Source organism: Furipterus horrens, unplaced genomic scaffold (genome assembly GCF_987537825.1).
Source record: "Furipterus horrens unplaced genomic scaffold, mFurHor1.1.pri manual_scaffold_4, whole genome shotgun sequence".
Taxonomy (NCBI): Eukaryota; Metazoa; Chordata; class Mammalia; order Chiroptera; family Furipteridae; genus Furipterus; species Furipterus horrens.
In genome coordinates this window covers 31,026,655-31,170,833 of record NW_028327174.1, presented here as the reverse complement: position 1 = coordinate 31,170,833, position 144,179 = coordinate 31,026,655, and the positions used below count along the sequence as shown (strand labels likewise).

Sequence of the window (144,179 nt, the reverse complement as noted above, 5' to 3'; positions counted from 1 at the left end):
TCTGAATAAAGAAATCCATCGAAGTCAAGAGAGACTAGATTCACATCATGAACTTAGGGCAAGACCCTAAGCTTTTGATAGGAGTAAGATTGAAGACTATTCAAATTTGCTCTTCCCAAGAAAACCTGAAGTCCTAAATTCCTACGTAATTGCTCGAATGTATAATCGGGTGACAAGATAGAAATGTTAAAACAAACAAAAAAGGAAACAAACAAAAAAAAAGAACCTGAGAATAATTATCACCTTGACAGAAAGTCATTTTACCTCACACAGAAGTTCTTAGTCCCTGGGAACGCTGAGGTGAACGCTATTCCCACAACCTGAATTTGTACTTACTATTTATGAATAGCCTTGGAACCGGCACATGCAAGCAGCAAAAGTTCCTGAGCCTGTTTTGAATTAATATAATAGAATAATAACAGCTAACATTTGTAGAGCACTTGTTATGTTCTAGGCATCTTCTAAGTGCTTAGTCATATTACCTCATTTTACCTTCATAATGACTCTACCCATGTAGGTACAGTTATTACCCCCAGTTTGCAGGTGAGGCTGAATGAGGCACACAGTACGAACTCTACAAGCAGAGCAGGTAAGAGTTCATTCAATGTTCTCCAGCTGGTCAGTGAGGGCCCATGACCTGAACTGAGGAGGTCCGGGCCCAGAGTCTGCACTCTGAACCCCTGTGCTGTCCCCAAAATTCCGGGGTGAGCTGCCATGATGCATTCTCTATGAGGAAACCAGTAATGCAGTCGCCAAGAGCAAAACACCTTGGGAATCAACCCAAGCTGGTTAATACCCCAGCTGCACGGCGTATAGGACCTTCAGCAAATTAATGAACCTTCTGAGCTTCAGAATCTTCATTTCTAAAAGAGGGTGAAAGTGTTAAATGACAGCGTATATGTAAAGTGTTAGCACAATTGCTGGCATTTTGTAGCACTCAATGCAACGTCCTGATTAAGAGCAGTCTAGGGAGTCAGACTGTCCAGGCTGAAATCCTGGCAGTGCTCCTGACTAGGGTCTGGGGCAAATTCTTTAACCTCCCTGTACTTCTATTTCCCCATCTATATAATGGAGGAAATATTAGTACTTATGTCATAAAATTATGACAATTAAGAGCATTACATGTTTAGAACAGCACCTAACACATCATCAATTCTAAATAAATTCATTTTTTAAATTTTACCTACCCACATCATTCCTTCCTTTTCCTAATGTATCTCCAATCCAGCTTTCCATACTCCCCACACCCAGATAATGTACACTGATAAGTATATTAAAATCAGCATTTCCACTGAGATCCCAAGAAGTAACAATAGTAAAACTTCAAAGAAAGGTGCCATGCAATCATCCAAAATTTACATATTGAGAGTCTCAGAACTGGTCTCCCAAAAGGAAGAGACCCAGTTTTAAACATCTGTCAGGCTTGGAGAGAGTGATGCCATCCAGTCACAAAAGGCTCTTACCCTCTAATGAGATCCAAAACCTCATCTAGAGAGTGGGGAGCATGAGAAAAACAGAAGAACCCAAACCTGCTTCCCTTTTCGAGACACTGGTTCCCTCCCACCTGCTCCAGACCAAGCCACAGCGGAGACAGGAGCTCATAGGAGACTGTGGTGGATGAAGATGAGTCTTATTTTTGAATGAAAATTATAATGTTCATTAATATGCTGAGCTGAACACTTGTAAGTACAGGACTGGGACTGTGTGTGTGCAACCTAAAATAGGAGAGTCAGTTTACAAAGGACAAGCAGAAAAGTCACAGGCCTGCTGGGACGCCCATCCTGAGGCAAGGGTATTGTACTCCATCGAAGAAATTATACCATGTCAGCAGGAGACAAAAATCTGTGTTTTGCTGACATCTTACATAGTTTGTTTGTTCAACAGACAATCTCTCTCTCTTTAGGTAGCATTAGACTCCTGTGTCTTGGTCCCCACCACTGAAGTTTAGGGATGCCCAGTAACCCTCACCTTACTTCCATGCTTTCAACCTCTCCTCTCCATCTAACCCCAGCGGACCTTAGACTCACCTTATGCAACATCCACCACAAAGCTCTAGATGCCCAAGATGCTCATAGACACATGCCTCGCTGTCCTGGCACATGTCCACCCCTCTGCTTGCGCCGTCTCCTTTCCCCTCTTCTGCATCTGGTGAAAACCTGCAAGACACCAGTAACAATGGCATCGCCCCAGCGGACGCTTTCCTGATCTCCCTCCGATACACTTACCCCTGCCTCCACGTGGCACACTGTATGTGCTCTTGTCACATGCTTTTCACACCACACTGGGCGGTGTGACCACTCCACTGAGCTGAAGGCTCTGGAAGGGCAGGCCTTACTCATCTAGGGAGGCTCATTAGCTAGCATTGCAAAGTCTCAAGCTGTGTTTACTGAATTCAAAACAGGCATCCTACTTTATTCATAACATTTCAGTGGTTCTTTTCATAATCGTTCTAGTCAATTTTCCACCTTTAAAATGTTGTATTTGATATAACTCAAGTATTTTCAATGACAACATCCTAGTGGTGGGTTTCTGAATGAAACACAAAACCCCCTAAAAAGGAAGGTATTTTAGGAGAGGCAGGTAGCAGTGGGAAGTTCTAACTCAGAAGACTATGTCGCCCATTCCTTTTCTCACGACTGGAGAGAGCTCCTCCAACAAGGAGCTCATGCCAACCAGACTTTGATGCGATGGTCCTTTCTACTCAGGAGGCAGCACGTGCCTTCTTTTCTTCTCAGAACTTTGTCCAAAAGAAAAAAAAAGAAACAGATTGCCTTTAGATGCAGAAAATTTCCTCTGGCTTGTGCTGGACTTCCTGAACAGACTTCCCTTTCATCTGCCTTCAGAGATTTCCTTGTCTGGCCTTGAAAACCCCTGGAGATACTTCATGAAACTCCACAGACAGAGGCAAAGTCAGCACATTCCAACCTGATTGAAGGAAGAGAACAGATGATGTGCACATTTTTTCAAGGCCACATGTACCTTTTCTCTGCTCAAAGGATAACTAGGAAAAGTTGGGCCTTTACTAAAAGTGGAGGGTTTCAATGAGTCCTGCTAACAGGCAACTGATGAACATCAACTTGAAAGAACATAAGACACTGCTACCTAGATGATATTTACACCCATTTTTGTCATTGTGACAAAAAAAACATGATAATCACTAAGGAGAGCTGTACTGGAGAAGCAAGTACCACTTCAAGAGACTATTCAATACAACTAAGCAATTTCCATTATATATCCTGAGCCTGAATTTACAAGATTTTTACATTTTTAGCTGCTTTGATCAATTCATTATGAGATTTCTCTCCAGTGTTCATAGTAAAGTAATTAAATTCACTCCTTTCCCATGTCAACCTTCTTATGCAGTGATATCTGACTGGGCACTGATTGCACATAGACAGAAATTTGGGGCTGGGTAGGGGACAGAAGGTCGGAAGGTGGAGGAAGGGGACTGGGCAGTGACAAATGCTGTCAGTTGTTTCCCACATGATAAGTGCCAAATAAATGTTTTTTGAACCTATGTTCCACCTCCAGATTCAATAATATAATAAGGAATGATCTTAATTATCACAGAATACCAAAGCCCAAGAGTTTTGATTATTGGCAAATACATCAAAATACTGCATAAATGACTATAAGCATAAGACGAAAGAAACTCAATTACTAGGACATCATTTATTGGCCCCCATACCACCCCAAGGCTTTGGGCACTGGTAGTCACTTCTGAGTCCCTGCATATGTAGTCAAAATTACAAGTTGAAACACAACTGAATGGCGCAGCCCCTTCTCCTCGATATCAAAAGAATGCAGGACTACAGTTTCCTGGTTTAAAACAGTAATTGGAGATATTTCCTTCTTCCATACACTTCCCAAGACTCAACAGGATTCCAGAAAGAAGGGAGAAAGTAGACTTCTGTACTGACACAGTACCTGGTTTTCTACTCCAACCAGCAGAGCAGAGAGACAGTTTCCACAAAGTACCCCCTTGCTGATAAAGAGGGCTAAGTATGAGGGTGTTATCTAGACATTCTATACTAGGACTAGCAGTGAGACACCACTATTTAAGGTGCACTTATGACTCTCACTCAGAGTCCTTGGTGGTTCTTTCTCTAGAGAAGTTCACTTAAAACTATGGCACCCAGAAGAGCTCCAGCAGCCGGAAGAACAAAATTAAAATAAATCTATGACTTGAATTTCCCTTCTGTAAAAGCTCAACATACATTATTGGAGTTACACAGTAACAAGGGAGTGGACATCAGCTCTTTTTCACTTCCAGCATAAATTCTTAGCAAGGTGATTTCTATTACAAATTCCGTGGGCCAGCTAACTTTTTAAAGCACTTTTTCTGAACCTTGCATATACGATTGCCATGTCTCTTGCTCCAAGCCACTTCTCCCTTAGTCCTAATGATCTCTCGTTCCTGTTAGATAACTATGGTCCCTTCAGAGTGTGTTACAAACTCCCTATAGCCCCAAGCTCTGCTCTCCCTTCACTTAAGAACCCCCTCCAGAGCACATGTCCTTCATTATGGCTGGCATAGGCAAGGACAAGTAATGCCCTAAATGTTGTTTTCGACTTTTATAAAAAGATCATACAGAAATCAATCCATACAATTTGGAGAGACAGACAGAGTGAGACAAAGAGATAAAGGAGATGATGGTGGAGAGGGAAAAGGGAGAGGGAGAGGGAGAGACTGACTTGTCTGGAATCCAGAATCACAAATTGCTATTACCAGTCATGACTCCAATATTCTTTAATCTGGAACAGTTCTACAACCTTTTTTGTTTTCCTGACATTATATTTTTAAAGAATACAAGCCAGTCATTATGTAGAATATCCCTCAACATTGATTTGCCTGATGCTGTGTTAATCATGATGTTTCTTCATGATTAGATTTCGGTTAAGTATATCAGTTTGTTTTCCTCAGTGCATCGTATCAGGAGGGACATTTCCCAATGTTAGTTGGCTTAATCAGAGTGATGATTCCCAGGTTTCCACACCATGAGATTACCACTTTTCCCTTAATAATCAATTAGTAACTAGTAATTATATTTTATCAATTATGTTATTACCGTTGTCCCAATTTTCCCCCTTTTTTCCCCTCTACCCAGCACCCCGACTCCCTCAGGCAACCCCTCACCATTATTCATTTCCATGGGTCACCCATATAAATTCTTTGGCTACTCCATTTCCTATACATCCCCATGGCTATTCTGTAACTAATTTGTACTTCTTAATCCCCTCACCTCTTCACCCATCCCTCCACACCCCTCTCCCATCTGGCAGCCATAAAAATCCTTTCCATATCCATGATTCTGTCTCTGTTCTTGTTTGCTTAGTTTGTTTTTTAGATTCAATTATTGATAGATATATGTTTATTGTCATTTTATTGATCATAGTTTTGATCTTCTTTTTCTTAAAAAAAGTCCCTTTAACATTTCATATAATAATGGTTTGGTGATGATGAACTCCTTTAGTTTTTTCTTGTCTGGGAGGCTTTTTATCTGCCCTTCCATTCTAAATGATAGCTTTGCTGGGTATAGCAATCTTGGCTGTAGGTCCCTACTTTTCATGACTTTGAATATTTCTTGCCAGCCCCTTCTAGCCTGCAAAGTTTCTTCAGAGAAATCAGCTGATGGTCTTTAAAAAATCTTGTCATTTGCAACAACATGGATGGACATTGAGAGCATTAAGGTAAATAAAATAGGTCAGACAAAGAAAGACAAATACTACATTACCTCATATGTGAAATCCAAAACAAAATACAAAACAGAAAACAAAACCCCAAACTCAGATGAAAAGAATGGATGGGGGGAGACCGAAATGAAAGAAGGTGGTCAAAAGATTAAAATTTCCAATTATAAAATATTAATGAATAAGTCCTGGGGATATAATGTACAGCATGGTAACTATAGTTAATAATACTATATTGTGTATTTGAAAGGTGCTAAGAGAGTAAGTCTTAAAAGTTCTCATCACAGGAAAAAAATTGTAACTAAGTGTGATAATGGGTGGTGATAATTTTATAATACATACAAATATTTAATCATTATGTTGTACACCTGAAAGTAATATGATGTTATTATATCTCAATTTAAAAATAAATTTTAAATTTTTAAATTTAAAATGTGGGTGGTTTTATTTAAAAAAAAATAACTTACTTAAAGGAAGGAATACCAGATTCAAAGTGTAATCTTCTTTATTAGGCCAGTTTTGATTGTAACACAAAATATCTTTGATCGATTCTAACATGAATATCTTTTTTATTTTTATTTATTTGTTTATTTATTTATTTATTTTTAGAGAGAGGGGAAAGGAGAAAGAGAGGGAAAGAAACATCACTGTGTGGTTGCTTCTCACTCCCGCCCCCAACTGGGGACCTGATGTGCAACCTAGTCATGTGCCCTGACTGGGTATCGAACCCATGACACTTGGCTATGAATATCTTTGATCTTCTTTTCACTTCACTGTTCTCCCAAACTTCAGCTAGGCCTAAGATTTTTCTACTCTTTGTCAGATTCTTGAAGATGCAAAAACTCACTTCTAGAAATTAAGTAGAGCAAATTTTAAATAAAATGGTATTGTTTTTAATCTTTATTGCATTTTTGCTGAATGTTTGTAAGAGTTTATTTCTCTGGTGCTCAGGACCACACTTCATGTTCTGTAACTAAAAGGACCTGCCATATTTGTAAACTAACTGGAGCAAGGCACTCAATCCATATTTGCAGCAAATCTTCACCCATATTGCAAACCAGATGGAGAATTTAACTATTTTATAGCATCTAGCAGCTGTTGTCTTTTAGTGTTCATATGCCTCCAGTCAAAACTCATAGCCTGCTGAATGCCTCTAGTAAAGTAAGAGACATAAAAATCAGACTTTTCTAAGTTTTCCCTTGTTTCCCTTCTACAATAGTTTTAAAACATTAACCAGCTTGACACTACACCAAATAATCAAACAGAGAAAAATCCCTTCCAAATGTAGCCCTGTATCTATGTAATAAGTAACTTCATTTTACCACAGGGTGTTCACAAATGTTTTACTATATAGACTGCACACAAATTGGGAATAAAGATTAATCAATTACCCTCCTATATAACTTATTGCTCAATAGAAAACCATCAACAAAGATTTGGCAACTGACTCTTACTGACCAGAAAGGCCTACACATGGTTATCTCTTGCTGGTATGCACTAAATCAGAGCCTTAAAAAGAAATAGGTAGGGAAGCTCAATTTAATGTTCTCATTATAGAAGACAAATGGTAAAACAGATGGTAGAATAAAAAGCAATTCCAGTTCTTTATCACTTTCATTCTTCCAGAATTAAACATTTAGACCACAATGCCTTTAAAATGTATCTGTGAAAAGGCAGAAAAACAGAAAAGGCACGCAAATTTTCCTGGAATTCAAGCCACAGTCAGGGAGCTGGAATTCATGTAGGCTTCAATAAAATCAGAGAGTGTGACAATTGATCTTTTAATATAAAGTTAACATATGACCCAAAGCTCTGTAGTGATTTCTGGTACTGAAATGGAGGCTGTTTTAGTAAGTACTGTATTTTTTAAGGCTGATTGAACCCTCAGCGGGATGGCAATCTTTAATTCACATCATATAATTGACCAATTTTTTTAATGTTCATTTTTATAGTAAGAGCCAAGAGCAGCTGTAGATTAAACAGATTATGAAGCCCTCAGATTCAATTTCACTGTGAAATGTATCAGAGATCCATTTGCCGAAAGACATTAACCAGTATGACTCTCTGCTCAGCGTAAAAACTCAAGGAGGGCAGCAAAGAGGACAGTGGAGAGGAAGGAGAGAATGAATGGGAGAAGGAAGAAGAGCAAAGAAACTTGGACCTTTGATGCCCTAAATCGTTGAATAAACTGGATAACATACTCATGGGAAGAACAGAAGTGTACTATAAATACAAACTGCACCAGCCTGACATTTCCACACAATTACTGCTGAAACATAATTAACAAAGTATTAAATTATTTCTTTCCTTAAACAAGAACATCAACTAATTACAAAAAAGTGAACTGATTTCAAATAAAATGGAAATTTATGCTGCAGTTCAGTCTTAAGTACCATGAAAGTCAAGCATAATAATAAAGGCAGATTTAAGCCCCATGTCCCAACACTATCATTTCCCAGGGGTTTTTCTGCAGTAGCTTCAATCAATAAAGAATAACAGTCTCTCAAAAGACTAAGCTAGACAAGAATGTTCAGCCTTTCTGATACCCAATCTTGCTGGTCTGAGAAGGGACAGAGATTCTGAAGAAGGAAAACTTTTAGGCAATTGAAATGCTCTCCTTCCAGAGTTCCAGGAAAAAACAGAGATTAGGGTACCCTGAGAAAAAAATACATGTTTAGTTTTTATTTCACACTTAGAGACAAGCTAGGATGAATTATGAAAAAAAGAAAAGCTTATCTTCTGGGCCCTGATACTTCTGTTGTTTTTTTTTCCTTTTAACAAAACAAAACAGAAAGTCTCTTGGGTATGAAACACAGTCCTGGATACAGAGACAGACACTTCACACTGCTACTTCCCAAACATGCATCATTCACAAAGTTCCTTAAATCTCATCACCATGTTATTAAATTATAATTCAAAAAAGGACATATAACTCACTTATTCTAAACCCCAATGCCACACTAGACACTGAAGTTCAAGAGATAATCTCTATTCTTGCATTAGCTGTGGGGTTTGGAATGGGTTTTTCACGTGCATGTTTGAAACAAAGACATGGTTTTCAACAGAGCTAGGGAAAACTTATATGGCAATATGGAAGAAATGTGAAAAGCAAGCAATATGTTCAACAATAAAATTTAAAGAAATTTGGAACCTGCATAAGACACATTGAGGACAGAGTAAGGTACCAAACTGGAAAGGTTCTCTGCCCCAGAGAACCTTGCCTTTCCCTACTGCCTAGTCAGTCACAGTCCTCAGGGTGCTGCTCTTAGCTAGCTGCCAATTTCTCCTCCCTTGGGTATCATAAAAGTCTTTAATGTATTCCTCCCTTAATATTCACAAAGTAGTAGTCAAAATCTTGAACTTTAATAGAACATTCTAAAAAGCTATTATATCTGAAAGGAATGAATCATACAATTTTAGAAAAGATTACAAAGCCTTGAAAGTTTGGGGGATTGGGTGTCTGTGTGTCCAGAACAACACACAGGTAATTACATACTTTTACTAATCGTGACACCAGTCCGTAAGGAGTTGCTTTAGCCTGATAATCTTCAAAGAAAGGGTGAATCTTCCCATAGGCAGCTCTTTACTTTTTCAGTTGCTCATACCAAGCTTACCTAAACTGTAAGTGATTTTCTGTTTCCAAAGAGCTTAACTGAGCCTTGCACATATTTATATGATTAGTAAAAATTAGCTTGAGTTTTAAGCCGTAAGATTTTCATAATCAATTCAAGGAAAGAGTTTCTACTCATCACTAATGAATTGAGGGGTGATATACCCTGAGCTTCTACAGAGTTTTCCCAAGTTTTGAAAAGGATCATTTTCCAAAATGGTAGCATCGGTAGTTCAATCTCTGCAGTAATACTCTCAAAGTGCAGCCCCTTAGAAAAGGAAGCAATCTCAATGCACAAGGGCAGTGGTTATACTATAGTTGTTAAAACAAGGCTTTGGACCTGGGACTGCATTCAGATTTCAACTTTCTCATTTAATGGTTATATGACCTTGGTAAAATTATCTAACTTTGCTAACCATCAGTTCCTCTATAAATAGACTCATTTTTATGTGCACACTAAGCTTTTCCTAATTTACCACACACAAATTTCCAGGTACTAGAATCTCCCATGGCCATTACGAACTACTTCTCACTGAAGCTTGTACCCAGGAGCTCACAAAAGGAAGCCGCACTAGACTAACACAGAAAAATTAACCTAAGGCAGCACTGATTCACTTTTTATGCACAACATCCTAACAACAATTCCTACAATGGAAGTTACACAGTTGGAAAATGTTACTCAGAAATTCACAATTAAATTACTGTTAATGCTCAAATCAAAACTGCTTGGTTCAAGTGACAATGGACTGCAACTAGCTTTAAACATTGTGTTCACTGGAATAGGTGGTTTCCGTGACATTGCCAAGACTTCACGGTACACCGGGTCAGGCAGAAAAATTGATCTCTAAACAGAAGGAGGTGGTCACCGAGCTCTCCAAGATAAACCCAAATAGGCCTGGACATGGCTTCTTTATCTAGCTTTGCTAGTATCGAATCATGGCTTTGAGGCATTCTACAAAGTCTGACGCCCTTAGTCTTTCTGGGCATTGCAGTTGCCAAGGGTAGACTCTCCAGAGTTTTAAGTGCTGCTGCATAGCCTCCATCAAGTCAGATGATCCAACAAAAGAAACAAGGTCATATCTGGGTCCAACTCCAACCTGATGTTTCTGAGATAAGGTGTCATCTAGAGATCTCAATAGTGGTGATAAGAAGTGGCTCTCTTGTAACCAACCCTCTGCCTTGGCCAGAAGAAAGTTAACGCGGGTGTGTGGTGGCTGAAAGCCAGAACAACCACCCACATAAGTTATGCAATTACATCTGCAGAATGGCTCCCAAACCTCACCTCCCTTGTATCTATCTACCTTTACCGTAAGTCACTATTTTTCAACTGGTATACCACAAGAATTTTTAAAGCATGCAATACCAGTTCAGTCAGGGGCACTGACTTTTTTCCCCTTAGATTGTCAAATTTTAAAAATGACAACAGCCAACACAACAATAGCTATCCAATGTGAATCAATCAAAATTATATTTATTTTTTGTCAGATCAGCAAAAAAATGTATTTTTTGGTGTGTCACAAATTTCAATAATTTGTTTATGTGTGCCAAGAGATAAAAAAGGTCGAAAATCACTGCCTTAAGTAAGAAAGCAATACAAAGACTTGCTCAAGCTTCTGATATCCTAAGAATTTCGGAGCCCAAACTGTAAGTAATAAAAACCATGCACTAATGAGTCTTCATTTCAGAGTTATCTGTGTTTTTCTATACAACATCTGAGCAGATTTCTTTGTATTCCACTGGGAAATACTAGGATTTCTGAAACTCTGAGTTTCCTTAAAGCTCCTCAGCTGGAGCACAAGCCCACTGCATGCAAAAACGGCCGTCCTCCCTCCGCAGGTCTCCACGAGCTCACCAAGGCCAATGCTAAAACTCTGTCAAAACTGAACTCCTTCCTCTGTCCGAGCCTGCTTCCTTCACTTCTGTAAAGGTATTGTTTATGAGAAAAGTCACCCAATAAACCTCCTATCTGCAAACCGCAGAGTCTAGAGTCTCTTCTCAGGAAACTGACCTGAGCTGGGAAGCACCTTTATTTCTGTATATTTGCAGGATTCTCACCAACTCTGTGCTGAAGCCTCAACCTAATAGAGCCCTCTACTATTTACAACTTTCTTCCTCACTTTACTCTCACATGTGCTCAGACTTCAGACTAATCTACTAATAATCAAACATCACCACCAGGAATTTTTAACTAAGGTGACCAACGGGCATATAAATAGTTATTTGAGATTAGTCTCTTGAAAGACCTCCTGGATAAAAATGGAAGATGATAGGATATTAAACTCAAGTCACATTAAATAAAGCTTTCCTATGAGTTTACATTTCCTGAACTGTACATTTTTTCAAATGGTGGTCTGCTTCTAAGAGAGCAGACTGAAAGTTAGTGGGGCACTAGCATCAGCAAATAAGGAGGCCAGTGAGAATTGAGTAATTATCTGAAGGACATAGAATAAATAGCTGATATAGTTAGTTTTGTTTTTCTTTCCTATTATATTAAAAGACTTTTTAAATATGAAAGCAAAGTTCTTTTGCTTGAAAGATCTAAATTCTGGGACCCTAGTCACTTAGTCTAAAATCATCAATGAACCTGTATATCTTTTAAAATTCCAAAGCCCTATGCATAGGACCCAAAGGACATTTTGAAAAGATAGAAAACAGTTCTTTGTAAGTTTATTTACTGAAAAAAATTGCTTTAATAAAACATAAATTTGGTTTCTACCATTTTGCCAACAACTAACAGAGCCAGAAAATCAAACGGCACTATGGTAATTATTTGCCTTAAAAAGCAAAAGTAAAAGCATCAGCTCTTCAGCCGCAGAGCAAAAACCAATCTGCTTATTTTCAAAAACAAAAGTTCACCCAAAGGTAAATCGGAATCAGTCGCTGGTGTTTTTAGACAAATGAAAGAACCAATGAGTAAGGTGCTGATCTTGTTACAGCATAGTGTTTGTAAAACATTTAGTGCAGTGTCTCCTTGCCAATTAAAAGTGAGTATAGGATTTACCTTTCAGTTTTAATATCTTTGCCTGACTCATCCTAGTAAAATGAGCCAAAGGGATTAGGAAGATCACTGGATATATATTTCTGCAAAACTATCTTCAGAGTAAAAGGAAACAATATTAGGGCCCTATAGTATGGATAGGCTGGATTTACTTCAGATATAATTGGTACAACTTGAAATTTATTTATATTTCTAATGTCAAAGCCTGATTACCTGGTCATCTTAGAGATTCTATAAGCTACCTAATGTCCCTTAATAAAACCCTTTTTCTTATAACTAGCAAGAGATGATTCAAACTTAGAACAATAAGCCACAGAGTAAATGGTGCCAAAGAATTTGTCATCAACAGATCCTCAGAAAAACAGGAATTATTGATTAACTCTCTTTCCCAGCTGGGTTTGAAGGCAGTGAAGATCCCATGACCACTAAAACACTGGAGTTCGCTGTCCACGGGACAAAATTGTTACACGCTCACCTGTAGTAACATGGAATGTAGCACCTACTGTTGACAAGACTAAGTGATCCCTGTGGTCTCACAAGAAAGCTTAAAGAAAGAAAATGTCAAGCTCAATATTTAAAATTCTTGGCTCAAGATACAATCATCAAGTAAATAGTTCCTATAACTACCCTAAAAATAGTCCCCTATACTTTGCAGTTGTTTGGCTGAGACCACTTCAAGTCAGACACTGACTGTGACCTGAATTTGCACAATTGCAATGTAGGCTGATGTCACAGCCCTTCTCTAAGATACAAGTTGAATGGTTTGAGAAAGTGTGAGACCCTAGGAGCCGGAATGGAGTCCACAGGGTGAACACAGCTGCAGGTTAGGACACTGAGATCAATGTGAAAAAGTCAACTGTCCTGACTATGGAGACAATGAAGGGATCATTTCCTCAAAGGTCAGTGCTGAGTTGACTTATTATGTCTACTGACCCAGAACTGGATTAGGTTTATGTCAAGTACTTTTAAAAAATTATCATTATTATAAATTATTTTTAGAATGATTCTGAAGGAAAAGTTTGGCTCAAGAGTCTTAGAAAGACCTATAAATATATCTAAATCTTCCTTCAAAAGTTATTTGGTGCCACTCCTTGAGTCATAAATCATTACCCCAGGAGGACACTGTTAACTTCAAAATTAGAATTGTACATTGTCTCAAAAGTAACAAAAAATAAATTGCTTGATACCAAAACCCATGGACCTGAGTATACCTTTACCTATAAAGGTATACTCAAAGCCAAAATTATACCTTTAAATGCCTTGGTATTTCTTAAAATTAAAAATGAGTGCTAAATGTGAAGAAATTAAACATACAACTTTTAAAAATACTGAACTAAAATAAAGGAGAGAATTAATAGAGATAAAAGTTAATTTTTGATCAGAAAACAATAATAATAAAGAATATATAAAACTAAAAGCTGCAATAGGGGAATGACGGGAAAACTATAATAGAACAATAATAAAAAAAATAGAAAAAAAAACCTGAAAGCTGCTTTTCTGCAAATATTTTTTAAAATACGTAAACCCCTGGCAAACTTTATTAATGGGGAAAAAGAAAAATATACAACCTTAAGATAAAAGCATAATAACCACAGATATTTTTCATTCATTTATAATCATGATTAAACTATATATTTTTTAAGTGATTTAAAAATAATAAAAAAGCACTGACTGGTGTGTCTCAGTGGGTTGGGTGTCGTCGCACAAACCTAAAAATCACTTGTTCAATTCCCAGTCATGATAAATGACTGGGTTGCGGGCCAGGTCCCCAGTTGGGGGTATGTGAGAGGCAACAATTTGATATTTCTCTCTCTCTCTTCCTCCCTCCCTTCCCCTCTCTCTAAAAATAAGTAAATAAAATATATTTTTTAAAAAATCATAAAAGAATTATAGGCAAATCTACGGAAACTGTCCCAGACACATTTTATGGGTCACCTCAGATTCTCACGACCACACCTGTCTCCTGGAGCCCTCACCGCCCAGCTGCCACTGCTGCCATCGCCACTTTGTCTGCAGGCACCTCTGGTTACCTCACTGTCTCCTGAGGTGAGCACCAGGCTCTAGCAACAGGGACTCCTTCACACCTTCCCAGAAGCCACAGAAGCTCTAGTCCCCTCAGCATACCTCAATAAGATCCATGTAGGCTCGGATTTCTCCTACCACTCCTGACTGCAATGAGGACTCCAATAAGCTGGCATCCCACAGGGGTGGGAGTTAGCTCTCACAGCAGCAGCTGCCACAGAGGCCAGGTGATGCGATCTGGACAAGCAGGGAGCCATCTCCCCGTGGTACATACTCCCCATGGGTCAAACACTGACCAGAGAGGGAAATGAGATGGCAGGGGGGCTAGTAAATGAATCTAGCTCCCTTCCTCCCTCCAGCAGACTATTACAACACTCCCTTTCTGTACAGCCTGTCTGGAGATGCCCTGTATGAATGAGTGGCATACCCGCTGCCCTTCATGAAGCCTGATAATTCACCATCTTGCAGTTGCTTCCCATCCTTTCCTGTCTTATTTCCCTGTCCCCTCTCTTTTACTGTTCCAGAAAAAGCTATAGCACACACTAACATTCATATAAATGAACAACACATATATAAATTGTCAAAACTCACCAAATGGTATGCTTAAAGGTTGATCATTTCTATGTATGTAAATGTTAATTAAAAAACTGTAAACAAATGTTAAAATCTAATTATTGATATGTATGTGGAAGTGTTTATAAGTAAAGGTCACTGATGTCTGCAAGTTATGGAAGAATGGCAGGCTTCTGCCTCAGAGCCTGTTCCCTCTACAATACCTAAAGAATAAACCTGCCACCCCCTGTCAGGACACCCTGATCCAAGGCTGTGCCCGGAATTCCTTCCCATACAAAATACTGTCCTTTGGGAAAAGCAGGCAGCTGCAGCATGATCATCCAGGCATCCTCGAGAAAGAAGAGAGAGCCTAAGAGCCAGAGAACCAGAGCCAGTGCCTGAGAGAGAAAGTCAGCTCAGGAGCCAGAAAAGCTCATGAGTCAAAGAGCCAGCCCTCTTTTTATTTCCATTGAATCTGGAGGCATTCAGCTTCTCAGTCAGTCCCATCCTAAACTGCTTTCCACTGCCTCGGCAAACTCCTCCTATGGCCCCTCCTACTTCTCCCCCTGTGATCTTAATCAGATCTCTCTGTATCAGTCCCAAAACACTAAGGTCACAGGTGTGATTCCCGGTCGCGGCACGTGCCTGGTTTCAGGCTGTGTTCCCGGTTGGGGCACATGTGAGAGGCAACTGATTGATATTTCTCTCCCTCTCTCCCTCCCTTCCCCTTTCTCTAAAAATGAAAAAATAAAGTCTTTTTAAAAAGAAAAAGAAAAGCTAAGTCATTATATGGTTAGTTCCCATTTCATAGGAATAACAGTTGAGTTTCAAAAATGTTAACAGTGCCTACTAAAATACATATAAATTTCTTAAATTACACCCCAAAGAGAGCAATTATCTAAAGAAAACTGTCACCCATTCCATTTCTTTTTCTTCTGCATTTTCCTTCTCACATCTGTTCAGATAATTAAACTTCTTTAATGTACTCTTTCATATAATTAGCATTTCTACCTAGAATTAGAAAAAAGCATTGTTCTTTACAAAACACAGTTAATATTTCTTACCAAAATATGATTAACATTTCTTTTATGCATGATTTTTGCTGAGTCTTCTTTAAGTATATATGAATGTGTAGATAAACATGAACATGAATAATATCCTATGAATGGGGTTAGAAATTATCCCTGAGTTCACTTTAATGTTCCACAAAATTTTAATTTTCTCCATGTTTTCCTGGATACTTTTTTCATATCGATATATGAAAGTATTAAAACAATTCCTGAAAGTTTTAGATTCTCACAATTGTTGTTAGTCTCATCCACAGGGACTTTGTCTCTGTGGTACATGTTAATGTACCTCATAATTGTTTAGTATTAATACCTTTAACCTCCTCCAGTTACTCCATTATGTCAATTCTCCCTTTAGAATGAAGCATGTCCAAAGATTCTAATTATTTACATATGCACTTGGAAATCAATGTTCGATTTGAATGAACCACAAAACATGTGACAAGATTTCATCGGATCTTGAACAATATAGTGTTCTATTGATTTTTTTTTTTTTTTCATTCTTTGTAAGATCAGTTTCCAATGTGGGCTGCACATACTCCCAAGAATAAGCTAACTCACCCACTGAAGAAAGAAAAGAAGAAAATATAAACCAGTATTTATAATTTTCCTCATTCTTTGGAATTTCCGTTTCTGCGCATAACACTAATAATATGTTAGTACAGTGTGTAGTAAAAAGGACAGTTTAGAAATTACCGTTATGAACTTTAGTATATTTGGAACTCATAAGCTTTTTGTTTATAAAATGTAGTTATCATAATAACCAACCTACAGGTGAAAAGAATTTCAAATATAATAAAGAATCATTCCATTCATTTGGGCAATAAGTGTTCAAGACTAAAGCCATGATTGCCTTGACTACTAACAGTAGCCAGTATTTTCTATCAAGAATCCTTCATGACGATAGTGAGATTAATTAGTCAGATTTTCCAACCCAAAATTCAAAAATGCCTGAGAAACTATGGGATATTGCACTTTGGGTTTTTTTGGTTTTTGTTGTTGTTTTGGGTTTGGGGGGTGCAGCAGGGGAGCAGAACACTCCTCTTGGAGAGAAGCAGAATCTCTTGACTAAAAGCTCCAAGGTCACATGACTAAGAAGCAGTCAAGTTGCACCTTGACTGAGTCCTCATCTCCTCATTCCCAAATCTTTTGTTGTTGTTCTGATCTGTGCTAAGCCCCACCTTTCTGGTTCTATGAAAACTCCATTACAGCATCTGGGCAATATGGCATAGAACTAATGTGGTTTAATGGGGGAGAAAAAACTACAAAGACTTCAGGAGCTTCCACCTGCTTCTGCCACTGACTGAATGAGGGACCTTAGAAAAGTATTTTAACCTCAATTTCCTCATCCTATAAAGAGGACACAGTAGTCCCTGCCATGCCTACCTCAAATGGTTGCCAAGGTGTAAACATATTAAGTATGTCAGTATGCATTACAAGCCGTAAAGAACTCAGAAAAGTTAGGTACTCACTTTTATTTCTATGCACTCACAAGAGGTGCTGCCTGGATATTCCTTGTCCATGTAGTAGAATCCACTGAACCTCAACTCCAGGAATATTTGGCACCACTTGATGTGAAAAGCCGTGGAACTTGCAGCTTTGTTAGCCATAGCTGCAAAATGGTGGATTCCTATTCAAATTCACTCAGGGATTAATCCACGCTAAGAATTCAAAGAGGATATGAAGGGGAAGGGTAGAACCTTTATCCATCTGTAATTATGGAAGGCAAATTATTGTATGCCCTGAAATTGGAAGGAAAATAGGGATGGAAATATTCAGTTTTGGTATTCTTGGAGAAGCAACAGTGTACACAATTCAAAAGGAAAATAAATGTTTCCATTCCAAAATCATCATCTTCTGGAAAGAAAATTAGAGCCATGTTTCTTCTCTCTAGTCAAGCTCAGAAAATGTCATTAAGTCTTCCTTGTGCAAAGTTAATGTAACAACAACAAAAAAACAACTACTAGAGGAATATTAAGAGCTAATACTTTCCTTAGAATCACAATTCTATAACATACAGATGGAATTTTTATTTTAATAACCATGTAGAGGGTATATAGTACTTAAACAGTTTCCCTAGCCATTTCTGCAGCTCATAGTTTACTACTTGGAAGAGTGAAAAAATACTACCAGTAATGCTGACAATCAAAAAAAAAGTAAAACTTTCCCCATCACTTCCCTCTCGCTACATTTTTATTGCTCATGTGGATTGACCTGGAGGGTTTAATGCCCAAGGAATTAATCAGAAATGTCTGTTCTGGTAGAAACACAGTTGCCATTGCTGCAGTTAGTGATTTCCTTCTTAACATAATTTTTAAAAGCTACATGATCGTCACGCAGTGAAATGCTCATTCTTGGTAGGTTCCTCTTCATTATTCTTATAAATTAGCTGCAATTTCAGAGAGAGGTTGGTGCCATTTCTCCATCTTGCTGAGCAAGTAAGTGATCCAAAGGGCGCTTAATCTTTCTAAAAGTCCTGCCAAGTCATCCCTTCCAAACCTGAGACCACACACTAAGATGGATATTGAGATTTCTTGGTTTCAAGAGTACGACAACTGATAAGCATGCCAAGCAAAATAAGAGGAGAGGACCACTTCCAGGCCAGTTCCCTGCCTAAAACGCTTTCGTAATACAATAACCATAAAGTTGTTTAATGCTCCCCAGACAGTCATCTGGCGTTTCTTGTGAGAAGAAAACCACTTCTGATTGACAGCTATGGGGAAAAGCATATGTAGTCCAAGGGATCAATAAGCATGAATAGAAAGTCAATGATGATAAACATACTGACACAGGAAACTAACTAAGTTAGAACCTTAATGAAGTGTTCTCCCCACAAAAGTCTATCATTAGGTTCAGCGTCTTCACAATCAACATACTGGCACAAATCAGGCTCTCGATAATAACTGAACAAATGAGTTGGAAAATTTAGCCTGTCTGCAAAATTATCCAAGGGGTATTTTCCTCTAGAAATTTAACTTTCAATTAGTAGCCTTTAGGGCTAGAGAAAGTTATTCATACTCCTAAATTGTAAAGTGCAGGCTTCTGACACAGAGCATAATTGAGAAGGCCTACTGAGTAAGATGCCAACTTACATTGCTTTGGTAACATATGCATCTAGAATTTAGACACATTTCAGTGATATTAAAATATCCCAGATATAAGAAATGCTGTATGGATACCTCAAAAATACTTTTTTCATGTCTAGTTACTGAAATAAGCAAAACCGGGAAAAAATATCAAGTCATAAAATATATGCTTTCTGGGTCTCATTAGAAGGAAACAAAGCAGAGAACTAGATGGTTGAAGGCCCATAAAGTTTTTTGTTATGAATCAAAATTAAATCACACAGGAACTTGCGTTTTCTTTTTCTTTTTCAAAACAAGCTTGCATCCCTTTTTCAAAGTGTGTTATTTGGTCTCATGTGTGTTGCTAATAACTTTTATTGTTCTCTCTGGGTGACAAACCACCATCTCCTCAGTCTTTGATGTCTAGCACTATCCATCAGGTCATTGCAAAAATGGGATAAATGAAAAAAAGACAAAACTCCAAATTAATGCCATCCTAAGAAGAAAGGAAATGAGAGCAATGAAGCAAGGCTAGACCTTCTCACCTGATAGTACCGGAGAGAGTTTTTATTCATAATAAAGGGTATCCAGTGTCATCTGGGGAGTTTTTGGGTTTTTTTTTTTTATAGCACATGTGACGTTCAGTGGAAAACATCTGTAAACCAGCTTACTGTAGTGGTGACAGCTGCAACAATGCTAAGGCACTTTTATTATATTTAAAAAAAGGAATGGGAGTCAGAGTTTCATTCACTCCTTTGTGACAGCAACTGAGACCTGAATTCAGAGCTTTTTTAGGCATAGGTAGCTTTATATGTCTTTATCAGGGCACATACCTGAGTTGCAGTTTTGTCCCCGGTGAGAGAAAAAACATTTTTAAATGCTTTCTTTGCCATAAGTAAGTCTAAATGCAGCATATACAGAAGAGTTAGGAAGGAGGTAAATTCAGAAGCCAGTGTAGACCGGTGTTGAACATGCTACTCTCTTCTTAATATTGTTCCAAAGGAAAGGCAGTAATGAAGACTGGTAGTTGTATCCCTTCTTACAAGAAAGGGGGAAAAGAAATTTTAAGATCTTTTAAGATCAAACACTGAAATCTGCATACTAATGACTTAAATTTTTATCTGTAGTCTACCCATTTCCTGGACATACCTGATTATCTTCTTGCCCTTTCTCAGTCCAACGCCTCACCCCATTCATGTCTTCTTGAGTAACTAATGTGTATAATAATTTCAGACATTGTTTTTAAGGTAGTAATTGAGTTAGCTCTGGAAACTTGAATAAAATTAAGGGGTTAGAATTAATAATAAGAAGAAGAAACCCTAATATGGAATAATTTCTAAGATCTTTACATATCTTAATTCTTTTAATGCTCACAACCCCATCGTGTAGATAATCATTCCCATTTTTCTACATAATTAGGGCATAGAGAGGTTAAGTAACTGGCTCAAAAAAACACAGCTAGAAATTGGCAGATCTGGAATTTGAATCCAGACAGTCTGGCTCTAAAACCCAGACCCTTAACACCTGTCCTAGGCTGCCTCTGGAAAATATGCATGTAAACACACAAACAAAAATAACACAACATAGTAAGTTGTCTCTTAACCCCTACCTAATTTACACTGATTACTACTGATTACTTTTGGAATCTCCATCACTTCCAGTTTGTTTCCAGTTGTTGAAGATGCTAAAAATGGGAGATGAGCAGCACAAAGCCTTCCAATGGAAAATCAATAAAAAATGTTGATTGAATGGATGAATGAAATACTAGGAGCCCCCACCTTCTCACAACCTTCTATTAACATTACATGATTCTCCACCAGCCTGCTTTACACTTTCCTGTTCTCTGTGCTCGAAACACAATTTCTCTGTAGACTTCTATCCTTAGCAATTGTTAATGAACCTAGAAGTAATTTGGCAACATCCTTCCCTGTGTGCCCTCCTCTCGGGTCCATCTGCTCTTTGAAGCTGCATTCCCCACAGATTCTCCACTGAAGTCACACTGGCTTCTGCTTTTGATAATTTTGGTGAAATATTTTAAGCATCTAAAAATATAACAAACACTACTCAGGCACACACACACACAGAAAATGAAAATCACTGCTTATTAAACTGAACCCCCTAGGAGCCCTGCATGCTTTTTTCTTTTCTCTTCCCTGAATTAACTACTATCCTGAATTTGGAATACATTTTATACTCTTAATATGAATCTAGAAACAAGATATAGTTCTACATGATTCTAAATATTATAGAAATGATATCACATTGTACATATACAGTTCCCTCAAGATTATGGGCTATTTTTAAAATAACAGTTTTAACAGTGAACAGCTTTGTGGCCACCACACAGGTTGAGAAAAGGAACGTCTCTGTTACTATGGATGGCCCCTCGATGCCACAGTAGTTGTACTCCCAGAGGTAGCTACTTACTAACCGGCCCTTTGCATTTCTCCTCTGCTTTTCTGAATGGTTGCTACCACTTGTGATTGTATTCCTAAAGCAATTTTACTCCATTTTGCCTGTTTATCATCTCATATAATGTTTGTATATATTCTTGCAATGGCTTGCTTCCTCCATTGAATATTTTATAAATCCTTCCCCGCCAGTTCACACAGTAGTTTCTTTATTTTCACCATGGTGTAGTATGGCAATTCCACAAATAACCTATTTTCTTATTGATGGGATTTTATTTTGTTGTTGTGTCATCTTAATCTTTTTCTGTTTTTGCCATAAATATCCCTGACCATGTCCATGGTGGTGGTGGTGGTGGTGGTGGTGGTGGTGGTGGTGGTGGTGGTGGTGGTGGTGGTGGTGGTGGTGTGTGTGTGTGTGTGTGTGTGTGTATTACATATATATATGAGACAAATCACTCTATGATTGTTATGTAACACAAGTTTTCTGGGGGAGTAACTTTAGTCACTTTGTGTTTGCTCCATTGAGATCTAAGCTCAGTACTTTGGGATGTTCCTTGCTGATTCTTTCATCAGGGGTGGGGGGCCGAAATGTAGTCCCGGCAGCCTTAGGAGCAGTCATCATTTCGTATGGCTGGAAGGCTTCTGGTCCACTGTTGCACTCTGCCCTCCACTGGCATCCCCTGGGATATATCTCGTCCTGGTTTTGTTACTGTTGTTATTGCTTTTGCTTGGTATTGGCTATTTTGGGTGGCGTCCTCTGAGAGATGCCATATATCTCTCTCTTAGCCTCACTGTGCCTCTCTCAGGAGCCAAATAAAACCTTTCAGATCACTTCCCACACCACTTCACGGCCATGAACAATTAGAGGGCTACCTTTGGCCTTTCCTCCTAGATTCACATTGGCCAGGGAACTTTCCCAACTTTTTTCATCTCCCTCAGCTTCATCAGGAAGAGAGGTGTGGACTCTCTCTGGTTGTGTGGGGCACTGGGGACATAAACAATAGAATATTCAACAAAGTCTGAGGCTGCAGTGAAATTTCAGTCTATCTTGGTGGTCTGAGTTAATTAACTTAATTCCAGGAATCACTTGGAAAGCAAAGGAAAGACTGTTTCCCCTTGTGGCATAAACCAATGAGGTAATCCAGAGGCTCAGTCTCAACACCAGAGAGAGACACTGCTCCACATGGTAGCCACTAGCCACACGTAGAGATTTAAACTGTAATAATGAAAATTAAACTTAAAATTCAATTTCTCAGTCCTCAATAGCTACATGGGGCTAGTGGCTACCCTTCAGAACAATACAGACATGGAATATTTCCATCATCTCAGAAAATTCTATTAGACAGCACTGTCTTAGAAGATGCTTGCATAAGAGAGAGCAAAATGGGTACTCTAAAGAATAGAACCCTGGCTGGTGTGGCTCAGTGGATTGAGGGCTCGCCTGCCAACCAAAGAGTTGCCGGTTTGATTCCCAATCAAGGCACATGCCTGGGTTGTGGGCCAGATCCCCAGTTGGGGGCATGTCAGAGGCAACCACACATTGATGTTTCTCTCCCTCTCTTTCTTTCTCCTTCCCTTCCCCTCTCTATAAAAATAAATACTTTTTTAAAAAAATTTTTTAAGAAAGAAAGAAAGACATTAGAGACCCAAATAACAAGATTATTAATTTTGGCACTAGGCATCCGGACTCACACCTAGTTTCACCACAGCAACCAGAAAATTAAAGGCCAGGATGGCTCACCCCCGGGTTAACAGGCATTTTTTTTTTGAAAGAGCTCAAAAACCATTACTACCCTTGACCTAGAGGAGGAGAGACTTGGGCAGAGGCTCTTGTTCATCGCTGGACTGATCTGAGTTATGAGACCGTAACTGTCTCTCACCCAGGCTGTTACTACACATGGCTGATACCTGTTACAAAATGAAAATTTCTCCACCATAAAATGTGTGCTCTTGAATCATATAACACAGGCCCTTTTCACCAAGTCTCAGTGATAGTGATGGAAACTTTTCATACCTCATGTTTTAAACCTTTATGTTCATTTTATAAACTTGTTAGTCATTGCATACCAATGTTTTACCTGCAAACCTAACCTCTGCTTCGTACATGCTCCTTCTTTCCAAACTACTATTTTATAAAGAGAACTTTGTATGGTTCTTGTTTAACTGTGTGTTTTCTTCTCTCTGCTGGTCCCAATCCTGAGCCCGGGGACCCTCAGAGTTCATTGTTCTCCCCTCGCCGGGGCTGCATTTCCAAGGTTCCCCTGTAGCTGGAGGATCTGGAATCAGCCAGGACAGCTACAGAGGGAGACTGGAGACTGGAAGGAAAGAAGAAGCAGGGCATTTCTCCCCATCCCTCTCCACCTTCGGCAGCACCTCTGGTAGGGGCTCGTCTCCTCCCATCGCAGTGCCATCTCATACCACCCAGGCCTGCAATGGCTGCATTTTCCATAGACTGGCCCTGGGCTCCATGCCCTAGTAACACCAACTCCTCCCTTTGTCATTCCAGCCAAGGAGTGACATTAACTTCCTGCCATTGCCAATACAGGGGTTGGCTCCCCACCTCCTGTTTGACTCCTCCTCAATTCCATCCACCTTTGTGACCAGTTCCCACGAGCCACTCCCTCTGACTACTCAGCAGTGCTCTCTGCATTCCTGGTAGACTCTGATGCACCTTTACAAAATTGGTCCAGGCTCACATAGGAAGGCCGGTAAAGGGCTCCCATCCCACAGAATTAAATTCTCGCCCTAAATTGCATGTGTATATGGCTGCATGTGCTATATCCTGCTCAGGTTTTCTTTTTTTTTAATTCCAATCTTCAAAAGCAGGAACTGCAAAACCCTCCCCTTGCCAGGCCACCATAGTTGGTGATTCAGGCTGTGTCCAACACAGGCAGTGTAAAAAATGGCCCTCTGACCACCAGGCCTGGCGTCCTGCCCAGGGCTGACTTGGTCAGGATGCTTTTTTCTCATTAGTCTTTGAAAGGGGAGAAGAAACACATTTTGTGATTTATCTGTCCAGAAGGGGTTTCTCTTTCTAATTTGTATAAAGGGAACTTGGCGCTAGAGGTGGCCCTTTACCTGTGGATCTATTTTCCTATCCAGATATACACAGATCTTAAGTCACCTAAACAAGTGTAAGCTTTCTAAGCACACAAGGGGTCCAGGGATCTTACATTGTGAGGGCCCCCCAATCTGCTCCAAGTCCAGAGCTCATTTTTATGACCTATATCACAATACATTATAACTATGGGTTCATCTGCCATTTCTGTAGATTGCTAGCTCCCCAGGGATAAGGACTGCTTCTTCCAGCTTTGTATCTACAGAGCTCAACAAAGTGCCTGGCACATAGTATGTACTCAGTATAAGTTTACTAAACAGAGACTGGATTGTGTTTTACAGTTTACAGAGCACTTTTATCTATGTTATCACCTTGAAAGCTCACATCGATATGGTGAGGTAATCTAGGTGATTTTGCAGATGAGGAAATCGAGACTTAGAGAAGCTAAGGCCACACTCATGGTTAGTAATGCAGGAAGGACTTAAACCCGGGCCTACATAGTTCCAGACCAATGTTCTATCACACCTATCCAAACACTCCTCCTGGTCTTTGTTACACTAACTCTGCACAAGAATTTTAATGAATTAGGAAAAAGCGCCCCCTCTGGGTGGATAATTTACAGAAAGTTCTTTCCTCTGAGAAAACAAATTAGGAAAAAGACCCTCCTTCCTCCTGGCAAGGCTAGCCCACCAGAGCACAGGTCACCTTGGCCAGGTGATTCTGTGACAAGCATATCCTACCCAATCATACGTGGGCATATGTACAGTGTGATTTGTTATAGCCCATCTATGAACTGAAGTTCACGAATTCCTTTTGATTTCATCTTTAAATTACAAAGGGCTTCATTTATTAATTCTAATACATGTTTATACTATAAAAATTCTTTTTCTGATTTGCTTTTGGCCTTTTATAATGTATTTAAACACAAAGCATTATTGGGGAAGTTTTGATGGCGGCAGTACATTTATCTATATCTCAATGAAATAGCTATTTTATGTTGGCTACTTTCTTTTCTATCAGTGTCATCTTCAAAGGTTTATAGCACTGGGCAAGGCAATTTTGAACAGATTTACAACCTCTTTCCCATAAACCTTCCATTGCTTGGACAGGTAAATTTCCCTGCTTTACCTCCCTTGTTTTCTTTTGTTTTTGCAAGTAAATCCATAGCTAAGAGAAGGGACCCCTGAAACAACTAGAATTATCTTCTGGAGGGTGGGTCTCTTGTAGTACAGACTTCCCTCGCTAGGCAGGTGTTCTAGGAACCCATCTGTATCAGTATACCAGCTGGCGTTGTTGTGAGAGGCTGCGTGCAGCTTCAGTGAATTTTTTTGAAGACTCTTTCAACGCATTTGCCCATTTCATGATGGGTGATTTACAAGTGTACCTGCCCACACTGTGCTGAGTGTTCAGCAGTTTTTGACCAAAAACGGCATGACCCCCATGCCCCACCCTCCCTATTCACCCAATCTCACCTCAAGCAACTTTTATTTGTTTCCCTGGATGAAAAAAAGTCCTCAAGGAAAATGTTTTGCCAACATGGAGGAGATGAAACAAAGAATGGCAGAAGCACTAAAAAGCATCAAATTCGACGAGTTCAAAAACTGTTTTGAACAGTGGAAAAACAGCTCAATAGGTGTATTGCATCGAATGGAGAGTACTTTAAAGGTAACTGAAGTTTAAACATGTAAGAATAAATATACAACTTTTTGTAAATAAGTACCAGGATTTTTTGGGTCCCCCCACCTCGTATTTCTAATAGAGAATGTGAGCACATTGTCTTTTACCAGCTGTGAAATTTCCATTATTTTTCCTATTTAATTCTCTTGTTTTCAAATAGAGAATGTAACAGAGTTGACCATTTAGAAGGCAAACCTAATCCATAAGCTACACTTTATATCATGCCAGACCTGCACTGTTCTTGTTTCAGAATCATTTAACAGATGTCAGAAACTGCCCTCCAGACTCACAAAAATGGTGGTGCTTCTCTTGATATTAACTCCCCCCCCCCACACACACACACAAAGGAACTCTGCAAAAATTTTTGAAACATTTTTTAGTCCTCTCCTGAAGTTCAAAAAAGAACCACAACTTCATTTCCTGATTTACATTTTTTTCCTCTCCTTTACAGTATCAATTGGGCTCTCTTTCTTTACATCTTTTTTGGGAATTGTTACAGACACTTCTGGCATTTTTACAATAATTTCCTTCACATTAATGTAAAAATTCTGTTACTTCTCAAATCAATAGAAACAGGAGTTATGATTCCAATTTTATTTTTCTCTATTCTCTTTCCAATCTTTACCTCATGTTCCTTTTATCTCACCTTTTTCATTTCTAAGCCTCCAGATTAATCATTTTCCTCTCTTTCTCCATGCCACCCTACACCCTTGCACAGGACAGGAATTCAGTCATTTCAAATATGTTCATAGGCATGCCTGACCCTCGTTTCTTTCCACTACCTGTCAGTCCCTGACACAGGCTGAACGCTGCTCTTCCCTCCCCAATTTAGACTGGTCTTGAAAAATTATGCACCACTAATACCTTTATCCACTGAAGGATATAACCTTGACATTGATCTGGTATGATGTGTTTACTTTTTAAAAGATTTTATTTATATATTTTTAGAAAGAGGAGGAGGGAGGGAGAAAGGGAGGGAGACATCAATCAGTTGCCTTGCATATGCCCCCAACTGGGGATCTGGCCTGCAACCCAGGCATGTGTTCTGACTGGGAATCAAACCAGCAACCTTCTGGCTTGCAGGCTAGAGCTCAGTCCACTGAGCCACACCAGCCAGGCAGATGTGTTTATTTTTTAAAAAACCAATCTAGTCATCAGAAGAATGAGCAGAAAGATAGCTGGGAAACCAATTAGGAAGTAATTGTAGTAGTCCACGGAAAATGTCACCAAGGCCCAATTGAGAGCCCATATTTTGAAGATATATATGCAGTCCCTTGTTCACTGCTGCATTATTTACAATAGTGAATAGCTGGAGAAAACCTAAGTATTTGTTAATGAGTGAATGGAAAAAATTTCTGGTGTATATACATACAATAGAATATTATTCAGTCATGAGAAGAAATGGAATCTTGACATTTGGGACAATATGGATAAACCTTGAGGGCATTATGCTAAGTGAAGTAAGTCAGAGGAAGAAATATAAAATACTATATGTCTTCACATGTGAAATCTTTAAAAAAGCTGAACTCATAGAAACAAAGTAGAAGAGTGATTGTCAGGGATTGGGAAGTGGGAGATATGAGGAGATTATTGGTCAAAGAGTACAAACTTTCAGTTATCAGATGAATAAATTCTGGGAAACTAAAACAGCATGGTGACTATAGTTCATAATATTGTGTTATACAGTAGAGAGTTGCTAAGAGAGTAGGTCTTAAGTGCTCTCACCACACACACACACAAAAAAAGGTAATTATAGGAGGTGATAGAGGCATTAACCAGTCCTATTCTGGTAATCACCTTGTAGTATGTATGTGTATCAAATCATCACATTGAACACCTTAAACTGACACAATTTTATGTCAATTATATCTCAATAAAACTGGAAAGATAAAAAACTTACATGTGTCCTAGGACCTATCAATTCACTCTAGACATATACCAAACAGAAATGCTTATATATGTACCTGAAAAGGTATGCCAGATAATGCTCATTGCTGTATTACTTGTAATAGTTCAACACTGAAAACAATCAAAATATTTTAATAGTAGAAAAGGTATATGTATGATGATTTAGGCATGTAATTGAATACATGGGTAAAAAATGAGTCAACTACAATTATATGCCTCAGCATGGATGAACATACATATGGTATGATTGCATTTACATTAAAGTTCAAAAACAGGAAAATCTAAATTATGGTGTTGGAATATTTTATTGTTTCCCAAGCATGAGGTGCCATGGCTATAAATTGAATCAATTATGATGTTAGAAATTAGGATAATGATTATTGTTGGAGAGAAAAGGAGGTAGTGACTGCAGGGAACTCTGGGGAGGCTTCTGTGTTGCTGGTAATGTCCTGTTCTTTGGTCTGCAGGATGCCTGCCCAGGTATCTTTACTCTGGTGTGATTTATTGAGCTTATTAACTGTGTGCTTTTCTACATGTAAATCAAGAAGTGAAAATTTATTAAGCGCCTAACATGTGTATGTAAGATTGTGTTGGGGACTGCCTTCTTTCCTCGTTGACCTACTTTGTGAGCGTCGCCCCAAAAGAGGAAGCCCATTCTTACTTTAGCTATTGCCCATTTCATGACAGTTCTCTGTGTCACATTTAAATTTCCAAAGTAATTACACTGCTAATGGCCAGGGAGTCCCTGCTCCAATGCTTAAGTGACTCTCCTTGATTCAGGCACGTGACTCTGCCATCTGGAAGCAGCAGTTGGCAGGGAGCTAAAGGAAGAGCTGGCTGCAACCCCAGATGCTTGAATGGGTAGGGGGCAAGGTCAAGTCTGAACTTGTTGAGGATTGTGCTCTGGTGACACACTAACTACATTATTTTCTCAGTTATAAAGCTATAGGAATCACAATATACCTGTTAGTATTTGAGCACTTGTTTGCATGACTTAATTGTTAATGACATCAGTGTGTGTGACCATCTTGCCTGTATCCAGATGAAAACCTGTTTTAAAGTTAAAGAAATGAAAAAAGAATGATTCCCCCTGCACCCCAAATTTTAAAAAGCCCTTCATGTTTCAAGGGGAGAGAACAGAAATTCTCCCTCGTGATGGGAGAATGGCAAGTTTCTGGAAACTATATGACTTGAAAAAATGTTAAGTGAAATATGTTTTCCACAGAAAGGCAAATACTACATATGAAGTATTTATGAATATATAAAGTATCTATAATAGTCAAATTCAAAGAGCCAAAGAGTGGAATGGTGTTGCCAGGGCCTAAGGCGAGGAGGAAATGAGAAATTACTAAGCAACGGGCCTAAAGTTTCAGTCAAGCAAGATGAGTGAGCTCTAGAAATCTGCTGTACAACATTGCACTTATAGTAAATAATAGTACATTGTACACTTTAACATTTGTTAAGAGGGTAGATTTCATGTTAAGTTTTCTTCCCATAATTAAAATTTTTTAAAAAGAAAATTGTGTGACAAAGGAGATATTGTCTTAATTATCTTTAGAAAATAAAGTCTTTTATTTGGAAGTAGCCCAAGTGTTCATCAGTAGACAAATGGATAAAAAAAAGCTGCGGCATGCCTGGGCCAGGTGACTCAGCTAGTTGGAGCACGTCCTGTGCACCAAAAGGTTGCAGGTTCAATTCCCGGTAAGGGCACATACCTAGGTTGTAGGTTCGATCCCCAATAGCAGGGCATACAGGAAGCAACCGATCGATGCTTCTCTTTTACATAGACATTTCTTTCTCTGTGTCTTTCTTCCCTTCTCTCTGAAAGCAATAAATATAACCTTGGGTAAAGATTTAAAAAATAAAATAAAAAATCTGTGGTGAATTTACACAGTGGAATACTACTCAACTGTAAAAAAAAAGGGGGGGAAATCTTACCTTTTTCCCCAACATGGATTTACCTGGAGAGCATTATGCTAAATGAAATAAGCCAGTCAGAGAAAGACAAGTGCCATATGATCTCACCTATATGTGAAATCTAATGAACAAAATAAACTAACAGACTCCTAGATAGAGCCAACTGACAGTTGTTAGAGGGGAGGGGAGTTGGGGAGCAGATGAAAAAGGTGAAAGGACTAAAAAATAAACCTCACAGACACAGACAACAGTTTGGTGATTACAGAGGGAAAGGGGAGTGGAAGGGGTTAGAAGAGGGTAAAGTGGGGCATAAATAGTGACATAAGAAGACTTGGGATGGTGAACACACAATACTAAACCATATATGATGTATTAGAGAACTGTAAACCTGAAACCGTCATGATTTTATTAACCAATGTCACCCTAATACATTCACTATAAATAAATAAATAAATAAGAAAATATAATCTTCGGTGTGACCTTAACATATTATTGGGAGATATGAGAATAAGCGCCAGATGAGCTAAGTTCAGAATGGATTTAAAAGAATTAAAAGAGGTTGAGCCCGGAGGATGGCAGCTGAGCAGATCAAGAGTAGGGTGGGGCTGAGGTTGTCGTTTGTTTTTTGTTTGTTTTATCTCAAGCCTTCTGTAATATTTTTTAACGAAGTTCATGTATCCTTGATAAATTCTTTTAGTATTGTACTTAGAACCCCACAAATGTAGCTAAGAAATCAGCTGTTCTCTGCCCTTCACCAGCTGACACTTCCAGTCTGACAAGAGGCACCACTTAGAACCCGGCTTCTTCCCTGGTTCACATAAGAAAAAAAAAAAAGACTCCAAATTGGGCGATTATCTCAATCCTTTATGGAGATTTATGAAACCATGGAAGAGGATCACATCACATATGTAATCGATTGTTACATTGATGTTTACCTAAAAATAATTTTTAAATAACGTATCAGACTATTGTGCGCATTTGATTTTTAAAACTCAAAAATTACTTGCCGCTGCCTCTCCCCCACCACACCTAGTCCATTCTCCAGGATCAGCCTCTTTCAATTCTTTTTTTTTATCATCACCCAAGGATACGCTGGTTGATTTTAGAGAGAGAGGAAGGGAGGAAGAGGGAGAGAAAGGTTGATGCAAGATGTTGAGAAACACTGATCGTTGCCTCTCGTACATGCCCTCACCAGGGACTGAACCCATGACCCTTCAGTTTAAAGCAGCATGCTCCAACCAGCAGTAAGTCCGGGGCACATGGTCCTGATGTTCCAGCTAGCGAGGCGAAGAGCCGGAGGCTTCTTTCTTGCAGACCTTCCGTGGATCAAGGGTGCCAGGAAAACCGCTGTCATCAATAGGGAACTGGCACGACTACACATCGACATTGCGGCTCTACAGGAGACCCGGTTGGCCGACAACGGAACTATCAGAGAAACCAACTACACCTTCTACTGGCAAGGGAAGTCTCCGGACCAACCAAGACAGCACGGTGTTGGGTTCGCTGTGAAGAACACGCTTGTTAACTCCATAGAGCCACCCACAGGAGGCACAGAGAGATTACTTACCCTCCGATTGTCAACAACTTTCAGCCCAGTCAGCATTCTTAGCGCGTATGCCCCAACCCTCTGCGCCACCACCGAAGAGAAAGAACAGTTCTACCATGCACTGGACGAAGCGTTATCCAAGATTCCCAGAAGTAATGCTCTCTATCTCCTTGGAGACTTCAATGCAAGAGTAGGAGCCGACCACATGGCCTGGCCCACCTGCCTTGGAAACTTTGGGAGAGGAAAGATCAATGAGAATGGTCAGCGACTGCTTGAGCTTTTGTGTCACCACGGCCTGTGCGTGACAAACACATTCTTCAAGTGCAAAGAGATCCACCAGGTGTCATGGAGGCACCCCCGCTCCCGTCATTGGCACCAGATTGACCTCGTCATCACCAGAAGAACGGATATTGGCAGCACCCTCCTCACCCGCAGCTACCACAGTGCAGACTGCGACACGGACCATGCCCTCGTGGTAAGCAAGGTGCGCATAATGCCGAAGAGGTTGCACCACTCCAAGATGAAGGGTCGCCCACGCATCAACACCAGTTGTGCCAGCAACCCAGTTAAGACCCAGCAATTCATCAACAAGATGGAAGATGCACTCGGCGAGGGAGTGGCGGCAGATGACATTATCGAATCCAATTGGCCACGTCTCCGCGACGCCATATACAACTCCGCCATTATTGCTTACGGGAAGAAAGAGCGGAAGAACGCTGACTGGTACGAGGCTCACTGGGAAGAAATGGAACCCGTGATCGAGGCTAAGAGGAAGGCCCTACTGGCTTACAAGGTCACGCCCACTCCCAGTACACTTCAAGCTCTACGGGCTGCCAGGAACAAAGTCCAGAAGACCGCCCGCCACTGTGCCAACACCTATTGGCTAAACCTGTGCAGAAGCATTCAGGAAGCCGCCGATATAGGCAACGCACGAGGAATGTATGAGGGTATCAAGAAGGCAACAGGCCCAATCCCCTCCAAGATCGCCCCCCTTAAGTCCAAGACAGGTGAGGTCATCACTGACCAGGAACAGCAAATGCGGCGGTGGACCGAGCACTACCTCGAGCTGTACGCAACGAAGAACACCGTAACAGACACTGCTCTTAACGCCATCCCAGACCTACCAGTCATGGAGGAGCTAGACACCCCACCTACTGCGGCAGAGCTCGGCAAAGCCATCGACCGCCTCGCTTGCGGGAAAGCACCAGGAAGCGACGGAATCCCTCCAGAAATCCTAAAGAGCGGGAAACCAGTCCTGCTACAGCCGCTCCACCATCTACTCTGTCTCTGCTGGAAGAAGGGTTACATCCCCCAGGATATGAGAGACACCAACATTATCACCATGTACAAGAACAAAGGAGACCGCAGTGACTGCAACAACTACCGGGGCATCTCTCTCCTCAGCGTCGTCGGCAAAGTATTCGCCCGGGTCGCTCTTGCCCGCCTGCAGACCCTTGCTTCCCGCGTCTACCCAGAGTCCCAGTGTGGCTTCAGAGCTGGCCGCTCAACAGTGGACATGATCTTCTCCCTACGCCAGCTGCAGGAGAAGTGTCACGAGCAGCATAAACCACTCTACCTCGCCTTTATTGACCTCACGAAGGCGTTTGATCTGGTCAGTAGAAGCGGACTCTTCAGCTTGCTACGGAAGATTGGCTGTCCACCACATCTGCTTGCTGTGGTCATGTCCTTTCACGACAACATGCACAGCACGGTGTCCTACAACGGCACAACCTCTGAGGCCTTCCCAGTCAGCAGCGGAGTAAAGCAGGGCTGCGTCCTCGCGCCTACGCTGTTCGGAATCTTCTTCTCCATGCTCCTCCAATACGCCTTTAAGGACTGCAGCGAGGGTGTCTTCATTCACACCAGATCCGATGGCAAGCTCTACAACCTGGCCCGTCTACGAGCCAAGACCAAAGTCAAAGAGGTGCTCATCCGTGAGATGCTCTTCGCCGACGACGCAGCTTTGACATCACACTCCGAAGAGGGACTCCAACAGCTAGTCACTTGCCTTTCCCACGCATGCAAGGAGTTCGGACTAGCCATCAGCCTGACGAAGACGAATGTTATGGCTCAAGGCACGGGGACTCCCCCATGCATCACCATCGACGGATACACCCTGGAGGTTGTCAACGACTTCACTTACCTCGGGTCCACCATCTCGAGCTCTCTGTCAGTCGACTTGGAGGTCAACCGGAGAATCGCCAGGGCAGCCACAGTTATGGCCAGACTGAACCGGCGAGCGTGGAACAATTCCAGCCTCACTGTGAAAACCAGACTGCGCATCTACCAAGCCTGTGTACTCAGCACTCTCCTCTATGGCAGCGAGACGTGGACCACCTACGCAAGGCACGAAAGGAAACTCAACAGCTTCCACATGAGGTGCCTGCGACGCGTCCTGCATGTCACCTGGCAGGATAAGGTCCCCAACACCGAGGTGCTGAAGCGAGCCAATATGAGCAGTTTGCATGCAGTTCTTAGCGAGAGACGCCTCAGGTGGCTCGGCCATGTCAAAAGAATGGATGCAGGCCGTATCCCCAAAGACCTCCTCTACGGCGAGCTAGCAGAAGGCCAGAGGATGACAGGGCGCCCAAAACTGCGGTTCAAAGACATCTGCAAAAAGGACATGACACAATGCTCCATCAATCTCAACACATGGGAAGTTCAAGCAGACGACCGCCTAGCCTGGAGGCTCGCGGTCAGGCAAGGTACGTCACGCGCGGAGGCTGCGCGCAACGAGGAGGCGGTCCAGAAAAGATCGAGGCGGAAGCAGCGTCAGCAGCAGCAACAACAGCCATCTGCCTTCACCTGTACCAAGTGCGGCAGGGATTGTCACTCCCGAATCGGACTGCACAGCCATTCTCGGCGGTGCAGATAGACTCTCAAGAAGCTACGCCATCGTCTCTCGAGACGGACGGCTGCCGACGACGACGACGACGACGACGACGGCTCCAACCAGCTGAGCCACAGCGACCAGGGTCTCTTTTAATTCTTTTCCAGTAACTTTATATTTAGTTCTTCTGGTGGTTTTTACTTGAAAAGTCCTCCATTTGAAATTTCTCTCCTCCTTTCAGTCTCCTTTCTTCACTTTGTTAATTTTTCCCTCCCACCCCACCGCATAGACTCTTGTCCCCGTTTCCTAAGAGACCTCTGAGTCCTGGGACACTTGCTCCTTAGCCCTGGGGACTCACTCGGCTGTAGCTCCTGAGGAAGCTTGTCAAAGTGACTTCTCTTCAAAGACCTGGATCTCCCCACAAGGAATTTTATACTTGCTCTTCATAAGAGGAAGTTCCTCCTTATTTTACACAAACAAGTAAAATGTAGAGCGATATAATCAGTCTTGGAAGTATATGTTTAATGTTCAGAAAAAAACACAAAGAAGGAATGGTTAATGTTAAAACTATCAGGAAAATATTTTCCAGAAGGAAAATATAGTCTGGTAGGGAAGGAAAGTTTTTCAGATAGATGGAAAGGCCTGGAATTGGTAAAAAAAAATAAATAAATAAAAAATAAAAAAAAAAATCAGTGTGTTAAGAAAAACTGTATTTTTGAATTATAAAGTTCAAGAGGAGAAAATGTGAGAAATTAGCCTTAAAAAGTTAATATGAGTCAGATGGTCCTTATATATGAAGGTAAGGAGCTAGACTGAGTCCATAGTCCAGTAGTTGAAAATTTAAGTGCCTATAAATGCCAAACAGATCATGTCGATGAGCAAAATGAGATCACGTAAATGAGAAAAAAAGCACAGGAAGTGTAGGAACCTATGAGAAACTGGGGAAATCATGCCCTACCAAATGGAACGATTCAATTATTTGTATACAAAATGTAAGGTTAGTGTTGCCAGAGCTTCCAGTTTTTTAATAATAGCAGAGTGTCCAGATTTTTCTGTCAAATTTTCCAGTTTTTAAATGTTGGCAACTATTCTGTTTTTTTGATCTCACAGAATGTAGTCAATGCTTCAAAGCTGGTTTCTGCCAACGGACCACAACTTTTCACCTCTTCGAGAGGTAACCACTCTAACATTTTAAGACTAAGTGAGCCATGGCCAAATTTGTTGGGGTTTCTTTTAATAAAGATTCCTAGGCCTTGCCCAATCTAATGAATCAAATCTCTGGGTGGAGCCAGAAATCCGCCTTTTTTTTTTTAAAGATTTTATTTATTCATTTTTAGAGAGGAAGGGAGAAAAACATTGATGCGTGAAAGATTGATTGGTTGCCTCTTACATGCCCCCAACAGGGACCTGGCCCCAAACCCAGGCATGTGCCCTGACCGGGAATCTAACTGGTGACCTTTTAGTTCACAAGCTGGCATTCAATCCACTGAGCCACACCAGCCAGGGCCAAATTTGTAGCTTTAAAGACCATTCTGGTGCCAGAATATAGACTGGTTTGACTGGGGAAGGATAAATTGAAATTGAACACAAGCTATAAGTTTGAAGGCTCTTGCAACAATCATTGGTAGTAGATGTGCTGAGATTATAAACTAAGGCACAACACTTTTATCATCAATTATTAGTTTTCAGTGCAAGCAGGTGAAATGATCCTGGGCATTTCCACCAGAATTTTACTCCAAATGATCACTAAGAACTTCCTTATTTCTGTAAATCTTGGGTGTTACATACACTTTCAGAGACAGGATGGATTTATCTCTTCATTACTTTACATAACTTCCACCTTTTTTTTCTCATAAATGTACTTGCCAATAGTAGTAAAAGGAAAGATTATACATCTGGCTTGAGAAAGGCAGCCTGTTGAACCTCTACCCTCTGCTTCTGTATTATATCAATCATAGAAGCAAACAAAGATATTTTCTGCAAATGGTTCCCATGTGCCCACATCTCTGAATATAAAATAAACAGTGCAGGCCATGAAAACAGAGTCTTTTAAATAGAGTGTTCCAGCTGGAAAAATTGTCTAAGCATGAATCTTATTTTTATATTCATTTAAAGATGCCCTTAATCTAGTCATTAAATTGACTTTCAAAAAGGAGAAAATGGGGGAAGAGAAAGAGAAGAGGAGTGTGGGGTAAACAGAGAGAGAGGTTATCCATCTGGTTTTGCATAACACCAAATATTTCCACTTCTTTTTATTTTTTAATTTCTCTTTCTTTCTTTCTTTTTTTTATTTATTTTATTTTATTTATTTACTTTTAAAGATGAGGGAAGAGAGGGAGAAGGAAAGGGAGAGAAACATCAGTGAGCAACATCGATAGGTGGCCTCCTGCACGCCCCCCAGCTGGGGACCTGGCCTGCAACCCAGGCACATGCCCTGACTGGGAATGGAACCAGGGACCTTTTGGTTCACAGGCCAGAGCTCAATCCACTGAATCACACTAGCTAAGGCCAAATACTTCCATTTCTATGTGCTTAAATATCAATAATATTTTTCCAACAAAAACTAATTCATCTAGGCAACAGACATAGAAAAACTTTTAGCCAGTTTCAGGATATTTTTAAGATTTTTCTGAACAAAGTCTGTGCAAGACAGATTTAATGCTATCAGAGTCTCATGTTGTTCACTATTAAGTCAGTGAGAAACAATGGTCCCTACTCCCCCCGACACATCCTGTCCAGTGCTGGCCAAGAATAGCCCTGTCCAATGCCACAAATCCACAGGGTATACCCAAGCAGTAAGTCATCCCATTTGTCCCCATAACAAAAAGAAAAGGAAATATTGCATTTTGTGCCAGGTAGGCTTTGAGCATAGTCCTGGCTTCAGTGATATAATCAGCCATTGGCACCCTGACCTGCAGGGCTTACATGCTTTCCCACCAAGTCCTGGACTCTGAGCTATGTTTCCATGTTTTCTATGCTTTTTTACTTTTCATGAAGATATACATGGCTATGACCCAGGCACCAGAGACCCTACCTACTCTCATTGCTGTAAAATTCCCTTTCTCCATGGAGATAAAAGCCACTACTGCCATCCACCATGTGTGTTTGGGGTAGGCTTTTCCCTGCATCTATCTGTGAGTCTCACCTTAAAGAGGGTACAGTTCTTGATCTCTGAGATCAAAGTAAGGGGCAAGTGAAATTCCTGGGAATCCTTCCGGAGCTGTGACAAAGGGAGATGCGTTCCAGATATCCTCAGTTGAAAATTGGAATACAGTTTCTAATAGAAATAATTGTTAGCTTCCCAGGCAGGCTCATAAAATCCTATTTTATCCATAATGTTCTCAGAAAAATCCTGGAATTTCTATGTAACCCATGTGCTCTGTTGCCATTCTTCCTCAGTTTGTTTTCCTTTTTTAACGGAGAAGCACGAATACAACCCCGCTTTGCCAGGTTCTCCAGGTCCACTGGAGAATATGAAGTTCCAATGTGAGCAGTCCATGAGATATTAAAAATCTCTGTGGACTCAGTTGATGACTTTTTTTTTTTAAGATTTTATTTATTTTTTAGAGCGGAAGAAAGGGAGAAGGAGAGAAAGGGAAACATCAATGTGCGAGAGAAACGTTGATCAGTTGCTTCTCAGATGCCCCCCACGGGGGATATGGCCCACAGCCCAGGCATGTGCCCTGGCTGGGAATTGAACCGGCAACCTTTCATTCTCAGGCCAGTGCTCAATCCACTGAGCCACACCAGCTATGGCTCAGCTGATGACTGCAGTTTCTGTGCTGCTTGCCAACCTCAGGCCCCTGACCCAGTGTGGGGATGTTCCACAGCTTTTCCCTTTCCTTCTATCCTTCAGATTTCATCATAAATGAGGGGAAGTCCAAGGCCTCTAATTTGAAATTGTGACCTGCCTGAAAGAGGTCCATCTCTATATGTGAATTTTATAGGTGATAGCAATTGATTAATGGTACAAAAACAGATTGTTTATTAGATGGAGTTGAGAAAATGGCTCACTGTATGGAGAAAAAACTCATTCTCCTTAATCTTCAGACTCCTTTCCCCTGTGTTATTGGAGAAGAGGGAGAAACAGAGAACTGCACTGGATCCTTGACATGTACAGACTAGATAATCTCAGTCAAAATCTCAGTCAAAGTCTTTGACCTTCTAAGTACAATCCACACAAGGCACGTGATGCGCCCCTAAAGAATGATGAATGAGCTGTAAGTATCAGCTTGGCTCCCAATGGAACTCACCATGCTCCTAATGCTGACCCAACTCACATCCACCTGGACATGCCCCAGGTGAGTGCCTCTCACCACCCAACTCTGATCTCCTTGAAGCAACACCCAACCCCCCAGCCCAGGTGTTCTCTGGTCTCCTCAAGAGTACAGATTAAGCCATCTTATCCTTTCTCAAGTTTCTTGCTAACTGTATAGCTAATGTATAAATTCTGTGTCTAAATTATGTTAGGTCCTCTCTTTTGAATCTCAAAACCCTGTTTGGAGGAAGTGATGGGGGAAAAACCCTAAGATTCAGTTATTTCTTGCTCTCATCTTCTCAAGGCAACAAGGATGCCTTAGAGTATCATGGGGAAGTAACATAAGAAAGTGGGGAAGAGCAGATTGTTTCTACATATTATATGGCTGCACATCTGTAATCCAGCACTACCCTTATATGACCATAGGAAAGAGAGAGCTCATGTCACTCTCATTAGAGAGAAAGAAAGAGAGAAAGAAAGAAAGAAAGAAAGAAAGAAAGAAAGAAAGAAAGAAAGAAAGAAAGAAAAAAAGAAAGAAACAAACAAACAAACAAACAAAGAAACAAAGAAAGAAAGAAACAAAGAAAGAGAAAGAAGTGGAGGAAGAAAAAAAGAAAAGAAAGGAAAGAAAGAAAGAAAGAAAGAAAGAAAGAAAGAAAGAAAGAAAGAAAGAAAGAAAGAAAGAAACAAAGAAACAAAGAAACAAAGAAACAAAGAAAGAAAAGAAAGAGAAAAAGAAAGAAAGAAAGAAACAAAGAAACAAAGAAAGAAACTTAGGGAAAGTCTCTGATTGGTCCTACTCACTCTTCCATCGTTGATCAAGCACTCTGGCTAGGAAAAGAAAGTACTTCGAGAGGCCCATCCTGTGGTAAAGAGAGTCAGCCTCAGCCAAACCACTATTAGGGCTAAAGAAGCACCAACAATTCTTCAAAAGAAGGTGGAAGCGCTTTTTAAGGGAGGTAAAAGAATCAGTGTTTTCAACACAAGAGTGTTTACCATTCAAAAAGTCATGGCAGAAATAGTTTTTGAAAGTGTTAAAAATTATTGAATTATCCACTTATCTACTAATGGGCACTTAAATTGTTTCTAGATGTTGGTTCTTGTAAATAACACTGCAATAAACATAGAGGTGAATATATTCTTTCAAATTAGAATTTTGGGTCTCTTCAAATATATTCCCAGAAGTGGGATCACTGGGTCAAAAGGCAGCAAACCTGTAGGGTTTTATGAACCCATGTCACCCCAATAAATTCCATTTAAAAAAAGAACTTGAAAACAAACAAACAAACCAAAAGATCGAATTGGATGCTTAAAGAATGTATCTTCTACAACTGGAGGGAACAGAAACCTATCCAAGCATACGTAGTATTTGGACGGATATATACCTCCTGTTCTGTGAGACCAGACTTGAGAAGTTTCTCGAAAATGATTCTACCTCAGAGCACAACCAGTGTTTCCCAATACCTGTCTCCTGCTTCAACAGTGTTTGGGCAGAACATACACAAGGATGCCCATTCTTCCAAACCCCAACCTTCTTTCCAGTGGCAACCTCCGGGGACCATCTTCTCCGCCATCCTCTGTCTCTGGGACCAGCCAACACCCTTTTTCACTCTTAGCTCCTAAATGCCCACCAGCCATGAGTTCCCATTATTTCGCCGAGGTGGCAGGCACCGTCAACAGCCTGGACGAGCTGCCTTAACGGGCCTCCTCACCTACCTTTCTCCAGGGTTCTATTTCCACCGCAGCAGAGTTGGCATAGGAGAACCATGAGCGTGCAGAGAGTCTCTTGAAGATGCAAAACCAGCGTGGAGGCCTCATGCTTTTCCAGGTGGTGCAGAAGCCCACCCAAAAGTTGAGTAAAACCCTGGACACCATGGACGCCACGGGGGTCCTAGCAAAGAACCAGACCCAGACCCTTGTGGATCCGCAGGTCCTGTATTCTGCCCATGCAGACCTCCATTTCTGTGGCTTCACCAAGTAGATGGGGACCACCTGACTAACTCCACCAGCTTGGCGGCCCCCAGGCTGCACTGAAGAAGTGTCCCTTAGAAAGGCTCACCCTCAAGCACAACAAGGAGCCTCTGGAGTCCAGTGGCCTTGGAGGAGCCCCTCTGCATCCGCCTGTGTCAGGGCTTCTGCCTGAACTGCTCCCTGTACTAGGCAGATATATATATATTTTTTTAATAGAGAGCGAGGGCAAGGGATGAAGAAAGAGAGGGAGAGAAACATCAATGTGTGGTTGCCTCTCACGTGCCCCCAACTGAGGACCTGGCCTGCAACCCAGGCACGTGCCCTGACTGGGAATCAAACTGGCAACCCTTTTGTTCGCAGTCCAGCACTCAATCCACTGAGCCACACCAGCCAGGGCTAGGCAACTGTTTAACCACCAGGAGCCCTCTACTGAGCTGTGGGTCACAGGAAAACAATAAAGCTTTTACCAGAAAAAAAAAATCTAGCCTTGCAGACTACTTGCATCAAGAAGAGTTTTTTCTATACACTATAAAATCTAAAATCCAGTAGTTCCAGCAAGTCCAGTGTCTCACTGACCACATTTAAATCATTTGTTGCCCTCAGAAAATGCACCAGACTCAAAGGAGAGGATAAGTCCCCCAGATCTTAAAATCTCTCAAAATCCAGGTCAATTTCACAGATAACCAGGAAGGCCTCGGTAACCCTGAAATGGTAGGGAGGAAAATTCTTGGAAAACTGAATGTATAATTCCTTAGCAGAAACTCCATCCACAACCCATCCACAGAACACAGGATGAGACGGTGTTCTGGAACCCAGTAGTGCTACGCTGAAATGCCTGAAGCCAAAAGAACCAGCTAAACTGTTCTTCTGAATAAAGAAAACCAAAAGTGCTTTCTGAACTATGCATAAAACTGGACACTATCTCAGTTTTAGGAGTCTCTGAATACTCACAAGTCTATTAATATCTCTCCTGGTGAAACTAGTATCTGATTCCCATAATTAACAATAAATGATTCTTTCCAAGTTGATTCAAGATCTTTCTTACCAGTCCTTGAACAAACAGGAAAGTGAGATCCAACAAGTATTTGCAGCATGAGTGACATGTAAAAAGAAAATTTGAGGACATGCTTAAAATAAGATTTGTAACTATATACAACTCAAGTAAGACTTGTCAGGATTGACGTAGCTCTATGACTATTCAGCCGAGCTAATTCAGCTTAGATTTTAGAAGGTCCTGTTTTGTAGGCAATATGAAAGGTATAATAAATTTCAAAAATGGCTTCAAATTCTTCCCCTCTGACCAAAAGGTAGAGTCTTTGTATTCATGCTTGGCTCAGGTGACTTGCTTTGGCCGATGTCATGCAAGCAGAAGTTTAAAAAGTACTTTCTTATTGGAGTTTGTCCTTTACTGCTCTTGGTACTCTGCCACCATGTGAATAAACCTGGACTATTTCGCTGGAGGATTAAAAACATGTGACCCAGTCACCTGTCTGCCAACTTACCAACCGATTTTATGATTAATTTTCAAAGCTGAAATAACATACTTTATGTTACAACCATCATTGTCTAGGCTGCTGGAGAAAAATTCTTCATCATCTTGCAAAAAAAAAGGTTCTATGATATTGACTGGTGCATACAATAAGATTTAATTTTTTTTTATTATTGAGTTCATTTTCATTAAACAGTATATTAGTTTGCTAGAGTTTGCGTAACAAAATACTATAAACTGGGCAGTTTAAACAACAAAAAATTAATTTTCTCACAGTTTTGGAAGCTAGAAGTCCAAGACTAAGGTGCTGTCAGGGTTGGGTTTTTGTGCGGCCTTTCTTTATGTCACAAGTCACCTTCTCACTGTATTCATAGCACACCTGAACCTAATCAGATAAAGAAATAGTACTAAAATTTGAGACCATGCTGTAATGACATGAAATGATTGAAGGAGGGCTAATTATATTCTGAATATAGGAGGAATGTGATATTTTTGTTCCAGAGGATTGACTGTGGTACATAGTTTCAAAAATGGCCATCATCAGTTCCTTCCCTCCCTGCAAATGCCACATCTCATCAAGAGGTAGCGTTAATTACACTCCCCCGGATCTAAGCTCATTCTCTGCTTATTTTATTTTTTTTAATAATTTTTTTAAAGATTTTATTTATTTATATTCAGAGAGAGGGGAAGGGAGGGAGAAAGAGAGGAAGAGAAACATCAATGTGTGGTTGCCTCTTGTGTGCCCCCAACCGGGGACCTGGCCTGCAACCCAGGCATGTGCCCTGACTGGGAATCAAACTGGAGACCCTTTGGTTCACAGGCCAGCACTCAATCCACTGAGCCACACCAGCCAGGGCTGTGTGTATTTTGAACTGTAGAATATAGCAGAGGTGACATGTTAGGGCTTATAAGCCTCAGCTTTAAAGGAACTGGCTAATCACACTATCTTCCACTTGAAACATAGGAATCGTGGAGAAGAATCACTCAGATTATCCTACTCAAGCCAAAGAATCATGAGTGATAATAAAATGTTTTTTTAAGCCACTAAGTTTTGAGATGGTATGTTATGCAGCAATAAATAACTAAAATAATTCTCAGGTGACAAGGAATAGGAGCATAGATTTGATGATAATGTAAAAAAGGAAGTCAGATCATGTGACTGGAAACACAGTAAAAATAATCTATTTTAAACCAACATATTCTTCGCTCCAGGAGAGAAAACGGAGTTCACGAAGACACAATTCTTGAACCCACCTCCCCTACTTTACCAATCTGTTTAGGCCTCAAAGGAAAATCATTGAACAGACCTGGGGTCTTTAAATAACAGCTGCATCTCAGAATTACTCTTGAACATGATATAAAGTCCTGCTTTAGTCTTTTGAAAAGAAGCAGGGCAGCAATGTCTTAGAGGTCAATGGAGAGTTTCTGAGAAGACCCTTCTATGACTATGTAATATGTATGAAGCAATATATGATAAATTTATTCAGATGAGTGATTTAGAGAACGTCTATCTTTGTATAAAACTTCAGAAGAGAAAAAGGTTAATGAAGGAGAAAAAAATGTTCATCAAAAAATTTTTTTCTATAAAGAACAGGAAAGATCTGGCTGTTGTTCGTAGTCATCTTTCAGGTGGGAGGAGATCTGGAGACCATATGTTGCTATTCTAGGTGAGGAGAATGCTCAAGGAACGTGTAGTCTTGAAACTGTGATGCTGTGGATGACAATTCAAACTAAAGCACCTCTAGGATGTCTTTTCCCTGTCCTTTGAAGGACCATGAAACAAGAACTCTTTTTCTCAAAACTTTTTAATGATTAACTCTCAAGCAGGTTTACAAATGTGACTTGATCTCACCTTTGATTTCTCTGACAACTATCCTATTCTTTGGAAGCATAAACCAAAGGATTTCTAGTCTTTTTAACCGAATTGTTGTCTTTTTAAATGAATGCACGTTCAAAGCTTTGGAGGAAAACACACTTGGCAACAAAAGTTTGATTTTATTTTTACGTGTTGAGCAAATGAGACATAAAAGGAGGAAAATATGACCTTTTTATTGTCATATAATTGCAAGTTCTTAAATTTGACAAAATTCAATATTTTAGTTTAAATGATACCATGTATCATATTATATAAGTATTCAACTGACTTGCTCAGTGTTACCAAAGTATCAAAATAAAATATATTGTTTAAAAGAATGATAACTCTGTCTTCGGTAATTATACTCATATTACCATTATTTGCACCAGAGTAAAAGGACTACAGGCTTTGAACAAATTGCATGTTTTGCCTTGGCCTCTTGCCAACACGTAATTATTTGGTGTTAATTGCTAATTAAGCCAAAATTAAGACTGAATTCATCCCTTTAAATGGTCTTGAAAGACTACCTCCTTCATTCTTCACAGGCTTTCATGAGTTGTGTTTTAGAATTTTTCTTAATTTTTATTGAAGTAGTAATTATTGTTCTACCCCTTTTTATTAGTCAGAGACATATATAACTATTAGAGATTTGCTAGTCAAACTACCATATTACCTATCACCACATTGAGTTGATGTAAATTCTTAGCATTTTTCTTTTTCTTGGTTTCTAGATCTTAGACTTTTTTTTTTTATATGAGGTCTTCTTATATAAGCCTCCCTGTCCCTTTTCTCTTCATAAAGCTTGATCCATGACATTGTGCCTTTAAGGATGTCACATTTTTATCACCATGAAAAGGGAACATGGTTTCCCAACTATAACCATGGGAAGTTTGATTGTGGTATCTCTTAGCAAAGCATGAGCATACTGAATATCTAATAAACAAGATATTTAGGCAAAAATACTAAATCTTCCAAATCAATAGTTTTATGAATTAAAAGGTTAATCTGATGTTTAAATGGAATTTTCTCTGAAATGTATATGAATTAAAAAAGGGGGAAAGAATTAAATAAATGCATTTTAGGTTTCATTAAAACAAGTGAGACAACTCTTTAAGACACTATCATATCTACTGTCATTATATCTATTGGTTCTTCTCAAGAAGAAAATATCTTCTTCAATTTATTTGTATTAAAACACACATCAATATCAAAGTAACAAGTCTTTTTAATGATAGATTTATTAAAATTTCTTTAAAAATATTACATTGATAACAACTCTTATAAGTCCTATTGTTTGTTTTATGATATTTTCAAAATATGAATATTGTTTTTACATAAACTTAATCTTTATTGATAAAATTATCTTTTAAAATTTTTACTTAAAGTTCATACATACACACAATCTTCAAAACTATCATTTCTTTTTTTAATTTAATTTTAGAAAGAGGTAAAATCCTTGATTTCTTGTTCCACTTATTTATGCATTCATTCCTTGGTTGATTCTTGTATGTGTGCTGACCAGGGATCAAACCCAAAACCTTGGTGTATCAGGACAGCACTCTAACCAACTGAGCTACCTAGTCAGGGTCATGTCTATCATTTCTAATCATTGCAAAATAGTCCATTAAGTTAGCACAATATAAATTGCTTTATTTCCCCCCCTTTTGATATAGGTTTTAATCTCTAATAAATAGAGGTTAAGATAATCTCTCTAAAATTAGTTTATTCTTTGGAATTATTTCTGTAAACAAATGCCAGAATTATAATCATAATTCTCGGGTGAAAAAAAGGTCTAAAATTTGGCACATTACTTATTGCCAAATTTCTCTTTAAAGAGAATGAACCACTTTAAGGATCCTTCAAGAAACAATGGACAAATCTAGCAAACACTACTTTAGCCAAGTGATCAAGGCTAACATCAACAATGATAAGTATATACTGTTGACATGATGTAATGAAAATAACACTTTACCTCTGTGGTAAAAATGTAATGCCAATCTGATCATGAGAAAAACATCAGCAAAAAATCCAAGTGAGGGATATTCTACAAAATACCTGACCAGTAATCCTCAAAGCTTCAAGTTTATCAAAGACAAGGAAATTTAAGAAACTGTCACAATCAATAGAGGTCTCAGAAGACATGAAGTAAAAGGGAGACAGATGTACTTAGGGTTCTAGAAAGATTAGGAAGGGTTAAAATAGTCACTGTGGAGAAAGGTAATATTGCCAATGAGGGAATGGAAGGATAACAAGGCAGCATTATGGCCCGGTAAATACTGGATTCTGGAACTCAGAGTATGGCTTAAAAAAACTACTTGATACTCTGTTTTCATTCAATCACTATCTATTGAATTCCAATTATATGCTAGGCGTTATTCTAGAATCCCAGGGTACAATGTCAATCAGGGGAAGAAAAGATCTTATATTCAAGACTTCTAAATTCTAAAAAAAATAAATAGAAAATAAATAACTAAATATGATTACTTCAGATATTAAGCAAATAATGTTATTAAGAAAATAAAAATAGGATGCAATGAAGATGATGGAAGGTAAATTACTTAAATCAGATGTTCTGAGAACACTTTCTGAGATGTGGCAGCACCATGGCCAGTCACCAAGGGAGGGAAGACTACAGTATATGAAAAATCTTTAATTGTGACATCCCAAAGTAAAGAGACCGTGTGTTCTGTTCCAGATTTGGAATACTTTGAAAGCTGAGTGCCATGAAGCAACTTGGGTTATAAGGATGCAAGAGAATGGAGAAGTCAACAAGGTGTATCCACACCAAAGAGCAGTTCCTAAAGGGAAGGAGGAGACCCAGAAATTTCCGTGGTCCCCAAGTGGGTACACATGGGTGTCCACCTGCCAGGAGGCCATGTGTAGGACAAAGATACACACACTATAAAACTATGGCATGAAACTCCTGACTTAAGTAAAAGAGGACACAAGTAAATTTAAGAGCCATAATTTTTGCCAAGTTGTGTGGTGTTAATCAAATACATCGGCAGACTTGCTATTTCCACCCCCACCCCTTCTCCCAGTGAAACAAGCCAGGGAAAGCCCAAGACAGGAAGTGTTCCGTCCTCAGCTCTGTCAAATGGCAATTGTTCAGTCCTGGGGAGTTTAGAATTGGGACCTGGACGAGAGAAAAGGAGAATACCTTGAAAAGGGGCCATATCTGTACTAAAATAGTTTAAACTGAAGCTGACATAGAAATGACAAGATTGAACTAAGAAGAAAGAAAAGGATGAAACTAACTGGATCAAGCTGAATACCATTAGGCTGGCTGAGAGCCCATGCTGGTCAGAAATCAGTCATTATAGAATTTAACTACTTTTTAAATGTCATTAGAAGCACCAACCTTGAACACACTGGAAACCACCATTGTGTTAACTTCCAATCAGGTTCCTTCATTAACCTGCAGACCTTGAATTATATAGCTTTTTAAGCCATCCCCAGCATATATATAATACACTTAATAGGTAGTAATTCTGCAACAATCTTTTCTTTTTAATTCAGACTTGTATATGGACTCTCTCATAAAATTAATTGGGGGTGGGGGAGTGGGTAGCCCTGACCAGTGTGGCTCTGGGTTGGGCGTCATCCCACAAAGCGAGAGGTCTCTGGTTAGATTCCTGGTCGTAGCACACGCCTGGGTTTCAGGCCAGGTCCCCAGTTGGGGACGCACAGGAGGCAAACAATTGATGTTTCTCTCTCACATCTATGTTTCTCTCCCTCACTCTCTCCCTTCCTTTCCCTTTCTCTAAAAATAAATAAATAAAATCTTTTTAAAAATTATACCGGGGAGTAGACTTACCTAGGACACATTAATCCAAGTCATCAAGGACCAGATAAGGCTCAGCTGCCTGTGTTCAGTGCTTGCTCTCGCCAGATAGCCACAGAGAGCCACACAGTAAACAAGGAAAATATATCATGATCACTATTTAAGCTTAAGTCTTAAAGTAAGTGTTGGACACTTCTGTTTAAATTTTTTACAAAATTCTTCTGGTGAAATAAAGTAGTTATCTTTAAAAGTAGATTGCCTCATGATAAAAAGTGCCAATTTGGCCCTGATATTTATTTAACGGTCACCCACACCACTGTAGCAACAAGCTATGAAATGAAAGTAATTGCATATAAGTTTCACATGAAGTCTTTTGAAGGCAAGAAAGTATAATGAGAACTGTCACCCAGTTTCATTTTAATGTGATTAAACTGTTCAACTTCTTGTATTTCATGCAGTAAAATCATATAATCTTTAGTTCTGCTAAATTACCTGATTTTGAAACAAAACACAAATGTTCTAAAAGTAAGGAACTCAGATATGCCTGCCTAATTGAACTACTTAGTGTCATCAACAAAAATTTTATGTGAACACTATGTATATCTGACAAGGATAGCTTCTTAACAGGACCATTTGAAGTTATAAGTAAGGAAAAGACAAATTCTATCAGAAAAAAACTTGTAAGTCTGGGCTATGCTAACTAAAGAGACATTTACAAAAACTTAATTATCTTCTTTTTCTGCTGCATTTAAGGTGAGACAAGAGTGCAAGTTACTCAGCATCATTGGCGGGAGGAAACTAAGTACCAGGTGTACCCTTAGGTAATGAGACAACCAAAAATGCCCCCACAAGTTTCCACATACCCCTGAGGGCCCACACCGCACTGGTTAGCATCACTGATCAAAAACCCCAAATACATGCTCAAAATACATATCTGATGAACTCCTTTAAGGCTCAGGTTTTACAATTCAGCCAAATGAAAATGTGGGTTTGCTAATCCTTCTGTTTTGGCTTGTTTTCCTACAGAATCACTCAAATGACCCCAAGGAAGATTTATTAGAGTAAACGAAACTGGAGGGAAAAAGATTAAGTTTATAATTATACCATTGAAAAACTTGTAAGAAAAATATAGTCATGTCTATTCTGATGATATAAGAAGAGTCGCTAAAATGAAAGCAGTTGCTGAAATACGTGTGTGGTCATTGTATTTGTGTTAAATAGTTGTCTTTGCAGCATTTTGAAAGAATTAGGATGGAGTCATAAAAACTGTCAAATTTATTAAGGCATGATTTTTAAACTGGGGACTTTTCAGAGTTATTTTAATGATAAGGGTAGTGAATTTCAGAAATTACATGTTTACATTGAAGTTTTTAGTCGTTTCAAGACAAGGTTCTAGGACAGATGTCTCAAATAAAAATATAAATAACGCTTTTGTATTAAAAAAAAAAAACTCCATTAATTAAACATCTCTCAAATGTAAGTTAGTTGTACCAGTTGCAGAATCTACATGCTATTTTTAACTAGCAGAATGGGTTCATTTGGGCAGTGCATAGTCTCCACGTTGTTGCTCCAAAAAGCAGAGAAAGTGTCAGCAACAAAATTGAAACCAACTTCAGACTCAAAATACAAAATAACACTATTTTTACTCATCTGAAGTTTGGGAATGTCAGAACGTATAGCTAATGAGATGCTTTCAAATGACACCACTGAATAATTCAGGGTATTGTGACATTTAAAAACATGGTGTCAGCTAAATATAATGGTGATTTAAGCTTCTTCAGGAGTCCATTCATCAACTTCTTTTAAAATGCAGACCCTCTTCAGTGAGGAAGGAGAGAGTTGTTTTAGGATATTCTCAGCAATTTAACATGGACAAGTAAATTTCCTAATATGGTGCTTTCAGATCTCAGGGTCAGTGTAACTGAAGGGATTGAGATTGAGATGGCAAGATGACATGTTTTCAAAAGGTTTTAATTATAATTTATAATTTCTTATCAGTGTGGACCAGGATTTCTCTTCATATTGTGCTACCAAACAAAACACAGAAATTAATTAGGTACGGATATAACACTGCAATTGTCATCTATAACTCTTACTGTTGAATTGCATGCCCCAAAATAATATATGGAGAGTCTAACACCCAGTTCCTATAAATGAGACCTTATTTAGGTCTTTCCAACTGGGAGTGAATCATGGACATCTCTCAGGACAACTGGCACAAGCGCTGCAACACCAGGGACAAGAGTAACCCCATCACAAGAAAGCAAAACTATGAGCAGGGACACCCTGTAGCCAACAATAAGATTGCTCCCCATCCCCCACCCCCTGCTGCATACACACAGCCCAAATGCCGGGATGCAGCAAGAAGTACTGAGCCTTGAGGCTGGACGTGAGCAGCTTCTGGGGCTCAAAGCATTGTATGTGTATATCGCGGATTATTGATGTTGTCTACAATGGATCCAACAACAAATGGTCTGTACTGAGACCCTGGTAAAGAACTGCATCATTCTCACTGGCAACTACGTAATGCCTCTGGGCCATGAGAAGGGGGCCAAGCTGACCCCTGAGGAGGAAGAGAATTTAAAGAAAAAAACAATCAAAAAATTCAGAAGTACGATGAAAGGAAAAAGAATGCGAAGGGCCCTGGCCAGGTAGCTTAGTTGATTAGAGCATCGTCCTGATATGCCAAGGTTCTGGGTCCAATCCCCGGTCATGACACATACAAAAATGAACTAATAAATGCAAAAGTAAATGGGAAAAAATATGCTGAAACCAGCCATCAGGGCAAGCTTCTTGCATGCATGGCTCCAACACCAGTCCCACGTGGCCACACAGATGGCTGTGTGCTGGATGGTAGGCAAGAGCTGCAGTTCTAGCTGAGGGAAATCAAGGCCCAGAAATTCATCTTCCTCCCTCCTATCTTAGCCCATGTAAAAAGGTGTTTATTGTTTTCAAAATAAATAAATGCGACCTTACTTAAAACTAGAGTCTTTGCAGATGGATTCAAGTTAAGATGAGGTAATACTTGATTAAGATGGGCCCTAATCCAAATGTTCTTATAACAAAAAACAGAGACACAGAGAAACACAGAGGGAAGACAGCCATGAGAAAATGAGGCCAAGATTGAAGTTGTGCTGCTACAAGCCAAGGAATGCCTACAGCCACCGTCAACTTAAAGAGGCAAGACGTGTCCTCCCCTAGAACTTTGCTGGGAGCATGGCCCTGCCAACCCCTTGATTTTGGACTTCCAGCCTCCAGATAGGTGAGAGGAAACTTTCTGTTGTTTAAAGCCTCCAGTTTGTGGTAGTTTCTTACAGCAGCCTAGGGAAACGAACACAACTCCCACCTCAACTGTTTAAGAACACTTAAATGGCCTCTGTCCTCACTGCCTAACTTTTTAATAAAGGTTAAAGTTTAGAATTTCATAAGTCGCTTCTTGGCCTTTTGGCTAAGATCAAGAGTAGAATTCATAAAGTATCTAATAAAATAAAGTGATAATCTCAGGGGAACAATTTTTAACATAATTCCTGTTGAGGTCAATTTTTCAGCTGTTTTAGACTTAAATAGGAATGCTGATTTCAAAACTGCAGTTAGTTTTCTTCTATAACAGCTTATCATAATGCAACCACTCTAGGCTGGATTGAACCTGTATTGAGGGAAGCACTAGTGCTCTCCTATTGGCTGAGAGCAAACTTCCCTCTAGTGGGGAGGGGTGGGGGATGATCTTGGAGACCAGCCACAGGTTCATACTTCTCTAGGCTGTTCAGTTACACATGAGAGAGTGTGGTGAGAGGTTGTGTGCCGCTCTATGTAGTGAAGTGTATTCTGAAGTGTAGTCCAACTTCTTGTCTGTATACAAGGAGGTAGCAGAATTTATTTTTTTATTTACATACATACTTATTTCCTTTCCTTCAGATCATGTCTGCCTCTGCTATTTCTCATCATAAGTGCCTAAACAACCCTGATTCATTTTGTTGTATCTGTGACAGTTTCACCATTCCCAGTCAAAGGACAAACATCAGCGCATTTGTCAAGCAAGCCTATTTTGCATATTTTAAAGTAAAATTTGGTGATCAAGATAAGTCTTGGGCCCCTCACAAGGTGTGCAAGCAGTGTGTCAGAAGTTTACTCATGTGGATGAAGGGAACACGTGATAAACTGCCATTTGGTATACCTATGGTTTGGTGAGAGCCCAGAGATCATTCAAGTGACTATTATTTTTGTAGAGTGAAAATGTCAGGATATAACAAGAAAAATAAATGTAAAATAGAGTATCCTAGTCTACCATCAGCTATACGCCCAGTGCCTTATTCAGCTGAAATCCCAGTGCCAGTTTTCATTGAACTGCCCTCTTCCGAAAAACAGGAGTGTGGTGAAGAACTAAGTGACAGCAACGATGAAGATTTTGAAATTGAAGATGACTCAGTTCATAAGGGATTTGATCAGCATGAGTTGAATGATTTGGCACGAGATTTGGGACAATCCAAAAAGGCTTCAGAACTCCTAGCATCCACACTGCACAAGAAAAACTTGCTTGAAAAAGGAACAAAAGTATCCTACTTTCAATCAAGAGAAAGTGCATTTCTGCAGTAGTTTTGAAGTGATGGTGCCTTTGTGTATTGCCATAACATACAAGGTTTAATGGAGGAATTGGGAATTCTAGTCTAGAACGCAACTGAATGGCGACTGTTCATCAATATCTCAAAGTGGAGCTTGAAGTGTGTCCTCCTCCACAATGACAGTTTATTTGGTGCAGTCCCAATTGGCCATTCAGTTTGTTTTCATGAAGAATATGAAGACATAAAGAGAGTCATTGATCTGTTGCAATATCACAGGCACAATTGGATCATCTGTGTTGACCTTAAAATGGTCTGCTTTCCTCCTGGTCAGCAACACGGATACACCAAGTATCCCTGTTTTCTGTGTATGTGGGACAGCAGAGCTCATAAGAAGCATTGGGTGGAGTCAAATTGGCCTCCAAGATCTGACCTCAAACCCAGTGATCCAAACATTCTACATGAGCCACTTATTGACAGAAAGAACATTCTATTCCCACCACTGCACATAAAACTGGGTCTCATGAAGCAATTTTTTAAAGCTTTGCCAACTGAAGGAAACTGTTTTAAGTATCTCATTTTGGCATTTCCTAGCTTGTCGTTTGAAAAGATAAAATACCTTAATGTGTAAGTTTGGTAGCAGAACTTGTATACAATTTGACTTACAGTAACAATATATAGCCTTTATGTGAATAAAATAACTCTAAGTAAACAGTATATTTAGGTAATTTTTTTTCTTTATTTTCCTTTGTATGTACATTTTGTATGATTTTTGGGACAAAGGGAGGGTATCCTGCACCTTAAAAAGTTGACGTGATAGAGAAAAACTGGGGTCATTTTTGGATTCAGATGCCAAAAGCTAGTCAAAAACAAGTGTCAGATCTAACTCACCAAAAATTGTGTTCCCTAGTGTTATCTATGTTATATAACAGAATCTATGTAAGATTACATTTGATAGGACACTGCAGTGAAAAAAAAAAAGAAAGTTTACATTCACTGTCTCAGATCAACCCCATCATGTTACTAATTATTTCACTAAGGTGTGGAGGGAGAGAAAAATGACTTGCCCAGGATGACAAAGCAAATTCTCAGTAGATGTAGAGGTAAGGCTTTAACATCTCTTGATTTTTAATCCAATTTTTCTCTCCTGTCCCTGTGGAATGAGGCTCCATTCTCCAGGATGGGAAGCCAAGAAGATTTGTGAAAGAAAGTCTTTCCAGCATAAGCGTATTTAAATAGCACGGCTCCCACGCAATGCTCTTGAGATTGCTTTTCATATTTGAATAAGTATACATCTTTTACCTGAGACAAGTTTAGGATTTGTCATAAATCTAAAATCAATTTCCATGAACTCAGAGAGCAAAATTCTGAGTTTTATGACAGCAAAAACAAACTTCAAATATAATTATGTTCTATTGAATCAGAAAAGAAAAAAACAAAACAAAACAAGGGGGACTTATGATGACTACCACTTCCAATACGAACAACATAATTACTTTTTTTACCCTAGGATATTACTTATTAAAAAGAAATTTAAAAATATTAACATCCTATTTCCCATCATGCTGTGTTGCTCAAAGAAGTAACTTTCAAGGGTTATTCGGGTCCTTATTCAGGATGACAGAAGCACCACTATTGTGTTTGGAACACTCTTCAGAAATTGGATCTAGTTTACTCTCTTGGCTGAGTTCTTGCCTTTGTTGAATTCTCTCCAAAGGTCAAGGTCAAGGGTGCCTTGCTAACAGCAGGCAGTCAGTCTCTCCAAACGGAGAAAGGACTCAAATTGAGAAGAGAAGGCAGAGGCAGCAATGCCTTTTTTAATTATACAAATGATCAGCGATACTGAAGGTCAAGCAATCAGGGCTGAGATGGAAACAGCGTGTTTCCATTTTCAAGGATGGGAAAAACTTGCAAACATGAAAATGCGCAGAGTTTTCCCGAGGCTCAGGGCTTGAAGGCTGCAAGTTCCTAAACTTCTAGCACCATCAAGATATCCTAAGCAAACCGTTACTTGACAATGGAGCCAGTAGTTAAGAAAAAGTTATGGAGCCAAATGTGATCAGGGAAAGAAGTTCAGTCCTTAGTTACAAGAAAAATAGAAAAAACAAAAACAAAAAAGAAAATCCTCCGAAGGAGCTTGTTTCCCTCGTCGTTGAATTGCCTACCCTTGCTGTTCTGAACCTGAACATTATGCTGAGAAGCACTGGTTTGGTGACCTCTGTCCCCAGATGTACTTAACACCTTGTTTTTCAAACATGCTGTTTCTAGGCAGATCTAGAGCTGGTCATAAATCTAAAAATCATCACCACTACCTGGAAGCCATCCCAACTAGCCAGAGAAGCAGCCTTTGCGCACCATTTCACTCTCCAAACAGAAGACCTACAAGCTAAGTTTGTGTTTGTGTTTTTAGACAGCATAGCAAACTCCGCATGAAAGGCTGAAGGTGACTGCCAGGAGCGCAGTTTTAGATTATTTCATTCTCCCCTGAAGCTTTCAGGAATAAAGCTTGCCACCAGATTTGTTTTAAAAATTCCACCTCACGTGAGTGATTTTTGGCACGAAGAACCTTTCCTTTCATGTTATATTAAGAGCGTGTGTGCCACATTTCTTCAAAAGGCAAGTGTTCCTCTCACAAACGGAAAGCAAGCTCCTGAAACCTATGGCAACTCTAAACAAAGCTACATTCGGGTATCCCAAATAGCCCAAATGCCCAGCCTGAGAAAAGCTTCAATTATATTTACCCCGAACATCTTCATCGCTTCGCCTGAATTGGTCAATTTGGTAATGGTCTTGTTTTGGGGTTTTTTTTTTTATGATTCTGGGTGCTAAAATCATAAATGGTCTTTCTTGCAGCAATGGAAAATAGGATTACAGCACTGAAAACCATGTTTACTGCCAAGCAAACACGCATGCCTGATACCCTCAAGTGGAAATCAAAGGCACTTCATTGTATCAGCTGCTTGTCCCTGGAATCTCTTTCCAGGCAAACAAGAAGGTGGAGACAGAGCTGGACCTCAGACAGCATTCTCTTGACTGGAGCCAGTTGATCTGTGATTGATAAGAAAAGTTATTATCTTGCCCCATTCTGTAGGGAAGCATTCAAGGAGGTGCTCCCTCTCTTTCCACCTGCTGAAATGCAGAGAAATAGTGGCAGCTCACAGACGTGCCAAAGCCTCCCTCCCTTTCCTGCTCTTCACCCGAAATTATTAGGCTTTTGAGGTCAGACAAGAGATTTGATGCAAAACACTGGGAAATGCAGTGCTCCGGGGATTTTTCAGACTATGTTTAAATTAATTTTACTCCTCCACAAAAAGTGTTAGACAAATGGGTATTTTATTCCATTTATTAAATCTGATATGGACAGAGAAGTGTTAACACTTTCATTTGGAAACTTCTGCTTTCTCCCATCTGCATTCCCTTTCCATGTGAAGCTTCAGCACTGAACACAAATGAGTAACTGGATCTTGCCCCCTGCCATTTTTTTTTTTTTTTTTTTTTTGTAGACCAAAAATGAGCTTTAAGATCACCAAGCATTTCAAAGGACAAGGCCTGACACCCTCTGGTTTTAGGTCCGAAGTGGTAGAAATATAGGGAAACTGCCAGATGGGATTAGGCTCTAAATGTGGTTCAGCAACACACTTGCTGTATTATTGCAGGCATGCTACCCAAACTGGAACTAACGTCACCTTCCTTTCAAAGTTGCTATGGGAATTAGAAATAATGCATTATGTAAAGCGCCAGGTCTATGATTTCACTCATATGTGGAATCTAATGAACTGAACTAACAAGGGGAATGGGGACAGACTCATAGATGGAGAGCAGATGACAGCTAAGGGGGGTGAGGGTGGTTAGGAGGTGGAGAGATTGAGCAAAAAGGAAAAATGACTCATGGATGGGGACAACAGTGTGGTGATTGCTGGGGGAAGAGGGGTATATGGTACTAAATAGTAATAGAAAAAATACAATAAGTAATAAATAGAAATTTAAAAAATTTTTAAATAAAATGATGTGCCTGGCTCATTATATTATTCTTGTCATTGTTATTATTGCTAAAACTACTAATGCCTAATAAAAATTACACACTTAAACGATTTTTTTTTGTGGAGAAATGCATAAATATTTAAAATGGTTCTCCTTAGACCGCCTCAGTTGCCTGTGACTTAATTAACATGCTGAAGCCACGCCTCCCAAACCTTAAGGGACATACTAGTCACGCGGGAATCTTGTTAAAATGCACATTTAGGGTCAGTTAGCCTGAGAATCCACATTTCTAACAAGCTCCCAGTCCATACTAACACTTTGACTCAATTCCTAGATATTCCATTATCAAGGAATAGACTAGTTCTTAAGATACCCACACAACAAACTTGACGTGGGGTGGTGAACGCCCAATACAATTACAGAGGATGAATTATAAAACTGTACACCTGAAACCTATATAGTTTTATTAACCAATGTCACCCCAATAACTTCAGTAAGAATAATAAATAAAAATAAAATTTAAATAATCCCAAATAAAATCTAAATGCTAGTTAGACACAGCAACTAATAATGGATTCTCAACAGTAATATTATCTTTGCTCAAGTAATCAGGGTGTTGGGCCCCAATGACCTTATCAATGAACTTACCACTTAAAATAAGCTAAGAATCAAACCCACAGCCTAACAAGAGCTGGGGCACACCTATCGGCTTAACGAGAGCGGGGGCACACCTATCTCCAGTTTTGTCTTATGAGTCAGAAAATATCTGCAATTATTTGTGGTAACTAGAAACTGAGTTTTGCATGTCTCTATAACAAAAGCCAAAAATACATACGAAAAGGACACTGATTTGCAACAGCACTTCAGTTTGTTTTGCATCCGTTAGGTGCCAGGCAACATAAGCGCCAGAAGGGGGAGTAAAGATGACAAGAGAAATAAGGTCCTGGGCTCCACGGAACTAACAGTCTAGTGAAGACGGCGTGTTGATACAAATGGACATGAACACGATTGGCACTTGGAGGTCACAGGACCCTAAACTAAAACCCAGGAACCTAACAGAGACAGAGGAGCATGAAGGAAGGATGCTCTGAGGAAATGATGCTCAAGCCACGATCAGGATGAACGATCAAGGCCAGGTGTCCAGGAGGAAAGGTGTGGAGAACGGTCCAGTCAGAAGGAGGAGCTTAAAGGCACTGAAACAAAAGAGGGTGGGGAATGCTGGAGGAAGAGAAGTCAGTCCAATATGTCTTCTCTCCACCAACTGAACATTCACGTGGGGAGGACAACCCCCACATTACCCACAATCTGCCGAGATTTTAAGTGAGCTTTTATTTATGTGCTCATTATCTTTATACGGCACATAGTGCTATAAAAGTGCCATATACTTTGTAAAATATGACTCATCTAACCACTATACAGTAACCTGTACACCTGAAACTACAAAATAATATTGAAAGTAAATGGTAATAGAAAAATAAAATTTAAATTTATTTTTAAAAATAAAAAGGGGAAAATGGGAGGATTTTCAAAAGGTCCTCAGTGCAAGGTACCTGATAATTATCAATAAATAATTCTAGCATTAATAATACAAGAGGTGCCTGAATTTATTATATGTAATGGAACATTATTTTAGTCTGTTAGAATATGGAAATATATGACACACTGTGCACAGATGTGTAATTTACATTTATAGAGAATGTATAAATCTGTTGTATAAATCATGTGCTGTATGAGGAACATGTTGAAAAACACACACACACATTGATGCCAAGAAAAGGAAGCTTTGATAAACCAGGAATATATTTCTGAGAAGAGAGTGACTTTTCTTACAAAGATGAATAGTTTTATAAAAACTTTTAGGGAGAGACAGATTTATAGAAAGGGACTGGGTCCTTTTGGCTGCTCAGTCTCTCCTCTCCAAATTTCCACACTTGCTCCCCAAGTAGCAGCTCAGGAAGTGGTTATAAGAAAAGCAGAGGAGCAGCAATGTGATTGGTAGAGAGGCTAAAAGTTTTATCTTACACTGAGTTTGCATAGCAATCACCTGGTTTGTACTTAGATTGTTAGTTACATGTCAACCTCAATAACAAAGCCATGGAAAGGCATGTCACTTATACTCTACCTAAGTTTCAAAAAATATCCGTTGCCTTTGTCGTTTTTTTATTCTCTTTCATTTGAAGTCATTTTGGGGTGAGGATGAATAGATTTTGAATAAGTTATTCTCACTTCACCTCTATCTTCTATCTCAGCAAATGACCTAACCTCCAACTTCAAAGACAAAAGTAAATTCACCAAAAACTTCTTTAGATTCCTTGACCGTAAAATGGGAATAAGAGCTGTATCTATCACATAAAAATGTTGTGAGGATTAAATGAAGTTATAATTCATAAAATACTTAGATCATCAGCAAATGGAATAGTAAACATAAATGTTAGCTATTCTAATTATTCCTCAAATTCCCTCCAGCAAATGTATAAACCTCCCAATACCTGCACTCCCCAATCTTCCTTTTCTCCTCCTGATAAAGGAAAAGGATAATGTCCTTCCTCCTATCTAAGCCACTTGAGCTCTGGAGATCCATCTTTTCCAGCCTTCTACAGGACATAGTATAATCAATCATTTCCCTTCATTTCTGTATCTTCAAACTTGTCTTCTCCACAAATCCTTCCCAACACAAGAAACTAAACTGTAGGCTCATTTGGATCTCCACAATAAATCCATGTTATAATATCTTTTTCACTTTTTAGACAGACTTGCCATTTACTAGTTATGGTCCAAAACTAAACTCATGATCTCCACATCTCGTTCTTCTCAGAGACCCTTGCTGATGCTTGTGTGAAAACACCTACTACACACCATGGATGGGCCTAGAGGGTATTATGCTAAGTGAAATAAGCCAGTCAGAGAAAGACAAATACCATATGATCTCACTTGTATGTGGAATCTAAAGAACAAAATAAACATAATTGAAACAGGCTCACAGACACAGAGAACATGACTAATGGATGCCAAAGGGGAGGGAAATTGGGCGACTGGGTAAAAAAGGTAAAGGGATTAAGAAGTACAGATTAGTTACAAAATAGTCACAGGGATGTAAAGTGTGGCATATGAGTATAGTCAGTAATGTTATAGAACCATGTATGGTGTCGGGGGTGGGTACTGGAAATATCGGAGGGACCACTTTGTAAAGTACAACATGTCATTGTCTAACACTGTGCTGTACACCCGAAACTAATACAAAATAATACTGAATGTAAACCAAAATTTAAAAACAAAATAATTTGAAAACTTATTCCACTTCCAGTCCTAGAAAAGGATAGCACATACAAGTATGTCCAGTACATATTTGATAATGATACTAAGTTCCTGGTTTATGTACTTACGCTATACTTCTCATTTTAGAATGTACTCTACTTACAAGTTTGCTGTAAAACAGTACACCATGTTTACAGCCACAGCAGCGTCATGTATCTTGTGTTTACTGTCTTTATTCCACCATCCTGTTGTGCTCGACGTAATCGCATGTTGTTTTATAAATGTAGTGTAGCCTAAGTATACAGTGTTGATAGGGTTTACAGTAGTGTTTGGTAATGCCCTACGCCTTCACATGCTTTCTTCATGCACTGACTCACCCAGAGCACCTTCCAGTCCTGAAAGATCCATTCCTGGTAAGTGCCCTATATGGGCACCATTGTTATCTATTATACCTTATTTTTACTGTACCTTTTCTATGTTCAGAAATGTTCAGTTCCTCAAATACTTACCACTGCATTACAATTGCTTACAGTATTCAGTACAATAACATACTATACAGGCCAGCAGCTCAGGAGCAGTAGGCTATACCATTATAGCCTAGGTGTATAGCAGGCTATAGCACCTAGGTTTGTGCAAGTGCATGCTGTGACATTCAAACAATGATGGAACTGCCCAAATGATGCATTTCTCAGACTGTATCCCTGTCCTTAAACAGCACATAATTCTGTACACACACACAATGGATTATTATTCAGCCACAAGGAAGAAGGAGATCGTGCCATTTGTGACTACATGGTGAATGAACCTTGAGGGCATTATGAAGTAAGTCACAGAAAGACAAATACTTTATGATCTCACATGTGGAATCTAAAAAAGTAGAACTCATTATAACTATGTTTGGTGCCAGGTGGGTACTAGACTTATCTGGGGGATCACTTTGTAAGTTATATCAATGTCAAACCACTATGCTGTACACTTGAAGCTAATATAATATTGAATGTCAACTATAATTGTAAAAAATTAAAATTTAAAAAATGAAGCAAAAATAAAAAAGCCAAACTCATAGAAACAGAAAGAATGGTGGTTATCAAGGGCTGGCGGGGCAGGAAGGGAATGGGGAGATGGTGGTCAAAGAGCAACAAATTTCTGGTTGTAAGATAAATAAATTCTGGGAATCTAATGTACACCATGCCGACTAGAGCTATTAATACTTGAAAGTTACTAAAAGAGAAAATCTTAAATGTTTGCACCACGAAAAGAAAAAGTAATTATGTGAGGTGATAAAAGTGTTTACTAACTCTACTGAAGTCATCAATTTGCAATACATAGTGTATCAACTCAATTCATTGTGTATGTTAATTATATCTCAATAAAACTGGAAAAAATGAAATAGTAAAAATCTATGACCCTCATATTTGTTTTGCGCCCCCGCCCCCAAAAAAGACTAATATCAAACACTGGTGAAAGTGAAGAAAAGTGAATATTCTCATACTTTTGCTGGGATTGCAAGTTGATGTAGCCGTTTTGGAAGTAACTTGGCAGGTCTGTATGTATCAGTTTTGACCCAGTAATTCCACTTCCAAAATTTATTCTGCAAAATTTCTATACATGCACAGAGATACACATATATGAATTTTCTCCACAGCATGATTTTCACTTTGCAGGACAACACTCAACTGAGACACACCAATCAGGACAGGTCCTGATTGCCTGTCAATAAAAAACGAGTTAAATAAACTATCGTGCACCCTTACAGTCAGATGCTCTGTAGAAACTAATCTAGACAAGATAGAGCTCTATGTACTGACATGAAAACATCTCTAAAGTTCTTTCATAAGCAAAAAATATAGGAGGAAATAAACATACGTTATGTATATGTCAGAATATTCTCTGAATACAAAAGAAATTGTGAACAGTGTTTGCATATGGGGAGAGAAACTGAAGGTCAGGGTGTTAGGGAATCATTTTATTGTAAACCTCATTTCCCACAAAGTATAAATGCATTTTACATTCAGTCTGTAGGGACACTGTAGTGAAATATTTTAAATTAGGATACTGGAAAACTTGACATTTTGAGATTCAAGAAGTGGATTTTTACAAAAAACATACAGGGCCTATAAAGATGAAAAAACAAAACTTTTTTGTGTGTGTGCAAGAAACAGAAGAACATAAATAAGTAAAAAATGACATAACGTGATCCTAGGTGGAAAACTCAATATTGTCAAGATGTCGATTCTCTACAAATAAATGTACTTATTACAATTCTAATCAAAACACCAAAGTATTTTTACATAGTAAGGATACTGTATTCCTCCATTAATAGGAAATGCCACTTTTATCATATAATTTTCATATAACACTTCATATATGATAAAAGTAGCACTTCAAATAAATAATTAAGATTGTATTTCAAGTAGTACTGATTAACTGTTAGAATGCAGGGGCAGAGGTAGATCCTTGCTTCAAAATATACAATTAAAAAAATAATTTCTGCTGCATTACAGTTAAAAAAAATTTAAAGCTGTTTCTTCAACAAAAAAATGGGGGGGGACAATAAAAAGAATGAAGGGGAAAATATGCAGGGGTGCCTACAAATTAAAAGAAATTCCAAGGTGTATCAACTAGAAGCAATGTATGGGTCTTATTTGATTCTCAATTTGAAACTTTTAAAAACAATTTTAAGTTAATTAGGGAAATGAGAATGAATAATTGATATTAGAGATTACTGTTAAATTCTTTACATGTAATATAGTACTGTGGTTATGCTTTAAAAAGTGAAATCCTTATATTTTAAGAAATACAGTCCAAAATAGCAACAGATTAAATGATCCTCAGATATCTGAGATTTGCTTCAAAATATCCCAAGAGGATCAGGGGCAGATAGAGATGGAACAAGACTGGCCATGTATCAGTATTTGTTAAAGTTGGGTGATGGCTATCACAGGTTTGTTCATTAAGCTCCTTTTCATCTTCTTAAATAAGCTTCAAATTTTACATAATTTTCTAACAAATAAAACTACATAATAACTTGAAGAAAATAACTTATGTGAACATTGAATGAGAAAGGACTTTTTCTACATTAACCCAGAAAAGATCCATAATGTAAAAGATCGAGATTTGAGTAAAAATCTGTATAAAAATAATAAAAGACACTGCAATATGTAAAAAAATTAACATCCTTGCATAGTTAGATAATAAGGAATGTAACTGGCAATAAGCATAATATACCCGAGCTTTGTTGTAATAAATGTATAAATTTAAAAAATGAGCTGTCCTTACACTTAATTTTAAAAAATTTTAATTACAGTATTCAGGACTGGAAGGGCTCAATGTCACATACCATATGTAGAATGCAAATAACAAAACACACTCAAAGTTTTCAGTTCAACAAGCATTATTTATACTGGTGAGATGCTGGAAGCTAAAATACTCAACAACAGAGACCAGCTAACAACGTATGGCATACACAAACTATGGGATGTTACATCGAACTAGCAGTCCAATGATGTTGAGATGCTAAGCATATACATGACATGTTAGTAACCTAATCTGGAAAGAAAAAAACCCTGTCTATATAGGTAGAAGAAAATATCTTCATACATTGATATCTAATATATTAACAGTGATTTTTAAAACAGGATTGCTCTTGCCAAGTGTGCCTCAGTTGGTTGGAGTGTCATCCCGTTTACCCAAGGGTCGTGGGTTCGATACCAGGCAGGGCACATGCCTAGGTTGCAGGTTCGATCCTGGCCAGGGTGTGGAGGAGAGGCAGCCAACTGATGTTTCTCTCCCTTGCTCTCTCCCTCCCTTCCAATCTCTCTAAAATATGATTAGATTTTAGTTTAATTATTTCTGTCCAAATTTTCTAAATTCTCTATATTGAATACGTTACTTTCATATTTGGAATATTTTCAAGGGAAGTATTTGACACTTTTGGAAAATATATTTTATTGACAAAGAATTACTCTACTTGCTTTTTTCTTTTACCAAGGGGTTTCGAGTTAAATAGAAATACAAACTGCTGATGCTAAAAATGAAGTACCATTTTTCTTGTATGTTATCCGCTATTAAATAAAACTATTTGAGTGCTATGGTTCCTTCTGAAATGTTCCCATTTTATATATATTTCCTCTTTTTAGATAATCCTGTAAACCGAAAAGGAAAGCTTCCTTCAGACATTGTATCCAAGCTCCTCCAGGATTGATCAGTCCAACTGGGTCTTATCACTAAAATAATAATTGATTTAGGACTGGAATAATCTTCTATTCATTACTTTGTACACAAAAGACTGGAAACAAGAGTTTTCTTCCCCAACTTTCCATATACTGAGTTTTCTCCTTACTTCTGTCTGGCCATACCTGGGTGAAAGCAAAAGTTGTCCCAAATTTCTCCTCCTAATCATGGGCAAAGGAACAATCCTCAGCCAGCTATAAGGCACCTAGTAAAAATTGACTTAGGTACTTCTCACGAGAGAGTGAAAATTTGTAACCGCAAAACCAAAGCAGTCTGCACAAATTATAGCTGTATATAGAAATTAGTTTTCTGGTTTTTAAAAAAATTCTCACCTGAGGACATTTTTTTCATTGTTCTTCAAGAGGGAGAGGGGAAGAGAAGCATGGACTGGTTGCGTCCCTCGCACGCCCAGAAAGCGGGGAAGGGGAAGGGGGCACAGGTTGTTGCTCGGATCAGGGAGCATAAGTCTCCCCACCAGGGATCCCACGCGCTGGCACCCAGACTGGGGATCAGACCTACAATCTTTTAGTTACAGAGATGCTTCAACCGAGCCACACCGGTCAGGGCATAAAATTCTCTATCCTTTATTGTCTTCTTGCTCACCTCTGCACTACAGTGTAACTTGAGAACAGGGCCTTTTGTTTTACTCAGTCCTGTGTCCCCAGAAATCAGTAAGTACTGAATCAATACACTCTTGATCCTCATTTGGTCCCTCCGTTTTTGCTCCTTGGATTCCTACTTTTTGAGTTCCTCTATTTTGAATAGAGTGAAGTAGAGGAAAAACAAAACTTAGAAATTATAAAAACGGAAATATTGTATTTTACTTTTGCCTGAGAATGCTTAATATGATATAAATTACAGTGCAGCCTTGGATGGTGTGGCTCAGTGGATTGAATACCAGCCTGCAAAACAAAGGGTTGATGGATTGAATCCCAGTCAGAGCATACGGCTCGGTTCCGGGCCAGGTCCCCAGTTGGGGGCACGCGAGGCAACCACACATAGATGTTTCTCTCCCTTTCTCCCTCCCTCTCTAAAAATAAAATCTTTAAAAAAAAATTACACTGCAGCCTGAATATGCATCCCTGATCCTTTGTATGCGCTTAACTCTCACTTAGAGAAATGAAGCCAGAACAATGGATGTGTCAATAACATATTACTCTTTATTTGTAATGGTCTGAAATTCTGGTTTCTGGTCTGGAATGTAAGGAGCTTGGAAATCACTCTGTCCTAACAGGTAGAAAGCTGAACTGTATATCAACAACTTTTCTTGGATGCCTCAGAGAACTGAAGTCACAAGGTGAATCATTGCTCCCAAAACTAGACACACAGACAGATACGGAGAATCACTACTTATGGAACCAAAACCTCTGTGGGAAACAGTACTGGGGTAGGAAAACCTAAACTATACTCGGCGAATTGTTGAAGGCTTGTGTGAACAAGTTTGAGTTAAAAACTCCAAAGGGTCCCAGTCTTAGCTCCCCTCTGCTCCTCGCCCCCTCCCCCAAACTTTTGTGAGTTTGACCTCCAGGAGTCCGATCAGATTCTCACAGTGGAGACAGGGAAAAGCCCTCTCCTGCTTTTGGCAGAAGGAGGGGTACAGTAGCCATTTTCAAAGAGACCCAAGGCATTCTGCCAATTCTTAATGAGACCTGCCCTCTAGGGAAACTATCTAACCAGGGCCAAACCCTGCTGGAGTTTTACAGGGGCCTAATTGACCTGGGAGAAGTCTTCCAGGTGGGAGAAGGGACATACCCAATGACAGCATCCTCCAGCCACCCTGATCCACCTAAGGAAAAAAAACTGAGAGGCACTTGGGAACGCCACAGTCCAGGGGCACAGGCTCACCCCACACACACACCCCTCGCCACATCGCTAAAAGCCTATTTACAGCCTTGGCCGAGGAGCTTAATTGGTTAGAGCATCGCCAAGGTTGTAGGTTCCATTTCCAGTCAAGACACATACAACAATAAGTGGAAAAACAAATAGGTGTGTGTGTGTCTCTCTCAAACCAATCAATAAAAAATTAAATAAATGAATAAATAAAGCAAGCGAGCAAGCCCTGGCCAGGTAGCCCAGTTGGTTAGAGCAGATGTTGCAATACGCCAAAGTTGAGTATTCAATCCCTGGTCAGAGTACACACAAGAAGCAACCAACGAGTGCATAAATAAGTGGAACAACGAACAGATATTTCTCTCTTTGCCCTGACTGACGTGGCTCAGTTGCCCTGGTCAGGAGTGTTGCGTCCCCGGTCAGGGAGCATACGAGAGTCAATTAATCCATGTTTCTCACATCAATGTTCCTCTCCCTTTTTCTCCTTCCCTTCCTCTCTCTCTAAAAATAAATAAAATATTTTTAAATAAATAAAAGCCTATTTACAGTTCTTTCTTACCAGGCACATCATGCCCAGCTTTCAACAATTACTACATGGGTACTAAAATGCAAAAAACACATTTTAAAGAAAAAGAGCAAGCAGACCCAGACAGAGCAGGCATGTTGGAATTATCAGGTCAGCAATTTAAAAATAATTAGATCAACATGCTAAGATAATAAGTATTAATATGCTAATGCAAAAAGTAGACAGCATTTAAGAACAGAGGGCTAATGTAAGCAAAAAGATGGAAATTAAAAGTATCAAAAAGAAATGCTGGAATTAAAAAACACTGTAATAATGAAAAATGACATTGATGGGCTCATTAGGAGAAAGGCAACAGTTGAAGAAAGCATCTGAGGGCTTAGGGATATATCAGAAGGAAATTTCAAAACTGAAAAGATTAAAAAGAAAGAAAAACAGAGAAAGGGAACAGAATATACAAGAACCAAGAGACAACTAAAAAGCTAAAGCACATGTGTAAAGGGAACACCAGAGTAAGAAAAGAACGGAAGAAATACTGGAAGTAATAAAGACAGAATTTCTCCAAATTAATATCAGAGAGCAAACCACAGATACAGAAAGCTTAGAGAACAAGGATAAATGTAAAATAAATAAATAAATAAAAAATCTACAACTAGGTGTATCATATTCAAACTGCAGAAAATCAAAGATAAAGAAAACAAATCTGCAAAGAAGCGGGGGGACGGGGGCGGACGCACCTTATCTATAGAGAAGCAAAGATAAGAATAACATGAGACATATCCTCATAACCTATGCAATCTAGGAAAGCGAAGTAAAATATTTAAAGTATTAAAAGAAAAAGAAAAAATCAAACACACACCTAGAATTCTTTGTTCTGTGAAATTATCCTTCAAAAGTGAAGAAATACTTTCTCAGACTAACAAAAACTGAGGGAATATGTTGCCAGTAAGTTTACCTTGCAAAAAAATATTAAGTTCTTCAGAGAGAAGGAAATGATATAGGTCAGGGTCAATGTAAGAAATGTCCAAACCTGTAGCACATTTTTGAGTTTATTTGAGCCAAACTGACAATTGTCAGGGAGCCAAATCTCAACGGATTGAGAAAATGCTCCAGAGAATGGCAGTTCTGCAACTTATTTCACACATCAGAATCAAAGGAGGGTTACATGAGGGAGGTGCGAGAAAGCAGAGCAGGGAAATCTTTGGGACTGGATAAAAGATAAAATGGAGACACACTTCTTTTACTTTGGTGGGTGTAGCACAGTTAACAAGTAACATTTACAAGACAGAGAGAGGGCATGTGAAGACCAAGTTAACAGTGAGGGGTTCTGTGGTCGCCTGCTCTGGTATAGCAGAACCCTGAGGGGTTCACAAAAGGGGGTTTACTCTGACATTGCAGGTTATCTTATCTTAGATATAAAAAGACTACAGGCTCACTTAAGGTAAAGATTGCCTTTTGTCACAGAAGTTTCAGGCCTAGGGTGTGACTACCCGCCATGACTCGCTTTTGGTTAGAAAGTTCAATGTTTAGACATCCTATGTGGTTACTTTTGGTCTCTGGTATGTAGGGCCACCATGCAGGCCTCCCCTGAGCTTGTCAGGTTTAGTATGTGGCCCCTTTTTCATCCACATCAGGATCTACATAAAGAAAAGAAGAGCATTAGAGAAGGAATAAATGAGGATAAGATATTTCAAAATAGTTTTGTATCATATTTACCATATTTTGAAATTCTAAGTAATTTCAAACAGTTGGCAATAAAAGTAGTATTAATAAGTGGAATTGCTTGAAATCAGACAAGGAGAAAGGTGAGAAAAACATGGTTACGATTTCCTTGACACTAAGGTTCTTCCAGGGGTGGTTTATTCTTTAAAAAAAAAAAAAAAAAAACAACCCTTTGAGTGCCATGAGTAATTCAAAACTTGAATCAACATGAGAAAAAATTATATCAATATATATCCTGAGGTACAAAAAAGGAGAAAACATAAAATACAAATTATTCCATTGTTATTTACATACATGTATAGCCATCGAAAAGAGTCGCTGGGAGCGACACTGGCACTTTCGGGAAGATTTGTCAGCATCGTTCACAGTGACGTTGGCCCTCAAGGGGTCACATTTTTTTTATTGTTTATGTTATTACAGTTGTCCCAATTTTTCCCCAGGGGTGGCTTATTCTTTTAACACAGCATGCAAAATACATTCAAATAATCAACCACTTATCAAAAAGGCACAGTGATTAGTAAGATCAGGCAGAACTGGTTCAAACTCCCAGCTCAGAAACTTGGTAACTGTACAGTCTTGGGTTAAGTTACCAGAGTAACTCATCTGTAAAACAAAAATAGTGAAACCCGTATTTCACATGTAAACTGTATGGATTAAATGTGAACCATATGCAAATTCATCAAACCCTCTACCCAGCTTTTTTTTTTAAGATTTTTAAAAACTATTTATTTATTTATTTTTAGAGAGAGGGGAAAAGAGAAAGAGAGAAACATCACTGTGTGGTTGCCTCTCATGCGCCCCCAACTAGGGACCTGACATGCAACCTAGTCATGTGCCCTGACTGGGAATCGAACCAGTGACACTTGGTTTGCAGGCCGACACTCAATCCACTGAGCCACAGCAGCCAGGGTTTTATCCAGCTATTTCTAAATGCTTAATGACTAAGTTATAAATACAATGAATCCTGAAACTTCCTCTTTACTTTAGCTTCATAAATTAGCAAGAGCTAACAGGTATATGGCCTATCTCTAGTAAATGTATGAAATTTCACAGCATGCACTTTGTGGACCTCATACCACCTGTGCCTTAAATTATTCCTAAGTGTTATATTTATCAGTTTTTTAAAATGTATTGCCTAGATGCCAATCAACATAGCAGCATAAAAGCAGCCATGGCTCACCTCTTCGCACAACCACATCAAAATTACAACTAAAATATAGAACAACCATCGTCTGGAACCATCAGAAATCAAGGTGAACAGAAGTCTGACAACTACAGGATTAAAGACACCACATACACCCAGATTGGTAGGAGGGGCGCAGACATGGAACGGGCTGGTCCTATGCGCACACATGATAGATAAAATTTAGGTGGAATATCTCGGGAGAGTCCCAGCCCTACACGAGGACCCCCAGCCCAAAGTTCCAGTGTCAGGAAAATTAAGTCCCCACAACTCTCTGGTTGCAAAAACCGGCAGAGATTAAGTTGGTTGAAGAAACTGCTAGAGCCCAAATGTTCTTAAGGAATCCCCACACAGACTCACGTACTCAGACTCATTCCCTATGAGCTCCAGCACCGGGATAGCAGCTTGAAAGGCATCCGGGAAAAACTGAGGTGTCTGGTATCAGGGTGAGCAGAGGCCATTGTCCCTTTTCTAAACCCTCCCCTCACAGAGCCGGCCAGCTGGTGCCCTATCTGAGACTCCATCGACCAGGCTAACACTGTTTGCCCTGCTTTGGAGATTCCTAGACTCTGCCTCGCTCAACTTACAGGCCCACCCAAGCTGCTTTTGCATACGAATGGCTGGTCTTGGCTCATGCTGTACAACTTCCTAAATCCTCTCAAACAAGCAACAGGTGGCCTCAGTGAGCCCCAGGCCAGGCACTAGCGGAAGCCAGCCTAGATTCACAGCTTGGCTTCACCTGGGAATCTCCAAATACAAGTAGCAAACATCTCAGATTGCTTTACAGCTTAAGGGGGATGGCCCCATACAAAACATAGGTGGGGCCTGACCTTGGCCTGCACCACCCAGGAAACCCCAGGGCCAGCACAGCCAGTGAACTACAGACCATGTCAGAGCACCACCACCATGCCCCTGCACAGCTGATCCTCCAGAGGATGGAGGTTAGTGGTAAGTGGTCACAGCCAATCTTTGTAGCTGACTGGCCTGGGTAAGTCTCTCCCATTGATCTGCCAACAGCAACAAAGACTCAACTACAAGAGGAGGGTGTACTCAGCCCACACAAAGGGTGCACCTCGAGTACTCAGCTTGGGGGATAGGGGAGGCTGCGCCACTGAACCCTATAGGACTCCTACTATATTAGCCCACACTACCAAGACACAGAGTCAAAGCAGCTCTACCTAACACATAGAAACAAACACAGAGAGGCCGCTAAAATGAGGAGACAAAGAAAAGGGCCAAATGAAAGAACAGATCAAAACTTCAGAAAAATAGCTAAACAAAATGGAGATAAGCAATCTATCAGATGCAGAGTTCAAAACACTGGTTATAAGGATGCTCAAGGAACTTAGTGAAGAACTCAACAGCATATAAAAGATTCAGTCGGAAACAAAGCATACACTAGTTGAAATAAAGAACAAGTTACAGGGAAATAATAGTAGAGTGGATGAAGCTGAGAATCAAATCAATGATTTGGACCGTAAGGAAGCGGAAAACAACCAATCAGAACAAGAAAAAAGAATCCAAAAATATAAGGAGCTTCTAGGACAACTTCAAGCATTCCAATATTCGTATTCATAGGGGGGCCAGATGAAGAGGAAGAGGAAGAGCAAGAAATTGGAAATCTATTTTAAAAAATAATGCAAGAAAACTTCCCTAATTTGTTGAAGGAAATAGAAATGCAAATCCAGGAAGCACAAGAGTCCTAAACAAGAGAGAAGCAAAAAGGCACACTCCAAGACACATCATAATTGAAAGAATCTTAAAAGCAGTAAGAGAAAAAAAGTTGGTTATGTACAGGGGAGTTCCCATAAGACTATATCAAAAGAAACTACAGGCTAGAAGGACTGACAAGAAATATTCAAAGTCCTGAAAAGCAAGGACCTAAAACCAATATTGCTCTACCCAGCAAAGTATCATTTAAAATCAAAGGGCAGAGAAAGAGCTTCCCAGAGAAGAAAAAAACTAAAGGAGTTCATCATCATCAAACCATTATTATATGAAATGTTAAAGAGACTTATTTAAGAAAAAGATCAAAATTATGAACAATAAAATGGCAATAAATGCATATCTATCAACAACTGAATCTCAAAAACAAACTAAGCAAACAAAAACAGAGTCAGAATCATGGATACAGAGAGCATTTTGATGGTTGCCAGATGGGAGGGGGTGTAGAGGAAGGGGTGAAGAGGTGAGGAGATTAAGAAGTACAAATAGATGGTTACAGAACAGCATAGGGATGTCAAGTACAGTATAGGAAATGGAGTAGCCCAAGAACTTAAAACGCATGACCCATGGACATGAACAATGGTTTGGGGATTCCCTGAGGGGTGGGGGGTGCCTGGTGGAGGGGGGCTAAGGGGAAAAATCAGGCAACTTGAAAAGCATCATCAATAAAACAATTTTTAAAATGTCTTGCTTCATACTTCATAAGATGAAATCTTCTGGAAAAGGGGAAATATAAAACTGGTTTACTCTGTACCTTTTTATTTTCTTCAAGGGGTAGGTGACATGATCCTACAAAGTGCCTTCTAGAAGTACCTCCACCTCCAGTGTTCATGAACTCGTATCCCAGGCAGACCTCCTGGCCCATATTCCCAGCCACAGGAAACACCCCTCCACACTGTGTTGCTCATTGATTCACTTCTGTATGTTGCTTTTCCCTTTCTTTCTTTTCTGGCAAAGACGGCTGCTTTGAATCCCAGTCTCATGTTCAAATTTCCTTATAAACTATATCACCTAACCTCTCTATACTACATAGTTCTCTATTTCAGAAAATATCCGCTATGTGGCTAAATTCCTAAGTGATTTGCACTATGTCGCAAAACAGGCCATAGTGCTGAAGACAAAAAAAATTATTATTATTTTTGTCTCAGTCCCGCATTAAGGAGGCTGCTTTTCAGTATTTGGAAATATATCTAGGCCAAACTGCCCGTTTCAATATTACATAGCATAAAGGCAAGACCATTTTTAAGTGTTTGAAGGATATTTTTAATGTTTTATCTCACAGACAAAAAGGGCAACATACTGTACTCTCTATTACTCTAGTACTTTTTTACATCTCAGTGTAAAAGAAAACATGTAATGGTACAATCAGAGCAACATCAGGTAAAAAGGACACTTAGTCCAGCCCCCCATCTCACACCGGGAAGCAAAGGTGACCTTACTTGATAGATAATGTATTTGATAAAGAACTATAAGAAAATGTACTAAGTCCCCCAGGAATGAACTGTATTCTTTTCAAATCTTGGGAAATTACTTTTCAGTAAAAATTAAACATCTTTGAAAATTACAACTTATTCCCTTAATTTCCACTGTGCAAAGCGAGGAAGAGCAGCAGCCTGATCTATCTTCCCACCAGCCACTCCACCAGACCCAGCTTCTCAGCTACGGCCAGGCAGCCACCAACGGTTCTCTCCCTGAAACCTTACATCGCTCCCTATCAATCTTTCACAGAGCCTGAACTGTGACAGAAGCAAGGCCTTTTAGGGGGTCCTCCCAACCTCTTCAGACTCACCACCCACCACTCCCCGCCTTCTGCTTCACCTCTCTCTTCCGCTCCGTCCTCCAGCACTAAGTCCCATGGGATTGTTAAAAGGGACCCCTTCGTTCAGAAGGGAGCCCGCCCTGCACCCCAGGGCCAGCCAAATGCTCTGCGCGTCTACAGGAACTGCAGGCCTACCTCCAGCATAGCCCTTCATTCACATGGCGCAGAAATTGTTAAGTGTCGCTGCATCTTCTCCCTACGCTGAAGGCCAGAAAGTAGGAACAGAATACATTCTTTTTATTCAAAGTACCAAGTATATGCCAGCACTAAATAGCTACACAATTGTACTCAACTTTTTGCCTTTTTGGCACGTTTTTTCCTCGGGCATTCACCTTGTCCTTCTACATGAAGCTCCAAAGTTACTTCCTCTGGGATATCATTCACAAATTCTCCAAGAGATTTTCCAAATTCTAGCTATCCTTGTGGTCTTGGAAACATGGCTTAATCTCTCTGCAGCTGTTTCCTCCAACATAAAATGGAGTAGTATCAGCTTCAGTTCTGAGGACTGAACAAGCTAATGTAGCAGAGCCTGGCACTCGGTGTTTGATAAATGTTCACTATTCCTATTTCTTCAAGTGATTAATGTTAATGCCTTCTTATCCCACATTATTGTAGAAAGGATTTAAGGTGATTCATTTAAAACTGTCATCTTTCTGTTCCTAAATATTTTATCACAGGCAACTCAAACCACTGATCATTCTCTTCCACCTCTTGATCCTTGATAAACCTAACAAAAATTCTGTTCCCACCAAATCTCAGGCTGAGTTTCCGCAGCCTGCTGCTGGTTAAATAGTGCCCAGGGTCCTACTTTTGCTCAAGCCAGATGTACAAGTTTAAAAATTCTTGACTGGAGGCAAAATGATACACTCATCTTTATAAATGTGTAACAATTTAGCCTAGATTCCAAAGGATGTAAACTGCATTCAGTCTCCTACTTGAAATCATTTCCGCTACAGATTCCTCCCCGTCTCATAACACTCCCACTTGGATGTCTAATAAGCATCCTAAATATAAACCAAAGCGTAATTCAACCGTCACAAACCTCCACATTGCAGTCTTTCCATCACTACTGGGATGGCATACCATGCTACCAGTGGTTCATGCCTCCCCCCAACACCCCCCCCCCAAAAAAAACCCAGAGCCATTCTTGGCTCTCAAGCCACATCCAAACTCCCAGAAAAATGTACCTTCAAATATTTAAGTTGCCACTTTTTACCACCATCTAGTTCATTCTGGTTCCAGTCACTGCTTATGTTAATAGCCTTTTAACTGTTCATCCTGCCTCTGCCTTTGCTCCCCGAGAGTCCATTCTTCATGGAGCCATCGGTTGTATTTTTAAACCATAACTCAGATCACAACTTTTCTCGACTCAAAAACCTCCAACGGCTTCCCAGCTCCTCAAAGGCAAAGTGCTTTCACATCAACCACAGCCCTATGATATTAGACATCAAGCATGTATAATGCGAACTCCAAGAAGTTGGAATTAATTTTTTAATGTTTTGTTCAATGCAGCATCAGCAATACCTGGGCTCATGCTGAGAAAATTTAAGAACCTAATACATGTTGATTGGAATAAGTGACCTTGCCGGAAGGGTTTTTATACTTGTCCTTTGTGCCAGGAATGCTCTCCCTTCATATACCTACATAACTTCTCAGCTCTTTCAGAGGTTTGGTCCAATGTCACCTTATCAATAAGGCCTTACCAACTACCCTACTTAAATAAGTTGTATCACGATTTCTATCCCTAGTCCTTCCCCCATTTTTCTTCACAAAATTCACAAATAACCACTGTTTATTTTACTCATTCAGTCTGCCAGTCATCTCCCGTCCACACATTTCTAAGTCCCATAAGAGCATTTATTTGTTCATTGCTGAATCCTCAGTACCTAGAGCAGTGCCTTGCACTTGGCAGATGCTAAGATGTGCTTCCTATTAGCATTCTAATTAACTGAGGCTGACAGTTCACTTCCTGATATTTAGTACACTAGCAACAAATTTTGCTACAAATACTTGTTCTAACATCTCCAGTATAAATACCTAAAAACGTCCATTCTAAGTCACACAACCTTAAAATCAATTATAAATTTATGATTAAAGACACGGTGTTTTTAAAATGCTTTAGGTAATGTCTTTAATGCTACCCAATCACATCCCAGACAGAAGTCTTTCATATTTTAGTAAATCTTAACCTTAAGCCGGAAGAGTTCAGGTAACTCAGCACCCCCAATACCTACGTAAAACACAAATAGCCAAAAAAATAAAGACATATGTTCAGTATCATTAAATAAGCAAAAAATATATTTATTCACAGTATTTACTGATCCATCTTGAAATCATGCTGAGTGAAAAAGACACAAAAGAGTACACTATATGATTCCATTTATACAAAATTTTAGAAAATGCAAACCAGTCTATCTTGAGATCAGGGGCTGCCTGGGTTTGGGGTGGGATTAGAGGGAAGGATGAACTGCAAACAAGCATCAGGAAACTAATGGGAGGTGATGGAAATGTTCTTTATCTTGTGTTCATTTCAGGATAATGTGCATGTGTCTTGAAACTCTTCTAACTGCATAATAAAAATGGATTAGAAAATACTGAAATAAGGTGTTAAATTACCATATTTTTCACTCCATAAGACGCACTTTCTTCCCCTCAAGAAGTGAGGAGAAAATGTCTCTGCACCTTATGGAGCGAATATTGCGTCACAGACTGTGATGTGTATTACCTGACCTGTCAGAGGTGGCGACAGCTGTTAGAAGAGGAAGCGGTGGGCCCACGCGAAACCCCTGGGGACGCTTAAATGTCCCACTTTACTGCTGAATCTCAGGGCATCGGTCAGTATGAAGAGAGCGAAGAAAGTGATACCAGTGATTGTGAGCAACTGAGCTTCATAAATTCTGACACTAGCGATGATGAGTTCTTGGGGTTCCCAGAAAACTAGAAGAGTACTTGAACCTTAAAGTCTCTCCTCATTTGTTAATGACAGTGATGATTCTTAATACCGCTGTTGACTGCTGTTAAATTTACATGGTTGAAATATCATCGTTATATTTTATTAAATATTTTAGTACACCCTTTGGTTCAGAATATTTTTTTCTTGTTTTCCTCCTCTAAACCTAGGTGCGTCTTGTAGTCAGGTGCGTCTTATAGTGCGAAAAATATGATCCTTCTGTGACCACATGATTGGAGAGCTTTTTATTACCTAAGAATAATCAGAAAAACTAAGGAACCTACATGATATTCTTCCAATGACAAGAAAAGACCACATCTAGAGTGGTTTTGAAGGGATCATAAAATATAAAGATTCAGTCCCGTTCAAGCCATGCCCATTCAAAACAATGGGTATACATCTCATTTTAACCTCACAACAAATTCTATTGGATAAGCAATAATATGCCATTTTACAAATAAAAATAAAAACTGACACTGTGAATTTAAGTAAAACTTCCCAAAACAAGTTTTCAGTTGACCTGAGAAGTAAACAAAGGCAATGATGCTCTTTACCCACTTTCCACCTTAGACTAACATTTATTTAAAGAGTAAAATTTAAGTATTGGTACAGTGCAGGGAAAAGAGCATTCACCTGGAGGCGATGGGAGCTGATATGTGCACCACCTTTTTAGGAAAACATTTTGGCAATACTGTACCAAAACTTTTAGTCGACACAACTCACACTTTTAAGTCCAGTTAATAATAGCCCCTTCCAGGAAACTACATTATAGAAATCTCTCTCCAAGGATATCTTCAAAGATGCTATTGTATTAATTATATGATAGAAAATATGCAAACAATCTCAATGTCAACCAATACAGAATGCTTAAGTGATTTATGGTGTATCACATCCAGCCATAAAAAAGAATAAGAAAGCTATGCAGGGCGGGGCAGAAGTAGGTTCCAGTTGTTTGTATGGAAAATAGTACAATAATTAATATAAGAATAAACTGTTGCGCATGCTCACAACTGTAACCTACTTTTGCCACACTCTGTAGATGGATGCCTCAGGTAAAAAGCCAGATTCTAGAACTGGGTATACCATAACAATTTAAATAAGCACAAAAGTTTTAGAAGGATTCAACAAAATACTAATTTCAAAAGCAGAAAAATGTGGACAGTTGAAAGTGATTACTTTCACTCTTATCCTTATTCTATACTATTACTTTGTTTCAGCAATTATAATTGTAATAACAAAAAAACTAAAATATTTTCTAAAACTTTTTTTATTTTATTATTGGCTAGAAAGACTTTACTACTGATTTTAAAAACAAATTCTGAATAAACTGCTATTCTAAATTAATTTTTTTCTTTTTATTGTATTTTTTCCTATTATCATTTATCCTCCCTTATAATCCAAAAATATATATATATGTAGGAAAGAAAAGAGACACAGATAAACTTAAGCTCTCCTCTATAAAAAAAATTACATTTATTTTAATCTTTAAAGGTATTGAAAAGATATGCCAGTACTAAGATAAATAAATTAAAAGCTCTCTTAATTTATAAAATTCAAAAAGACATAAACTGGGAATCTTTCGATCCACTCTTTTGCAAGGCTCAATGGTGTTTATATTAAACTGTTGATACTTGCACTGGGTTCAGCTAAAAGAGTAAATATTCATATTTTAAAATCTATTATTATTATTCACTAGCTACACACTCTCCTAAAAAATCTTTACACATTTTTAAAAGAAAAAAAAGCACCAAGGCATATAATGATCTTAGCAAGACCTACTGGGGATCCAAATAAATATTTCTGAAATAATCCTCTTTAATAGGAACATATAAACAAACCAAAAATGGTCTCATTACAAATTGAGTATGTAAAAATATAACATCAATACATCTTTACATTGAGACTACTTAGACAAACTTAAGTACAGATTCATATAAAAGTTATATAACATTATCACAGTATGGCTTAAGTGAGGTTGCTTCAATCCTACTAGTGTTTTATATGACAACAACTCTCCAAAATATCTTCCTATAACAAGTACTCACCTATAATATTCATTCAACAAGGACTTCAGTGACTATTTTGTGCCATGTCTCATGCTAGGAACTGGCTATAGCAGAAATCTGAAACAACTTTATAGTTGGTATTACAATGTGCACAAGATTCCCTCCCTCACACCGTGAAAAACAGTTTGGTAGAATGGAAAGAATACTGATCTAGAAAAAAATATGGGTTGCAATTCCTGCTGTAATTGCTTACAAGTGCTTTTTAATTTTCAGTGCAAAAGAACTATGTGTTATATATCATGCAAACCTGATTCAGAGAATAAATTAGACTTGGACTATGTAAACATTTTTTTAATTTTTAAAAATAAGAATACAGCATTTCATTACATTTTAAAGGCTACTGAGGCTTGTGACCATTAGAAATGACAAAAATAAATACATAACTTTGTAGACTTTAATTTATATTAAAGCTGTAGTGTTGAAATTGCAAAACATGCTTCACCAAGTCAAAGATTCCTTAGAAATTAAAAAATATATATGCTAAAATTTTTCTAACAAAATTTTACACTTTTTAAGAAATTAAGCTTCTACATTTTTTAGAAAGGAATAGTATTTTTCATTTAAATCCCCCAAAATGTAATTCTCTTTAAAAAAAACCCAAACATTCAAATGATAATATATATATTTTAACTCCCCTTTTTAAAACAAGACTAAAAATATTAGCATGTCCTTCTGAGTCTGCAACCCTAGGCCTTGTTATACGGATAAATACATTAGTTTTTCAATATAAGAATTTGTTTGCTTCTTAGAGAACTTTGCAGAGGTACCGAACACATTTTTTTCTGTAAAGTTTAACTTTGCAGAGGTACTGAACACATTTTTTCTGTAAAGTTGTGACTGTAGAAAGCAACCCCCACGAACTGTTTTAAAGACTTCGACTGTATTTTCCCATTTTTATATTTTATTCAAATATCTAACTTTTGTTAGCCATATATTACTAAAAATTCAATAGAAAACAATACAAGGTAATTGAAATAACTGCTTCAAATTCTATCCTTTTAAGAATACTTGAATACTTAAATCATTCCTGTGAAAGTTAAAACATTTTACAGTCAAATATTTACTGACATGATTATCATTGCTTTCAATGAGAATAAACCAAATCTTACAATATGCATTCAGAGTTAATTACTCCCCATCTTAATTTCCTCTCACCTGACACCCAGAAGTAATGTGTGTCAACTTCAAGGAAGATTTATATATGAAAAGTTTATTTAAAAAATAAACAACTTTAAATTTTACAGTATTTTCCACTTCCAAGATTCTTTTAGATAGAGCAAGATGTGCCTGTGGTTTAAACATGATCTGATTTACAAAATCTCATTTAGTCCTATTTAGTAAAAAATACAAAAACACACATGGTGAAATATTAATAACTATTAAGAAAGCCAATGTAAAAGTGTAAAAAAACAAACAAAAAAACAACAACAACACTATTTGTTGCAGGTACCTAATATGGCAAAATTTAAAGTCAACAGCTTTCGCTGAAATTTAATGTGCTGGTTCATTCCCAACATTAACTCTAATTTTATCAACTGTACCTGAGATTGGCAAATTTGTCCTTTAAGGGTCAGAGAGTATACACTTAAGTTTGCAGGCCCAAAGGCATCACTACTCAGCTCTGCGCGTACAGGGAGCCAGCAGCCACGGACAACACACAAATGCACGGGTGCGCCTGTGGGCTGCACGGTGTCCACTGCTCAACTAGACAATGGATTTGAGTTAGAGACCAATTATATCTCGGGTACCATATTATAAATATGTCATATATGGGAGTTAGGAGGAACAATATAGATGAGTAGACATGACTCAATAAACATCAATTACAATGTTCACACTTACTTGCCTCTCATAATTGCTGGTGTGTAATAATGTTTACATACAAGTTAAATACTTTCATTTTAATTCCATATTTTTTGGTGTGTTAATATTATTGGACCAAAGTCAGATAAACAGCAAGTATCATGAGTGTTTGAGTACCTGGAGGCTAATCAATGACCACGAAATTTGATTTTGACATTTAAATATTTCTACACAATGAAAAAACTCATTTATTTGCTGTGCCCCTAAGTAAAATATTAGAGGTAGGTTTCAGATGTTGTTTTAAAATTTAATTGAATTTTACAATTTTGAAGCTAAATGTGATTTGTTTTTGTTTTATTAGAAAAAATACTCAGGCAAGTTCTACAATCATCAGTCAATTAAGAATGACTTACAAGAACATGAGGCAATAAAATAAAAAATACAGGTACAAACTATATATCTGAAACACTTCTATTTGGCAATATTTTTTTTAACAAATCAAAATTTTAAAAGAACAAAGATTGCAGATTACTTTGCAGATACAGAATAAAGCAATTAATGAAGTGCTTAAGCAAAAGAAAACAAAAAGAAAACATACTGCTTTTCTTTTTAAAAATAAAATCACATTTGCTACAGATCATATGGATAATACCCTATTAAACAACCATTCCAGAATGTCTTATAGTAGCAGTGCTTTTATTTGCACTTCATTTAACTTTAAATGACTCATTTCATGTATATAGCTCTTTACTCCATTGTTAGTGAATAAAGTCTTCCATAGTTTTTATTTTTAAATATTTTTAAAGTAAATGAGAAATGATTTATGTATTATGGAACTTTCCCATTTTGGAACCAAAGATTTAATTCTATATTTTTGTCTATTCTTTCTTTAAAAAATTTAGTGTAAAAACTGCTGGTTTTTATATTACTGTAGTAAAGTGAAAACTCCTCAATGGAGTATTTTCTGCAGTTTGACTGCGTATAACCATATACTTTACAATATGTCCTTCCAACAGTAAGGAAATGATTGATTTCACGGTCACTGTCAGAAATGAGTGCCATAATTCTATTATGGGTATAGGTCCTCCCCTCAAAGACTTTCTGGAAGGATGTTCAATGTGTTTTGTTCTTAAAGATATTAACAGTAGTACATAGTCCCTTAAAAGTCTGCAAAAGACATTTATTGTTAAAGAAGGTGCTTTATTAACAATTTCTCTGGCAGCACTAGTGAATTACAATATCCTTCAATATTATTTCTACCCATAATATATACATTTAACTTTCATGCCTCTAGAAAAACATCTACAGTACATCTCATAATATAAAAATATATTACAAATCTGCTGAATTATTTACAAGCGATGCTCTATTATCTCTATGCAACATTTGTTTGATACAATACTAACAAGTTACACATATTTCCATTTCTGTACGTTAAAAAAAATCCATATGGCTTCTTGCTTAACCAAGCAAGAAAGTGATTTTATTTTCCTGTTCAAAACCAACTTTGGTGCATAAAGGATTCAGTTTGAAGATACTTTAAAAAAAAAAAAAAATTTTTTTTCTTACATTAAGATAAAACTAATAAACCAAATGCTTTCCTCAAAAAAAATAAAAATAAAAAATAAAAAATTAGAGGCTTAAAGTAGGTTAAAATGAAAATATGAGGATTATTCAAATATTTGAAATAAAGGTTTTTCAAAAACCGTTAACAGATTAGTTATATAGGTAAATATTAACATACTGTACTCCACAAGAAAACCCTAGTCCTGAAAGGGAGCCACCAGACATACGGCAACACTCTTTAACAGAAACTTTCAGCCCTAATTCGAAAGTCGAATATTTAGTTGATTGCAAATGTCCTTCACTGTTTGCTTAAATACAAATTGAACACTTTTCTTATCAGAGTTCTGCAAAAGAACACAAATGGCAACCAATCACATCTAATTATCATAATTGATAATTTTCATTGTCTAAATATTTCCTAATGACTTCAAATCAATAGACACTGTCAAGACAAATATTCTTACAGTGTTTTTGGTATTTGTAAGGGCACACATTGCAATTGTTTTTCTTTCCAATATAAACTAATGTAATCATTAAAGGGGGGAAAAAGCAGCTTAAAGCAGCAAGCATGCAAAGCCTTTAAGAAGCTGTTCCACTAAGTTGCCAGAAGAGTGTTTGCTCAGTCTCCCACAGTACCATTCCATGAAAATGTGGATATACAGTAATATATTAATATATTCCACAGAAGAGCCTACTTCATTCACAGAATGTTTACACTAAGCATAAATATTATTCTAAATATTGGATTAAAAAAAAGGGGAAGGGGGTTGACTCTAATGTGCAACTTGTACTAAACCCATTGTCAGTGACTAAGACTGCAGGTGTCCCCGCTTGTTTGCTTTTTATGTATTTATTTATTTTTACCTCTTCAACCTCTTCTGCGGCATTGTTCTAGAAAGGAAAGAAAAAAGGAATATTCTTTCATTCAACTATATCAAGAACATATTAGGTACTTCAAAAGAGACATTAAAAATGTTTATAAAACATAGGCAATGTGATCATTGTTCATCAAAATTTCCAAAGCACACACATAATGGATGCAAATTTAGTTACACAGTATAGCTTTTTAATTAAAAAGAATCTCATGTCTAACACAGGCATTTTAACCACTCAGTACTTTAAGTTCTGATGTTAAAAATCTCAAATAGGTTCTTTTAAAGATATTTTTAGAAAATATGCCATGCTTTTAAGATATGCATAAACCACAAATTATTTCTCCTAAAACGAGTTAGAATAATTGCTTTTTCCCTTTTTTACTTAATTTCACAAGTTTTTCCTATCAAAATCCCAAACACTGTTAAGATGTTACACCACAGCAAATGGAAGGTGCTCTATTCCTCTGTGCCACTTGACTGTAAACGAAATTCTAACTTGTGGACTAGCAGAAGCATGAATGCATGAAAGTTTAGACTCAAAATTAAATGTTAAGATTGGGGGAAAAGGGGAGTATATTTTTTAAAAATTACCTCCGCAGAAGAACAGACATGTCTTAACATCTTTTTAATTTTAAAGATTTTATTTATTTATTTTTTAGAGAGAGGGGAAGAGAGAGACAGAAAAACATCAATGTGTGTGTGAGAGATACATAGATCAGTTGCCGCTCCCAACTGGGGACCTAGGCATGTGCCCTGATTGGGATTCAAACTGGCGACCTTTTGATTTGCAGGCTGGCACTCAATCCACTGAGCCACACCAGCCAGGGCAAGACCATCTTTAAGTACTGTAGAATTACACTATGAGAAAAGCAATTCCTATGCACTTAGGAACATGAATTTTGAGCCTGAATAATTTTTTTAAGTCACTTTTTACTAAAATATCTAAATTGCTACCTACATAGCATAAGAACAAGAAAAAAAAAAAGCTGGTTCTGTGAAAAAGGAGATACTTAAAGGGGAAGAGTAGAATGAAGTTAGTCTTAATCTTATAATTGAGATTCATGCCCCTTTGTCAACTCTCTGCCTAAGAGATGTTTAAACCAGTTGTAATAGCTGGGTCGCTCTCCCAAAACATTACTCTTTTAGAATGCTAATTTTAATTATTCCCTTCAAACAGTAAGCAGAAATAACCCCATATAAGGTGCCAGAAAACAAAGAATATTCAATTATTTCTTAAGTTGTGATTTTTCCATAATTTTGATAGTGGATTTCCCTCAATCTTCTTCTTTACGGTCATTTCACTGTTCTCTATCCTAGTTAATTTCTTGATAACCTAGCTCATTCCACAAAAAAAAAAAAAAAAAAGATTTTATTATACTTAGCACTTTCAGCAAAGTTTTTTGTTTGTTTGTTTGTTTGTTTGTTTTGGAGTAGGAAAAACTCAACTCTCAGTGTTTCCACACAGCAAGGCCCATTATGTTAGAATTTCATTCTCAGAAGATGTCTCGAATTATAAAAATGCTATTACATTGAATAACATTTCAAAAAATTAAGTCATTAAATGAGCATAACCTTCAAAGTGTTAATGGTTTCAAAGTCTGGCATAGAATAGTCTCTTTATGATAGCTAAAATTCACATTTGGGATTATCAATTATTATATGTCTCTTATTCTTATCCAAACTATTCCTATCATAAAATACATATTAAAATTCATTTTAAAAACATAGAAAGTTTGTTGATTAAAAGTGACTTCTCAGCATTTTCACCACTTTCAAAATCACCCTTAGTGTATGTCACTTGGACAGAGGCAGTATGGAGTGCCATCACTTAGTATCTGTGTACCTTTGGGCAAGCTACTGAACCTCTTGCCTCAGTTTCCCAATCTGTAAAACAGAGACAGTAACACCTACTTCACAGGGCTGCTGTGAGGATGAAGTGTATGTAAAGCCCCTAGCAAAGTAACTCAGCACACAGTCAGAAATGTTGGCCCTTATACCTTCATAAGCAGAGCACACTAAAACAAAGGTCAGATTAGAAAATTATTAGAAATGTAAACACTCTGAGCTACCATTTAAACAAACAGTAATATATGAACTGCTTTTGAAAAGTTTGGGAAGAGTCTAAGTTTTAAAAAAGCAATCATTTATGGTATTTAGGGCACATGCAATACTTTCCCATGTCCACAAAAGTCTGATACTATAAAAAGTATTGCATACTTAAATAAAAGGTACTTATTTTCAAAACACTATATTACAATTAAACTACTTAAGATAAATCTGGAATTAAAGCAGCACATACAAAAACTTTACCAAAATGTTATCTTTCTCAATTCTATAATTTATAAATCTTTGTGATATAATTGCCATATAGAAAGTTCCATAAAACAAGATTAAGTTTGGTACTGAATCCAGTCCTTAAAAAAAATAAATCCTAACCTTACACCCAATATTTAGAGACTTAGAAGATTACAATTCAGAAAGTAAAACATCAACTCAAGAATTAAATTACCTGTATATGTTTGGGTCCAAAAGCAAGGCAGTATCTTTGGGAAGCTTTGATAAATGAACTACTTTAGTTTTTAATTGATGTCGCTCACTTTCATTCACCCACACATCAGGCAGACTATAAATTAAAAAACAAGTCATACATAAAATAACAATAATTTTACATTTACCCCCCATATACCTTCACATTAATCAGCCTTTTCTGCTATTTTGATAGGGCCACCTAGGTTAACAAGCTTCTCAGAAGCCAAGGGACTTCAGCGATCTACATAGTAGGATGAGGAGAAATAGCAGAGTAAAGTTTTAGGCACAAATTTGGGGATGCATTAGGTATTTTTATTGGCAAAGCAAAATCAAACTTAGCAACACATATTAGAACACACTGCCTGTCTTTTAGCTTGCTAAGTGAAAGTCACTTGAGCTTGACTTGATGGAAATCTGACAGTGAGTTTCTTTCTGAAGAAATAAGAGGTAGACTTCTGGGCAAGATGGACGCATAAGTAGACACACTGCATCTCCCTCCACAACTAGGAAGGAATAAAACTACCTCAAAACTAGAGACAACCAGAAGTTTCAGAAAATCAAGCTGCATGGAAGTCCAACAAACAAAGATGAAAGAAGTAATACTCATCCAGACAGGAAGGAGGGGCAGGGTGGACACCATGTGGAGGCCACAGAGGGGGCAGATGGGATGACTGTGACAGTGGCAGCAGCAGGCTGGCAGAAAGCACAGTCACGCATTTAAAAAGTAGGGAGGGACACCTGGGGAGCACTCCCAGCCCCAGACCAGACCACACAGCTCAAGGCTCCTGTGCCAGGGAAAATAAAGCCACATTGCTTCTGACTGTGAAAACCAGTGGGGGTTGGGGCGGAGGCAGAAACTGCCAGTCTCTCAGTAGAGTGCATTTGTTTAGAGGGCCCTCACGGTCCTAGAATGTCTGCAGGCCCACCTACTCTGGGAACAACGGCCAGGGCAACAGCTAGAGAGGCACCAGTCCCATATAAGTGGGAGAAGTGCCTGGAAAAGAGCCAAGTGCTGAGCAAGCGGCATTCAAGCGGCATTATTCCCTCTCAGACCCCTCCCCCACACACAGCGCCACACGTGGTAAAACAGGTCGCCCTGTACTGACGAATGCCTAAGGCTCTGCCCCTTATAACATAACAGGTACAACAGCTCTGCCTAAGGCACAGAGGCAAACAAACACAGGAGCCTGCCAAGCTGAGGAGACAGAGAACTATGGCCCAAACAGGGAACATTCCAGTGGGAGAACTAAGCAACGAGGAGAGAGCCAACCTCACAGATTATGAGACAGACAACCTAACAGACACAGAATTCAAAACACTGGTGATAAAGATGCTTACAGGCTTGACAGATATGTTTGAGTATGGCAAACACAGAAGAGAAGAACGGAAGGCTAGGTTAAGTGAAACAAAAGAAAATCCACCTAAAACCAATGATGAAGGGAAAGAAGCTGGGGTTCAAATAAATGATTTGGAACATAAGAAATAAACAGCCAACCAGTACAGAATGAAGAAACGATAACTGGAAAAAAAAACAAAACAAAACAAAACTAGGAAAGGCTTAAGAACCTCTGGGACAACTTTAAACATGCCAACATCCGAATCGTAGGGGTGCCAGAAGGAGAAGAGGATGAGCGAGAAATTGAAAACATATGTGAAAAAGTAATGAAAGAAAACTATCCTAATTTGGCAAAGGAAATAGACATACAAGTCCAGGAAGCACAGAGAGTCCCAAACAAGCTAGACCTGGTGAGGAACACACCAAGACACAACATAATTAAAATGCCAAAGTTTAAAGATAAAGGAGGAATCTTAAAAGCAGCAAGAGAAAAGCAAAGTGTTAACCACAGAGGGGTACCTATAAGACTTTCAGCTGATTTCTCAAAAGAAACTTTGCAGGCAAGAAGGAGCTGGCAAGAAATATTCAAAGTGATGGAAAGCAAGGACCTACAACCAAGATTACTCTAATTCAGCAAAGCTATCATTTAGAATGGAAGAGCAGATGAAGTGCTTCCCAGACAAGGTAAAGCTAAAGGAGTTTATCATCACCAAACCCTTATTATACGAATATTAAAAGGACTTACTTAAGAAAAAGAAGGTCAAAACTATGAACACTAAAATGACAACAAACTCACAACTATCAACAACAGAATCTAAAAAATAAAAACAAAATCCAACTAAGCAAACCAGAATAGGAACAGAATCATACTATGGGGATCATTTGGAGGGTTATCAGGTGGGAGGGGGAAAGGAGAGAAATGGGGAAAAGGAGCAGGAATTAAGAAGCATAATCTGTTGGTACAAAACAGACAGGAGGAAGTTTAGAATAACATAGGAAAGGGTGAAGCCAAAGAACTTATATGCACGACCCATGGACATGAACTAAGGGGGGTAGGATTGCTGGAAGGGGTGTACTGGGAGAAGGGGAGCAAAGGGAAAAGAAATTGGGATACTGTAACAACAATCAATAAAATATACTTTAAAAAATATATATTTAAATGTCTGTATCTTACTATTCTGGAAATTCGGTCAATCCAAATATAAAAATGCTTTTATTTTAATTTCCTTGTAGAAATAAATTTCTTTATTTTAAAATTTTGATTACATGTGCATTTTTTAAAAAGTGGAACTTGGTGGGGTTTTTACTCCTTATTTCTTCATAAAGAAACTCAGTGTCTGAACTACAGGGTGAGCAAAAATAGGTTCAGAATTTGTAAGGAAAATAATATGATAATACAAAAATAAACTGTTTTGCATACTCACAACTGTAATACTACTTCTGTCCCACCCTGTATGTTCATAATCTTAAAGAGCGCTTACAAATCAGTATGAAAGATGTGAACACACATGAGGGGAACGAGACAGGGTAGACGAATCACACCAACCAACAATTCACCAAAGATACCAACAGTATAAAAATGATCTTACTTGTAATCAAAGAAATGCCAAATGTAAGAATGATATTAGCCAGTGTTGATAATAAACCAGAAAAACAACCTCTCTAATGTAGCAGCTGGGATTAGAATTGGTAAAAAGTCAGGAGGGCAATGCCTATCAAAAACTGTAACATTTTGCATTGTTTATATATTAATAGATTTTAATTTCTTTAATAATAGAAAAAATGGGAAACCTCAATGTTCAGCAAAAAGCCCCTTGTTAAATAAATTTTACAGGGTTATTTTTAAATGTCTTACAGTAGCATTTCCATAAAACCTGGAAGGGAAGAGGGGAGAAAGTGGTGGGAAATATGTTCTACACTAATAGAAGTTTAATAGTCACAGGATTTTTTAAAAAACAAATACATTTCTTTATATCAATATACTAATGTGCTCTATAAACTCCCAAATTTATTTAAGAACTTTTAATTTATATCACATTCAGCAACATTTTCTTAAACAGAGTTTGGAGAACAAAGCTGTAAAAACATTATTTAATATCTAGAACACATATTAACCACATATCACCAATTATTGAAAAACTAAGTATACACAATTTTATTCTATTTATTTAAATTTATTCTATTCTGGGTGCTTTATTAATTTCATCCAAAAATGTCTACAATATACCTCTATTACCTATTGTAACAAGAAAAAAATTTAAAAAAATAAAATAAAATAAAATTGAAATTGAAATATCTAAATTAAGAAGCACCTGAGTCAGAAGTGCTTTGAAAGGTACTAAAACTCAAAGAAAAATGTAATGCTACTGGAGAGCTGGTCAACCGCTTTTTCTATAAAATAGCATTAATTGTGTGCTGGACAATGTTTACAAATGTTTTAAATAAATGATTCAAACAAAACCACAACTAAGGCTGTTTGCATACTACTTGAGGGTCATTAAAAATCCTAAAAATAGTCACATTCTATTAAAAATAGCTGCAACAACTTTTATTAAAAACAATAAAAGCTAGTTTTAAAGCTTATGCCCTGAGTCAGGTACTGTAAGAGCTTTCAGAGATTCTCTCGTTAATCCTGACAATCGCAACATACTTCATGGTTTAATTTCTGTAAGTCATTTGTATTTGAATCCAATAATGTAAGTAATTTTTGAGTACAAGATTTTTATAAAAGACATTAGTCTATTAATTACATAGAGTATTCCAAACACTTACATGTCTTCAGGCATCCAATGAAGCAAAAGTTTTATCTTTCCAGAATCCTCTTTTCTCTTGGCTATTACCTAGTAAGGATAAGAAATCATAATAATGATTTGTAACACATTATTTTCATATATCATGAAAAGGCACTTTTAATCCTAATCAAGAACTTTTAAGTGTTCATATCCACAGACCAGATATCACCACCAAATCTTGACCTGCCCCTATTTTATAGCTTTTTCACATCTGATTACATATTTTCACAAAAGAAAAAGAAAAAAGGAACTGAAAAAGGTCTGTACAGCTAAATAGAAAAACCACGTTATGTTTGTCAAAGGACTAAAAAATCCTATTTATTTTACTATCTGCTAAGTCTGTGGCTTAACAGGAAGGCTAACCAAGAATCCGCATTGGCTGAAATATTTTTAAATAACAAATGATAAAGAAAAAATACTCTGGAAAGAGAAAAGTCTGTAATTTACAACTAAGGTATTTTTTGTTTCCTTGGGGTTTCTTTGCTTGTTGGCTGCTTTTACTTTAAATGAAACATTAGCCAATCCATGTTTAGGTTTAATTTTAAAGAATCTACCTAAGTTAAAGGGTAGATCAACCTGAAAAGACCTATAGAAGTATAAGAAAATCCATACTTGTCATTCATTCAAGTATAATGTCAGATTCTGAAAATTAAGGTAATACTTAAGATAAGATCACAAATGATATTTTATAAATCTTACAACTTTCATATTAACAAAATGAGCACTTTGGTGTTTTAATAATCTAAATCTCAATGTTTTCACCAAGTTTAAATTTCAAATAGCCACACAAAATTATGTTATCCTCAAAACATATTAGAAGTAACAACAGCACTATGCAAAAATAAAACTTTCTATCTCCATTATTTAAAAATCTATAGGTAAGTACCCTAATTACAGACTTGACAATGAGATTAATTAAAAAGTCCCAAGACAGATCTGAAGATGCTGAAACAAAATACCTCTACAAAGAAATAAGATCCAAAAGCGATGCAAACCAACCAAGCACAACAAGCCAATTGACTGGTAACTAGGAATCTGCTGACCTCTTCTGGAGAAGGCTCGAAAGAAAATGTTTCAATTATAAATGGCAAATTAGGCAAACTGCACAGCATAGTACCGCATACAAAAATGTTTTTCTGCTGTTTCATTAGCAATAAAATTATTTCCTATAAAACTTAGTTTGATGACTAGAACACTTAAATCTGTATTATTAAACACTCTGCTAACAAAAGTGATTCTGTTTAACTCAAAACCTTCATAGGCCACGGAACTTCGGAGAACTTGCTCACCTAGCTCCTCTCCTTTCTATTGTGTCAAACAAAGACCCTGCCCCATTATGGATGTCTCTTCCTTCCACCTTCCCCAGGAAAAAGCAATTCTTCAGGTTATACTCCACCCTTTGTGATTTATCCTAAGTCAAGTTCACCACTGACTCTGCAATGTCACTTGGGGGTACAAGTCCCTCTTATTCCTGTTTTTAATTTATGACAAACATAGGTTTCATGTTCTTAAATCCTCTCAGATGTTTTCTACTGCTAGAAAACTTCTATTCACCATCACAGACTATTTTGACACTCAGTAAGTTTTTCAATTTTCCTCCAGACTCCCTGTATCATCACCACTACTTTAAGTTCCTTCTCTTTTCTGGGCATCATCTCAAGTCCTCCCATGGTAAATCTAAGGACTTTATCACAAGGAACTTGTTCTAATGAAAGCATGTGGAAGTTGGGGCTTTGTTCTTCAAAATACAACTTTCTTCATCACCATCACCACTCGCTGTTTCCTACTATGAAGAGATAACTTGCTCATTACTAGACCATTATTTCATCCGATTTGCTGCTTATTAAATGTTGATGCGCTCCAAAGCTCAGCCCTTAAATTTATTTTCTTTTCTATTCATACTTAGTTCCAAAGTGATCTTATACAGTCTGATACATTTAAATGCCCCTCTGAGCTCCAACTCCCTATACAGGACACCAGGCACTCTATGGCTCTACAGAAAGTGCTGAAATTACAGCTCTTAATATTCCCCTTTCCCCCAATCTGCTCACCACCACAGCCTCTATTTTAATGGGCAACTCCAGCCCTGACCCAGTGTTGCTCAGTTGGCTAGGCATCATCCTGCAAAGCAGAAGGTTTACAGTTCAATTCATGGTCAGGGCACATGCCTAGGTTGCAAGTTTGGTCCCTGGATGGAGGTGTGCAAGAGGCAACCTGTGATCAATGTTTCTATTTGACATCGATATTTCTCTTCCTCCCATCCCCTCTCTAAAATTTAACTGATTGGTTGATTGACTTTAAAAGGGAATAAATAAATTGTACTCATCCTTTTGGCCAGTTGCTCCTGCCAAGAAACCAAAGTCATCTGTCATCTTTCCTCTTTTTATCAATCCATCCATAATGCTTGTCAGTGCTACTTTCAAACGAAGCAGAATCTAACCTCTCTGGCATCTCCACAAAACCATTCCAGTCTCTTTCCACATGGGTTACTGAGAAACCCACATGGGTTTCTCCCTGTTCTCACCTACAGTCTGTTCTCGCAACACAGAAAACCAAAGTGAGCGCATTAAAACTTACATGAGAGGAAAGAGGTGAGTTCTCTAGGGCAGGAGATGGCAGCAGAGATGAACTAAAGTTACAACAGACAAGATCTGGGTGATGGGAATGTTGTGCATTTTAACTGTAGTAGTTAGTGGTGGTTTCATAGGTAAGCGGAACTGCCAAAACTCATAGAATTGTACACTTTAAGTGGGTGCAGTTTATATTATTATACCCCAATAAAAATTATTTTTAAAATCACATCAGCCCTGGCTGGTGTGGCTCAGTGTATTGAGTGCTGGCTTGCAAACAAAAAGTTCGCCGGTTCGATTCCCAGTCAGGGCACATGCCTGGGTCGCAGGCCGAGAGGTCACACACTGATGTTTCTCTACCTGTCTTTCTTTCTCCCTTCCACTCTCTCTAAAATTAAATTTTCTTTTTTTTTAAATCACATCAGACCATGGCTGCTCAAACTCCCTCAATGGCTTCCCATCACACACAGAATAAAAGCCAAGCTGTTAGTCCAACAAAGTTCTCCTTAGTACCTCTCTGATTTGACTACTACCCTCTCTGCCTCACTCATTTCCTCCAACCACGCTGGCTTCCTCAGTGTTTTTCAAAATACTTGCACATTCCCATTTCAGGATTTTCCACTGGCTATGATGGTCGTCCCCTCAAAACTGAACAATTTATTTCCTTGCTTTCTTAAGTTCTTTTTACTCCTTTATCTTATCATGTCTCTTCTACTTGAGTGCAGTCATGGTCTACTGCTTTGTTTTAACCTATTTTGCTGACTGCTACATCAGTACTACCTGGCACATAGCAGGTCCTCAATATTTAAATGAATAAACAAATTAGCCCAACTGCCACACTCTGGGTCTGGTGACCAAATCTTACTGAACAATTATAGACCTACCAAATCATAAACCTATGCTAATTGAACCTCAAAGGAGGACTTCCAACCACCTCTGCTGAGCAGGCTGCACCCAGTTTTACTTTGTATTCAAATCCTCTAATTCTCCTTCCAACCTTCCACTCTTATTTAGATAATTCAATTTCTAATGTTCTTTAAAAGACTGTAAGTATGGCACACCGTTCTTCAAACTCAAACTGACACCTCAGGTGTTTCAATCTCAAAAAAGGTTTTCTTTCCTTTGTGTCTAATCTTTTCATTTCTTGTCTTTAATTTTGGATATCAAAATCAAAATTGGAAACTTTGAACTGGAAGTATGCAAGTACACAGAAAAGTAAAAATGCCCCCAAAACCTCAGTATCTAGGAGATGGAAAAAATACAGATTCAAACCAGAAGACACTGATATCAGTATTGACCTTTTGTACTTAAATTTTCATGCACTGTAACTGAATTATAAAAATAAAACCTTAATTTAGTATATTTGATATTTTAACTGACAAAATTAAACAATCTCTTTTTCCAGGGATCCAAATCATTAAGAGTGTAAAATTTTTACCTCTACTAACTTACCTTCACTAAACTACAGCAATTTAAAGATGGCTGGATAATAAAATGGCAAGGAACATGTAAAGAGAGAACTCTCTATTAACTCCTAATTAACCAAAAATGTACTATGTACTGCTTTCTCAAACTTGATACTTGTTTTTCTAAATTGAGCAACATAATCATTCAACAAATATAACCAGTGGCTACTATTTGTCAGGGACAATTCTAAAAACCTGGGATACATCAGTGGAACACACCAACAGAAGTCCCTCCTTCACAAAGCTTTAATTGGATAACCATTATCTTATTTCCTGTTGGGGTAAGGGAGGCACCTGCAGCACAGAGGGATGTGAGCTGAAAGGCGTCTAATGTTCTCATTTTATAAATAAGGAAGCCAGGTCAAAAAAACAACAGCTATGCCTAATGGCCTAATTACCAAACCAACATTCCCAAATTGCTCAAATTAAAGGCCAAAATATTCATTTTTGTGGTGACTGCCAGGGGTTGGGGCATGGGTGGAGGACAATTTAGAGGGGATAAATGGTGATAGATGGAAACTTGACGGGGTGGTGAACACACAATACAGTGTACAAATGATGTGTTGTAGAACTGTACACCTGAAACCTATAATTTTGTTAACTGGTGTCACCCCAATAAATTCAAAGAAAAAAGGAAAATATAAAAATAAAAAGGACGCTAAGCTTGCTTTGAAAATGTATTCAATTTAATCATAAAAATGTCCAATTTTGGGAAATATTTGCTTTATAACCAATAATACAAGTAATTTTTTAAATATCGATAAAGGCTAAAGGGTGTGTTATTTTTTGTTAAATTGCATTTTCTTAGATTTTAAGCAATTTAGAAATATGGCTATGAAAGTCAAAATATACATTCTCAAAAATATATAGACAATTTGAAAAAAGAAATCAAATACTTACAGTACTATGAAAAACAACACTGTGTCCCTTCCCTAAACTTTCTATATGAGCTGAGAGGTTAAAGCATATGGCTCGATGTCTTATCGCATCCAGTGTTTGTGCATCGAAGAAATCATGTGGTCGTGCTAAAAATACAAAAGAGAGAAAGAATATTGAAATAAATATAACAGTATGCCAAACAGCTAGGTAGTCCATTTTCCACAAAAGTATGTAGTAAGAAAGAATGAAGTAATTACCAACTGTCAATCTACTGTTTAAATTCAAGATTTTCTTTGCTTTCAAGACATGGAGTCTAGCTGACAAGATAAGGATGTACAAAAGGAGAATTCCAGCTAAAGAGTGAATGTGCATTAATTTGGCCCCTTGGTGAGTAAGGTTCTAACTTCAGACCTTATGATTCCACATTTCGACTACTATCATTTTTTATAATTTCATATTTCATTCCAGTATCTCTCCTGAGCACCACTCTGCATTTTCAACACTCTGATGACTGTCTCCACTTGTGCACCACACTGAGATCTCATTCACCACAACCAAAGATATGGCACGCACATTATGAACATTCTATATTAATATGTAATGAAAATTTTTTCCAAATTTGACAATGGTAATATTACTTGGGGGTTTTGCAAGTATTTTCTTGATTATAAATAACTTCTAAAAACAATCTAAGAAAATGATAAATACATTTCTGAATGTCAATGAGTCCATCAAAATTCTTTCTAATTCTCAGCTACTCCAGTATCAGCCGTGTAATTTTGGGCAAACTGCTTAAATCTACCTTAGTCTATTTCCTTATCTGTGAAATGGAGATAAAACATCTATAGATTATGATTAAGTAAAGTAAATGCCTATAAAAAATACCTCATTAAGTCATAAAGCAGTTTATATCAGTAAGTGCATAGCACTTTTTAAAAAATAATAAATTCACAAAACCAGGGTAGGTGATCTTCTTTTAGCGTAATCACAACAAAGTTATACATTGAAGATTTAATTTGGTAAGAACATTTTTAAATTTTTAATTTTCATCCCACAAATACTATTATAAATTGTATTATTTATATTCTTAATTGGGACATTGCTAAAAATAAAGAAAATAACTTCATTGTTTTACAACTATGGACCTCACCAGTACATATAATTTTATCAGATCATTGTAATTAAAATAAAATTTTACTGACACTAGAAGAAATGGCTTGATTTCCTGGTACAGCATATTCTGAATTACATGTAGCTGATTTGCAACACTATTCTGATTTACTACTATGTGGAATGAATTTACCCCCACCATTCATGAAGTTAGCAAAACATGTACACAAATCTACCGAAGCCTTTGTTGGGAAATGATCTCACAAACTGGCATATGTGAAATAACTTAGATACCTGTTATCATTGCATTTTTTTTCTCAGAAGGAAACAAGCAAAATACCAACTAGTAACAAACAAGGAGAACCCACAAAATCAAGGATGCAATGATAAATGGAAATCAGTAAGGAAGAAGACATGTATGGGAGGAAAAAAAAGTCATGATTTTATCTAATGCTGAGAAACAAATCCCCTTCCTATTAGATCTGTGACTACCAGGGGGAAAAAAGGTATACTTCTCCATGCTCTCCAAATACACTTCTTCCTGAGAAGTATAATAAGCACTTAGAGAAGATAAAAATAAATAACCTCTCTAAATCATTCAAATCTACCACTCCTCATTTAAGATTCAAACACAGACATTATCACTAGGATTCACAATAATGAAACAAGCCCTTCAACTTCAGATTTGATTCTATTCAGACCTTACCTATGTTATATTCACTATTAAAATATCAAGAATACTAAACTTGAACAATAGTCTCCAAAGCAGGTGAGTGTCATGATCCATTAGAGCAGCTGTTCTCAACCTGTGGGTCGTCACCCCTTTGAGAGTCAAATGACCCTTTCACAGGGGTCGCCTAAGACCGTCGGAAAACACATATATAATTATATATTGTTTTTGTGATTAATCACTATGCTTTAATTATGTTCAATTTGTAACAATGAAAATACATCCTGCATAGCAGATATTTACATTACGATTCATCACAGTAGCAAAATTACAGTTATGAAGTAGCAACAAAAACAATTTTATGGTTGGGGGTCATCACAGCATGAGGAACTGTATTAAAGGGTCGCGGCATTAGGAAGGTTGAGAACCACTGCATTAGAGCAAGGGAAGAAATAGTACCATTTTTCATCTTCTTGGTAACTGTTTTATAATGTGCATTAACAGTATTACCCGGATATACTATATACATGTGTTAGAACTGAGTGCCCAAGCATTTTTTAAAACTGATGAGCTACACATAATCCAAAAGTAAATGGATCCATAACTTAAATTCAGCAGCCAACTTTGAAAAATGTTTAATTTCAGCAATAAGAAAAAAACTTGAGAATTTAGGAAAGTTTTTTCACTTGTAGTAACAAAAAAATTGCAATGTTTTAGAGATAACTTTCTGCTTTATAGTCTGGATTAGTATGAAGTCTCTTCTACACTCTTCTCAGATCCCAAGAGAAAAAGATGCATTTTTTTTTTCTTTCTAGTTCACTCTTGCAGTGGCCTCCCTTTTCAATGACAGCTTTGCTTAATCATATTTCTTCACTCAAGAGATAGTTCATTACCCAGTTGACTCTTTAAGAACCAGGCACAGTGCTAGCTAGGCTCTGGGGTACCTAAGTCAATTCCTGCTCCCTACATTTACAAGTCTTATCATCTAGTTGTGTTCTACCTATCTTCATAAAATTAAGCACATAACAACTGTATGTGTGTGTTACAATAGACTTAAAGTGCTGAAACAGACTACAAATAATTTTGCTATTCACACACACATCACTTTGGAGCAGACAAGTTATTTTTACTTGATTTTTACCTTTAGCATGTTCAATTTTTCTAAAATATCGTTAGAAACACCAACACTACTGTGTTTTACATTTTTTAATTTAGGATGAAATCAAAGTAGCCCTCAATATATAAATCTATGCAGTTTGTATTCTAAGGCCATATACTCACACTCCTTTAGCTACTACAGATAAAACTTACATCACTGAATTCTCACATTGTCCCACAGGTATCTTGTTTATTACTGTTAACAAAAATAGATAAGCAGCACTGGCTGGTGCAGCTCAGTGGATTGAGTACCAGTCTGAGAACCAAAGGGTCGCCGGTTCGATTCCCAGTCAGGGCACATGCTTGGGTTGCAGGCCACATCCCCAGCTGCGGGTGGGCAAGAGGCAACCACACATTCATGTTTCTCTCCCTCTCTTTCTCCCTCCCTTCCCCTCTTTCTAAAAATAAATAAATATTTCTTTAAAAAGATAAGTAAGCAGAGCTGAAGAACAGTAAAAACTGTATTTGCATAAAAGCCCAATATAAAACAAAAGAATTGTAAAACACACAGATTTTCAGTGAGGCACTTACGTAAGGAGCGCCGTCTTTTGTTCTTTAATTTCCTCCTTTTGTTCATTCCAGCTTTAGAAGGAGATTCTTCTTTGGCCTTTGGCTGGCTAGAAACTTTTGAGGAGTTCTGCTGACTGAAGTGTGTGGGCACATGGCGAGCTAGCCCTCCCTGAGAAGCAAAGCTGGCATTGCAGCCACCAACAACACACTAAATAAAAATAAAAACAGGACGTCAGGGGTGCTGGGTGGGGAACAAGCACAATATGAGCAAGTATTCCACATTTTCAAAGGTAAATTAGTAATGCTATAGAACTAATTCCAGAAAACAACTAAGAACCCTTTCATTTCATACATTGCCCAAAGTAATACACATTAAGCAGTGGCACAGCCAAAAAGTGAAGCTCAATTTTCATGCCTTTCCAGTTTAATGCTCTTCCCACTATACGCAAGACAAAAACAGTGGAATCTTCTTCACCAAAACTCTGGTTTTGAATTAACCACTTTAAAAAAGAGAAGCAGTAAGCTGTTTTACATCAAAGACTTAGATATCCAGACAGCTACATGCATTTCTGGACTTTTTAAGTTATTTTTGTCTTACAATATATGTTATTTCAAAATCTCCAAAAGCCACCATCCTGTTCTAACAGAAAAAAATATTGGAATAATGACATTTATTAGATCTAGCCTATCAGAGAAGACTTACGCTCAGAATTGGACTTACGCAACCCTCTACAAGGTCCATTAAATACTGCCTCTTTACCGTTAGCCTCCTGTACTTTCAAGACTGAGAAAACAGAAGGTTAACTACTGAAGTCCAACCTGGTGGAATAAATGTGGAATGCTTTGACAGCACTAACACTGCAAAATACAAGTTATCTAGGGTACAAATGTGTGATTTCTAAGTTATATCTTAGGAAATAACATCTGCATGTCTTCTAACAAATGAACGTTAATTAAAACAAACACCAGTTGCCCTGGCTGGGTAGCTCAGTTGGTTGGAGCACCATCCTGATACACCAAGGTTGTAGGTTTGATCACTGGTCAGGGCACATACAGTAACCAACCAATGAATGCATAAATAAGTGCAACAAATTGATCTCTCTCTCTCAAAAATCAATAAATTTTAAAAAATTAAAAAGCTGAAAAAACAAGTACACACCATTTTTCAAAATGATCCCCAAACAGCTAAATTGCTGGTATCTTTTCGTTTAGTAATTTATCCACTTTATCTAGTTTCTGACTTGACAACCAAACTCCAACCATACGAATTTGTTATGTTTAACACCAACTACATCCATCAGATTATTCCTAGGTGTTTCAATTTATATAACACTTTAACTAGCTAATACCACAAAAAAGAATCTACATGCTTCCAGGGTTTTTCTTTCAACAGGCACTCTACCATTTTAAATTTCTAAAAACACAACACAATCCTCTATTAGTAAAGATACTAACTTTATGCACAGTCTCTCTAAAACTGCCTAAGTGCAAAGGCGTTCATCCTCCTTTGAGAAGATCCTCACTCTTTTGCTGCACATTTAAATATTTATCCCAACTCATCCTTTCCATGCATTTTGAAGGCAGGAGCATACTTTTACCGAATTGCTTATAGACTGAAAAAACCAATGCTGGCTGAATCACTTCACAACAAGCTCCTTATATGGTGTCATTAATCATTATTCTTTTTACTTTAATATGCAAGAGACAATTTTATGGGCTCTAATGGCACTCAGCATTACTAATAAAAATCTCTGCCCATTCTAGGGTGCCCACTAAGAGGCAATGGAATGATTCAAGATTTTAGTTCAAATAACTACCTATTCTATGCCCAGTACCATGCAAAATTCTACAAGGATTACTGAGACAGTTCTCACCCTGAAAGTGCTTATATGGGGTCGGCAAGATATATGTATAAAGTGACAACTTCAAAAAACTACAATTGGGGGGTTAAGCACAGAGTGCTATGGGAACCATGAAAAGAAGCAATTAGCCATATCCAGTACTTGGAAATTAGTATTTCATTTACTTCCTACAAGGACCCTATCACTACTGTGGTCCTCAAGAGAGTCTGCATCTACAATGATCAGCTATAGACACTGACAAGGAGAAGTCCAGCAACTAACAGTTATTGAGTTCTTAGAATATAAAAACTTCTACACTTATTTTGAGTACCAAGAAAATAATGTTTTTTCAAGTTTCCATCTTCTATAGATTACCATGTTGCCATAAAAACAACTGTCCGCCACAGAAGCCAAGAACCAAGTATTCCTGCTTACCACTTTAAGAAAAACCACTATAACGAAGAAACTAAATTTTTAACTTTATTTTCATAATTATTTATTGAGGTGAAACTCATATATTATACTATGTTAAAGTGTACAAAGCAGTGGTGTTTAGTGTATTCACAATGTTACAAAACCATCAGCTCCACATCCTTGCCAAATCTTATTTTTCATTTATTTTATTAAAAGCATCATAGTAAGAAGTAGTGCCGAGGTGTGGGGGTGGTATAAGGGGACCATGTAAGGAGACTAAATGGTAACGGAAAAAAATACAATAAAGATTAATATTTTTAAATAATTTGTTTATTTATCTTTACAGAGAGGGGAAAGGAGAATGAGAGGGAGAGAAACATCATTGCGTGGTTGCCTCTCACTTGCGCCCCCAACTGGGGACCTGACGTGCAACCTAGTCATGTGCCCTGACTGGGAATCGAACCAGCGACACTTGGCTCGCAGGCCGACGCTCAATCCACTGAGCCACAGCAGCCAGGGCCTAAGATTAATTTTTTTAAAAAGTAGTGCCTTTATGGTTGTTTGTATTTTCTTAACCATTTTAAAATTTAAAACATGATACTTAAGTACTGAAGAACTTTTAAGTATGTTTGTAAGAACCTGGGTATGTGAACACTTATGCAGCTGTGAATTTTGTAAACTCTAAACATAGACCAAGTGTTTAGCATCTGAATGGACAGTGCTTTAACACTAATTACACTAATGGGTTAGTTTTTGCACTATCCAATACATTTTCGCTATTAGACACAAAATAGCTACTGAGCAGTTGAAATGTGACTATAAAATGCACACTGAATTTGGGAGGTTTAGTATGCGAAAAAAGCAAAATATTTCATCAATTCTGTATATTGATAAAATATTGAAATAATTAATGGGTTATTTCAAAGATATTACTTAAATTATTTTAACCCGTTTTAATTGTTTTACTGTAGCACTGGAAAATTTAAAATGACCTATTTGGTTTACACATATTTCTATGACACAGTACTGCCACAGAATAAGCCATACAATACTTATTTTTCTTTCTTTCCAAGATAGCATCCCTATATTCCCTAACACCTACTCTAAAAATATACAATAAATATACACCATTTGTGGCCAATGTGTTAGATGCTTCAAAGAATATAATATAAATAAGACAGTCCTTTGCCCTTGGGTTCTCGGTTTAATAATGGTTATTCAAACAAATGTGTTGAAAAAAATCCACACTTCAAATTTGAGAACAGCTACTTGACTATATCCATAATTAAAAGGCAGAAATGACATTAACAGTTTAGATCCATGCCCTTCAGGTTTAAATTCAGAGGCATTTTGTGATATGGTTCCACCAGGATTATCCTATAAAGGTCCCAGTATGTTTGATGGATTCTTTTTCTCCTGGGATCCTTCAAGACTGCAAAGTATAGGCCCTGGTATCATCTAAAAGTGAGAGTTAAATATCCACAAGTTTATTTTAATCAACAATTAAATCAATGATTCAAGGCTTTGAAAATAAAATGAGTAACGAGAATTCTAACAGAAAATTGTTTTCTTTGATTTTTTTAAAAAGATTTTATTTACTCATTTCTAGAGAGAGGAGAAGGGAGGGAAAAAAGGGAGAGAAACACTGATGTGTGAGAAAAATACCAACCGTTTGCCTCTCACACCCCCCAACAGGGGACCTGGCCTGCAACCCAGGTATGTGTCCTGACTAGTAATTGAACCTACGACCTTTGGTTTACAGGCCAGCACTCAACCCACTCAGCCACACCAGCCAGGGCTATTTTCTTTTATTTTGATCATTCCTCAATTAAGAATCATAAACAAATCTAAAAAACACAAACGTACAATAAAAATTTAGAGAAAGTACGTTTATTAAAAGGAAATATAACAGCACACATTTCACTTAAATACATTCCTTTTACCCTAAAAAAGAAAATTTTAAGAGTCAACGAATCATATTCCATTCATCAATGTATATCACAGAGAACAGGTAAGAGACAAATCTGCTGTTGCTCAAATGGCCTTAGTATCTTCATCCTACTAACATGAGCATTTCACAGTACTGAGTGTGTTTAAGCGTTCAGATATTAATGTTTTCACCCACACACACAATGACTCTGAACTTAAGCCACCTCACACAGTGTTCTGATGAATAAGCACCCTGTTTCAACAATTAGGGGAAAAATGGCTTTTGGACATTGACTGTTTTAAATGTTTTATTTCCCAGATTGACTGAAACACTCTATGTTGTTACTGTTGTGGTGAAGTAGCTGCTCTAAAATTTGAAACTTGGAATTACTGGGGTTTTTCCCCCTAAACAGATCTATTCAAATGAAGCAAAACTAAGATTGTCTTTTCCAGTATAAAGACTATGAAGTGCTATGAAAATCTACAAGGAGTTATTTAAACAATAAGCAGAAAACACCAGTTTCACAGAAGGTACTAGTAGTATTTATTAACAGGTAATCTAAAGGAAAATAAAAATTCCAGGTAGAAATGCTGGTTTCTTAGTTTTGACAAATGTACCACAGCAACATGATAACATCAGGGGGAACACACTGGGTGAAGGGACAGGGGGACTCGGTACTATCTGCAACTTGTCTGTAAATCTAACAATTTTCCAAAATAAAAAGCTTTTTTAAAACTCCAGGTAGAAAGCACAGCCTATACAAAACTTCAGTGAGAACTACAAATGGTACAATGTGGCTGGAAGACAATTTCCTATGAAGGTATTAGTAAGGAACCAAATGAGAATAGAGAAGCAGGTAAATATCAGGTATGAAGACCTTACTATGCATCATGCTAAGAAATGTGAATTTTAATTTGGAGAGAGTGAGGAGTTACCAAGAATTCCAAGTAGTAGAGTGACTAACAAACATAAAAGATGAACTAGGGATAAAACAGTAGGGTGAGAAGTAGTAGTCATATTCAAATTACACTGCAGGTCAAAACGACAGGATTTACTACTGCATTTAGGGGGAGACTATACGTTAAGAAAGGAATCAAGAATAATGCAGAGCTCTTAAAGCTAGAGTAACTAAATAATGATCTTACTGCTTACTGAATCTCGAGTAGGACCATGTTTGAAATAAAAAAACAAGATTTTGTACATGTTAATTAGTTCAAAATGCTCTATTAGACCTACAAGATAAATATTCTATTCTGGAATCCATGGCAAGTTAGGGCTAGAGATAACATCTAAGAGAAATCAGAATATAAATAGTATTTAAGCCAAAGGACTAGAGAACACCTAGAGTGAGAAATTTTAAGAAGCCACTCTCCAACATGCAGGAGTCAGAGCAGAGGCCAGCAGAACAGACTGGGAGCAGCCAACAAGTTTGGAAGAAGGGGAGGCGGGAAAAACAAACAAGTGTGCTATCAAGGAGGCCTAGAGAGGAAAGTGTTAAGTTTTAAAAATCCCACATGCAACAGGCATGTGAAAGCACAGCCTTTCAAAAGGCTCTTCCCTTTCAAAGAGCACTGAATTGGTAACTGCATTTACCAGAAAAATGTTTAGTAGCGGTTACTAGCTACTTAGTTCACTCAGTGATATAAGAAGTGATATTTCTCTTATAAGGTCCCCATTAAGGGAAATACCTCATAGAACAGAGTTTCTTAAGCCTGGGTGCACATCAAAATCATCTGAAAGATCTTTTTAAATAAAGCAATTCCTGGCAACATACCCCAGAGATTCCCATTTCATTGGCCACAGGTGCAACTCAGACATCAGGATTTGGATACCCAGTGAGACAGTTGGCATAGTAAAGGAAGAAACTCTTGATTCTTAATTCTTCCCAAATAATGAAATTCCTACTATTCTCCAAAGGTGACCAATTTGTTTTTCTTTCTTCGGGGGTGGGGGAATCATTTTTTGTTTTCTGTATCATGATGATCATTGCAGCTATTATCCCTATTCATACTCAAATTGTACACTTTGGTGAGTGGGAGACTCCTAAAAATGGGCTGTCGAGGCTAAGCAACATCAGAGCTTCAGACAGACACACAGACATACAAAATGGCAAAGAAGAATTTCTGAAAGATAGCAGAACAGGGTGTTTAAATCTTTTTATTATTAGAGAATGGTGGCTGAAAAGCAGATTCTCACTGAAGTGTATGTGTGTAAGGTGATGGATTGAAGGGAATCCTTGCACAACTGCATACATACGCCAAATCACAGTATACTTTAAGTATCTTATCGTTTTATTTGTCAATTATACCTCAATAAAGCTGAAAGAAGTAAAATAGTTAAATTATCAACTACCATTATAAAACAGATCATAAAAGAACTGAATAAGGAAATTAATCACTCATCACAGTGAATGATGTAATATTAGTATTCCTCACTGTGTCCTGAAACAAATGACCAAAATTGGCCTGTATGCACAACTATAAGCCACCTCATAGTGGGGATACAATAGTTTAAGTCTGGTTTGAGAAAACTTTTATATCAATTTTTTAAACCAGGTTCTTGGTTCCAAAACATCTAAAAAGACTGGCTGTTTTAGACTTGAAAGTAAGTCTGAGTTTCTCAAGCATTACTCTATCACAATGAGAAGTTATTCAAATATGTCAATATTATGAAAGGAATCCATCATGTTGAGCTATAGAAGACTAGTTGTGAGTTAAGTTACAATTAATAAATTAACCCAAGACAATTAAATTACTATAAATAATGTTCAAAATAACAGAAATATCAGACAAGGGGAGAAACAAGTGTGTGAAAAAAGTGAGCTTATCTGAAAAGTACAACCACTCAATTTCAAACATATTCGTACAAATTTATCCAGACAAACCACTGCTACACTGGCAATAAAGAAAAAGGAAATCAAAACAATCAACAAATGTGATGTATATATGTATTTTTTTTCAGTTAAGTAAAATATTTGTAAGTAAGGTTGGGCTGAAACCACTTAGCAATGATAAAGCTTAATATCTAATGACTAACAAGAATCAAAAATCACAATTTCAAAACAAACAAACAAAAAAAGACCAAGAGAATAGTTTTTAAAATCCCAAAATCCTAGTACTATAAAAGCACATGCAATGTTTTCCAAACCTCTAGTAATTAAAATGTTTTATTATGTTTAACAAAATGACAGCAACTCCCCTTCTCTCAAACTCTAAATGTACATACAAAGCAGATGTACATACATGAGTGAGGGGCGGGGGCTTATCTTGAAATAATCTTTGCACTTTAATTATCATAGGCAGATACTATAAAAGCCCTTGGCAAAGAAACTATATTTGCATTTTAGGAGCATGTATGACTTTACAAAACTAAAATTTCCTAATGAGATAACATAATTATTTTCACGATACCTATCTTCTTATTCATTAAATATAAGACAAATAAAATTGGGGACCATAAAATTAAGCTTAAACCTAAATTATACATCCAAGGCTTTCGTTTCCCACATCAAGTTAACCGGCCTTATTTATGACTTCCAGTTTCTAGCCTGTGCCATAACCAACACCGATGGAGACATTTACCATTCAAAGCTTTAACCAGTTATCCCAGAAGCCACATGAGCAAAATCTGATCAATTCAATATATAAAAATCTGTAAGCATCAAAATGATGACAGTCATGGATATAAGCCAAAGATTAGATAGAACAAAGAACAGAAAACTATGTAAGAAGAATATCAACTAGTAAATTTAGATGGGAAGATGGAAAAACACTCATCTGTAACCCTCAGTTACAAATCATCGATCCATGGTAATAATTGATCCAGGCAAGGTTCATCAACAGAGACTAAAACTGATTCAAACAGTAACACATATTTACATAGCTTCAAAGTCATCTCTCCAATAACTATTAATTGTAAAGGGACAAATAAGTCTATAGTAGAAAACCTGGCAAATTCCACTTTAACCAAATGATGCTAAGTAACTTCACAGGAGGAGACAGATTGTCATCAATTGTCTCCAGAAGAGACACACTGAGAATTTTATTCTATTTTCTGCAAAAATGCCTAAACTGAAATCTGATCATTATAAAGACAGCAAACAACCCTAAAATAGAGGACATACTGCAATATAAAAGGTTGATACACTTCAAAAGTTATCAGTGCCATGAATGATAAAGAAAGGCTGAAGAAACTTTTAAGATTAAAGGAGTTTCCCTGCCTGGTTTGGCTCAGTGGATTGAGCACTGGCCTGTGAACTGAAATGAAGGGTTGCCAATTGATTCCCAGTCAGGGCACATGCCTGGGTTGCTGGCCTGGACCCTAATTCGGGGCATGTGAGAGGCAACCGATTGCTGTATCTCTCACTCATCGATGCTTCTTCTCCTTTCTCCATCCCTTTCTCTATCCCTAAAAATAAATAAAATGTTTTTTAAAGATTAAAGGAGTCAGAAAACTATGCATGATCCTCATCTGAAATCTAAACCTGCTATATAAAGGCTATTATTGGGACCATTTGTGAAATCTGAATAGCTAATAGCATCAATATTAAATTTCTGGATGTTGACAATCATACTAAGGTTATGTAAATGAATACCCTTGTTCTCAGGAAACACACACTGAATTTAGTTAGGGACACTGTCCCTCTCAAAGGGTTCCCCAAAAATGTGTGTGTACTGTACTGATAGATAGGTAGGTAAGTAAGTAAACAGAAAGGAGAGATGGAGGAATGGGGGAAGACAGATGGAGATATGTATTGGGTTGGCCAAAAAGTTTGTTTCTTTCCTGTAAGATGGCTCTAGTAGCGCTTAGTTATCTTTAATTTCATTTGAAACAATTTTGTTAATTTGTATTATGACAGCTGTCATATCAGCATGCATTTAAAAAACTTAATCAAAATCAGTGAATTTTGTACAGCCATTTTAATACTGAAGATGGAAGAAAGTACAAAACATTTTGACATCTTATGCTTTATAATTTCAAGAAAGGTAAAAATGCAACTGAGATGTAGAAAAAGATTTGTGCAGTGTATGGAGAAGTTGCTGTGATTGCCTGAACATGTCAAAAGTGGTTTGCAAAGTTTCATGCTGGAGATTTCTCGCTGAACAATGCTCCATGTGAGGTAGACCAGCTGAAGTTGATAGTGATCAAAACAAGACATTAATTGAGAACAATCAATGCTATACCATGTGGGAGACAGCTGACATACTCAAAATATCCAGATCAGCAAAGTTATTGGTGAAAATGAAAAAAGTGTCTTTTATTTTACAGAAAAAAAAATATAGATTTTTTGGCCGACCCAATGATGGATTGATGGGTGGGTAGATGGAGCAAACATGGCAACATGTTAACTGGGACTATGGGTTAAGGGTATATGGGAGTTCTTTCTATCGATGTGTATGAGAGAGAAAACTAGCAAGTTGAAATTATTTAGAAAAAAAAGCATATAATGTCAAAAAAATTGTCAACTTGGAAAGAATATTTAACTCCTATCACAGCATGGAAATGATGTCATTCCTACTTTATAAAATGAATACATTCAAGAAGGTTTCTATTCTAAAAGTACAAAATTAATATAGGAAAAAATAGCAATGTGAATACATAGAAAGGTATTTACATTGTATATACATTAAAATGTATAGTAATGTCAATATACTGAAACTTCTAGCCAATATATCTATTACATATAGCAAATATGTACATTAAATACCTAGTATTTATAAATCAGAAAGAAAAAAAATAGAAAAAAGGGCAAAGCAAATGAATAATCAATTTAGAGGGAAAAATACAAAGAGCCAAATTGTTATGTTTTTCTGGATGGAAAATGTAACAATACCTATCAAAAGCAAGCCCATATATAGATCCACTTTGACCTAGCAAAAAAGCTACTAGGAAGTTATATTTGCTCACAAAATGACTTTATAAGTGTATTCATTGATTACACTGTTAGTTATTATACTGGGGAAAACTGGAGCAAAAAAAAATACCCATCAAGTAAGGATTGGTAATAAAAATGGTAAACTCACATATTACACTACCATTAAAGAGTTAACAAATTTATTGACATGAGGAGATGCCCAATACAGAACAAAAAAATGCAGGTTGCATGTAGCTTCGAAAGAATTCTCTTTATTTCTTTAATTGGTACATATATGTTAAAAAGTCAAATATAATTGAGACAATAAACTGGTTTTATATAGATGTTAGATTCTAGTTATAATACTGTATTATTTAAGCTTTTCAATATCAAATTTTTAATAGTAAGCAAGTACTACTTTTATAACATATTTATTTCTGTGTGACAGAGTAGAAGAACAATAAGACACTACTTGGAATTAAGAAAAAGCTTTGTTGGCTGTGAACGTGGTCTGTCATAGCCAGGTAACATCAGGTACTATACCAACCCTACCTTTTCCTGTTCTCCATCACTTTTCCTTATTTAGGCTTAATCCTAAAGAATTTCAACTTTAAATGTTTTCAGTAAAGACAGTAACAAATTTTTTAGAATTCATCATCAAGATGACTTTATCAATTATCCCACACACAAAGCACCCCATTACAGAACAGCCACACTATAATGTTTTTAAAGATAGAAATTTAATACTGAACTCTTTGGAGAATGCTTGAATCATGCTATGAATATGAAAAGGCAAAAAATACAATGCAAACTCCTTAGAAAAAGTAAAATCCAGACTAACAGACAGTTTAGAGATAACAGTAACCCAAAGACAATATACAGTACATATATGCACAGGAGCCATTCTGCAAGACAAATTACTGAGAGGCACTGAAGCACAAGCGTTTAAGTAGACAGACCCTAAATTCATTCTGCCTCTGAAGTGCTCAATCTCCCACTAACTGCCCATAACCCTACCAAATATTTAATCTTTTCTTACCTTAGTTCCTCATCTATAAAATGAGGGCAACAAGGGTAATAACCTCAAAGAACTGATGTTGTAATGATTACATTAATTAAAGTGCGATGTAATAAATTATGCATGTAATGTGCAAGGCACAAAGCAGCACCATTCAAGCCTTTTGCTAACCCTGATTATTTCCAACCCCTCCACTTTGCCCAGCTCATCGCACATCAAATACTAAAACAATATGAGAAACTTTTTGCTTCTAAATTTAAATTGCTTTTAAATTTCCACAGTTCAAGCTTACTAGTCATAAATGTTTTTTTTTAGTATTTCCAAATAGTCACCATAAAGTATCTCATGTATATTTGAAACTACATGCTATTACACAAATTGTCCACTCACTCTATTCTTTTATGCTTTCCTTTCTTTTTCTAAAAAGCATATATTTCGGTCATTAGATAGTGGTCATGGTTGTACAACCCTGTGAATACACTCAAAACTACTGAATTGTACATTTGGTAAATTTTATGTTATGTAAATAATATTTAAAATATAGATACTTATTAATGCCTGAAATAATCTCTTAATACCAGAAGAAAAAATTCTTGGCTTTTTCGTAAGACCCTTCTCATCTTCACATACTGTGGGTAGGCATAAATTTTTTGAAAGACTACAAAAAAACTAATCATAAAAAAAAGTTGATAAATTAGACTTCACTAAAATTAAAAACTATTCTTCAAAAGACTCCATTAGGAAATGTTAAAAGAAAACAAAAACAGACTGGAAAAGTGTATTTGCAATACATATATCTGACAAAGTATTTATTCCCAAAATATTAAAAATTATGTAAAAGACAAACCATTCAATAAAATAATGGAAGGGTTGAATAGGTACTTCACCAAAACAGGAAATCCAAATAGCCTTATGTATGTGAAAATGTACTCAGAATCGTTACTCACTAGGGAAATAACAATTAAAGCCACAATGAGGAAACACTACACAACAATTAGAATGGCTAAAATTAAAGACTGACAGTATTAAGATATAGTACTAAAACTCTCAGCTATTCCACTCACACGGATACAGCCAAGAGAAATGACTGTATGTGTGCAATCAAAAGACATGCTGAAGAATGTGCATAAGGCAGCTTATTAACAGTAGTTAGAAACAACCCAAATGTCCACCAGCATTAGAATGGATCAGCTATGATATATTTGTACAATCAAATACTACACAGATATTTTTAAAAGACGACTTGGTACAGAAAATTAGGAAAATCTCGTTGCTATTTTCTTGCATGAAAAAGGCCAGACAAAAACGTTGATACAACTAAGCCAGGATGACAGAAATCAAAATACGGCCTCGGGGGAGAAGTAGAGGCCTGGAGAGGGGTAGACTGGGAAGAGACATTAGGAAATTTTGTTATACTGAAAATATTCTTCACTGGAGTAGTGGTTACACAGGTGCATACATATAAGACAAATCTCTAAATTGTTGAACACTTAACTGTGCTTGAAGGTGATGAGGTGTTAATGTTTTGGAATAAGTCTCTTATTTTTTTGAAAAAACTTTTTGGGTTTTGTTCCCCCCAAAATACCATCACCTCATCACTCACCTCTATCTACGCATACAGTCAACTACACTGAACTTCTCTTTCCCAGCTCCTATTATATAGTATAGTAACCCTTCCACATGGATTTGAACTGTGTAGGTCCACTTATAAACAGATTTTTTTTTCAATAAATACATTCAGCCCTCTCTATCTGTGGGTTTTGCATCCACAGATTCACCCAACTGCAGAGCAAAAGCAGTATTTCTGATCCATTGTTGGAAATCCATGGATGTGGATATGGAGGGTGAGGAAAACTACAAGAATTGTTTTATGTCTTTTAATATAAGCGACTGGAGCATCCATAGATTTTGATATCCTTGGTGGTCCTAGACCCAATTCTCCCAGGAAACTGAGGGCCGACTATAGTTAAGCTTTGGGGCAGTCAACAGTTATACAAAGATTTTTGAATGCACAGGTTATCAACCCATGTTGTTCAAGGATCAAGTGTACATTTAACTGATCTCTAATCCATGTTTCCAGAGATTCTTTCATAGATCACTTTTAAAACTTAAAACATTTCATCACTCAAATCTATTTAGATTTATGTAAACCTAAAAAATGTAAGTTCCCTGAAGAGCACAGGCCTGCCTTTCTTATTCAACAATTTATTTCCCTCTCTCTAATGGGAAACATCTATAATTTCTAAACAAAGAGTTGGGGAAAAACCTATTTGTATGGTCTTTGAAATTAACCTGCACATCATAACCGACCATAAATTGCTGTCATAAAGAAAAATATATGAAAAAGCACACTGTAAGTAAATTATTCTTTTACTTCAACAATAACTTCTTACATTTATTGGATATATACTGTTTACAACTCTATGAAGGAACTATTATTACAAACTACACATTAGAAAAAAGCTTAAAAACCTGTCCCAGGTCACACACTTCTAATAATTGTCAGGGCCGAGATCTCTTGTATGGTCTATAGGAAAAACTAGGTTGTTAAAAGTTATAGGACCCACATGTCAACAGAAAGCTCAATGAGGCCACTGATGTTTTTTAAAAAAGAGAAAAAGAAATCCAAATGGTTAAACATATGAAAAGATGTCCAACATCACTCATAATCAAAGAAAAGCAAATTAAAACTACATTAGGATACAATTTCTCATACATTAGATTGGCAAAAACCCAAAAGCACTCTGTTAGGAAGGCTACGGAGAAGGCAGCTGCTCTAACATTTTGATGAGGGTACAACGCCCAGGGAGGGCAATTTAGCAATAGTAATCAAAATCACCAATGCTTACCCTCGCCAGGTAGCTCAGTTAGTTAGATCATCATCCCCATACGCCAAGTTTGCAGATTCAATCCCCAGTCAGCATACATACAACAATCAACCAATGAACGCATAAATAAGTAGAACATTTGTCTCTCCCTATCTCGCAAATCAATAAATTTAAAAAAAAAATAATTACCAATGCTTATATAGCCTTTGATCACCCACTCAAATCATTTTGAGAATTTTCTCCTCCATCTATAAGCATAAATATGCAAAATGGCATGTTTAAAGATTCATCACTATAGCACTCTTTGTAATAGTAAAGACTAGAAACAAACCAAGTACCTAAAAGTTTGGTTAAATGAACTGCCACAGCCACACACAATGAAATACTATGAAGTTGTTAAAAAAAGAGAATATTCTCTATAAACAAAGAGAGAGCTCTAGTATAAAATACGGTTTTTAAAAAAGCAAGGTACACATACACACAATAAAGATGTTAATAATGGGAAAAAAATGGTGTATGATATTTGGAAACTCTATAATCTTTGTAATATTCATGTAAATTTAAAACTGCTTTAAAATAAAAGCTTATTTTAATAGACCGTATATAGTTTACTAAATTCTGTGATAGGAAGAAGAATGAGATTACATATTTACCTGCTTGTAGTTTCATAAGGAAATACTAGAAAAATTCAGTAGAAACTAGTATCAGTTATTTGGGGGAGAGGGACCAAGGGAACAAAAAAGGAAGAAAGATTTTAAGTGTAATTATTTATTTATACATTTTTAAAATTTATATCTAAAGACATGTGTCCATTGATTTTAAACAAAGAAGGGGGAGAGACAGGAAGAGGAAGAAGGAAGGAGGGACACAGCAATTGGTTGCCTCCTGTACATGCCCCAACTGGGGATGGAACCCACAACCTGGGCAGGTGCCCTCACTGGGAACTAAACCGGCAATCTTTCAGTGCACAGAATGATACTCCAACCAACTAAGTCATGTGGCCAGGGCTCTTCATACATTTTAAAACTCACTAAAGGTTGTCTTTTCAAAAAAAAACTTTATTTTTTAAGAAGCAACTCCACAAAAATTAACTCCTTCCTAACGAAACCCAAGGGAAGTTTTTGGCATACTTACATAGCAGTAGATATCATGGGTTTAAAAACTATTAAACTTCTTTAAACTTTTAGTCTGTATGCTTTTCATAATTACAAACCAAAATATTTTTTTTAATTTTTAATAAAGATAAACATAAAAAGTTTTTATAAAAACTTGCTCTTTGTTCAGATTTTCCTCAATACATCTATTGGACACAGTAATTCACAACTAAGTTCAGTGCATGACCTCAAAATTGAAAAGAATAAAGACCCTTAATGTTCTACAATTACATTATTTATTTTATTTTTTAATTTTTTTAAAGAATTTATTGATTTTAGAGAAAGAAAGGAGGAAAGGAAGGATGGGAAGGAGGGAGACATCGATTTCTTTTCTATGTATTGATGCATTCATTGGTTGATTCCTTTTTTTTTTTTTTTTTTTTAAGATTTTATTTATTTATTTTGAGAGGGGAAAGGAAGGAGAAAGAGAGGCAGAGAAACATCAGCGTATGGCTGCCTCCCACATGCCCCCAGCTAGGGACCTGGCCCACAACCCAGGCATTTGCCCTGGATGGGAACCGAACTGGCGACCCTCTGGTTTGCAAGCCGGCACTCAATCCACTGAGTCACACCAGCCAGGGTTACAATTACATTTTTTATGTAATAATCATTGTCTGCTAATAAAAAAAGGCTGAAACCTATGAGAGTGAGAAAACCAACTTGAAACAGATGTATTCAAGTCATTCATCTGTGTACTATTTTCAAGACCCTACACTCAGAGACTTTTTTTCTCTTCTCCAAATTTTAGTAATAGGATTAAATCATCTTTTCCCACCTACTTTTTAAAATTCCACGTTATCTACTGGAATGTTAAAACAAATGGTTCTTTTAAAATTTTTTAGAAGGGCAACAGTATGCTGATTAAGGATCTTTGGAACTTCAGTTAAAATTTTTTAAAAAGACTCACATACATTTACTTACCTTGAAAGGTTTATCTCCACTGTGTGTCAGCATATGCCTCTGTAACCAACTCTGACTGGTTGATGGTGTATTATATACTTTACATCCTTTCCATAAGCAAACAAATACCTGTTAAAAGAAGAGCCATAATAATTTCCATTACTTATTTCAACAGTTTAATTTCTTATAAGCTCAAATGAGCATGTTGCATGCCTTCAATTGGCAAAAAGAGCCATTTAATGTATGAGTGAATCAAATGCTTAATGTCAAACTTGCAGAACTTCCAGTATGAGAGGCACAGTTTTAACCCTTCCTCCTGAAGGCTGCTGTCCATGCCCTCAATAAAGAACTAAAAAATGTTAATTAGTGAATACTGATAGTTTCATCTTCAAGAAGTAATATAATTAAACTATCCAATTACAATTTCCTGCTCCTCGATTCGTATTCTCCCATGCACACTACTTATTCTTGCATTATTCTATTCATTAAAAATGATTTTTAATTACCTTGAATAGGAACCAAAACCTAATGCAAAATGTCAAATTAATATCATTGCAAAAGCAATGGACATGAGTTACTCTATCATCATAATAGACATATACATTCTTGGGTTCAAGCAATATGACTGGGTTTGGTAAAGCACAAATCTGTCAACTAACCATCTAATCTTTATCATTTTCCTACTAGTAAGATACCAATTTCCTAATTGATTATATTTACATCACTAAAATGGATCCCTAAGACCAGCAGAAGATATATGAATCTACTGTAATCATTGCCTTCAAAGTACCATTTCTGTGCTCTGTTCTTTTCTGAGGTACAAACAACTATAAATAGAGCCATACTTAAGACTATAATGCATTAACATATTACAGAACAGAGAGAAGAGACAGAACTGAGAAAACAATCATCAGTCAGTTTAAAATAAATTCTTTTAAAGTAGAGAAAAAACGACGACCTAAAAAAACTATCAGTGTTTGCACAAAACCAAAACCTGTATCAGATAGGTCTAGACAGGCAATACTGTTATTGTTGCTGGTTGATGTGACTATTTCGAGAAAGTTATTGCACATCCTGATTCCATAAGAGATTTGCTCGTTTCTTTTAGTTAAGCAGATATAAAAGCCATTAACAGTTCCTCCTTTGTACTTAAAATTCATGACCTAGTACGTGTTTATAAAATAATTACTAAAGTTGCCAGAATTAAAAGCTACTTTTGAAATGAATTAAGTGAAACAAATTGTAAAGCTAAACCTATATCTCATAAAATTTAATTCATAAGATTTGATAATCACATGCAGATAATCAATGCTATCTATTAATTTCCTGACTCAAGACTTACTAGACTCTCAGTCTTAAATTTTCCAACCAAGTAATAAACAGGAATCAGAGCTTGGTTTAAAATTCTCACAAGTCATACCCCCCAAACAAAAATGTCTTAAAACAAGTATTTGGGAACAAAATTAACATAATTTATGTAATAACTTTTATAGAATTCTGTTGATGTAACTCTGAAGTGACCCCTGTGCTGAATTACAATACCCTAAAAAAAAAAAAAAAAAAAAAAAAAAAAAACCTCAAACGCTGCACTAACCTAATATTATCTAACCACTACATTTGAGAGAAACCACAAATCTCTTATGAATAAACACAAATATGGAGGCAATGGCAGATCCTGTAATTCCATCTATCAATTTCCTAACTCAAGACTTACTAGACTCTCAAAGTCTTACATTTTCCATCCAAGTAATAAAGAGGAATCAGAGCTTGGTTTAAAATTCTCACAAGTGATACTCCCCCCAAAACAAAAATGCCTTAAAACAAGTATTTGGGAACAAAATTAACATAATTTATGTAATAACTTTTATAGAATTCTGTTGATGTAACTCTGAAGTGACCCCTGTGCTGAATTACAATACCCTCAAAAACAAAAAAACAGAAAAATATTCAAATGCTGCACTAACCTAATATTATCCAACCACTACATTTGAGAGAAACCACAAATCTCCCATGAATAAACATAAATATGGAGGCAATGGTAGACCCTGTAATTCCATCAGATAATAGCCTTAACTCTGAGTAGGTAAGGTCCAGACTCTATAGGGAATAATGTCTATTCACACTATTAGGGCAACACCTTCAGGTTCAAAGAAAAACCATAACCATCAACTTAGTAAATATTTTAGGAAAAGAAATAAGTGTAAAAAGACCAAAGCTAACTATGTTTAGCCATATTTGAGTGAAATACTTGAAAAATAATAAGGGGGGAATGAGGAGGAAGCAATAAACATGCACAAGGTAGTCTTGATACACAAAATGGGACTAAAAATCCACATCAAGGATCCACTAAACCACAAAGTTTTTAAAAGCTAAATTTTCTTTACTAATTTATATTAGAAAAGCCCTTTGATAAAACAATAGTCCAAAATCTGACAAAAGGATTTTTATTCAAGCCTGTCTTTTTTTGATTCTTATATGTGAAAAACATTTTTGTACCTTATTTAGAAACTTTCTTGTTGTACAAGTTAACCCTGAAAACCAAACACCATAAGAAACAAGCCCGAATATGAAAGAAATTATCCAAAAATAAAATATCTTACAGTTCCTCTATACTATGTTAAAATGAATTAAAATTTAGCTATATCAATTAGAATATTAAGGACAGAGGTTCATAGCCCAGGCTCTCACAATAGACAGATTTATGTTAATTAGGTTGTATTGGATGTAACAGAAACAGAAAGAACAAAAGTGAATAACTAAATTCTATCCAGTTTTCACATTTCCCAGCTATGTAACATTGGGAGAATCACAACAGGCACTATGAGCACACATTTGGTTAACTCCAAAACATGATAAAAATGCAAAATGATAAATATTCTCTAAGAAAGCCTGGTTAACAAAAAAGCTGTGTTTATATTAACTATTAGAGACCTTTCTCAAAATAACTGTCACCAGATTTTTCTACCACCAAGGGAGGAAAAAAAAAGGAACCATGGCCAAAATGAAAGAACAGATAAAAACTCCAGAGAAAGAACTAAAGAAAATAGAGGCAAGCACTCAGATGCAGAGTTCAAAACACTGGTTATAAGGATGCTCAAGGAACTTAGTAAGGACCTCAATAGCACAAAAAAAAATCCAGTCAGAAACGAAGCATAGACTAACTGAAATAAAGAACAATTTACAGGGAAACAACAGTAGAGTGGATGAAGCTGAGAATCAAATCAATGATTTGGAACATAAGGAAAGAAAAACAACTGATCAGAACAACAATAAGAAAAAAAATACAAAAAACAAGGATACTATATGCAGCCTCTACAACAACTTCAAGCAGTCCAACATTCGCATCATAAGGGTGCCAGAAGGAGAAAAGAAAGAGCAAGAAACTGGAAAGCCATTTGAAAAACTAATGAAAGAAAACTTCTGTAATCTGGTGAATGAAATACACATACAAGCCCAGGAAGCACAGACTCCCAAACAAGATGGATGCAAAGAGGCCCACTCCAAGACACATCATAATTAAAATAGCAAAGGTTAAAGATAAAGAATCTTAAAAGCAGCAAGTGTTTTCATACGACTGTCAGCTGTTTTCTCACAAGAAACACTGTGAGCTAGAAAGGATTGGCAGAAATATTCAAAGTCATGAAAAGCAGGGACCTACAGCCAAGATTGCTCTACCCAGCAAAGCTATCATTTAGAATCAAAGGGCAGATAAAGAGCTTCCCAGACAAGAAGAAAAACTAAAGGAATTCATCACCACCAAATCATTATTATATGAAATGTTAAAGGGACTTATTTAAGATAAAAACTATGAACAATAAAATGGCAAAAAATACATATCTATCAACAATTGAATATAAAAAACAAACTAAGCAAGTAAGAACAGAGACAGAATCATGGATACAAAGAATGCTTTGATGGTTGCTGATAGGAGGGGGCTATGGGGGAATGGGTGAAGAGGTGAGGTGATTAAGTACAAATAGGTAGTTAAAGAATAACCATGAGGATGTCAAGTACAGTATAGGAAATGGAGTAGCCAAAGAACTTACATGCATGACCCATGGACATGAACAATGGTGTGGGGATTCCCTGAGGGGGCAGGGGGCCAAGGAGAAAAAAAATCAGGACAACTGTAACAGCATAATCAATAAAATAATTTTTTTTAAAAGGCACTACACAGCCATTAAAGAATATTTTTGAAATACCAAAAAATCTTTTCATTTACAGTGACCTAACTTGCAAGATGTGCAGGTCAACAATTTCAACGTTACAAGAAGATTTTCCATTGAGAACTCGTCTAGAAAGCCTTACTTATTACTGTCAGAATAGGTGAGCTTTACCTTCAGAAAAGAGTACAGTGCAACCTGACAGAGTCTATGTATGCATAACAAAAATTATTCAGTGATTATTAGTAAATTAAAATCAGCCAAATATATTCTAAATACAGAGTCGGCAAATAGTATGTTACCAACCCAAATAGAGGGGTTGAGGGGGTAGTTTCACTAAGAAATTAGATTCCTTTGACAATAAAATATGACACAAAAAAATCCCTCTCTAAAAAAAAAAAAAAAAATCAATAAATAAAAATTTTAAAAACCTCAAATTACAGTAATAAAATACTTTTCGTGATTGCAAAAGATATGACCAATTTCATGTTGTGTTCAGGAGATACCAGATTGTCACTCAAAATGCAAAGTGACCTCCTAAGATTGATTTCACTTCTTAGCAGCTATCTGATTTGACCCTGAGAGTCTACCAATGTCATTTAACATAAAGGTAACTGGCCTCATTCAAGTCTTTGAATATCCTACCACTCCTCCACCCCCAATCTCACTCTGGCCCTCTCCCCTCAAACACACTAAAGAAAACATACAAAAGTAAACTTAATAAAATGGCACTTGTAAAATAACTCCTGCATCAAGGAACATAAACATATTTCTTTCTGGCAACTGTTTTTAAAGTAAGAAACAGTTAAAACAGAAAGAACAGAAGACTAATGAATCTTACTGGACCACTGAAATCCTAGAAGATGAAGTTCCCCACCTACAAAAACTTAGGTGTGTATTAAGAGGACACTGGGATTTGAAATTTGATTAGTAAACTAGCTCAGTCTAATTTTGGAAATGCAATCATATATGAAAATATGGACCCCAAAACACAACTCTATTATACTTAACAGACAAGATTCATTTTTCCACCTGTTTTTATTTTTTAAATAGTAGAAAACCTCATGATTCTTCTTTAAGGTATATTCATAATTTGGCACTTAAATGAATGGTTAGTATCACTTTTAATGCAGCGTTAAGTATCCAACCACTTTGATATATGAAAAGGTTAGGAAAACCTAACTCTACCTGGCTTCCGCCTACAAATAAAGTCCACGTGACAGACCAACAGAAATAGTTTAAAGGAGGAAAAAGAAGTTTTTAAGCTCTTACATGATGATTCTGGTTTTTCAGGGTGAAGATCAGAGTGGGATGAGGAAAATAGGAATTAATATAGTATTTAACTATATTATGCTAACTTACTGCTCCAATAAATGGTTATCATTTAATAATTAGAAGCAGCAAGTCTTCTAGAGTTACTAATTTTTTCCTCACTTGTTTCTATCCTATTATAACAGTTTAACAGATAGGGTAGAAAAAAGAAATGTAAAAATCTAAAATGATAATTATGTCTTCAAAACCTGCTCTTTTCCACTTATATGCGGTATCTAGAATAGTCATTTTTATGCACAGACAGTAGAATAACAGTTACCAGGAGCTGGGGGAAGGAAGGATAAGAAAGTTATTTAAAGGGTACAGATTTCAGTCTGGATAACGAAAGTTTTGGAGATGGGATAGTGGTTATGGTTGCACAACAATGTAAATGCACTAATGCCACTGAACTGTACATTTAAAAACAGTTAAATCTAATGAACAAACTGAACTAACAAGAAAACAGAGACAGCAGGATGACAGCTAAGGGGCGGGGGTGGGGGGTGGGGGGGAGGGGTTGAGCACAATGGAAAAGGACTCCGGGACATGGACAACAGTGGGACGACTGCGGGAGGTATGGGGGGTATACGGGGACTAAATGGTAATAGGAAAAAAACAATAAAATAGTTTTAAAAAGAGAAATAAATAAAAGTTCCAAACTTCAAAAAGGCCATTAAAAAATGAAATGTTCCAACCAAAAACTATTATATTTTAAATAGTATCAGCTTTTCAAACTCTCATTCATATTTTCATTCTGAAAGCTTAGTCTACATACCAATGATTGGTATGTAGAAACACTTGGGATGTATTTTCCACATTTCTCCAATACATCTGTCATTTCACAATTAATGTCCTCCAAAAATGAGGACTCCTTTCTGTGGTCAAAATAGCATTACCTTTATCATTAGCCAGAGAATCTTTTTATTTGTAATAAAGTAAGTTTATGAATAAGTGTTTAAGAAATGATGTGAGGGGTTTCCTTTCAACAAGTTGATACTTATTGTAAAAATTAGCAAGACTTCAAGTCTAGCTCTGTATTATCAATAAGGTACATGCAGTTGGCAGTAATTGTATGACACATTCAGTCTGTAACTTCATTTTTTTCTACAAAGAGCTAAAAACATTCTCATAAGGCTATGTGCCAACTCAACTTGTAGGATCCAAGACTTAGAAATGTGAAATTCTACCATGCCAATGAAGAAAAACCCAGGGATCTTCTACATAGCTCATGATTCTATAAATAGCTGCTAAGTCAAGTAACTAAAAAGCATCACACAATGATTCAAAAGACTACCATAGTGATATATACCAAGTGGCATCAAGCAAGGGCTCACAAAAGGCAACTCAGTAAAGACCAGGAAACCAACATGGTTAATTAAGTTCACACCAAAAACCTGATCGGGAGGCAGGGAAACTTACAAAAAGTGCCTAACCACTGAGATGGTTATAGAGTGAAAAAACATATGATGGACACAATTCATTAATATACCATCTGATATCTACCTAGACAGCACATATATTAAATCTAATAAGAAATGTTTAATTATCAAGCTAGAGTAATCAAAAGACTGCTGACACATTACAACACTTTGTGGCAACAGCAAATACTTCGTAAAAGAAATTTTAAATGCAATACCAAGGGTTAAAATGTTAGGGGTACTTATGTGAGTGCATGTTTTATTTTGTTTTTTAAAGATCAATAATATAATCTAATTATCAATACAATCTTGGAAACAGTTGCCTATTCTCTTAAATCCTGATTATTTTAGCGATTTTAGTATTAGTAGTATATCTCAACAGTGGTGACAGGGTGATGGGAAATGTGTGGCCTAATAAATTATCTGTATTTACAATGTGACATTAATTTCTGGAAAACACAATAAACAGGATAATTATTCAGGACAAACCTAGATAACATTGAAAACCATTTTAACTATTATAAATAATAATACGGAATATTGGTCCATTATACTTTGACTCACTTAATTTGCTCAGTTCTTTATTCACTATCCAATAATAATTCTATGAATTCACACTATTAAATATATTCCTGAAAGGGTACAGGTCAATACTTACTAATCAGAACTTCTTACCTAAGCCAGCTCTGACAAGACCTGGTAAAGATGATCAATTATCACTCACAAATAATGAGTGCACATTGTCATTTAATAGGATTGTATATACTAATCCTGGTACCAATAGTCTCTCCAGTTAATTTCAGCATCAAGGATAATTAAGGGTTACTCTAACAGAAATCCTAAATAGTACAAATTCCTCAATACCCTCAACTCAAAATATCAAAACCCTGGAATACATTGTATTCATTTATAATATTCCCACTGTCTTTTAGGAAGTCTGATTTCCTCAAAGTAATATATCTAAAGTAAATCAAAGTCCAACACATCATACGTTCTATTTAATTTGATTCTATCAAGTATATGGGAATCTGTAAATAAAAGAAAAAGAACATTTGAAAAAATAAAGCCTGTGCAAAAACAATCCCAAAAAAATAAACCTAACTAACAATTGCAAATTAATAAAACTAATGAAAACAGGGAGTAAAAAAAAGAAGTGATAAAACCAACCCCTCCTCGCTGACCATCTACATGTATGGAACGGATGTGATCTGCCAGATCTGGACTAGAGTTGAAGCAAGCCTGGCACTGGTCCCAACAACAATTATAGGCAATATTTTTGCTTGAAGAAGTAGTGCTTCCTTGTCCATTCATCATTGCTGGAGTTGAACGCCCACTGGAAATTGTGCTGTCTACATCCATTATAGTACTGCTTATGCTACAAAAGAAGAAAAAAGGCTGTGTTATTCCTAGAAATTCACTAACATGAATATGATCTTATAAATATTTAATTAAGATTACCACTTGATATTCTGCTCCATACAAAGTATACTACCCATATTTTCCATTACAAAATAACACTGCTTTGAAATTACTTAGTTGGCAATAAAATGCAAATAAAGGCCAAAAAACATGCTAGTACCTCAAAACCAGGTATGTATGGAACAATATAAGCAACTTTTGGCAGACATGAACTCCCAGATACTATACCCTATAGAACACAAACCGAACACAAACATACACACAGCTCATTGCATTTCATCCCTTCCATAGTACTAAGCAGGATAAAGTAATAGTTTCCACCTATAAGTAATTCAGAATCAAAGATTATCTTTACAGTTTGCAAATCACTAGTTGACCCGACACCTTTTCATCGATTTGCTAATCTGAGAATACAACTGCCGTCACACCCTTCCTACCTCTTTCCATCTCAAGTAAGTTGGGAAATGTTGCTGTATTTTCTCTTCTGGATAAAAAAGCAGAAAAGAGAAGAGTTTCTGATTTTACCAAATTCCAAATAAAATGTCTTTTTTAAAAAAAACTAATCTCTAGCCACCAAAACACTGAAAATGCCAATCAATTCATTTTACTTTTTATTTACTAAGCAAAGTATTACATAGTAGTAACTTCTACTTATGAAAAATTACACTATTAGTAATGAAAGTTATTGCTCAAAATTTCATATCTTAATAAAATGTAACCCACTTCTGCTTTCATTTTAAAAGCAATTTACTTTTTTCCCTCCAATTATCTTCCCAACAGAGAAACTACATGGAAGTAGCTTCAATTACAGAATGGTCAACAGGAAGAATGTTTTCAGATTAAATCCATCAAAAGCTATCCACATCAGCCCTGGCTGGTGTGGACTGAGTGCCAGCCTATGAACCGAAAGGCCACCAGTCGGGCACATGCAGGGGTTGCGGGTTCCGACACCACAAGAGGCAACCAATCAATGCTTCTCTCTCACATTGATATTTCTTTCCCTCCCTCCCCCCATTCCCCTCTCTAAAAATTTTTTTAAATACGAACTTCCATTTAAGCCCTAGAAATTTCAAGTTCATCAGGCCCTTAGCCATGATATTACCTATTTTCCTTATCACTTGCTACATATATTTTAAAACATTTTAACTGTTAAGCTCATACTTTTGTAAGCCGTACTCATTAACTAAAGGCAAATAGCAGCCAGGGCGGCAAACTCTCTTTTAAAAGATACACAAAACACAGATGTTGAGGGTTGGGAGAATGGCACAGGAGAGAATCTTTCACTGTATGTATATATGTATGTCTGTGTGTGTGTGTATATAAAATTTTTAACCACAACACTGTACTACTTTAATTTAAAAGTCCAAAATTAATTGAAAAAGAAACCAAATCAATTTTCTTTAAATTGGACAAAGTAATGCAAGGTCATGAGACTCAAATACTTGTGATAAACCCAACGAGCAATATAGTCTATCTACATAGTGCTTAATATACTTTTGTTTATTAAGTTCACCACTGAATGGAAACCTTACAAATCCAAGTATCTATGAACAGGCCCTGGACAGGTTGCTCAGTTGCTAGAGTGACATTCCCATATGCCAAGGTTATGGGTTCGATCCCCAGTCAGGATACATACAAGAATCAACCAATGAATACATAAATAAATGGAACAACAAATTGATGTCTTTCTCTCTCTAAAAATCAGTTTAAAAAAATATCTACGAACACTAAGGCATTGTTTAATCAGTCTATGTGTAATTTCACTCACTTAAAAAAGTGTACTTCATTTGGATATAGATCCTCAAAACAGGACAGTATAGCACTGGCTGGTGTGGCTCAGTTGGCTGAAGTGTCATCCAGTAAATCAAAAGGCTGCAGGTTCGATTCCTGGTCAGAGTACATGCCTTGGTTGCAGGTTTGGTCCCCAGTTGGGGCGCATATGAGAGGCAATCAACTGATGTTTCTCTCTCGCATCCATGTTTCTCTCCACCTCTCTGTCTCTCCCTACCTTCCCTCTCTCTAAAATCAATGGACATGTCCTCGAGTGAGGATAAAAAAAGAAAACAGTATAATGCAGGTGTTAAGAGCATGAACTCTGTCACCATTGGCGACTAAGATGCAAATGCAATGTCACAGATAAGGGGGAGGTCCCATGCCCTGGAAGACTTGACAGACACTTCACACATGTACAGTCTCCTTACACAGCTTCCCATAGCTGGGCAGGACCAACTGCAGTCCTGCTTCATATCCCCTCTTAAGATGTTCCACAACTGGGAATAAAACTGACAACCTTTCAAGTTCACAGGCGGGCACCCAGTCCACTGAGCCACACCAGCCAGGGCTCTTTCACTATTATCATCCAACTGAGACTAACCAGACTATCTAAGGAAGTGTCTCATATTACAGAATGATAAACTAAAACATTTGCAGACCCATACATAAACACACTTTAACACAACAGAAAACCCATAAGTTTCAAAGACTAAACAGACAGTTAGTTTTCTACCCCAACATCTAGAGTAATATCTATATGGATTTTACAAAAGGGCCAACTCACTTATACATAAAGAACAGCCCTTTCTTTAAGAACTCAAATTACTTCCAAGCGAAACATCTGCTAAGTGACTTGACCATGGCCAAAAAGGATGCCAACACTGAGAAGTAAAGGTCCACTTGCTAAATGACAAGATACAGGAGCAGAGGAAACAATATACGGATGCCATGTTATCATGATGGAGAAGGGCAAGACCACGGTCTCAGTCTAAGAGTAAGAAACGTTCATTGATATGATTTCAGATTTCCCACTGCAGATATCACTTGTCAAGTTCTGGCTAATATCAAATAGTCACAAAATTATTTGCAATGGCTATTAAAATATTTCTTCCTTTCTTACTAAGTACCCGTATGGGGCCAAATTTTCTTCACATAATTCAACCAACCTAATTCAATACAGCAGTCTTGAATGTAGAAGCACATATATAAGAAACCAGCTGTTAAGACAGATATTAAAGGCATTAAATATAAAACATTGTCACTTATATCTTTAACTGGAAGTTATTTTACATTAAAAAAATACTGTTTTAAATTAATGTTTTGTTTTTTAAAGATTTTATTTGTTTTTAGAGAGAGGAGAAAGAAAGGGAGAGAAACATCAATGTGTGGTTGCCTCTAGCACGCCCCCAACTGGGGACCTGGTGCACACCCAGGCACGTGCGCTGACTGGGAATCGAACCAGTGATACTTGGTTCACAGGCCGATGCTCAATCCACTGAGCCACAGCAGCCAGGACCCTAAATTAATGTTTTTAAAAGTTATTTGTTTTAATTTCTAATCCTATAATAGTGATAAACACAACCAACATAAACAAAAGCTCTTGGATTCTTCAATAACTTTATCAGCTTTACTGATATATAATTCATATTCCTCAATATTTAAGAAAGCAAAGAGTCATTAAGAGCAAAATGTTTGAGAACCACTGCTCTAGATTCTATATGGAGCAGATTAAATGTCTCTTGAATGAAAAAAGTATGTTTCAAAGCGGAAATATTTTTATTTTATTATGAGGTTAATTGCTGAGTTGGAAATTCATTCTGAGGTCAAATGGATAGCTTTATCTGCAGTCTTTTGAGCCACCTGTGAGAAAAATTCATTTGTGTTGTAGATTTTTCTAGGTAACTAGGTCTTTCTCTTCTTCCTCCTGCTCTGAAATGATTTCTAGGCTACTGAAATGTCTAACTTTAAAGGCGAGCTGAGGAAAGGGACCTAAAGAGAATATGGGTACTTAATTTGTTATCAAATATATTTGTTAGTCTTGTCAAACAAATTAAAACATAAGAATTTCAAATTTCCTATGAAGATGGCATTGATGAGCAAAGTTGCAGCTCTGAAATGGTATTTCCCAACCCTAATTTAGGCCTCTACATGTCCATTCATATAAATACAGGTCTGCAAATCACACACCTATCTATGCTTTTCCCAATTAAACACCTTCCAAGAAGACTCAGTTACTTCCTGCATGCTTTCCTCTACTAGAGGAGAAGCCAGGTGGCTAGTTCCAAATTAAAGAACTTTTATGAAACAATATTAAGTTTTTTTAAGTTTTATTGCTTAAGTCTGAGCGACTGGTCACATTTACATTGGTGATATGAAGTAAAGACTATTAAGATAATTAAGGCCCTGGCTGGTGTGGCTCAGTGGACTGAGCACCGGCCTGAGAACCAAAGGGTAGCTGGTTTGATTCCCAGTCAGGGCACATGCCCGGGATGCAGGCCAGCTCCCCAGTTGGGGGCGCACAAGAGGCCACCACACATTGATGTTGCTCTCTCTCTTTCTCCCTCCCTTCCCCCTCTCTAAAAAATAAAATCTTTTAAAAAATAAAAATATAAACAAAATCTTAAAAAAAAAAAAAAAGGAACATGGTCTTCCATACAGAACGAAGAAAAGTGGCATGAGCTAAGAGGACAGTTAACTCTACTGGTCTAAAAAATATTTAACAGGGTATTACAAACTTAGTTTATCTTTGTAATTGGCAATGAGCTTTGGATAGAAGTATACTATGTATAGTTTTCAAAGTATTTATCAAATTACAGGTAAACAACATAACCACACACAGGGGAGTCCTAATCTAATTATAACAAGGTAAACTGTTTTTTGGCTAGCAGGCAATGTTCTTTTCATCTGTAAGTAAAATTACTACTCAGTACTCCACAAAGTTTATTTTTTCTCCCATACTTATAATCAAAATCATTAAAGGTTAAAATTCAAAACAGGGCAAAGCATTTAAAACGATTTTATATTTTTGAGAAGTCTGAAGTGATACCTTTACTTGAGTTATCCACACCATTCCTCACCCCCCATTTGTTGGTGTGGACAATTATTGCGTGCCCTTCTCCTTATTGCAGGCATTGACAAAGGGATTAAAAGCTAAACCTGAACCATTAAAAAAATAGGCCCCTCAAGAAAACTATAAACTGCCTGCCAGTTACATTTTATGACTTGCTCTTAAGGACAAAGGAGAATTATGTAACTTACTACATCAAAATGTGTAACACAAAAGTAAGACACTATTTCAATCTGACCTCCCAGTCCAGTTTTATTTATTTACTTATTTATTTTTAAAGATTTATTTATTTAGAGAGGGGAAGGAAGAGAGGGAGAGAAACACTAATTGTTGTCTCTTGTGTGTTCCCAACTGCGAACCTGGTCTGCAACCCAGGCATATATGCCCTGACCCAGAATCAAATTCATGACCTTTGACCTCTGGTTTGCAAGACAGCACCCAACTCACTGAGTTACACGAGTCAGAGCTGACTTCCCGTTCTTTATCCTAACAGCTTACTATTTGTTATATGTCCGAGTTGTTCTACGTGCTTGTGTCAGGCTGTATTTTCCAAATATTGCTACAACAATAACTGACACCCTTCCACATCCTCTCCTCTTACAATGTGGCATCAAGAGGTGGGGGAGTCTATAATACCTCCACCTAAATCAGAGCAGGTAACAGACTAATACAGAAGTTATGATGCTACCAGATTTCTAAGACTAAGTCATAAAGGAAATACAGCTTCAGCCTGGCAGTCTCTCGGAACACACAATTTGGTAGCTCTGAACTACCGTGTAAAGCAATCTGACTCCTCTGAAGCCACCATGCAGAAGAGATCCTGTAAACAAAGCACACAGAGCTAAAGAGAGATGCAGGGAAGCCCCAGCTGTTCTAGTGGCCAGCTGTCCGGGTCTTCTCAGCCCAGGAACCACACAGATGACAGATATATGAGTGAGTGTTCTGGTGACTGCAGTCTTCAGCCTTTACACTGCTCCAAGCTGACACCAAGTAAAGCAGGAATGACCTAACTAGACCAAACTCTCTCAGATTGTAGATTTGTAAGCAAAGTAATTGTGTTAAACCATTAAATGTTAGTTGATTGTCATGCAGCCATAGCAACTGGAACAATGTTTGACATGTATTAACTTACTTAATGCTTACAACCACCAAATAAGATTAGAGGGACTGAGACAAAAATTATGCGACTTGCCCGACCAAAGTCATGCAAGAAAAACTCACTAATGCGAAAAAATTTAACTGCCACATTTATAAATGTGACTGACCTAAGAAATACTGAAATGCAGCCAATATTATAGATCAAAATAACTGTCACTCAATTTCATCTGGCATACTAACAAGAAGTTGTTCCTTTGCTTTGGTAGATCTATTGCACACATACAAACAATATTTAGCATTTACGTATAATTTGACTTATCTGGGCAAATAGTTTTATTAACAAGATAAACTATTAAATATGACTCCTACAAGTCATTAGCTTTATTAAAAAATTAATTCAAGTTCAGCCTAGAAAACAACACTATCCTGAGGTAGAACTTGTCCCAGATTTTGAACTGAAACAAATCTGAGCCTAACAGTGTCAACATAAATCCAACTCCAGATATTCATTTCAGAGACAAAGGAGCAGTGACTTTAGTTTTTATTTATCAAGAACAAAATTAACTTATGAACTTGGTCTTAACTGAGATTAAGGAATTTAAGACCACATCAGATTTCTATATGGCCAACTGGTTTTGCCTTCCAAACTGCTATGGTGTTGTTGGCTTTTTTAGGTCTTTAAACTGGAAAACAATTAGGAATAAAGTAGAGAGAAATGCCTACTATATTACATGTGTTATACATACACAAGTCAAATTTCTCTAAGGCCCTTCCTACTCACCTAAGGTGGAAGGAATTCTGCTTCCTTATGACCTATTTGGTCTGTACTATGAATCACCAATATAAACGTCTCATTTAGAGTAAACTAAACTAACTAGTGCATCGCACATGAGAGATGTTCAAACAGTTTTTAGTGACAAATGTAAGCAGAATTTTTAAGGCAAGTAAAACATGTGGCTTTGTCGCATGAGATAATAATCAAAATCAACTGGAAGCACACTACAAATCATTAGCCAAAAAAACAAGATATTTTTACTATTATTACTGTAATTACAAGCTATTATTGTTATAATTTAAAAAGATAAAATGGATTTTTATAATCAAGAAAAAGACTACTCTCTTTCCCTACAATTATTTCTGTGAATAAAGAAATAAGCTTGCCCCTCAAGACCCAGCAGCCTTTACTTCACTAAATTGGCCAAAGGGGACTTTATGCAACAATGATGAAATACAGCCCATGGAAAACAAGTAGGTTGCGTTCTTCTACCACCACTATGCACTGTGCACATTATTTTAAATTTGTTTCTCATCACTGGCCTTTAAGATTACTCCACCCACATTTTTCATTCAGCTTAAGAGATCAGCAATCAATTATCTTCCAAAAGACGGTAATACTAGAAACATTTTACTTCATTACACTATATATAGTTATATTTTACCTTCTTAAAAAGATTTGCAGAAAAATGCCTGTACACACAAAGATAGTATGTTAAAAAAATATGCTATGAAGAGCAACTCCCATTTTATATGGAAGCAATCATGTATCTATAGGTTTTGGGGTGTTTTTTTTTTTGAGTTAGTGTTAAATTATAAAAATATTTCTAACAAAAGTAACTACAGGAGCTCTGGTTGGTGTGGCTCAGTTGGCTGAAGGGTCATCACGCAAGAAGAACACATGCCTCGGTTACGGGTTTGATCCCGGCAACCGATCCATGTTTCTCTCTTACATCAGTGTTTCTCTCCATCTCTCTCCCTTCCTTCCCCTCTCTCTAAAATCAATATGCATGTCCTCAGATGAAGATGAAAAAAAAATATTTTTAAATGACTACAGTAGTGCTCAGCACCTCAAAAGACTCGTTCAAATTACTGCCAACATAAATTGAAAGCACTAAAAAGCCTCCTGCCGATTCACTCAGTACCTTAACAGATATTTATAAAAAGTAGTGGCAAAAATTTTTATAATTTAGAAACGTATTAGCAAATGTATTTACTGAGAAATACTAATGCCCTTCTATGTGTTTTCTTGGAACTGTTAACACTTCATCTTTCTAGAATCTCAAAATATAAATGAAAAGTAGAAAGCAAGTCAGGGACTTCAAGTGTAACAAAAATAAAATGTCAATAAAGACTCTCTATTCCCCTTAAGAATAAAGAACTACGACACTTAAAAATTAACTTCCATATTTCACAGTCTTAAGAGGAATCTAGGCTATGTAATCTATGTAGATATAAATACCAGAAATGAAAATAAGGCTAAAAAATGTATATAAATTACCTGCAACAGCCACTTATTTTTATGATTTTGATGAAGCTTCCCCAGTCAGAGTTGTTTAAAACAGTCATATAGGCAGTACAGTAGCTAAGACCACACATCTAGAGCCAGGATGGCACATTCCCCAGGAGCTGTGTAACCTGAGCAGGTTATAATCTCTGTGGGTTTCCTCACCTCATTGGTTGTTGGTGAGCATGCAATAACTGCATTTCTCATTTTTTAAAAGATTTTATTTACTTACTTTTAGAGAGACGGAAAAGGAGGGAGAATGAGAGGGAGAGAAACATCGATGTGTGCCAGAGATACATCGACTGGTTGCCTCTCACACTCCCCCAACTAGGGACCTGGCCCACAACCCAAGCATGGGCACTGACTGGGAATCAAACCAGCAACCTTTTGGTTCGCAGGCTGGTGCTCAATCCACTGAGCCACACTAGCCAGGGCTAAACTACACTTCTTAACATCCTGTCAATAAACTCAAGAGTCTCAGATTCTTAAACAAACTAGATAGTTTTCTCCTACAATAATACATGTATTTTTTTTTATTATGGAAGTCTGCCTTTTAGAATTATTCAAATAATCACAACTTTTTCCAAAAACGTTTCCACATATGTGTTTTAAAAAACAATGGAAGAACACATAAAGGAAAGAATGGTTCTCCTTGTTTCATGCAGCCACACTAATGGCAGTGAGAAAGAGTAATTATGTATCAAGTACATCCATATTCAATTGAATTCAACCAACGACTGAGTTACTGAATGAATATAGGCAGTGTAATAGATGAATGTAAGCAGTATGTGCTGAAGTTTCAAGGATATATAGGACCTGATTTTAATCTTAAAAGTGGTATAGTCCAGAGAAGACAAACAGAAATGGTTATTTCCATACAATACCATAAATATAAATTAGAATTCCAGTGATTTTTGAACTCAGAAAAACCCATCTAAAGTATCTTTGAAATCCTGACTACAACAAAGCCAATCCTGCAACATTCTGGTCTGTCTATAGGACAGCTCCGAATTATATTGTTTAGTCAAAAACCTTCACTTTTAAGAAAAAGAATCTTAAGTTCAGAGATATGAAATGATTTGACAAATTTCCTGCAGGCGGTATCTAGTAAAACCAGTACTACAATATTGATTACTCATTCCCACTATTCTTTCCACGCGTCTGTGCATGAGAAATGGAAGGGTAAATGACTAAATTAAATACAGCCCTGGGCCCTTTTACACACTCCATCTCACTTATTCATAACACTAAGATAGTTCTCCTACTTTACAGTAAGGAAACAACTTCTGAGAAGTTAAATTAAAATAACCCAAGTCTTGCCCTGGCCAGGTGGCCCAGTTAATTGGAGCATCATCCCATATACCAAAAACACTGTGGGTTCGATCCTTGGTCCAGCTGCATATAGGAGGCAAATGATTGCTGTTTCTCTCTCTCTCTCTCTCTCGCTCTCTCTCTCTCCCACCTCCCTCCACCCCCCTTCCCCTCTCTCTGAAATCAGTGAAAATATTATCTTTGGGTGAGGATTTAAAAAATAAAGAAATAAATAGCAAAGTCTTTCTGACTTAAGGTTCATGTTCTTTTACTACCCAATGCTCCCTTAGTTATTTCAGTAATAGATGTGTCTGGGGGGAAAAGGTAAGCTATTGTTATAATTAAATCTCCAAGAAAAAGAAATTTTACTCAGAAATAATAACATATTTGTCTTAGAGACAACTCGGGGAAATTAGCTTTTCCTTCCTTTGATTCAGTTTCCCAAGCATAACTTTTTCCCCAACTTCTTCCCTAGCTCAAGGCTCTTCACTTAACACCTGTACTACTCCTCTAACCTCCTAACTGGTCTCCCAGCTCAACCTTCCTTCTCTACTTTTGCCACATATAATTAACTTTCCTGTTTCACAAGTTTCATCGTTCATCCAAAATCTATTTAAGAATACCTAAAATAAGTGTCCAATGCTGTGCCATGTACTGCAGATAGAGCACTGATCAAAACAGACAAGGTTCCTATGCTCAGGGAGCGCACATTATAGCACGACAGACAGACTGCAAATAAGTACTCAGATTGTGATAAGGACAAAGAAGAACTTAAGAGTGCTAGCAGTTTATCTTAACAAAGAAATCAGGGATGGTTTGCCTGAGAAAATGTCGAAGGTAAGACCTGAACATGACTATGAGTTACAAATACAGAAGCAGCAGAGAGACAAGAGTCTGATTCACAGACCAAACTGAGAGGCGTGCACATGTGCTGATGCGAAAGGTCCCACTTCAGCCATTCATTCTTTATCTCACAGTTCCAACGTGCACTCTCTGATCTAGGGAAAAAAGTCTCAAGAGTATGCTATGCTCTTTCCTTCATATGTTTCACTTAGGCTTTCTAGAAATTTCTCTTCATCACTCTCTTTAACCATAAAACCCAGTCCTACTCCCACCAAAACTTTAGTCATTAATTAGAATCTCTGCAATTTTAATTTTATTGTACTGTGCCACAAACAATTTACAGATAAACTACTAAATAATGGAATCATAATTTTTTAGTCTTTTAAAAAACAATAGCTGGAGAAGTACCATCACATTTCTTTCTTATCACTGAACAGGGCATAATGGTAACCATGATTTAAAATGATTTTTAAACATACAAATATCCATCTGATGGTCTATCCGTGCCCAAAATTGTCCATTAGTTCTAAGGTAAAGAGCACTATTATTTTCACAAATGCAAACTATTAGTCATAGAAATGAATTCAACACGTTGTTAAATCACTGCAAAACTATTACCATTACTAGGAAACATACCTCAAAGCTCTTTACTAATATATCAGTAGCTCCACTTACATATTAAAAACTATTCAAAATAAATGGTATTATGAGGCCTTTTAGGTCAACTACAGAATAAGATACACAGGTTGGAGCAAAAGTACATTTACAGCTGTCCATATGGAAAATAATACAATAATAAATAAGAATACAAGAATAAACTTTCGCACACTCACAACTGTAAACCTACTTTTGCCCCTCGTGTGTGTTAAAGATAATTGAATAAAACATAGATTTTTTTGTATGAAATATTTTGATGAAGCATATCCTTTTGCTAGTTTCTACAGCACTCATTCACAGGTACTTGCCACATGTTTAAGAGTTGGTAATAGTACTTTTTGGCATTTCAGGTTCTATATTGCTTCATTCATTACTAGCTATTACCAGTTCACTTGTGCAGTCTGTCTCCCCCAACCAGGAGGTCAGATATTTGTTTTATTTACTACTGTATACCCAGCACCTAGAACAGTACCTGGCACAAAATGGAAGTTCTATGTACACCTGTGAAATAGATACTTGTCACTAGTAAACGCTTAATCAATTGCATGTCAAATACTCTACAGGTGACACCCACAACAATCTTAGGGGAAAGGGACTATTATTGTCCCCTTTTGGCATATGAGAAACCTGAAACAGTAGTAAGACATTAAATAACTTGAGTAACTGTCCCATGGTCATCCAGTAATTTCAAATCCAAACATTCTGACTATACCTAACTCTTTAACTACTACTACTCTCCCTATACTTTCTCCCTCCTTAACTTCAAGTTTTCCAGAAAACTTTGATAAAACTTTAAGCACTTTTACACAGTTAAAGAGTAAATGCTTCTAAACAATGGGTTTAAAAAAAAAAAAAACTGATAACTATCCATTTCAGATTTCCACTCATGTTTTTAAAATATGCTTTTTATAGAAAGTTTCTACTTCAGGGTTGTCCAATCTTTTAATATCTATTATGCTCCTCTGTATCACCTCTAAATTAGGTAGTTCTTAGAGCAATTCTTGAATATCTGATAAAGCTGCTGACACCTTCTCAGAGAAATACCCACATTTAATTTTGCATACAATCTCAATATGAAAAGCTGTCCTTATACTCATCAATACCAAATACTATGATCCAAACAAGGGTACCAATTCCTCACCTTAAGTTTAGTCTCCTTTATATATATAAATTATATTGTTGGTATTTTAATTTAATTCTAATAACTGAGTACTCACCACATCCAAGGTACTATGTTAAATATCGCAAAGTTTTAAATGAGGTAAACTGTCCCTGCTCTCAAAAACGTACCATTCTACAACCAAAGGATAAGCAAGCATTCAAATAACATGGATTCTTCAGAACAGTTCACAGGAGTAGCTAAGAGGAATTCATATGGACCTTAGAACATCTTCACGGTAAAACCTAACCCTGTTTTGCAGTTGAGTGACTAAGGCTCAACGATACTACTTAAAATCATAAAACAGGCAAGACTAAAATTTGAACGGTGCCCTTTCTCATCAAATTACAGGCTCTTACATTGTAATATTCTACATCCCTCCATCTATAGAATAGAGCTGTAAAAGGAGAGGAAAAAAGAAAGAATACAAGTTAAAAAGAAGAAAAAATTAGCCCTGGCTGGTGTGGCTCAGTGGATTGAGTGCCGGCCTGCTAACAGAAATGTCGCCAGTTTAGATTCCCAGTCAGGGCACATGCCTGGGTCGTGGGCCAGGTCCCCAGTTGGGAGCATGAGAGAGGGAGCCTGTCGATGTTTCTCTCCTTTGCTCCCTCCCTTCCTCTCTCTCTAAAAATAAATTAAAATCTTTACAAAATTTTTGAAGCAATTATTGTGTATCAGAGTATGAATGAAAAGAATAGGAAAGGTCTGCTAAATGAAAATGTATGAAGATGTATCCCAGTATATTTAGATTGTAAAAAAGCATTGTGACTTCCTTGCTCTGTCCCTCAGGTCACTTGCTCAGGGGAAACCAACTACTAAGTCCTGCGGTCACACAAAGAGCCCTAAGGAGATACTGACCTGGTGAGTTACCTGAGCCCTCCTTCCAAAAGCAAGGATTCCCAGACCCAGTCAAGCCTTCGAATGACAGCAGTGCTGACATTTTCACTGCAACCTCATGAGACCCTATGCCAGAACCACCTAGTTAAGCGTCTCCATCTTGACTCTCAGAAACTACATGTTATAATAAATGTTTGGTCTTTTAATTAGCTAAATTTTAAGAAAATGTGTTACATAATAAATAACAAATATAATAGGCAAGGTGTGAAATTTCTGTTTATGTTGTTAGATCAATGAAGATTTGTACTAGGTGCGATGGCAAAACCTACATCTTCGCATTCAGTCTCACAGCAATATGCAAGATGAAGAGGGAATCATTTTGTCTTCCTATCTCCCATATATCCATTCAAGAGTCCTGCACATAAATACACACAGGATTCCCTCACTGACCCAACAAAGCAGTTTCAATGTTTCTTAACAGTAAAATGACCCCTTAGAATCTGTCTCTATATATATTCAATCCCAAAATCTGTGCTGTTTTTCTTTTTCACTGTTGCCATAGCATCCTTTACCTGAGCATTACAATGTTATCATGAAGACTGAGACCGATTAGAAGCTTCTCCCTAAATTTGATCAAAAGAGTAGCTAAAAAGAGGAATATGAAAGACTATAAAGAGCTGACTGCTTAAGAGATGAAAGGGGTAAATAGCAAAAAGGAGTTTTACCATGAAGTATAAGCAAAATATTACTTTACATAAAAGTATATTACCTCAAACATACAGATCCTTAATAAATCTTGAAAATAATCCCAACATGCAGCTTTCTAGTATTAATCTGATTTTAAAGTTTAGCCACTATAGTAAAAAATGATCTTCCCAATCATACTATAGGGAAATCAGACAATATAAGTCTGTTTTCCCAGTGTAAAAGAAATCCTAATTATACATCAAAGTTTGCAACCCAAAAGGCTGGAAGTCCAAATTTTGATGCACAAAATAGTAAGGGCCTATGGCCTTTGCTGAGCAATTAAAATAAGTTTCACACTATATATCCTTCCCTATCGCTCCATCCTCACAAAGGCACTTTTTATTTGATATAGATATTTATCCAAAAAGGCTGATAAAGGTACCTGGAAGAGGTCTTGGCTTTTCTAAATAAGGCGTGTCTCATATTCTAGTAGGGAGCAGGGGATTAAATATTAAAAAAGAAACAAATAACCACAAAATAGAGGTTGTTATTACTATTTTACCTATATAGGTAAAAAGCTAAGAGTTCTTTCATCTAAGTTTAATGATTCAATAGCTAGAATGTGTAAACTAAAAAAATTCTGAGGCATTTTAAATTATAAATTTTTAGCCTCTGTAATGAGCTTAAAAGGCGGTGACTTTTTAAAAAAATACTCGAGCTTAGATTCAACATAAAAGAAAAACTAGTTTTTAGTGTTCTTGCATCGCTAAATATCCTCGCCCATAGAAAATTCCATTATCTCTATAACCAAAGTAAATTACCTATCAACTTTAAGGTTTTCTAACTTTACCAAAATAAACACACTAGTACATTTACACTGGTTTTGAATAATCCTCTCCTGTACCAAATGTCATTTAATTATTTTATAAATTGGTCACTTTTTCACCATGCAACACTTTAATACATGATTAGGAAGTGACACCTTGGATCACAAGTTTTAAGATCTAAGTCTTTATGTTTAATTCTTTCTTTAAAAGAAGCGCTAACGGTTAAAAATATTTAAGCTATTCAACAAATTCAAAGTATGTTAAACTCAAAGATACGATCTAATTTCAAAGTGATAAAAAAAGCTGAACAGGCTTCCTAATAGAAACAGAGTGATAAAATCATTGATAGGATTGCCTCAAGTTTTTTAAAGGCACTTTAAAACCACAATATCCTTTCATCAGTTACAAAAATAAAGACTTCCTACCATAAAAATCAATCTATAAAATCCACACAGACTAAAGAACAGTTTATAAGAATTATGAATTCTTTCCAAATTTGTAAGAATTGTGGATCCTCTCCAAATTTAAAATAAAAAGCTCAAAAGGCAGCAAGGGACATTACAGAATTAAGATTATCAAGACCACAACCAGTTTCTCTAGTAACGTGAGGCTTTTTCATACAAATGATAATCTATCACCTAATGCTTAAGCATTAAGAAAAGCAAGTATGCTTAGTTATCAAGTTTTAACCTTATTTGGACTTGGGGCACCAATATCTTACTCCTTATTCTGAATATGATGTAAAAATTAGATACTCAAGTAAATATCTAATAAATACTAAATGAAGACAAAACTCCACTTCCTGAAATATTCCTTGACCAATAATTCATTGTCTCCTAAAAGGATGCAGGAGACAGATATTTACTCAAACAATAAAAACTGACACATATAGCTTAGTATTAAAGTTGGATTATTCTAACCCTTGTGAAGGGGAAATATCAGGGGACTTAACGTTTGTTCAGCTCCACCACTACCATTCTATACTTACTGTTTTAGGAAGACACTCAACCTGCTTCTTCGTCTGTTAAATAGAAGTCAAAAGTATCAGTAATACCTGTCTTGTACTAGAGTTGAGAATGAAATGACTGCAAAACTTATAAACTGGGCAGTGCTAAACATTTGTAAATGTGTGTGTGTGTACACTAAGCAATTAGAACTGTGGAAACAATATCAACTTTCAAATGTCCACTGGTACCAATGAAGGAGGATATAATAAAATGATAAATAACACATGCTTCATTGTGCAGTTCACATCAATTTTTAATTTTCTTAAAGATATTCTCCTTCCTGCCATGCCTATATACTATATAGTTCAGTACTATTTTTCTAAGGTTTTTACAGTCCATTTTACCCCATCCAAGATGTTTTAACTAGATATTAAAAGTGTCAGATGCTAGTACTGTACTTCCAAAATATTTAGGGTCTTGCATTCCGTATTACTACATTCAATTTAAACCAAAGTGTTCATTTTTATCAGTTAACAACAGGAATTCCTAGCACTTTAGAATACTTAAAACTTTTAAATCCAAGTCAATATCCATTGTTAAAAATTCTTCTGCTCATCAAAACATTATCAAAATAAATGCCAATATATTTTAGAAGCACGAACTAGTTTTTTAAAGTACATTAAAAACCAATTAAAGTATGAAGTTTTCCAAAGAGATCAAAAGTAATAGTAACTGAAACATACTAGAGCAAACTTTTTTTTAATGTCCCGAAAAAATGAAGCGCATTTGTCAGTCTCCGTGAACTTTAGAAAACTGCTAATTCCTGCAGAGATCTCTCCAATACTTGACTTTAAATACTATCATCTACAATCATAACTCACATTGAAGCATTACTATATAAAGATATTAAACCACATACTATTATGTCGTACCGTCAAGATTGTATTTTGTTCCAATTCTAACTCTTTCATTTCGCAAAGTTATTTTAAAAGCCATCAATTCATTTTTCTCTTTTACAATGATTTGTTCGTTTTAAACTTTCTCCCAAAAACGATCGAAAAACAAATAGAAGTTATTTAAATCACTTTAGAGACCGTACTAACACGTACACAAGAGGGATTCTGGAAACACCGATTAAATACACAAGAACGGTCTTTTCTTTTTTAAGTCGCGAAGACTGATAGTTGGGGTCTCCTCCCAGAACGAGGAAGTTCTGCTAAATCCAAGCGAGACCAGCCATGTTGGAAAACACTTGTCAATTCTAGTTCTGACAAGTGTTCGCGAACACGGCAGCAGCTAACCTTGTGTACCGACGTGTGTACATCAAGGGCCTCTTCAGCTCCGACAGAGGATCTGGGCCTACTGTGGGGTTGCTTCCGAGTTAGAGCTGTCCTTAGATCTGTACGGGCTGCAGAGCCAAGGGGAACGAGGGCGCGGAGACGAGAGTTGGGGGGAAAATGGTTTGAGAGTTTGAAGCCGCTATCCACAGCGAGAGGGGCGGGGCGGCCGGGAGAGATTTCCGAGTTGAGAGCCTGGGGGAGGGGCCGAGGATTCCCGGAGCAGGGGGATCTCAGCAGAAAGTCCCCTCGGCCCAAGAGTGCCAGAGAAGGGAGAGGAGGGGAAGGCTTCGGGCACTTACCTGTCCTCCGAGTCCATGCGGCTCAGGGGTTCCCCATCCGACGACATCTCCAAGCTCCCGCGCCGGCCCCCGGAGGTCGCGCTGCTTCCGCCTCCCCCAGTCCCATAGCCCTCATCGCCGCCGCTGGAGACCACGCTGCTGCTACTGCTGCCGCCCCCGCCGCCGCCCTGGCTGCCCCGTGGTCCCTTGGGCTCCTCCAGGCCCTCCTTGCCGTCCCCATCCCCACTGCTGCTGCTGGCGGCGCCTGGGCTCAACGAGCGCGTCTCGTCGCTGCTGCTCCCGCCGCTGCTGCCCACCAGGCTCTCGACGCTGCTCTCCTCTTCGCCGCCACCGCTGCTGCTGCTCTCGTCCTCCTCATCCTCCTCGTCGTCCTCGTCCTCGTCTTCCCCGGCCTGGCTGGCGCTCTCGGGGCTCGGCTCCGACATCGTCTCCGCCTCGCCGCCCCCCACTCCGCCGCCGCCTCCACCGCCCCCACCGCCGCCGTTCAGTAGCAGCGCCGCCACAGCCTCGGCCTCCGCTTCCTCTTCCTCCTCCTCTTCTTCCTCCTCCTCCTCGGGGGGCTCAGCCCGGCCCCGCGCCACCGAGCCGGGACTGCCGGGGGGCAGAGGACTCAGGCGGGAGAGCTCCTCCAGGTCGGCCATGTCGGTGATAGCGGCGGCCATGGCGGCGCCTGCTCCTCCTCCTCCTCCCCGCCGCCGCCGCCGCCTCCCTCTCTCGACTCTGGCTCCCTCGCCCCCTCCCAAACGCCCAAAACTCGGCCAACGCCGCTGCAGAGCAAGAGGAGGGCCCGCGAGCTGCGTCAGCCTGCACACGCGCTACGGAGACCGCGCGGGGACAGCACTCACGCGGAGACAGCTGCGCGCCTGCGCGGAGATGCCAAGTGGCACCTCCCCCGGCTGCTGCGGGTTCCGAGCCCGCGCCCCCACCAGGGTCCCCGCTGGGCCTCCGCCCCGCCCCTCCCCGCCAGCTCAGTGATCAGTTTCCTTCAGGCCTTCCCACGCTTTCCCCGGCCTCGCAGCGGGCAGGACACGCAGAACGCAGAACGAAAATCTGAGTGCTACCCGGGGATTTTAACAGCACTCCGAGTTCTCACGAGAAACTCATTCATTCATTCCGGGGTGTTTGGGGAGTATCCCCAGTGGACAGGCACGGAGCCAGAAATCAAACAAGTCCTTGGTGTTCTGAGAGCTTACAATCTACGTATGAGAAGAGACGATTAAAATCTAACAAATAATACAATGCAAAGTACTGAATCCAAAGGCGCAACATAAAGCCACAGGTTTTACTCTAATCTGGGTTTGAATCCGTCACGGAAGAGTTAAATAACAGTCTCAGAGCAAGCACATCTTTAATGTGCAAGATCTTCAAACTTTGGCTCATGAGCCCTTTGCAATAATTTTGTACATCCTTACACAGTTTAAAGTGAAATCTACATTTTTTCCTTGTAAATATTTTATAACTCACACTTTTTAACATGTAGGCAATGAACTCTAAATACCATAGAGATTTATTAACCACTAATATCTACCTTTTAGAATACAACTGTTTATACTTGAGCAATTTGCATCCTTTATCTTCTGGAATTGATTTTTACAGTCCAGGTCCCCTCCAGAGTTTTATCCTAATAGTACATTTTGTATTTGAACTGTTTCATTGATTATCTTTTATTTCCTTTTAATAAGCATGTGTATGTAAATTGAAATTTAAGGGTATTTTTTAAACTTCCAGTGATCATAAAACTGTCTTATTTCAACTGATAAAACACATATATTGCAAATATTTATAAGTCAATATTAAACAAATAAAATTTTGTTGTAAATGCATGTTACAGAAATGGAAGTGGATGATTTTTTTTCAACCAGTTTTTCAGTGGATGAATATTACTAGTATGAGAATGAGTTCAACATCAGTTTTATTACATGTTTTCAGTTCCATGGACATAAGCATTGAGAAAGCTTGTCCATAAAAACAAGTAGGTGAAAATGGAGTTTTGTTCTAGTTATGCTGTTCTTTGAACTCCTTCCGAATTATATACCCAAAAATCACATAAAGAGCTAACAACAACAACAACAAAAATACTTTCAATGACAACTCTGATTAGGTTCTCTTTCAACTTCGTTGAAATAAGAACTGAAAACCACCTGACATAAAAGGATGTGTAAACCCATTCTCTTGCCCCAGTCAATTGTTCTTCCTTTTTGTTGTCCTGAAGGTTTTGTATCTCCCCAACCCCCCAGGTATTACACTTTGGTAAGATTTGGGCTGGGGAAGAATTATGCCATTCTTTTGTAAACTAGAGAAGAGAGGGATAGTTGGGATAAGGGAGGCTTACACTCTGACCTCTGGGCACACTTTCAGGCAGATCTGTTTTAGGGATGGCTACTTCAGGAAAGTGAGGTTCAGAGAATTGACTGCTTTAAAACAAACTCTCAGCTCATACACGTCTTGAAGAGGCGTCAAATAGTTTGAATATCCCCGTATTATGTTTGCTGCCTTTGGCCTTGGGTCAGCTATTATATGTTGCCTAAAGAAAAATCAAAAAATAAAAATAATAAACAGGAGTATGGGACATTATGGTTTACAGATACCACCAGACATGTACTATGCAGAATACTAACTGCAAACATTTTGACCTCATAGCCACTCTTTGAGATAGACAAGGAATATATTATTGTCCTGTATTGTAATTTAAGAACTATCAGAGCAATGATTTGCAACCTTTTTCAGTTTGTGGCACACAAACTAATAAATAAAATTCTGGGGCACACCAAAAAATATATCTTTTTTTTACCAATGTGACAAAAAATAAATAAAAGTAAGTATGATTTTAACTCATTCACACCAGACAGCTATTGTTGTGTTGGCTGTTGTCATTTTTTATTTGACGACCTAAGGGAAAAGAGGTCAATTGCCCCTGACTAAATATTTAGGTATTGCATGCTTTAAAAATTCTTGCAGCACACCAGTTGAAAATCACTGTAATAAAGAGCTTAACTGAAAGTGTATACTGTATTAAATGTATGTGCCAGGCACTGGATTAAGCCCTGGAGATTAGGGTTAACATTTGGCTGAGTTAATCAAGGAAAACTTCATGAAGTTTAATTAAGCTGAGCTTGATCTTGAAGAATGTATAGAATGGAATTCAGTATGAGGGAAAATTCTAGAACTGAGAAGCAAGAACATGGAAAGGAATGAAAAGCTTCTGTGTTAATTAAATATGAAAAAAGCAAAGCTTTCTAGAAAGCTAAAAAAAAAGGAGTTAAAAGATTAAATTGCAAAAAATCTTGAATAGAATAAAAAGTTCGACTTTGAAAGACAGGTATATACCGAGATATTTTTTTAAAGGTGTAGTATGATTAAAGTTATGTTGTAAAGGTATTTAATGTATAGGATATATTGTGAAAAAAGCGAAAAGTGAATGGAGATTAGCCATGTGGTAATGGCAGGTATCAAAGCCACAAACGAATGCTGGAGCTGCAGCATGAATATATACTGAAGAGTAAAACCAGCTATCTTGAAACTGGCTTTTTGGAGAAAAAGGTGCTTCCCATCACTGGAAAGTTTTTCTTAACTGCAAATTCCTGATAATTTGAAAAAACTGAATAATAGATACCTGTATACCTGTGTAGATTCATCAATTACTAACATTTTGCCACATTTGTGAAGGCTGTGTCCCTCTGTCTCCCACTCCTTCTAATTTCTCTCCCTGCCCCTCCCTTTTCCCTTCCCCCTCTCCCTGCCCCCCTCTCTCAGCCCCTCTTCATTTAGTTGCAGACATCTTATTCTGCACACATCTGTTTTGAGCAAGGGCATTCTCCTACATGCCCACAGTGTCACAGTGCCCTTATTCCCACTCACTAATGTGTGTGACTAGAGGCAGGACCTCCAAGTGATGAAGTTTTTTCAGGTCGCATCAGGTGAGAAGTTCATAAAATTGCAGGATGCACAATCTAAAGACCAGTGCCTCTCCAGAAACTGTTCATTACCAGTCTGCAGTTAGGTAAGTACTGAACATTTTTATCATAACTTGACAGATGAATTTCAGGTATATTGAATCTACTAATAAAAAATCAGGGCTTATGTTTTTTATTTCATCAGTTTATTTTATTATTCTGGAAATTCACTTTTATATATCAGTCCACAGGATAAAAATTTTTTTTAATTTGTTCTTCATAGATTGAGAATTACTGTTCTATAGTTCTCTCCTTCTTGCTTGGAGAGAATGTGATTCTATGCATAATTATAAATTACCCAATAACATGTCATTGCTTGAGAGCTATTTGATTAGGAATAGCATTCAGTCTCATTATCTCAGCACTCATGGGCCAGATATTAGCAACAATAACCAAATTTCACTGGCTCTCCTATCTACCAAGCCTACTAACATAGTGAGGATACCTCCAGCTTTCTGAGAGCCCCTAATTAGGGAGGGTCCTCATATGGTCAGACACTCCTCTCTCCCAGTGCCCCCCTCTCCTGCTCTGCTCTTCTAGATACAAACAAAACAGCCAATGCCATGGTGTAGCCTGAAGAAATGGAGGTCATTGGGTTGACCTCTTTTAGGGGAACTGCAAAGCAGACTGCTTGTGCCCAAGATCATACACAGTTTTCAGTGAAACAGGTCTTTATGTTTTTACTCATAGCTGTTTCTTTTAGGAACTCAGACATGCTTTCACAGGCCTAGATTGGCGACAGATTTGAGTAACAGCTACCCCGAGCTGTATTTATTACTCCTCATCCAATGACTGAGTTTTTCTTAGAGGGCTTCTCTGTATAATTCTCTCTACCACTGAAATGAGTTCTGTTCTAGGAAGGAGTCTCAGCCCATGTCATCAGGTTTCCTTCAGTCCTGACTCACTGATTTGCCAGACATGTCCAGACCTGCTTGAATCCCAGCCACAGACCCAGTTTAGATTCAAGATGAGATTCCTGCCACCTATGAGATACCTCACCACCCATGTGATACTTCTGGAAAATTCTCTAAAATATACAGCTATAGCACATTTTGTACCTATATTTCAGGTTCCTCATTCTGCATTTTTGACACTGCCATATTGAGCAGGATCAATAGCAGCATAAAGACCTCATTCTCTTATTGTTTTGGAGTCTAAAGAAAGCATGCATGAAAAGGCAAAGCATCTAACAGGAAGGTGGCATGATAGGATCTTAAAGCTGGAAAGAACTAGAAATCCAGTGAAAGCTTCCCCAGTTGGTAGATTACAATTCAAGAAAAATACAACAAAATAATGATAAAGTTTCTGAGTTAACAATATTCCTGTCACTACAATCATTTTGAGATGTAACCACTTTGGCTGGCAACTTTCCATGGTGAGTAGATCATGTGTGTGTCTGGTATTTTGGGTAGTCTCTTATTTTGAATTTAGTAAATGCTTTTCCTATAAACTATCAATGAAAGGGAAGGCAAAATATGAAAGGTAACTAACACACACACCACATTTTTTACCCTTTCATGTATGTTATATCTGACTTGCAAACCAAATAACTTCTTTTAGTTATAGCCCTGGCTTGTGTGGCTCAGTGGTTTGAACGTGGGCCTGAAAAGGGAAAGGTCACTTGTCCCCAGTTGGGGGCAAGCAAAAAGCCACTGTTCAGGCAACCAATCGATGCTTCTCTCCCTTTCCTTCTCCCTCCCTTCCCCTCTCCTAAAACACAAATAAAATCTTAAAAAAGGTACTCTCCATTATGAAAACTGAATTTGATTCATTATTATAGCATACAAGTTCAAATTTCAGTTAATACTTTATCAAGTTTCTAAAAAGTTAGGGAAGAACCTAAACATAAAATTTAATGGGTGAAATATTTAAAAAGCATATCAGCAGTTTGGATAAGTTACCTTCACTTCAAGACAAAATAAAAATAAATAAATAAATAAAAAGAGAGCAAGAGAAAAGGCAACCCAGCCCCTTCTTTTATTGAAGTACAATATGACATCTATTTTAACTACTAACCTTACTCATACCCTTTTC

The 144,179-nt window shown here is 37.5% G+C and overlaps 1 protein-coding gene across 2 annotated transcripts; it reads right to left on the bottom strand.

Moving 5' to 3' along the window:
• Positions 1-78,746: 78,746 nt before the first annotated feature.
• On the bottom strand, positions 78,747-139,044 carry AEBP2 (AE binding protein 2). 2 transcript variants are annotated; one of them, XM_090272892.1, is made up of 9 exons: positions 138,193-139,044; positions 120,815-121,022; positions 112,777-112,884; positions 96,838-97,024; positions 93,390-93,514; positions 88,434-88,501; positions 84,306-84,419; positions 81,786-81,812; positions 78,747-81,265 (listed from the first exon to the last, which is right to left on the bottom strand). In XM_090272892.1, the coding sequence occupies exons 1-9, from the start codon at positions 138,852-138,854 to the stop codon at positions 81,220-81,222; spliced, it is 1,545 nt and encodes a 514-aa protein (XP_090129018.1). In that variant the 5' UTR covers positions 138,855-139,044; the 3' UTR covers positions 78,747-81,219. The 2 variants fall into 2 exon arrangements, with proteins under 2 accessions (XP_090129018.1, XP_090129019.1); XM_090272893.1 differs by lacking the exon at positions 138,193-139,044 and adding an exon at positions 137,855-138,166.
• Between the last annotated feature and the right edge of the window lie 5,135 nt (positions 139,045-144,179).

Bases quoted from the DNA above. Each gene is read 5' to 3' on its own strand.
- AEBP2 (XM_090272892.1), bottom strand. From the start codon at position 138,854: ATGGCCGCCGCTATCACCGACATGGCCGACCTGGAGGAGCTCTCCCGC. The intron at 93,515-96,837 runs GTAAGTGCCTCA...TTGTATTTTTAG, and splicing joins CAAAAGACGGCGCTCCTTAC to CACGACCACATGATTTCTTC. The intron at 81,266-81,785 runs GTAAAAATAAAT...GTTCTTTTGCAG, and splicing joins CCGCAGAAGAGGTTGAAGAG to AACTCTGATAAGAAAAGTGT.